Source organism: Eucalyptus grandis, chromosome 8, assembly GCF_016545825.1.
Source record: "Eucalyptus grandis isolate ANBG69807.140 chromosome 8, ASM1654582v1, whole genome shotgun sequence".
Taxonomy (NCBI): Eukaryota; Viridiplantae; Streptophyta; class Magnoliopsida; order Myrtales; family Myrtaceae; genus Eucalyptus; species Eucalyptus grandis.
In genome coordinates this window covers 45598131-45741330 of record NC_052619.1, presented here as the reverse complement: position 1 = coordinate 45741330, position 143200 = coordinate 45598131, and the positions used below count along the sequence as shown (strand labels likewise).

General features: G+C 39.1%; 12 protein-coding genes, 2 long non-coding RNA genes and 1 pseudogene across 18 annotated transcripts in view; 5 read left to right on the top strand and 10 right to left on the bottom strand.

The window, feature by feature from the left end:
- The window catches only part of LOC120287275, a 2531-nt gene extending 1358 nt beyond the window's left edge, over window positions 1-1173 (bottom strand). Inside the window, exon 1 of the mRNA XM_039300022.1 lies at window positions 712-1173. Coding sequence (XP_039155956.1) covers window positions 712-1173 — 462 coding nt within the window. The remainder of the gene's footprint in view (window positions 1-711) is intronic.
- Window positions 1174-2238: 1065 nt separating this feature from the next.
- On the bottom strand, window positions 2239-4863 carry LOC104414591. Of its 3 annotated transcripts, none has more exons than XR_005545337.1 (2): window positions 4756-4863; window positions 2239-4105 (listed from the first exon to the last, which is right to left on the bottom strand). It is a non-coding gene; the product is annotated as an uncharacterized LOC104414591 (long non-coding RNA). The 3 variants fall into 3 exon arrangements; XR_005545338.1 differs by having other exon boundaries at window positions 2239-4263; window positions 4756-4849; XR_005545339.1 differs by having other exon boundaries at window positions 2239-4257; window positions 4756-4849.
- Window positions 4864-5269: 406 nt separating this feature from the next.
- On the bottom strand, window positions 5270-6811 carry LOC120287831 (adenosylhomocysteinase 1-like). Its single transcript, XM_039301240.1, has 2 exons — window positions 6098-6811; window positions 5270-5999 (listed from the first exon to the last, which is right to left on the bottom strand). Exons 1-2 carry the CDS (start codon window positions 6809-6811, stop codon window positions 5298-5300), a joined length of 1416 nt encoding a protein of 471 aa, XP_039157174.1. The 3' UTR covers window positions 5270-5297.
- Window positions 6812-18855: 12044 nt separating this feature from the next.
- On the bottom strand, window positions 18856-19963 carry LOC108954778. Its single transcript, XR_005545201.1, has 2 exons — window positions 19541-19963; window positions 18856-19461 (listed from the first exon to the last, which is right to left on the bottom strand). It is a non-coding gene; the product is annotated as an uncharacterized LOC108954778 (long non-coding RNA).
- Window positions 19964-22650: 2687 nt separating this feature from the next.
- Window positions 22651-24155, bottom strand: LOC104414589 (adenosylhomocysteinase 1). Its single transcript, XM_018861280.2, has 2 exons — window positions 23445-24155; window positions 22651-23340 (listed from the first exon to the last, which is right to left on the bottom strand). The coding sequence occupies exons 1-2, from the start codon at window positions 24153-24155 to the stop codon at window positions 22651-22653; spliced, it is 1401 nt and encodes a 466-aa protein (XP_018716825.2).
- A 3727-nt stretch (window positions 24156-27882) lies between these two features.
- Window positions 27883-32766, top strand: LOC104414585 (rRNA-processing protein EFG1). 2 transcript variants are annotated; one of them, XM_010025737.3, is made up of 8 exons: window positions 27883-28050; window positions 29240-29369; window positions 29476-29603; window positions 29765-29903; window positions 30381-30495; window positions 30898-30961; window positions 31047-31331; window positions 32409-32766. In XM_010025737.3, the coding sequence occupies exons 1-8, from the start codon at window positions 27916-27918 to the stop codon at window positions 32412-32414; spliced, it is 1002 nt and encodes a 333-aa protein (XP_010024039.1). In that variant the 5' UTR covers window positions 27883-27915; the 3' UTR covers window positions 32415-32766. The 2 variants fall into 2 exon arrangements, with proteins under 2 accessions (XP_010024039.1, XP_010024038.1); XM_010025736.3 differs by lacking the exon at window positions 32409-32766 and adding an exon at window positions 31947-32376.
- A 7247-nt stretch (window positions 32767-40013) lies between these two features.
- LOC104414583 (auxin-induced protein 22D) lies at window positions 40014-41694 on the bottom strand. Its single transcript, XM_010025735.3, has 3 exons — window positions 41095-41694; window positions 40792-41000; window positions 40014-40669 (listed from the first exon to the last, which is right to left on the bottom strand). The coding sequence occupies exons 1-3, from the start codon at window positions 41319-41321 to the stop codon at window positions 40494-40496; spliced, it is 612 nt and encodes a 203-aa protein (XP_010024037.1). The 5' UTR covers window positions 41322-41694; the 3' UTR covers window positions 40014-40493.
- Window positions 41695-62303: 20609 nt separating this feature from the next.
- LOC104414582 (auxin-responsive protein IAA14) lies at window positions 62304-64507 on the top strand. The gene is made up of 5 exons (XM_010025734.3): window positions 62304-62728; window positions 63015-63241; window positions 63352-63487; window positions 63912-63973; window positions 64073-64507. Exons 1-5 carry the CDS (start codon window positions 62460-62462, stop codon window positions 64108-64110), a joined length of 732 nt encoding a protein of 243 aa, XP_010024036.1. The 5' UTR covers window positions 62304-62459; the 3' UTR covers window positions 64111-64507.
- A 9846-nt stretch (window positions 64508-74353) lies between these two features.
- On the top strand, window positions 74354-78155 carry LOC104414581 (protein transport protein Sec23A). Its single transcript, XM_010025733.3, is given in 3 exon segments — window positions 74354-75534; window positions 76236-77042; window positions 77044-78155. Coding segments are annotated over 3 exon segments (2529 nt in total). The 5' UTR covers window positions 74354-74664; the 3' UTR covers window positions 77896-78155.
- A 227-nt stretch (window positions 78156-78382) lies between these two features.
- On the bottom strand, window positions 78383-81437 carry LOC104414580 (pentatricopeptide repeat-containing protein At3g12770). Its single transcript, XM_010025732.3, has one exon. The coding sequence runs from the start codon at window positions 81401-81403 to the stop codon at window positions 79700-79702; it is 1704 nt and encodes a 567-aa protein (XP_010024034.2). The 5' UTR covers window positions 81404-81437; the 3' UTR covers window positions 78383-79699.
- Window positions 79257-79691, bottom strand: LOC120287274 (pentatricopeptide repeat-containing protein At2g33760-like). The gene has a single exon (XM_039300021.1). The coding sequence runs from the start codon at window positions 79689-79691 to the stop codon at window positions 79257-79259; it is 435 nt and encodes a 144-aa protein (XP_039155955.1).
- Window positions 81438-83379: 1942 nt separating the features above from the next.
- LOC104414579 lies at window positions 83380-84174 on the bottom strand (annotated as a pseudogene).
- Window positions 84175-88900: 4726 nt separating this feature from the next.
- LOC104414578 (DNA-directed RNA polymerase subunit 7-like protein) lies at window positions 88901-92635 on the bottom strand. Its single transcript, XM_010025730.2, has 2 exons — window positions 92437-92635; window positions 88901-89800 (listed from the first exon to the last, which is right to left on the bottom strand). The coding sequence occupies exon 2, from the start codon at window positions 89710-89712 to the stop codon at window positions 89146-89148; it is 567 nt and encodes a 188-aa protein (XP_010024032.1). The 5' UTR covers window positions 89713-89800; window positions 92437-92635; the 3' UTR covers window positions 88901-89145.
- A 20545-nt stretch (window positions 92636-113180) lies between these two features.
- Window positions 113181-117429, top strand: LOC104414577 (protein SIEVE ELEMENT OCCLUSION B). Of its 2 annotated transcripts, none has more exons than XM_010025727.3 (7): window positions 113181-113468; window positions 113946-114035; window positions 114328-114758; window positions 114886-114980; window positions 115140-115270; window positions 115455-115925; window positions 116410-117429. In XM_010025727.3, the coding sequence occupies exons 1-7, from the start codon at window positions 113274-113276 to the stop codon at window positions 116488-116490; spliced, it is 1494 nt and encodes a 497-aa protein (XP_010024029.2). In that variant the 5' UTR covers window positions 113181-113273; the 3' UTR covers window positions 116491-117429. The 2 variants fall into 2 exon arrangements, with proteins under 2 accessions (XP_010024029.2, XP_010024030.2); XM_010025728.3 differs by having other exon boundaries at window positions 113182-113468; window positions 116413-117429.
- Window positions 117430-141511: 24082 nt separating this feature from the next.
- The window catches only part of LOC104414576 (protein SIEVE ELEMENT OCCLUSION B), a 4174-nt gene continuing 2485 nt past the window's right edge, over window positions 141512-143200 (top strand). Inside the window, exons 1-4 of the mRNA XM_010025726.3 lie at window positions 141512-141762; window positions 142181-142270; window positions 142555-142985; window positions 143125-143200. The exon at window positions 143125-143200 is cut by the window's right edge and continues 19 nt beyond it. Coding sequence (XP_010024028.2) covers window positions 141568-141762; window positions 142181-142270; window positions 142555-142985; window positions 143125-143200 — 792 coding nt within the window. The 5' untranslated portion in view covers window positions 141512-141567. The remainder of the gene's footprint in view (window positions 141763-142180; window positions 142271-142554; window positions 142986-143124) is intronic.

The window sequence follows — 143200 nt, the reverse complement described above, 5'->3', positions numbered from 1 at the left end:
GATACGGGCTATGCTACTTGTCCAATGACAAGAAAGTCCATTATTGGTTTTTGTATCAAATTAGGAAAATCACTTATCTCATGGAAAACAAAGAAGCAATCAACTGTATCACTGTCATCAGCAAAATCAGAGTATCGAGCTATGGCAAAGACTATTTGCGAAATAATTTGGATACGAGAACTACTTTCAGATTTCAGAGTACAAGTCAATGGATCTAGCGAATTATTCTGTGATAATGATGCTGCACTCAAGTTAGCAGCTAATCCTATTTTTCATGAGAGGACCAAGCATGTAGAGGTCGATTGTCATTTCACTCGGGACAAGATTCGGGAAGGGATCATAGCAACGAGAGGAATTGGAACTGTTGAGCAACCTACAGACATTTTTACCAAGCCATTGTGCCAAAGACAACATGCATACTTATTGAGCAAGCTAGGTGTTCTCGACATATACAGGCCACCAGCTTGAGGGGAAGTGTTGGAAATATGGAAGTACTGATTCTTAATATCAATAATTGATTTGATTAATCGGTAATTAGCTTGGTAAAATAGGACAAAGAATCATTATGTAAATTAGTGTATATTTCCTTATTTTTTCTTTTCTATCTTATTTCCTTCCTCCAGTGTTATTAGTGGAGAATCATACATGTACAACAGATATACAGAATACACACAATTACAGTTTTCCTCTCCATCTATTTCACTTTCTTACATGCCTCTTCAAGTCATAAACTTGGGAGGCATCACTTCCATCAAAGAAGGTTGTTGCAATAGAGTCCCATACCATCTTCACATTTGGGAAGTGAATAAAATTTCCTATTAATGCAAGATCCATCGAGTTGATTAGCCACCCCTTCACAATCGCATCCTCAGTCTTCCACTTTCGAAATTGAGGATCGGTAGGTGAGGGTTGAGGGAGATCACCATTAATATAACCCAACTTGTCTTTACCGGAGATGAACATCTCCACCACTTGAGACCACAATCCATTATTTGATCCATCCAATTTGACTGAGATTTGTGCAATGGATGGCTCCTGGGATTGTGTTGATACCTGAGTTGAACTCTGAGTCAAAATCCGTGTCAGCTTCATCGTAAGATTCTCTAGAAGAGAAGCAATTGTTGAGTTCTCTCCTTGGTCTTGATGAGGTACCTCATCTGTTAGCTTTGTCATGGTTGCCAATCACAATTCCTTCCCAAAGGAATTTCTGGTCAAGTCAGATTAGTGCAACAACAGCACAAGTCAATGCTACGGCAACGATTTGATTTGGTCGGTGCGATGGCAGCACAAGGAAAAACCTAAAGTTGCAGCGGCTATCTAATCCGGTGGAAAGAGTGTGTAGCGATCAGATCCGGTGGAAAGAGTGTGGAGAAAACTAGGGTTCCTACTCTGATACCATGTTGAAAAAATAGATCACTATCATTTTTTTCGGTATATTTTTTTTTCTTTACAAGGCTATATATATATATACATACATACAAGTACTGCTAGGGTAACAATCGCCTATTTGGTAAAATACTCACTTTCTATATGCATTACCTCCACAAATCAACTCGTGCAAATATAAATATTTTCTTTCTATACATATCACTCCTACAAATCAGCTCACGCCAACAGTACCTCCCTCATAATTGTTGCAACAGTAGATGAGCAAGTCTCCATCGTATTGCCATGTTCAGTGATCACTATCTGATATAAAAATCAACCAAAAATAACCTTTTCGAGTCAACAAAACCCAACCAGTCGAGGAAAGCTACAGTGTTTGGACTACCGCCTTTATGAGTGCAATCGAAACTAAATACTAAAAATAGCCATAGCTCGAGTCGAATCAATAAGCTCCATGAGCTCTAAGGGTGTCAGCGGTTTATACTGGATTTTCACTAAAAACCAAAACATGAAGGGAACGTGTCTACTCTGACCTGATCCTGCGTACAACCCGACTCAACGACACGGTTCTGGTCGGTTCTTTTGTTTTTCATGCTATTACGAGCTTACACATGATGCTAATTACTAATCAACATAAGATTCACTTGTAACAAGATGACCACCTGACAATCACGCTCAGCAAGGACTTGCAAGGACTTCCTTTCCAAAAGGAGACAAATTTGTAAACGATAAAAAAGCAAAAACTGGAATTCCGGAACTTCATCACATGGTGGAATTTGGGATGTGAAGAGTTGCGGTAGTGAATGAGGAATGCTCAAATTGGCATTATCCATGTCAGGAGCTTCCATGCACTTCAGTTCCAATATATATTCATCCCATATAGAAAGAATTCACTACAACGGCTCTCATGTTCATTCTTCCTTGAAATATAAATTCTTCTGAGCACGCCACTTCCAACTTTCAGCACGGAGAGCAAAGATTCGGTTTTGCTTGCTTTTTAAATTGCCGAGATAGGAATTGCAAAAGTCTCATACTTCTTCCAAGACCTCTTGCAGGATCATTTGGTCCAATAACCCAAGAACACAATCAGGCAATGCCATCTTAGCATACTTGTGCAGCTTCAGTTCATCTCGGAATAATTCACTGGTAGGTCTTCCCGAGCATGAGTATTCCTTAGTTGTACAAGTCTCTGAGACTAGGTAGCTCGGCTCCCATGCCTGCCCTTCCGATTAAACACGAGTACTGTCGCCCCCTGGATCACAATATCACTAGAAGCAAATTCTCAAGGAATCGTACCTGGAGCAGCATATCCTGTGGTACCCTTGATACCAAGCAAGCTAAATTGATTCACATGATCTACCCAACCTTGACACAGCCTTGCCAAACCAGGATCACTTACATAGGCTGTCATTTCATTATCAAGAAGAACATTGTTTGGCTCCAGGTCACAGCAGATTATCAGTCGCACAGTGGAAAAAGCATTTTACCCCCATGTTGAAAAGTAATGCAGATTAATGTAGAGACATTTTCCCTCTAAGGATAATGGAAAATTGCATGCATTGGACCCCCATGTTGAAAAGTAATGCAGATTAATGTAGAGACATTTTCCCTCTAAGATAATGGAAAATTGCATGCATTGGCTGCGAACATGAACACTGGATACCTCTCAACAGGATTTTGGCTATTGGGTGGCTAAATTTACAGGAAGGAAAAAGAAGATAGTAATCAACCGCGCACAGAAATAAGTAGTATAATCTAGACATTTCTGGTGAAGGCTATTGACATGTACAAGTAAGCAGAGTTACTAGACCTACAAGTAGGAAATGAACAAGAAAATAATCAGTAAATGCCTGATACATAAAGGGTGAAGTTCTCTGTGCATGTGAGATTACACTACAAAGATTTCCGTGCATGAGAGAACTCACTATTAGGTTCCATCTGTCCACGCAACTACCAACTATCTGTAACAGAAGCAAGGAATGAGTCTCTAAGAAGATATGTTTCTAACATTCTGGTCCGGTCCCTAGTCAACTTAGAAAGGTTAAAAAAGAAAACTCTGAACATACATGAAGGACTACTAACAGAAACAGAGCACACCCAGAAACACCATTGGTTTTCCTGCTCAACTAAGGTCAACCTGCAAGCAGGAAATGAAGAAGACAGCACTCACTAAACACCTAATACAGAATATGAAGAAGTGAATTTGCAATAAAAATAAGTAATTGGTTTAAAAAGTACCAATCTCCAACTTTGTCAATCGTCAAGAGGAACCAATATCGAGTTCGGTTCCATGATCATAGTTAACAACTCTACATTAATTTCAAAATGAAAATGAGAATTAAAGTAACCTTTGTAATATGAAAGGGTTTAAATATTCTATAAAAATATTATTTTTTTTACTGAACTCAAAAACTTTGTGTTCTTCCAAGTCCTCAATTGAAAGTGAAAGTGGTGCAGATCGTAGCCAATCTTGAGCACATATACGAGCCTCCACCATACTTGGGGTCATAAAACTACGAAACGCATCAAGCACACAACCTCCTATGCTAAATGCGGCCTTTGATACTAAACTCAAGATGGGCACGGCCTCTAATGCTCTTGTTTGCACAAGGAACCCTTTCAAAGTGATCCCAGACAACGGATCTCCGCCTTCTATTTGTGGCACTAAGATCCCTCATTGTAGACATTTTGCAATCCTTCTATCTAAGAAACTTGGAACCTGCAAGTTATTTTTATAATCAGATATAATGTGCCCAACCAATTTTCCCCTAAAATCAAATAAAAAGACACGATGTAGTATGTTAGCTGTAGTCCTCTGCACCCTCTTGACAAATAACTAGAAAAGCACTATGTAGCATGTAAGCTGTAGTCCTGCAACTTTCAGGATTAAAAAACCACATTAACGAGTGAGATTACAAACTTATGACAAGCACATATATACATGCTGAACTATTAACTCTGCACAACTTCTTGAAAACAAGGCCTCTCTTCTATGACTCTGCAGAACATCTTGAAAACACCGCATACAATTGACAGGTTCTGTTCTACAAATTGCTGCTCTACGATGTATAGTAGTATTCAGCTAATTAGAGAAGGCCACCCAGAGAAGGGTTCTCTGTCACCACGCCTCTGTTCATGATTTTATGCACCTTTTCCCTCCGCCAACTGAATAATTGCACAGGACACGACTGACGAACACAACGAGCATTTCGACGTTTACACAAATCCTCCAACAGAGCAAATTTAACGCTCGACAAGCAGAATCCAATTCGACAGAGCCTTGAAGACGCTCTTCTGAACTATCTCCCGAGCGACGAAATCGTGGAAAAGAAAATAAAAAAGAGAGGAAGAGTGAATCCGAGATCGAACCTTGAAAACAGGGAGACCGAGATGCGATGTGGGAGACGGATGGATTTGGTAAGGGAGAGAGCGTTGGTTTTTCGGTGAGTTTCGGAACCCAAGCGTCCGCAATGTCCCATTTTTCTCTTATCATCCGAACCGGAAGGAGACCTGGTCTAAATATCGGGTCGGGTTTTTTTTTTTTTTTTCGGGCCGGTTTGGTTCTTTTAATAATACTATATACAATCGTCCACTTATGACAGTGATCGTCTTTCAACTTTGAGAATCATTGAGATCAGGAGGAGTTTATTTTACTTTACTTTCAATTTTTATTTATAGCTGGAAAACTTCAGTAATAAGATTTGGACCAGGTCTTACACACAAATCACAATCTCTTCTAGATACACATTTATACATATACATATGTACATATATGTATCAATTCTACTGGACTTCCAAACTTCATCATGGCCCACCTTATTATCGACGATTAATCAGCCAACTTCCTGCTTTCGGAATATATCCAACCATACTTAGCTAAATATCAAGAATCTTAAAACGGCGACGCTGATCTAGTCGGCATGCTCCTTGCTAAGCTTGGTAAGCTTAGCGCCGAGCTTGGCGAGGTGAAGACTGGCCACCTTCTCGTCCAGATGCTTGGGCAAGGCGTAGACCTTCTTCTCATACTTGCCGGTGTCCCTTTCCATCCACAGCTCGAGCTGGGCCATCGCCTGGTTCGTGAAGGAGCAGGTAGACATCACCGAGCTAGGGTGGCTGATGGTGCAACCCAAGTTAACGAGGCGTCCCTCCGCCAAGACAATGACGCCCGACTCGGTATCGGGGAAGACCCACCTGTCCGTCTGGGGATTGAAGGTGATGCGCTTCACGCCCGGGAAGCTCTCAAGGCCAGGCATGTCGATCGCCTTATCGAAGGGACCGGTGTTGCAGACGATGGCGTTGTTCTTCATCTTCCTCATGTGGTCGACCGTGATGATGCCCTTGCTGCCGCCGGCAGTGACGACAAAGATGTCAGCCTGGGAGACAACATCCTCCAGGGTTAGGACCTGGATACTTTTCATGAGAGCTTGGAGAGCACGAATAGGATCGATTTCGGTCACGATGACGCGAGCACCGGCCTCCTTGAGGGCAGCAGCGTGGTCCTTGCCCACGTTTCCATATCCACAGACCACGAGAACTTTACCAGCGATCTTGACGTCGATGGCCGTCATTAGACCGTCCGGCCTGGAGGGGCGGCAACCGCACAAGTTTTGAAACTGTTTCATGCAAGAGCACTGTGTTCCCAGAAAAGATTATATGGAGCTACTCGTGACTCTACTCAAATCATATAAAATTGGAGTGACTAGATTAGTACCTTGGTCTTGATGATGACAGAGTCGTTGACATTAATGACGGGGAATAAGAGAGTCCCGTTGGCCTGCATCCGGTGCAGCCTCTCGACAGCAGCGGCGGCCCCCTCCGAGACTCCGACAAGTCTCCCCTTCATCTTGTGATACCTCTTCGGATTGGTCTCCAACCCATCCCTGATTATGTTCAGCACGATCTGCAACTCCGGGTTGTCAGTGGACGCCGGGTCGGGGAGATTCCCAGTGCTCTCGTAGGCCTCCTCCGCCTTGATGCCCTCATGGATGAGGAGGATGGCGTCACCCCCGTCGCTGATGATTAGGTCGGGGCCGCCACTAGGGCCCCAGTCGAGAGCATGCTCCATGCACCGCCAGTAGCCCTGGAGGGTCTCGCCCTTCCAGGCGAACACGGCAGCGGAGTCGCAGGCGATGGCGGCTGCCGCGTGGTCCGGGGTGGAGAAGGTGTTGCTCGAGCACCAGCGGACCATGGCGCCCATGGTGGTGAGGGTCTCGATGAGGACGGCGGTCTGGGGGGTGACGTGGAGGGAGCCGGTGATCCTCGCGCCCTTGAGGGGCTGCGAGGGGCCGAACACCGGGCGGCAGGACATGAGGGCGGGCATTTGGTCCTCCGCGAGCTCGATCTGGAGGCGGCCGAAGTCGGCCTGCGACATGTCCTTGACCTTGTACTCGCGGCGGCCGGCGGCTCTCTCCACAGACAAGGCCATTCTTTTTTGTCTTCTTCGGGTTTTTCGACGGAGGTCTGAAACAAAAATCTGCAGTGAGAGAGAGAGCGAGCGAAGGAGACGATGGAAATGCAGGAGCATGGATGGCGGTATAAATAGACGAGGAAACATCAAGCCCCTTCTGAAAATCACGCCCTGTCTCCGCGATTTCGTCCCAGGAAAGGAAAGTACCCCTTCTCCGGCCCCACCCGATCTCGTCCCAGAAAAGTACGGGAATGCCACACTCGAGTTGGAGTTGACCAGAAATTTCTGGGCCAGAAAATTCCGGGAATGAATTTACGGGAATGCCACGCGGTGTTCGGCTGCTTTTTTGTCGACGGGCAAGGGCCTGTTTGTTAAAAAAAAAAAAAATTTCTATTCATTGAAACAATAATTTATATTTTCTTTATTCCAAAGAGTGTCACTGGCCCTGGACACGCCGAGCCACGGCGAGCCTCAGCCTCGCCTAGATCGCGCTGCCTAGGCGAGGTCAAGCCTTTCTAGTGGCCTGGTGAGGCTCAATAAAACCATTCCTGAAGATGTCTAGAACTATAATGTACCTACCACATGACATCATTATAATCTAGCACTCGAGGACTTCAGATAAGCTGTATTATCACAGGAGGATGAAATGACAGGCACAGATGACATTGCACAGTCCTCCCAAGACACCTATGTGAAATGAGGAGGACCTCTTTCCCAAGACCCTAAAGATAAGGACTGGCAAGTTTGCCCCTCGCCCAGCTAGTCACCTTCGACCGAAGAAGGAAAAAAAAAAAGACACAATTATAATAAAAATATTAAAAATTAAAGGAAATAATGAAATTATATAATTTTACAAAACGCATTTTCGTCCAAAGATTATAAATTGTTTGCGATTACACAAGTGTGTTCTTATACTAAGAAATTGTTCCAGGGAATAAAAAAAAGAAGCCATTTCTCATAAAAAAACTGTTCCTCAGAACAAAATTGTTACTAAACGTGCCATAAGCGAATGCCATTGCATGATGTGTGCGCTCGCCTGTGGTAGAGATCCGTGTGACGACGGTTGTCCGAGAAAAGATCCCAAAAAAAAAAAAAAATGGACGGAGTAGATTGCGATGTAAAAAAAGAAAAAAGGAAAAAGAAAAATAAATTGTTGTGACTAGACCATGCAAAATCCAATTTGTACTTGAAAACTCAAGTGATTTTGGTATGCTTGGGTGAGCTAATGCAATTTTTTTACCAAAAAGTACTAAATTTATTATAATTGTGTTAATTCAGTCTTAAATTTTTATTTTATTAATTGAGTCGTGAACGTTTTGCATTTGTGCAAATTCAATCAATCTATTCATTTTTGGACCATAAATCACTAATATGAACGCTGGACATCCTACATGCCTTGATCGACGCTTGGTAATGGTGAAATGATTTGTGTAAATCTTACATGGCACTCATTGAGCACCTAATAATTTTTAAAAATTAATTATGTGATTGTTTTGCATAAAATTTCAAGATAAAGGATTTCGGTGAAAGCATTTTCAAAGAACATAGTTACTTTTCATTCGCTGGTGATTTGTAATTTAGCAGAGACCACAATTTTTGAGATGCTGATTGAGACTGCAGTCCCGAGTCCCAACTCCTTTCCCAGGGCTCTCTTTCTATTGGTTTTCTTTAAAAGATGAGCAGAGAGAACGACCACCTCAAATAAAGTCCACACGCTGCTTTACAAGATCACTAGCAGTTCCATATGCACTTTCTATTGGTTTTCTTTAAAAGATGAGCAGAGAGAACAACCACCTCAAATAAAGTCCACACGGTGCTTTACAAGACCACCAGCAGTTCCATATGCACTTTCTATTGGTTTTCTTTAAAAAAATGAGCTGAGAGAACAACCACCTCAAATAAAGTCCACACGGTGCTTTACAAGACCACTAGCAGTTCCATATGCTGAAAAAAGCAATTTATCATATTAAAAGAAAAGAGATTGTTCTCTGGCTGAGTTATGCCTATTTGAGCTAACAAGTATGAAAGCATGTTGTTATTTAAGTGCGCGATTGCTATTGGCTCTGCGCTGACCCATCTAATCAAAGTGTATACCAGGATGTGCTCAGATTGATACCTTTCCCTCGGGCATCAGTCTTCCTTGGCTTGGCTTGCTTGGCACACACATTTGGGAGTGAAAGCGTAGGCTTTCTTTGATGTGTTTCAGAACTGAATCATCCACAATGTCCAATTTTTCTCTTATTATTCGAACTGGAAGGAAACCTAATCCAAATATTGGATCGGGTTTTGTTCAAGTGGGGTCGGGTTTTTCCTTTTTTCTTTTTAATAATTGTCTGCTAATAATAACTGATGCCTTTCATTTTTTAGAATTGTTGAGGCCAAGGAGAGTTTATTTTATCAAGTCTATTAATATAAGTATAGAATATGTGAGAAGGGGGTGAAGTTATTATTTTATTTGATAGCAAAAACAAAGCAATATAGATAAGTTCCGGATACCGGGTTAGGTCAGGTAAAGCACAGCCCCATTTTTATTCACGTAGGTTCAAGTATCCTAAGTACCCAACCTGACCCATTCACACCCCCTTACTTTTCTAATAAGATTTCAAAGGTGGTGATCCTCACACCCTTGAGGGGCTGTGAGGGACCAAACTCAGACTGGCAAGACATGAGGGCTACCATTTGGACCTTCGCGAACTTGATCTCAAGGTGGCCGAAGTTGGCTCGCAACATGTCCTCGACCTTGTACTCACGGCCGCTAGCATGAGAGAGAGAGAGAGATGGTGTTGAGGAATTTAAATACTTGAGTCATTCCTGTACATCCTCAAACGGAAATTAATTTGACCAGCGTATTAAATGACATGTGACAATCGATGGTTAGCAGCTTGTGGTTTTTTGTTATATTAATCTAATTTAACGAAAATCAATTGAGGGTATAATTATCACAAATATACTAGATTGAGGTTTTTAATAGTAAAAAAATTGTTGTGGGGTAAATTCATCATGTGTGGATCCATTTGCAATTTTTCATGGTATTAATATGAAAAAAAAATTAAAAGAAATTGGCTATGGAGTTGTCATTAAAGCTAGGGGTGAGTATGATTCGGGTAGGTAGTTCCTAACTTAGAACTGGGGACCACCCATTAGGAACCGATTCCTTGGTGGATCCATAAAACGGATACCCAATCCCTACAAAATTGCATTAATCAAGTAATATCATGATAAACCTAGTTCCTATTTAGAGCACCAAAGCTTATTCGGCCCTTATATACAGGTTTAACTGCGAGCCACTAATTTTGATAAAGGATTAAAAACTATAGGGAAAAATGATTAGACTATACTCATTAGCTAAAAACTTAATTTTTTTCAAATATTATGGTGTGGTAGTCTTAGAGTTTCCTAAAACTGGAAACATGTGGAGGATTAAACTTCACCTTTAAAGTCCTAACTTCTACGGAAATTAAAATATTAATCACTTGATCCATATTTTGTTAACGTCCACCTAATTTAATCAAAGGAGAAACCTAATTAGGTTCTCAATTTCATATCGTGTTGACAAAGCCTTGCAATACTTATAGACATCTCCAATCAATTCTCTCCTTCCTCTTCGCTTGTTTATTTTGTATTGATTGAGAAGACAAGTAAATGGATTATTAGAATGAAAAAGAAAAGTAAGGAGTTAATCCTATTACATACTCAAGAGACAGAATTAGTCAAATATACGTATATATTTGGTCAAAAAACTACGAGATAATTAAGTAATTGAGATGAAATATTATATATATACAGCGTCCCGCCCATTCGGTTCGGATGGGTGGATGGGCAATTCCACGCTTAGAATCAGTAACTGGACAGATATTGGTTCCACTAAATTGGGACCGAGAACTAGACCGACTCTCATGGAAACCGCTGATCCTAGTCTAGTCCAGTCCAGACAGTTTCTCAATTCTTTCACACGCCTCTGAATATATCTAGGCAAAGACTAGTAGCCACTTGTCTAAATATAATTGGGCTTCACTGGACCATTGTCCATGTAATGCCACCAATAAAGAGAAGCAACCCATTATAATTATAAATAATATAATATAATACCAGCAAGGAGAAAGAAGAAAGAAGAAAGGGAAAAAAAAAGTGAGTAACATCTTATTGTTTGTATCATCACAAAACTCCACATCTTCATGTCGATAAACACCGGCCTTTTCCTCATCATCCACCTGCTCTCCCTAAAAATGTTGATATGGGTGAAATTAAGCAATTAAGCACTTCACTTAGCATAATAATGTCCCACAAAGTTACTAATGGTTACTTGCAAAAATTAAGTCTCAAAATGATAACATCCTAATATTTTTCCAACAAATTCATTACAAGTATGAAAATTAAATATTCGCATGCCCACACATAGATAACGTAGGTTCCAACTCACTTAGCCCATAATTTTCAATTATAAGATTAGAAGAGTTCCCCCCCACACACACACACACACACACACACACACATATATATATATATATATAATAGGACATTTTATTTATATTATAAAGTAGAAACATTAGACCCAACATTTGGGGCATCAAAACATAAAAGGGCCCATAAGCCAGGAGGTGGAGCAGCCCACCAGTTGGAAGGCAAGGTCTTTCGTCTTTGTTGGCATGTGGCCCAGTCCGCTACTGCGTTGGCAGCCCGTGGGCGGAAAGAGAGGCCCACTTGTGGCATTTGCTGAAGAATCGATCTGCACTCCATCACATTTGCACGTGCTTCCCAGCTCCCATCGTCCAAGTACTTTAAACACTTCACAAGACTTCGGTTGTCGACTCCACGACAACTTTCCCCAATTTCTTTTGCTTTACATACTTCAAAGCTTCAGCGACGCCTAAGGTTTCCAGCTGAAATATTGATTCCGCCCAAACCCGTTTCATGAATCCATCAACCATGCTGCCGAAAGAATCCCGGACAACGCACGCCATTGCTCCTTCCGTTGATCCTTCGCCCAATGACCCATCAACATTTATCTTGAAAGAACCAGCTGCCAGGGCTTGCTGCTGTATGAACAATGGCCAGATCTTTGTTTTTTTTTCTACTTGTATAGGTGAAAATCCCCATTTAAGGTAGCTTTCTTGCTGAAATCAGGCTAGATCTACCACTTTGCAGGCATCCGGTTTAGTCCCTCGAAAAATAAAATTGTTGCACTCCTTCCATACTTGCCATAGGAGGTTCCCGACCGTTTCCAGAGACGGTAAGTTCACATTTCTTCTGATAAATCGCGCTACCCACTCATCCATTCGTGCAATCCCTTGTGCGTCGATTGGTAGATTAATTTCCAGGTGGTTCCAAACCCCTGCAGTCCAAGGGCAAAGTAGATGCGTGTGTTCAACTGTTTCTACCTTATCTCGGCACAAATCACAAACCAGATCAGGTACGATCTTTCTTTTCCATAGGTTCTCCTTAGATGGGATGGCGTTTTGACAAACATTCCAAACAAAAATCCTCACTTTAGGGCTGGTCCGCATTTTCCATATTGCATTCCATAATTTTGACGATGCTTGATATGAGGAATAGGGATGCTCCAGTGCTCTGTTTTTTGTCATTCTATCTCTTAAGATGTTATATCCATTTTTGACTGTATAGGATCCATTCTTCGTGCCTATCCAGATCAGTTCATCAATTGTAATATGACGATTAATTTGGATTGCAAAAATTTCCTGAGTAGTCTGCCCATCAAAAAGATTATATAACAGCGATTGATTCCCTTGTTCTGCTTCAAAATTCATCAACTCAGACACTTTTTGTGGGTCATTTTTATTTGCTGGCCCTCCAATTAATCCTCTCTTCAGCCATTTGTCTATTCTGATATTGACATTTTGACCATTTCCAATCAACATCTCACTGAATCCGCAATAGTTTCCCTTCCTAAAAGTAAACTTTTCCAACCCCAAGAAGGTTTGGGCCCTTTTTCAGCATGCCAAAAGTCTTTTTGACAAAAGTATAGCCCTTTAAATAATTTACACAGAGCATCCAGATTTTTTACCATCCTCCAAGCTTGTTTACCCAAAAGAGCATTATTCACAGTAGGTCTCTAAAACTTATTCCTCCCCGTCTTTCCTTGTTTTCATAATTTCTCATCACTTCCAATGCAAACCGGCTTTTGATTCACTACTTTTCCACCATAAATTTGCTATTTTCTTCTCTATCGCCTTGCAATTGAAACTAGAATTTTAAATACCGACATGGCATATTGAGGTAACGCCTGCACCATTGATTTCAAGAGAATTTCCTTGCCTGCTTTAGATATAATTTGTTCCTTCCATCCCTCCAATTTCATATTTACTCTATTTAAAATCCATGTAAACATTTGTCTTTCTCATGCTCCCCAATCAGATGGGAGTCCCAAGTACTTACCTAACCGCTGTAGCTCTGGAACCCTATATTCTCTTTTCATATTTTCCTTTAATAGAAGAGGACAATCTTTACTAAAGAAGATGCCGGACTTGTTTAGGTTTACAGCTTGTCCCAAAGCATAACAATATTGATTAAGAACCGCTGCAACATTTTGACATTCCTGTAAAGATCCATCCAAGAAGAAAATTGAGTCATCTGCAAATAATAAATGAGTCAGAGCGGGGCAAAATCTATTGAATTTGATCCCTTTTATAAACCCATCTTGCTGAGCTTTACCCATCAATAAAGACAAGCTGTTTGCCACCAAAATGAAAAGATAGGGTGATAATGGGTCCCCCTGTCTGATACCTCTAGTAGGAATGAAAAAAGGAAGAGGTTCTCCATTGAATTGAATGCTAAAAGTTACTGTAGTTACACATTGCATGATCCAACTTACCCATTTAGCACAGAACCCCATTTTCAACAAGCTGTCTTGTAAGAGATCACATTCAATTCTATCATATGCTTTCTGCATGTCAAGCTTCAGCACTACTTGCAAATGTTTTTTCCTTTTCCTCATTCTCAATTGGTGCAACACATCTTGCATGATATAAATATTATCTTGAATCTGTCTTCCATTGACAAAAGCACTTTGCTCCCCTAAAATCGGCATAGGCAGCCATCTTTTCAATCTATTTGCCAAAATTTTCGATATAATTTTATATGCAAAATTGCAAAGGCTAATAGGGCGATACTGGTCAAGTCTTTCTAGATGTGGAATCTTTGGAATCATAGTAATATAAGTTTTGTTGAGGGCTGGTTCCATTATTCCCGTCCGAAAAAAACCTCGAACTTCCTCTATCACATCAGGTTTGATTATATACCAATGATGCTAATAAAAAATTCCATTTAAGTCATCTGGACCAGGTGCTTTATGAGTCCCAAGTTGAAATACAGCAGCATGAATTTCTTCGATGTTACTTCCGCCACCAAACTTTCATTAATATCATTTCCAATTAGTGTAGGACATTGATCCAGAACTGGTTAGCAGTTTCTAGGCCCAACTGAAGTATATAACTCCTTGAAAAAGGAGATGGTGATGTGCTGAAATTGTTGTGTATCTCGTGTCCACTGCTCTGATGCATTTTTCAGCATTGTAATCCACACTTCTATATTGACTCACACACTTACATCTTTTCATTAACATACAAATTATCAATAATTGCACCGTCATTTTCAATCAATAACAGCACCGTTGGACGAGCATTGCTCAATGCATTATTAAGAGAGAAATGGACGGTCATGATTTGGTGTTGGAAGTTGGTCATATGGTGAAAAAGGAAGAAGACAGCTGGTGTGGAAGCCGAACACTGGCACCGGAGCATGCATGATAGACGGCCGGATTTGGATTTTGGTGGAATTGATAAAAATGGACGGCCGGGATTTTGATTTGGCTCAAAAACACGGATGGTGGGCCGTGTAGAGCAAATCAACCCTTAGCTTTGATAAATGAGCTGGATTTGTGGGCCCAGGATGAAAGGAATTCGAAAGCCTTTCTTCCTCCTGCGTGCATTTTGAATTTTATTTTCTGTAAAATTGCAAGTCAAATGTGAATTAATAACTTAGCACTAGACTTATCAAAATGGGTCGTAGACCCATTTCTTTACTTGCATTCGATGGGCTGAGTTGTTAAATAAGTTAATTATATTCTATAAATGGGTTATAGATGACTTTAGAATAATAAAATCCAAAATAATATAGATGTTAAATAAGTTCACAATTTACTTAGACCTAATCCACATCTATGACTCTCCCTCCACTCTCTCTCGTCCTCACTCGATATCACACTCACTCCGTGCTCTCATCTTGATTTGGGCATGATTTTTTCTAAATTTGATTAAATATAGAAATATACTGTTAATTTGATTGGGTCAGGTATAAGTTCAGTTGGGTATAGGTCACTATATTTGTATTATATGAAAATTGGTCAATTTGGATTAGACCATTTTTCGACTTAACCCACCCATTTGACAGGTTTAGTTAACACTAACACTAACAACTTTTTATGTTAGTTGTTTTCAAAACTAAGTAAGTAATGGTCATGGGCTTGTCCTGTGACATCTCCAGACTAAAAGACTACAAGTTTCACCAGAGGAAGGCTTGGCTTCAAGAGAGATCTGGGCCCATGAATGAATGTGTGATATGACAAACTTCTTATCTTGCTAAGGTTGAATGCCCTCTCAGCGAATGGGAACTTGGTAAAATTAAACTAACTATATATCCTCCAAAAGCATAATTAAATTGATGATCGGAATATACATTCTATGTGAAGAAGTATCATTCCGAGCTTGTCATATATTTCGGCCTTGAGCCCAAAAATCGAGCTCGACCCATTGAAAAGATTTGAGGAGTAGGCCTGAAGGAGGAATGGGTCTAGGATCCCGCCTGTAAATCCGAACCAACTTGACCGGGTGGTCGAAATTTTCGAGCTACAAGTCTGGCGGTGAAGAAAAGAAAGTGAGAGAGGAGAGAGCGGGAAGAAACACAAAGGAACTTGTAGTTTCTAATGAAGCGAGTGGGGGCCAGTCGGATACACATGATAATGATGAATGGGTTAGTGTAAATCCTCGCGTGAATCGAGCACTCAATATTTGCCCTTAATAAGAAATAATAAATAAAAAGAAAAAGGAAGGGCATTTAATTACAATAAGAAACTCACACCTAAGTTCCATAGCCTTGAGTCCACTATTCCAATTATGATTTTCATATTCCCATAGGAAAGGGTCGTTCCCTTTTTCAAATTAATGATGTTTCATATAAAACTTCATGAAAAAAGAAAATACTTTTTAAAATCATTTTCAAGAGAAATAGTCATTTCCCATTGTATTTGGTGGCATGCTAAAAAATGTGATTGAAAATATTATTGGGCGTTTAGATCTCATTTGGAATAATGGGTATTGAAGAAGGTGAAGAAGTGAACGTGTGTGGAAGGTGGAAATGATTTCTTGCTTAGGAAAATGATTTTCCCTATTCAAAGATGGGAATTCTTTTTTTTTTTTAATTTGGGATATGTGCACTAAAAGTCTTAAAACTTATTTCGAAAATACAATTGAGCCCTACAACTTGAAAAAAAAAAAATCAAATCTTAAATTTTATCAAATTTGTACAATCAAGTCCTTCTATTAACACACTTATTTTATCTAACAAAAATATTGAGGTGGCATTTTTAAATTAATTTTTCTTTCCTATGTGGTATTTTTTTATTATTTTATTTTCCAAATATATTTAAAGTAAATATAAAAACTAAAAAAAAAAATGCTCAAATTTTAATTGACAAAACAAAACTGGAAAAAGATAAAATGGTAGGGCCTCCCGAAAAGGAGTGGCTACTACCCATCGCCCGAGGGGACAAATGGGGGAGGGTGGTTGGCCCTCGCCATTCTCAAGCAAGGCCTTGTCAGCCCTAGGAAATGGCCAATGAGGTTCACTTAGGCAAATATCACTGAGATTTGCCCATCATAGGTTGAGGAACCCAAATTTGGGCACCAACCCTAGCTAGCTGGGGCGAGGCCTCGTCGACCATAGGTGAGGCCAACACCCTTGCTAGAATCGTAAGGGCTGGTGTTGCCCAAGTTGGGGCCAATGTTGCCTAGGCCTAGCAATACCGGCCCTTGCTTGGGGTTGGGGAGGCCTTAGTTGGGGTCAACCACCTCGTCCAAGGCCACGACCTCCTCCGGCCACTCCAACAACATGCAATGGCAATGGGAGCCCCTCTCTAAGGAGGCCTTGCCACCTTTTTTTTTTTTTCAATTTTATTTTTCCTATACAAAATTTTAGCCTTTTCTTAGTTTTTTGAATGGACCTAGACTTAGAACCAGGGAAGGAGAGTAAATTTCCTGCAAATATGCATCCCACAATGGGTGAACAACTCCTGTTCAAACCCTTCAAGAACAGTCTTTTAGCGGAAAACCACTCACCCTTTAGTTTAGAGCCTAGAGACATTCAAAGATTCCAGGATAGAAACGTTTCTAACCTACCCAAGCTGCATTTCTTGGAGGATCCTACCAGGCTGGAGAAGAAGAGAAATCTAGAAAGTCATAGAGAGGTTTTTCACAAAGTACACACTTTACTTCAAGGGATTCTGCCCAACACAATATATCATCCTCGCCTTTTATAGACGATTAGAGGTTACAAACCAACAAAACAAGGACCAAGCTCACAGGTCCATATACAAACAAAGGCACATATTTTGAAAATAAAATAATAAAAAGTCACATACAAAAGAAAAATTAATTAGAAAATGCCATGTCAACATTTTCCATTAAGTAAATTGACGATGTTAACGAAAGGATTCAATTGCATTAATTTGACAAGATATTAGATCGATTGCACATTTTGCAAGTTTAAGAACTCAATTGCATCTTCAGAATAAGTTTTAAGAATTCTAGTAAACATAATTCTTCTAATTTTAAGTGCGGGAGTTTTGTTTTATTGTAAATATTTTTCTATTAATTAACTATTTTCAATGAATTAAACACATGAAAGTTCATAAAATTAATTCCTGAGAGAGAGAAAGCGGGAGGGGCCGTGCGACAGATACCAATCCAGTTGGGCTATAAACTAAACAGGCCCCCTCTAGCCCCTTCAAGACCATCACCAGGAATATTTAATATGTATTATAAAGAAATTATATGTTAATTTATGACTTATTCTCTATTATGTCATAATTAATTTATGGTTACAATTCAAATTTGATTATATATTATGTGATCATTTTAAAAACTTACCGATTACATAGATAATAATATAATTGAAGTACAAATTTTATAACACCTAGAGCATCATTCGATGTAACTAGTAATTTTTTTGGTCGGAAGTAATTAGTAATTAAGATAATCATTACATCACGAATTACATAATGTCTGACTATGATATGGAAATTTAGATAATTTTACCCAATAGTAAGCAACTGATATTATGCTGATTGTTATTTATGAAATATTTTTTAGTGTACTATATTGATATGCAAGATCAAGAGAACATAACCATCATTATATCCCTTATATACTTTTTATTTCACATTTTATTATTAAATATATAATGTATTTTTTTACATGATTGAAGTTTGTGTAATCATTATGTAAACAATATAAATAAATTCGCTTATAATTAATATAAACTCTAGTTACAACTGCAAACTAATAACAAATAAAAAACGAAAAACTCCACAATCGTATGGTTCCCCATACCTCCCTCGAAATTACTACAACAATAGATGAGTAAAATCTTCATGATATTATCATTTAATGATCACTATCTGATATAAAATTAACAAAAATTTACCTCTTCGAGTCAACAAAATCCACTTAGTTGAGTCAAATGACTGTTTTCGATTTCCTTTACCAGTCAAGCTCAAAATTAAATATTAGAAATAGCACTATCTCGAGTCAAATAAATTAGCTTTGTGAGCTCTCGAGGGTCAAAGGTTCGGACCGAAATTTCACTAAAACCAACTCAAAATGTGAAGGGAACACGTTCGCGGTGACCGGACCCTGCATGCAATTCGAACTGACAACACTGTTCCGGTCAGGTTCTTTTTTGCTTTTTTCGAAAATTCATGCTGCTACAAGCTTATACCCTAATTTGAGCTTCCATTATATACAGTAATAGCTCTTTCCAAGCAAGAGAGCTGCGGTCAAACGGTTCTTTTTATTCCAGAATCACAGATAATACTGCACATGATGCTAATACTACTCAACATAAGGTTCACTTGTAATAAGATGACCACCTGACAAGCACACTCAGCAAAGACTTTCTTCCCAAAAGGAGACAAATTTAAAGAAAAAAAAAACTGGAATTCCAGGACTTCATCACAAGGTGGAATTTGGAATGTGAAGAGTTGCAGTTGCGAATGAGGAACGCTCAAATTTGCATTATCCATGTCAGGAGCTTCCATGCACTTCAGTTCCAAGATATATTTATCTCAGATTGAAAGCAAATTCACTACAACGACTCTCTTGTTCGTTATTTCTTGATGATTCTTCCAAGCACGCCACTCCAAGCAAAGATACGATTTTTGCTTTCTGAGTTGCCAACATAGGAATTGCAAACGTATTCCCCTTCTTCCAAGACCTCTTACAGGATCATTTGGTCCACAACTCTAGGACACAATCAGACAATGCCATCTTAACATACTGGTACAGCTTCAATTCATCTTGGAATGACCGGCCTTCTCCAGAGCAAGAGTATTCTTTAGCTGGGCGCATCTCTGAGACTAGATAGCTTGGCTTCCATGCCTGCCCTTCCGATTAAACACCAGTACTATAGCCCTCTATATCACAATATCACTAGAAGCAAATTCACGATAAATCGTACCTGGAGCTGCATATCCTGTGGTGCCCTTGATACTGAGCAAGCTAAATTGATGTGCATGATCTTTACAGAACCTTGACATGAGCCTTGCCAAACCAGAATCACTTACATAAGCAGACACTTCATTATCGAGAAGAACATTGCTTGGCTCCTGGTCAGAGCGGATCATCAGTCACACAGTGGAAAGACCATTTACCCCCACGTTGGAAAGTAATGTCGATTAATGTGGAGACATTCTCACTCTAAGCAGATGAACATGGGATGTACTGGCTGCTGACATGAACACTGGATACCTCTTGAGAGGATTTTCACTATTCGATGGGTAAATTTACAGAGAGGAACAAGAAGAGAGTTATTGACTGTGCACAGAAGTAAGTAGTATAATCTAGAAATTTCTGGTTAAAGCTACTGAGATATACAAGCAGTGTTGCTTTACCAAAAAAAAAAAGATATACAAGCAGTGTTACTAGACCTGCAAGTAGGAAATGAAGAAGACAACAATCACTAAATGCCTGATACATAAAATGTGAAGTTCTCTGTGCATGTGAGATTACGCTACAAAGATTTCCGTACACGAGAGAACTTGCTATTTGGTTCCACCTCGCCATGCAACTACCTTCTATAACAGAAGCAAGGTTCGACAAAAGAAAAACAGAAGCAAGGGATGAGTCTCTAAGAAGATATTTTTCTAACATTCCAGTCCCCAGTCAATTTAGAAAGGTAAAAATAAAAAATAAAAAACTCTAAACGTGCACCAAGGACTACTAATAGAAACAGAGCACACCCAGAAACACCATTGGTTTTCTTGTTCAACAAAGGTCAACCTGCAAGCAGGACATGAAGAAGACAGCAATCACTAAACGAATAATACAGAATATGAAGAAGTGAATTTGCAATAAAAATAAGTAATTGGTTTAAAAAGTACCAATCTCCAACTTCATCAATCGTCTACCAATATCAAGTTCGGTTCCATGGTCATAGTTAACACTCAGCATTGATTTCACAATGAAAATGAGAACTAAAGTATCCTTTGTAATATGAAAGGGTTTAAATATTCTATAAAAATATTTTTTTTATTGAACTCAAAAACTTTGAGTTCTTCTAAGTCCTCAACTAAAAGTGAAAGTGGTGCAGATTGTAGCCATTCTTGAGCACATATTAGAGCCTCCACCATACTTGAGGTCAAAAAGCTACAAAACGCGTCAAGCACACAGCCTCCTGTGCTAAATGCGGCCTTTGATATCATACTCAAGATGGGTACAGCCTCTAATGTTCTTGTTTGCACAAGGAATCCTTTCAAAGTGATCCCAGACAATGGATCTCCGCCTTCTATTTGTGGCACTAAGATCCCTCATTGTAGACATTTTGCCATCCTTCTATCTAAGAAGCTTGGAACCCGCAACTTATTATTATAATCAGATATAATGTGCCCAACCAAATTTCCCCCAAAATCAAATAAAAAGACACAATGTAATATGTAAGCTGTAGTCCTGTACACCCTCTTAACAAATAACTAGAAAAGCTAGCCTAAGCGACAGGATTTTTTGGCATGGAGTGCTGCAAAAGACTGTCGTAAATAACTAGAAAAGCACTATGTAGCATGTAAGCTGTAGTCCTGCAACTTTCAGGAAAACAAAACCACAATAACAAGTGAGATTATAAACTTATGACAAGCACATCTATACATGCTGAACTATTAACTCTGCACAACTTCTTGAAAACAAGGCCTCTCTTCTATGACTCTGCAAAACATCTTGAAAACACTGGATACAATTGACATCACAAAGGGTTCTGTTCTCCAAATTGCTGCTCTACAATATATAGAAGTGTTCAGCTAATGAGAGGGCACAGAGGCTCCAACCACTCTACATGCGCAAGCAAATAAACACATAAACGTGCACCCAAGAAGAGTCCAACCTTGAAATAAAATAACACCAGTCAGCTCACGTCGAAACAATTAAAGAACTAGTAAACGCCAAGTACAGACACATTTCCCTGGAAAAGAACTCAAGCATGCAGATTCCACCCTATGCAGGTACCCCTGTACTTGTCGTGCAAAAATCCAAACCACGCAAATCATCAACACCATAGAAATGACTCGAACGAGCTCTGGCGGAGAACAACGAGTGCATACACTGATGGAATACTTTTCTCGACTCTAACTTCCCCGTAAGATGCAGATAACCTAACACAGCTAACGGAGTCATTAAGCCCCCTGAAAAGTTGTTAAAACTCTCAGTCCTTCCGTGCTCAACATTCGATTTGAAAGCAAGATAGCAATTAGAAGCGGCTGCCGAAAGCCACCCGAAATTTGTCAGTCAACAAACAAATAAGAAAGTTCCTAAATCAAAGAAGGTAAGGAGATCATATTCATCTCCCTCCTCACATAACGCAGGAACTCATCTCTGAGTATCGCCATGCCACCAACAGATCATGATTTCATGCACCTTTTCCCTCTGCCAATTGAACATTGCACAGGACACAACTGACGAACGCTACGAGCATTTGGACGTTTACACAAATCCTCCGACATGGCAAATAATGCGCTCGACAGGCAGAATCCAATTCGACGGAGCCTTGAAGACGCTCTTCTGAACTTTATCTCCCGAGCGACGAAAGAGGAAGAGTGAATTCGAGATCGAACCTTGAAAACAGGGAGACCTAGATGGCGACGTGGGAGACGGATGGATTTGGGAAGGGAGAGATCGTTGGGCTTTTCGGTGCGTTTCGGAACGGAAGCGTCCGCAATGTCCGATTTTTCTCTTATTATCCGAACCGGAAGGAGACCTGGTCCGAATATCGGGTCGGGTTTTGTTTCGGGCGGGTTTGGTTATTTTAATATTATATATATAATCGTCCGCTAATAACAGTGGTCGCCTTTCAACTTTGAGAACCATTGAGACCAGGAGGAGTTTATTTTACTTTCAATTTTTATTTATAGCTGGAAAACTTCAGTAATAAGATTTGGACCAGGTCTTACACACATTCTCTTATAGATATATATTTATACATATACATACGTACATATATGTATTAATTCTACTGGACTTCTAAACTTCATCATGGCCCACCTTATTTTCGGGATATATCCAACCATACTTGGCGACGGTGATCTAGTCGGCATGCTCCTTGCTAAGCTTGGTGAGCTTACCGCCGAGCTTGGCGAGGTGAAGACTGGCCACCTTCTCGTCCAGGTGCTTGGGCATGGCGTAGACCTTCTTCTCATACTTGCCGGTGTCCCTTTCCACCCACAGCTCCAGCTGCGCCATTACCTGGTTCGTGAAGGTGCAGGAGGAAATCACCGAGCTAGGGTGGCCCAAGTTCACGAGGCGTCCCTCCGCCAAGACAATGACGCCCGACTCGGTGTCGGGGAAGACCCACCTGTCCGTCTGAGGATTGAAGGTGACGCGCTTCACGCCTGGGAAGGTCTCGAGGCCGGACATGTCAATAGCGTTATTGAAGGGACCGATGTTGCAGATGATGGCGTTGTTCTTCATCTTCCTCATGTGGTCGACCGTGATGATGCCCTTGCTGCCGCCGGCAGTGACAGCAAAGATGTCGGCCTCGGAGACAACATCCTCGAGGGTTAGGACCGGGATGCCTTCCATGAGAGCTTGGAGAGCCCGGATGGGATCGATCTCGGTCACGATGACACAAGCACCGGACTTCCTGAGGGCAGTGGCGCAGTCCTTGCCCACGTCTCCGTATCCACAGACCACAGCAACTTTCCCAGCGATCTCGACGTCGGTGGCCATCAGTAGACCGTCAGGCCCAGAGGGGCGGCAACCGCACAAGTTTTGAAACTGTTTCATGCAAGAGCACTGCATTCCAAGAAGGGATTAAATGGAGCTACTCGTGAATCTACTCTCGATCATAAGAGTGGAATGACTAGATTCTTTACTAGTACCTTGGCCTTGGCGACAGTGTCTCTGACATTAATAACGGGGAATAAGAGAGTCCCATTGGCCTGCATCCGGTACAACCTCTCGACAGCAGTGGCGGTGGCCTCGGAGACTCCGACGAGTCTCTCCTTCATCTTGTGGTACCTCTTCGGATCGGTCTCCAACCCGTCCCTGATTATGGTCAGCACGATCTGCAACTCCGGGCTTTCGGTGGACGCTGGGTCGGGGAGACTCCCGGTGTTCTCGTAGGCCTCCTCCGCCTTGACGCCCACGTGGATAAGGAGGATAGCGTCGCCCCCATCGCTGATGATCAGGTCGGGGCCGCCGCCGGAGCCCCAGTCAAGGGCCCGCTCGATGCACCACCAGTACCCCTGCAGGGTCTCACCCTTCCAGGCAAAGACGGCAGCGGAGTCACGAGCGATGGCTGCCGCCGCGTGGTCCTGGGTGGAGAAGATGTTGCACGAGCACCAGCGGACCTCGGCACCGAGGGCGGTGAGGGTCTCAATGAGGACGGCGGTCTGGGAGGTCATGTGGAGGGAGCCGGTGATCCTCGCACCCTGGAGGGGCTGCAAGGGGCCGAACACGGAGCGGCAGGACATGAGCGCCAGCATTTGGACCTCCACGAGCTCGATCTCGTGGCGGCCGAAGTCGGCCTGCGACATGTCCTTGACCTTGTTCTGGCAGCTGCATGTGGTTCTCTCCACTGGCAACGCCATTTTTATCTCTTCGGGTTTTTCGGCGGGGGTCTGAAACAACAATCTGCGGAGAGAGAGAGAGAGAGAGAGAGAGAGCTAAGGAAGGAGACAGCGTTGAGGGATTTAAATAATCGATTCCTCACACGATAACAGGATTTTTTTTTTTGTTTTGTTTTTTTCGTACAGGACAACAGGATGTTGCTTGAAGCTTACGAGAGACAAATTGACATCACCTGAAGCTTCGAGTGATGTCAGCAATAGCGCACAGCGCACAAGCTTCAAGTGATGTGAGCAATAGCGCACAAGGAGCACCTCCACATCAGTAGGGGCTAGGGGTGATCGGGTAGGGTCTAGACCTGGAAGTGTAACAAACCCCGTTATAATCGGTTCCCTTTTTTCGAATCCCGTACTGATCCTATTCAGATTGGGCCCCGTATCCAAACCACCTTGTTTTTCCAGTCCGGTTTCAAAGTCAACCTGTTTCTACTGAAATTTATTTTGTAATCTCCCAATATTCTATACGATTTCGAATTTTATATTAATATGTAAGAAAATAACGTAATCCTTATAATTTGTATTGAAACATTAGGCACTTATAATAAATAAATGTATGAACCTTTTGACTAAATGAAAAATTAAGGATTCACAAAGCTAATTATAATAAATAAAATCAAAAGGCAAAGAATTAGCAATAAATATCGGTCTAATACTAATCTTATTAGGGATGTCGGGAACTAAACCAAACTGAAAATTCGGTTTTTTCGGGTTCGGTTCGCTTCTCATTAAAACCAATATGTTTTTATTGGTTTGATTTTTATCGGTTAATTGAACCGAACCAAACCACAAATCGATAAAATTTGTCCTCTCCTGCTTTGACTACATTACACCTAGAAAAAGAGATGAACTTGGTGACGCCATGGAAGCTTTCGAAGACAAAAGTGTCGAAACACGCAGATCGCACCGGCGAAATCTCAAATGAACCACCATGAATCATCTCTGACATATACGAACCTGGCATGAAGCTCTAGGTGCTTGACGAGGCCGCGACCTTAGATCGGAGTGCGGCAACCAAATTGGCGAGGTTCTCCTCCCTGCACAAGAAACAGACGATGTCCACCGTGCACACCTTCCCCACGCACACGCAGCGGCCGGCCTCACCCGGCGAGGAGGGGGTGCCATCGTCGACGCCGTCGTCATCGTCGTAGCAGCTCCACAGGCCGATGGTGGTGCCGCCGAACCTCTGTAGGGCGGAGAGGGCATCACCGATGGCTGCAGAGGCGGCGGAGAGGCACCTCAGCACGGGCTTCCCGAGGCAGAATTTGGATATCTCATTCACCAGGAATCCCACTACCATGCAAAGACGGGTCAAGATTGAGATCGAGATGGAAAGGAGAGAGAGGAAGGTTCAGGGAGTTGCAATGGAGATGGAAAAAAAAAACGAAAAAAAAAAAAACCGAAAACCAAAAGCTAAAAACCAAAAAACCGAATCGAATCGAACTAAAATTTCGGTTCGGTTTGTATTCGGTTCAGGTCTCATTCGGTTTAGTTCGGAAGATTTTTTTAACGGTTTGGTTCGGTTCAATTTTTCAAAAAAACCAAATCGAACCGAATCGTTGACACCCCTAAATTTTATTCCTACAACTGTTACATGAAGCTACTCATTTATGGAATCATAACTCCTCCTACAAAAGAGAAATTAGACGAACCAATCCACATGATACATAAGAATTTGGTGGTGACGAACACCATCCGTTCGTCGGACGATGCGAGAGGGAGTCGATGAGGGAGGGAAGCAAGTGAGGAAGAGGAACGACGAAGGAGGAGTGCCGTGCATAGGGGAAAAATAGGGTTTTGGACCTATACTTACAAAACTAGTTCCAAAACCGGTTCCAAAATTGGTTCCAAAATTGGTCCAAGAACCAGTTTCTGAGTGGGTAATCAATCGAACTTGGTTCCTAGACCGGTTTAGATCGATTCTGAGTTTTGGGAACCGGTTCCCGACCCTGTTTTTCGGGTGGACCAATCCAATTCCCGGGTATACCCGGTCCGATTGCACACCCCTAATAGGGGCTTGATTTGAGCTCGGGTAGCTTTGATTTATGTAAGATTTTGTAAAAGCATTGCTAATTATTCTAAATAGGGCTTTACTAGTATAATATTTTTTGGAGTATTATGAGAATAATAATTTTTATAAGCAACAAATTTTGAAGGAATAGTTCTTATAAAAATTTATAATTATTTTTTATTTAATTTTTTGTGGTTTAGAATAAACTATTGTTCTCGTAGCAGATTAAAAATTATAAAGTAATCATTTCTCTTTTATATACTCAAGCTGTTATATGAAGACATTATTAATATTTTAATATTCTAATAGCCTACAAGGACATCAAGAGAAGCGATAGCTTGCTGGACTCAAACATGCGGACCAATATCCCCAATGTCGGCCTGGCGAAGTTGGGCTGCAGCGCTGTCACCATGCGCTCATGGGCGCCCAACCCAAAGGCTGCTACCTCGCCCTGGACAACTTGTCCTACTTGTTTCGTGTCCAGGAGGATTGATGTGTTCTAGTTCGAGGTCTTGCTGGAGCTGGTCTTGGGAGGGAGGACAGGGAAGGCAGAGTGGTGTGGGGCAGCGTGATCGAGGCCTTTGGCGGAAGCAGTGGTAGCGAGGAGATCGGGACGGCCGAGAGGCTGAGGGGATGGATGGACAAGGGCCTGGTGGCGGGCTTGTCGTGCTCGGTGGAGAGCATTGCAATCTCGTGCTTGAATTGGGACCCGTCAAAGAGGCTGAGAATGGTGGACATAGTGTACGCCTTGCCCAAGAGCGATGACATCTTTGATATCTCAGAGGATGGATTATCAACTGATGCTCAAGTTTTGGCAAGATCTACTTGCTTATATTACAATGTGGATAATCAATTTAAGTAAATGAGCTATAAAGAATGCTATTAGATAGTATCTACTTGCTCATAAATTAAGGAAATATATGAGCACGGCTTGATTTAATTTGGTTTGTGGTGTAGTTTAAATACAAACCAGTACTTTTGGTCCAATTTTTTTGTTTTTTTTTTTAGAAATCAAACTTAAAGCAAATCGATATTCGCAACTCTAATTGAACGAATACCCTTTATTTATTATCAATTTGGTTCGATTAAGAAGATGTTATTTTCATGGAAATTGTACCTCTCATCTCTATCTTCCAAAATAATAATAATAATAATAATAATAATCATGTATTTCGATAAATAACCATTAATTGGAGAATGACGCCTGACCAAGCAATTTAAGGAAAATATGTCGAATAGAAAGTTGGTAAAATTAACTAACCATGGTTCCACAAAAAAAAAGAATTAAATTAAATATCTCTCCATTTCTCTTTAAGAAACACCCTTTTCTTGCACGGTTTATTTATTAATAATATTTTTAAATTAAAATCTCTCTCTTCTAAATCGAGAAATGCCCTTTTTTTGCATGGTTTATTTATGAATAAATTTATTTTCCGATCCTAAAGACTTTTCATTTACCCTCACTTCCGTCCCGGCCTTTCATTGTTTTTGGGCCTCGAGCCCGAAACCGAGCCCGGCCCGCCGAAAAGATTTGAAGAGCAGGCCCGAAGGAGGGGAACATGGGTCTAGGATCGCACCCGAAAACCCGAACGACCTGACTGGGTCGGACCCGGATCCGGATCTTTCGGGCTACAGGCCCAGAGGTAACGCCGTGCGTACATAAGCATCGCTCTCTCCCTCCTTCTCTCTTTTTCTCTCAGCGCAATCGGATAATCGATGGCGCACGGCGGATACGGCAAGCGGCGGGTCAAGCCCGCCGGCCGCCGGTCGAAGGCGCCGGGGGTGGAGAAGAAGCCGAAGGCCGTCTCGCTCAAGAACCAGATTCGCAGCGTCGAGCGGATGCTTCGCAAGGTACTCTCGCGTGCTCGTTCACCGATTGGACGCTCGCTTTTCCCCTTCGAGCCCTCTCGCGCGCTCGTCCGATGGTAGCTGGACTTTCGAGCTAGGGTTCTTGCTCGTGCGGATTGGATTGGAGTCGGATTTTCTGGGGGGGTTTGTTTCGTATCATGAAATTTATACTTTAGATGGAATAGCCTGCTTTTTTTTTTTTTTTTTTTTTTTTTTTTTTTTCTGATTGTGTAGGTTGTCTGGCTATTCGGTGATTGATCAAAGTCGATGTTTTTAGCTGATTGTACGGAGCGAATTTCCGGGTTCGGATGGATGCGTGTTGCTGTTGCTTGTTTCGAGTGAAAATGGATAGAACTTTCGGAGTCTGGGTTCGCTCGAGTGTTCGGCTAGAACCCATTTCCTTCGGGCATGAAGCCCCGCAAGAAGCAGCGCTTCGGAGAATTAGGAAATATTAGGTCGATTTGACCGGCTAAAGTATTTTGTCTGGCACTTCCGTGAGAATGATAGTTCATCTGATTAAAACTTAGGTAGCATAACGCGGGGAAGATTATCAATGAGCTCCATGGCAATTGGCAAAGTCTCCTACTTGTGAATTGGAGGAATGTTGTCCCTGACGGTCGTTAGGAACTTATGATTTAACAAGGGTGTGCCTTTGAAATGTTTGAAGAGACGTCCTTCATGCACATCTATTTGGTTTACTCATCCAGCTTCTGTTGTGATGACTGTCATTTGAGTGCCTCATCTTGTGATGTTACTTTCAGTGTTAAGTGTCATTTTAATGTTAGGAGAAATTGTAGGACTAGGATTCCAATATGTCTTGCACTAGGCCATTTGTAAGGGCGCTCTTGTGATTAAGATAAAAACCGACATCTCAGCAACTTAGCCCATTCAAGAGTCTTTAGAATTTCCTTCCCTGTATTCTTTTCACTCCATTACTACTTTGCTAGAAATTGACAGTTGTTAAAGAAGATTGTCCTATTTCTGTCCCAAAAAAAAAATCAAGCTGCCAGTTCTGCCAAAAAGGGGTCATTGCCTGTTCTACCTACTTGTTTAGACCTTGTCATTTCTGTATTCTTGCATCAGAACTGTTCAGTGACCTATTTTCTGTTTATTCCTTTTTATGTTTTGATGCTTTATCAAAATGTATTGGAATTGCATGATGATATTGACGTTATGGTTCTTATTTACAAAGGATCTTCCTCCTGAAGTGAGAGAGGCACAGGAAAAGAAGTTAGAAGGACTCAAGAAACAGCAGGAAATTCATTCTCGTCTAGCTGTTGAGAAAAAGATATTCCTACGAGATAGAAAGATTAAATTTTTTGGTTAGTCTGCACTTCATATGTACTAGTTCACATGCTCACACAATGTTTCTTCTGAATATTCTCATCTTTTTTATTGGCTAATCAAGTTTAATCTTTCATTGAACAGAGAGAAGAAAGATAGAAAGAAGAGTAAGACGGTTAGAGAAAATGCAACGCACTTCATCTGGTCCAGAACAAGATGCTGCAATTGCTGAACAGCTATCTAAATTGAAAGAAGATCTGGAATATGTCAGGGTGAGTTGTGATGATGCAGTGGAAGTGTATGTTTCTTTTCTTAAGTTTGATGCTGGGTGGCATTTGTTTTTTTTTTTTTTTTTTTTGTTTTTTTTTTTTGTTTTTTTTGTAGCTCTAAAGACAAAACTCCTTGATTTTTACCCTTCTTATTTTATATGCAGTTCTTTCCCAAGACAGAGAAGTATGTATCTTTATTCTCTGGAGGTGATGAGTCAGACATGGTTGATAGGAGAAATGGATTGCGTAAGCAGATAAAAGCTAACTTAATTGCTGCTGCAGCCAGTGGGAAAGATTTGGAAGGTAAAGCTGTTTTGGTCATTTCTTTCGCTTAATAAACTTTTAGGTTGGTCATCATCTACTAGACGTTGAAAATTATATGTGATCATAAAGTCCATAATAGGTATGTCTCCATTCATTGAGCTGAAGACTTTTCCCTGTATCTGGAAGCCGTTCAATCTCTAATTCTTGTATACAGTAATTACTTTAAATATCTTTGTTTTCCAGTTTCACTCAGTTGTTCCATATATATTAGGCATGGGTTTGTTTACTAACTCAATGAACCAATGTTTGTTCTGCGAAGAACTCGAGCAACAAGATGTCCAAAGTAATGATTTTCTGTAGAAGAAGTATAAATCTTAACTTTCTAACATCTAAAAACTTGTCCAGTTGTCCTTTCTGTCAGTAGGCCAGTAGAATATCCTTTTATGTCCTGGGTGATGATCTAATGTTCGGTCACTTGTGCTGGTCTTTGGCACATATGTGGAACAATTTTTGCAGAGACTGGAAGTGAGGACGATGGACTTTTGGATCTAAGTGAGGATGACTTCTTCCTTGCTGGAAGTTCAAGTGATGAAGCTAATGCAGATGATGAATGGACAGATAAAAGTTTGAGGTACTAACTGTAGTTATGAACTCGCATGCTATTTTTGGGGATTTTAGAGCTTTAAGTTTGTCGTCAGTCTGATGTGCTTTATTTTCTTCTGATGAGACCTGATTGCCATTTCTTGGGTAATATTAAGATGTAGGAAAACCTGTAGTAAAATGGACAAGTTATTTCCAAACAATAGATTGATGAATAGCAAAATTTGTAGTTAAGAAGCAATATCTATTTCCCATGGTTTGGGCCTTTCCTTTGAAGCTGTGATCTCTTTGTTGTGCAAAATGTGAGTTTTACTTTTTCTTATGTATTTTTCTTTTTCGAATTTGAGTTTTTAATTAGCTTTTTAGTTGCTCAATGACTCTTCTCAAGTCGCCTATTGAAAATGTCCAATGAAAATAAGTTGTCTATATATAGGGAGCAGGCTTCTAGTGCTTCAGGAAAAGCAGCATCTGGTGTGTCAAGCGATGAAAAAAATCAGGTATTATGTTTGAGCAATTAAGCTAAAAATGCATCTAATGCCGGTAAGCTCTTATTTTTCTTCACTTTTAATGTTACTTTTGTAGAGTCAGGTTTCTGCTCAAGCTTTAATGCCTCCTCCTAGGCCATCAAACAAGTCATTTTCAGCATCTGTTCATGGTAAATCAAGGTTTGGCTCTACATCAAGGACAAATCAGTCTGTTCGAAGAGCTGAAGTGTCTACATCAAGCAACACATCAAACAGCACAAGCAGATCTTTTCATGCAAGGGGATCCTCAAACTCAAGGACTGGTCTTAGTAGTAACTTGAGTTCAAATTCTGATGCCCATAAACCTCGAAGAAAAAGAAGGCCAAAGAAGAAAAAACAACAGGTATGTTACAGTTGACTATATAACTACAGTGTAGATTGCCATCACCACGCGTGCCTTATCAAACTTTTGTTTCTAGAATCTTTGATGTTTAAATGTCTTGTTGTGTTTGTAGCAGTCTATGGCATTCCATTGATGGAAATTTTGCTCTTATTAGTTCTGTAATCTCACTGGTCACTGTTACAAATCTAATATGAGAATAGATATTAATGACGTCCAGATGAATTTTAATTCTTTGGCTGTCCTATAGTCATTATGATATCAGATCTTTTTGCCATTAGTGGTGAGATGTAGCTAGAGATCGTAAGTCTAATTCAAAATGCAAAGGTATTATCTGATGGGAAAGTGAGATACTTTTTCATCCCTGCATTGTAGGATCATAACTGCATCGAATTTTTTTGTTGGCATTGCTAGTTTGCTATACTTGGCCACCTCAATCCTATTATAATTGGCAGTTTAAATGATTATAAGGAAGTGATTTTTAAGTGGCTGCAGCATCTTGAATTGGACCACCATGTTCGGACTCATAAAATGATATTACTATAACGTAATGTAATTCTGAAATGATGATTACTCACAGTCAATTGACTTTAAGCAAATGTCATATTTGGGTTGCAGTATGGATGTTGACCAAAATTCATAGCTCGACAGACATTTTTGCATTGCACTATGGAAGTTGACCAAGGTTCACAGCTGTCTGATTAGTTTTGATTATAATTGTCAAGAGAATGAAAGGTTTGCGTTCTCTTTGGGTCTTAGCTAAAAGATTAACTGCAAGGCTGGGGATATGTCCAAGGAGGGGTGTTTAAGGTTTGTAATTCTCAGAGAGGCTGCTGCTATTGAACCAAGTACTGGCATACCATATTTGGATTTAAGTTATCAATGTAATTTTCTTGTTAGTGGCAGTCCTGGACTCTCCGTTCATAATGATTTACGTAATCTCTGAAAACTAGGATGTCTGTTTATGTATGCCTATGGGAGATGATCAAAATATGTCTCCTGAAAAAGAAATGTAAAGACCCACTTTTCTTGTTGGCGTCTGCAAAAAGGTGACTTTCTTAACTTTGTTATTTCTTGCAGGCATGATTTTGGTGGACTAACTGAAATATAGGCTCGGCAACCACAGGTGATTTAGGGTGTTGTATGATAGATTTGTTATTCATTCTCCTTGATTGTCAGTATTTCAATCTCTTTTTAGCATAGATAATCATGGAGCCTGTACTCACCATTGTCTATTCTGGCTATCTTCAACTCCTTGAATCTTGGAGCTGTTTTTTTATCCCCCTTTTGTAATTTTTGTTCCCACTTCGATATCATGGTGGGATTTACTCTGTTCGATGCGTGAATTGTTATTTAGGCAGAGATGTTTCCTTACTGTAATTGGTGAAAAGCAGTTTCAGAGCTAATTGATTTTCTGGAAGCTCTCAGTTTGTGTGTGCGTGAGCGCCTTTTTTGTGGTGACATTCTGCTTCTGCAGTTCAACTGTGGCATGTTATCTATGGTCACCTCTTGACTTTTCAGAAGCTGAAACTTTGCTGGAGTGAGATGAAAAATTTCTTTTCACTTCGAAGCTCCAATTAATCCACCAATCTTTGCACATTGGGCAATCACGTGGCTGATGTAGTAGAAACCAAGGTGCATCTATTTTTTTTTTTTTGGTCGATACCAAGGTGCATCTATTACTACTTAGGAACTTTTCGCTTGTAAGTGGGGATTTGCAGAAAGGAGAATGCTATGCAAGCGCAATACATGCTTGTTCTTATTTCTCTTCTCAGGCTTCAACCCAAGTTCCTCCCACTAATTTGGGCTGGCCCGCCCATCGAATTTGCTCTTCTTTTTCTGTGTCATACATGAGAGAAACATTTAGGTTTCGTTTGGGAGCAGGGATAAAATTTAGGATATGATAAATATATTTTATCTGCATTAGGTGCCTACTCAAGACATGATGAATCAAATATAAGAGGGATGTATATAGAATAAAATTATCTTGATGGGAGGTGGGATAAAGATGGATATAGGATTTACAAACTTCTTAAATTCACAAAATTAAAAAAAAAAAAATTAAAATTATTAGACCAAAAAAAATTTAAAATTTAAAATTATATTTTAATATATAAATAATATTTGCATTCTAATATATGAAATTCAAATAAAAAATAATAATTTTGTTAATTTAATTTAATTTAATTTTTATTTATATATTTGAATTTTATTTTATTTTAGAATGTAAATTCAATATATAAATATAAATATATATTTTGTAAAAGTTTTGGTTCATTTATACTAATATATCAAATAATGTACATTATATGATATAAATTTATCCGATTGCAATCGCCAAACAGTAGATAGGATATAGTAAATCTGTATTTCATTTTCTATTCTATCTAATCCAATTTCGATTAAAAATCCGGATAACCAAATGCAGCCTTAGAAGTTCTCTTTTCTGCCTATAATATTTGCATTCTCAAATCCAGCCGTCTCAGTCCTTTTGGGGCTGATGATGTTTTAGATTTGTGCATATGTTGCAATTAGCACTTATGGAAGAAAGAAAAAATGGGTTGAATGGGAATTTTTTTGTAAGATCTCTGATCCAGTAGATCTAGTCGCTCTTACGTCGTTCATCGACCCTGCTTTGGTACAGTTAAAGATGAGTGAGTACCTTCAAATGAGGGGCATTATTTATGGCTTGTGAATTTCGGAAGGATTTTCTTAAAAGCAGCCCAGTGCCCAAATTGCGAGGGTTCTGTATGGTTTCATGAGTAACGTACATCAATCCCTTTCTATATTTAATTTAGTTTGACATTTAGGTGCTCCTTATTTATCACATTGTTGTTATGTGTTATTTTTACCCGGTCAATTCAAGCGCCGGATTCAAAATTTCAAAGTCTTTACTAATTGCGAATTGCTTTATATGTCTATTGAAGTGGGAACAAAACGGGCCTACGAGGAGTCCTTGACTGGTAGTCTGATTGATTCGCTGTAGTCCTGATTGACGTCTCGAGCTCTTTTTGCCCAGGTTTTTTGACCAATTCCTCATATAATCAAGCCGATGATGGACCGAGGAGAACCAATATACTATGCTTGTCCCTTTGTCTTGGGTTTAAAAAGTTCTGCATTTTAAAAGCGAAAAATGAAAGTAAAGGGTGAAAAGAGCACGCGTTTGACTCACCTAAAAGTGAAAAATAACGGGTGCAAAAGCGGCGGTAGCATTTCGCAGTACTGTGTTAAAAGCTAGGGTATAAAGTTAGTATAAAACTAAATTAATTTAAACTAAAGCTGTATGCTGATAGTGCAATATGCTCAGCCTTCCTCCAGTCCCTTGCGACTCAGCATAATAAGCCAAAAAAATAAAAATAAAATTGAATTATCTAAGCTTCTTCAGAGCTTCTCTGTATATTTTGCCTCCCCACTTCCCAAGTTCAATGAGCTGGCTAAGTCCCACTTTCTGATTTTTTTTTTCTTTTTTGTGTTGATTTATATCCTCTTTTGCTTGTTTATCTTAATGGTAGTATTTACTTTCCCCTTACATCTGTAGAAAATTCTCATTTCTTAATTTAATTATTAGTTATTTACACATTCGAAAAAAATTAATTTGTTTTTTGAGGTGAAATCTCATTATAATAATTGACTTTTGTCTTTAAAAGTATGAACCTTCATAACACAAACTTAAAAGACGTAACAGATGTTTAAAATTATTCCCATAATACTTTTTTATGTGACTTCTCCCCTACGAGTAACAATAACAAATATAGTATGTTGAACAATTCGCCCCCCTCTATTAGGGTTCTGGCTTTTGTGCTTAGTATTAGGGTAAGTGTAAGGTGATGAGATGATGAATCTCAAAGCTTCTTAAGTTGCTACCGCACAGATGGCTCGAGCTTCTTCAGCTGGTTTTTGTAACACCGATTAGAAAGTTCAATTCAAAAAACCTTGCTCAATTAGGTGAGTAGAGATGACACATATGCAAATAATATTATAAACTATAAACTCATATTTAAGTGATGTGTCACGTATTAGTACGTGTTTTCACATGTAAGCACAAGTAAAAACCATTCGAAGAAAAGTGCGTGGAGTCCAAAGTGAGCGGGAGTAAGAAGAACAAGAATTTACATGCGAACTGACAACAAAGCATAGAAACTTAGGGTGTGCTTGCTTCCATGAAAATGATTCTATGAAAGGATTTTCCAAACTTTCATGTGTTCAATCCAAAAGCGGATAATCAATGGAGATTACTTTCCAGTGAAGAAAAACAACCACACTTAAAATTGAGGAAAATGATTTCTCCATCCTAAAAAGAAGGAATCGTTTTCTAATCGCAGTTTTCACATGCATGCTCTCACGGAGTTTTCACATGATTTCTCTCTCTCTCTCCATCCGTCTCTATGGGGTACCCTTTATAGTTTTTCTTCTCTTCATAGCAAACTTTCAACTGGTTTCAGCTTCTCTTCGAAATGATTACTAATTTTGCTTGAATCATATGTAAGTGCATAATTTATCGTTGAACTGTTGGACTAAATCATCATTTGATTATATTATTTTTCACTAGGCCATGTGAGTCAAATATTTGAAGAATAGTCTGGAGAGTTTCGTGAAAATACGAATTTATGATATTCTTGTCTTTAATTCTATAATGACATTTCTTTTTCATTGCTTTTTTTCTTCTCTTTCTTTTCTAGTTTTGATGTTTACTATAATATTACTCTTCGGCTGTATCTTTGGAATGAAAAACCATTCTCACATGAAGTTTTATGAGCAACGAGAGATTGAGTTCATTGATTAGTTGCATAATCCATTTTTTGCTTTTTTTTTGGTTGCTTTATTTTGATTAAAAAAATTCATACTTCATGCGTAGTAATATCTTAGACAAGAATTTTGATACGATTTTAGTCTCTTTATATTAAGGATAAAATATGATTATAATGGAGAGAATAATTTTTGAAAGTAAGATGTAGACATCAAAAAGCTTTTTCCTTGTCACTTTCAAGTTCCACCGCCGAACAACTTAAAAGTACTATTTTTTTTTTCCTGGAAAATGAATTTTGTGGAAAACATTTTCCTCCATCCATCTTTTCGGAACTGATCACGGTTTATATATTTGCATACGTTGCTTTTAGTATTTGTGGTTGGTAAATTTCAAAAAGGATAGGGCTAAAGGCACCACAAGGGCTATGCAGCTTTTACTAGCAATACATCAATCCTTTTCTGTCTTCACTTGTAATTTATCGCATTGATGTCATGTGTCATGTGTTAGTAATAGGTCAATGTGAGCATTTGGTTTCAAACTTTCAAAGTTATTACTGATTGCAAATTGCTCTATTATGTCCATTTAAGTGGGAACAAAACGGGCCTACAATGAGTCCTTGACAGCTGGTCTGATTGGATTCGCTGTACTTCAAATTGATGTTTCGAGCTTTTTCTTGCATTGCCTCAAACATCAGTTTGACGAATGCCTTCGTGATCGGTACAAACTGAGAATCAATATACTATGCTTGTCGCTTATCTAGGGTTTGTAAAATTTTAAAGGCCTCTTCTTTTTTCCTTGTTATACTAGTTCTAATATCTACTTTTCCTTCTTAATTACATAGAGTATTCTCTTAAGTGCTATATTTGATTAATAATTAGTAGAAAATTTTGTTTCTTAATATAATTGTTTGTAATATACACCATTGATAGGATTACTCTTTATTTGAGGTGATATATAAGTATGAAAGCTACATTATGGTGCATTAAAAATCATGAATCTTCGTAAAATAAGCCTTAAAGACAGTTGCTAGTATTTTAAATTATTCCAACAGTACTATTTAGTATTTCTATCTCAAAAAAAAAACGTCCCGTTGTTTTAATTTTTAATAGTAATTTGATTATGCGGTGTTCTTTTCAACCTAAAAGACTTAGTCAATTAGGTGAATAAAAATAACAGGTATGGAACTATAATATAAATAGTAGGTCTCATATTTAAGTGATGTGATGTACATTAGTACATTGTTTCACATGTAAGCCCAAGTAAAAACTGTCCGAAGAACGCGTGATGGTGTTCAAAACGAATGGAATAAGAAGAACAAGAATCCACATGCAAACTGAATTATTTAACGGGTAACCAAGCATCGAAACTTAGTTCCCATACAATGTTACCGACCACAACGGGTGAACATCTCAACGATAGTAGCTCAAAAGATAACATTTGCGGTATTTTTTTTATTGAACTCTTCCTTTTTTGATTCCATGTCCCGGACGTGCCTCAAGTCAAGACAATGTTCCAGGAAAGTTGTCCAAATATTAGAGCTATTCTCTCTGGTTTTTTTTTATCAGATCCACCAGTTCTGCTAGAGAGTGGTTCAATCTAGGACATGAAAGAGTTCTGTTGTCGTCGCCGATCGCATTATTAGGAATGTGTTTAATCTGTCGAGCGAAGCTTACGGCAATAATCATGCTCACCGACTCTAGACTTAACATAATCCGACTTATTCTTCTGCCCAGCTGATTCTTGTTTCCCCTTTAAAGAATCCTAAAAGACCAAGAGTAAACTCGAACAAGATTAATGATTAATTGAAGCTGATTGATTCTTAAACATGGCATGTTCATATGCTTTCTTGAACACGGTTTGAGCCTGTGACATGTTCAGGTCAAGTCACATGATCTGCTCCTAGACCCTCGACTGTCCATCGATAAAAGGCCAACATTAATCTGACTTTTCTAGGGAAAATACTCGGAACCTGTCGGATCTTGCTTTGATATGATGCACCATTAACGTGATGAAGAAGACACCTCCCCTTAAATTGAAAGAGGGAACCAGAGCATGCATCGTATATGACCCGCGTAGAGATTCGATTCATGTACGATTTTGATATAGGTAAGGTGTAGTGTTTTCCAAAAAGTGAAATCGAATATTTCGAAACAAAACGAGTACAGGTCGTGAGTACCTAACATAAAGTCTGTAAATCAAGCTTTACATTCAGTCCGTGTTTGTTTTTAATAAGTAACCTTCGGCAAATGGCACTGTTGAGAGAGTTCATGTGTCATTGTGTCACCTAATAGGGACATAGATCCAGTCCTTAGACGGAACTCCAATTCAATGAATCTTGTCTCAAAAGTAACGTTCACGTGGAATGGCCATACATCACAGTGTGAAGGTACATATAAAAAAACATGATGCTTTAGCGAACTCGAAAATTTTTAATCTACTTTATACTGCGCGAGGTCTCTTTTCAGTACATGTACATGAACTTCCACCTTATTATATAGCTGTTTTCTACTCCCTTTTCGTGTTTTGGGACACACCCAGCTGATCAAATTCGATTAAAACTGATTATCGGTCAAGAAACAGTGTGCGCGAAGCCCTAAAAATCTTCGGTCTGCTCGATAAATATCTTGGCTTAACCATGGGTTTATTTGATTAACTTGATGATGATTTTCAGGCGGCATGTCTGGGGTTGATGCTTGGTGGAGAAAGATACTGAGGACAACGAAATCTTCAACAAATGATTTCTTATGAGGAGGCAGCCAAATCAAGATAAACATGCCGAAAGGTATTGTGAAAAAGTTGGAGACATTGCCTCCCTATGATGCGCATTCGCAGACAAGCAGCATCGAGTGCATGTGCTTTCAATTTGAGTGGAATCAAATATATATATTTAAAAAAAAAAAGATTATGCAATTTTACTTAATAATTTAATTTCTAAAACCCTCATTCCACGTTTTATGAAAAAAGAAGATTAAGCGAGTCGGTGCATCAAAAACTTTAATCTGATTGCTTAACGAGTGCTTTAGATGAGCTCTTTCGTCGAAATGCTTTCCTTTTCATCCTACAATAACATCATATCAGAAGTTTGTCTTGTTTGAAGATCTTACCTAAATTTTTTGGTGCAATGACTTTGAAGTTGTGGTCTTGCCCTTAACAAAATTTGCATTTTCTTTCTCGAAAGAGTATGAAAAGAAGAAAAGTAGTGGTCAATTGGTCAATGTTCATATGAGGTTGTCTCAGGTGTTGCTTCATGAGGCAAAAGAACACTGCTGTCCTCCCTTGTAATTGACTTAAGGTATGGCCCAAGTAAATCATAGTTCAGATGAAATTCCCTGTATACATGGCGTGTCAATCCATCCATCCATCCATTCAGCGCCCCCCCACCCAAAAAAAAAAAAATCCATCCATCCATTGCGTCAATTAGGGTTATCATGTCTTCAGCCCATTTGATCCCTTCAAAAAGTGTCAATTCATGGCTGAAGAAACATGCAAACATAAGACATTCAGATCACATAATTGCGTTATGGACTTTTTGACCGAACGATAATCTTTGTCCCATTTTTGCTGATATCAAGATCTTCATCATATTTCAAGCTTCTATAATGGGGAAGGGTTTTGGAATGGAATTGACAATAAAAATACCGGAAGAATCTGCAAATTTGTTCAGATGAAGGCAGCTAATAACATAGTGAGCTTCTTATAAATTTGTTTCATGGCAGATCTGCTTAATCCTCTCTTAAAACTCAGATCCAGGTAAATCAGAACCTTCAGCCAAATGGTCAATTTTTCATAATTTTGCTACAGATCTAGGTCCATCAATGTCAGATCTGGAGCTGATGAAGTTTTGAGTTCAATGTCCAAGAACAAGAACAATGGAAATTGATACGGATTCAATTAGATCACCTATATCTCATGTTGAAATTCGAAAATAAGAAAAGCCAAAACAAAATTGATGTTCTACTCTTTATGCTTAAAGTGTGAACTTGTATGATGAAAAGTACATTAACTCATAAACTCTGATAACTTCCCCTCTATACAGACAAATCAAGCAAAAAATACCTCTGTATGAACTTTTTTATCCCTGACAAGGATAGCTAGAAAATGGTATATTGGCATAACATATGCTCAAGCCACCATACAATACTGCTTCAAATTTTACAGAAATGCACAGCTAACTCACTATGCTTCTCTCCCTCCCTCCCACCCTCTCTCTCTCTCTCTCTCTCTCTTTTGGGTTTAAATCATCTCTCTTGAAGACCCATCACTCCAACCTTGGTGAAGACCAGCCACAGGAGATCACCAATGTCTAAAGATCACAAAATCCTTCATGAACAACCAAAGCTGAAAATCTCTCCCTCTGGCTATAATCTTCCTTCATGTTGTTTTCCTTTTCTCTTTAGGGGGCTTTTGTGGGCCTGACCTCATACAGCACATCCCAGTCCTCTAGCTTCAGATCCTCTCATGATTCTCAGCCTTTTGCAAGATGTCATGAACATCTCCCATGGAACGTCTCCCACAAGCATCCAGTCACCATCCTTGTCCTCATAAGTGGGTGCAAATTCTGACCCCTTGTAGCCTTCTCTCTCTGAATATTCCCCTGGAACACAAGATCACAAAAACCCAACATTAACATCTCATGATTCTACAGCATCAAAACTTTCAACACAACAAACGATTCAGATCCGAGAAAAATACGGGAAGGGCTTTACAAAAATTTACCAATGGTGAACTTGAACATGTTCTGTAAGGCCTTGAGGAGATCCGAGTAACCCTTGTAGACATTGAGGTCAATCTTCCTGAGGTATGGTGCTCCATCCATGCTCACCTTCACATAAATCCCAGATGAAGATGTTTCAGCCTCTGTCTTCTTCGTCTGAAGGGTGTTCTTCCTGTAAGATCTGATGGGCGGCCACCCAACGATTTGTGCTCTGCAAACATTCACGTCAAGAAAATTAGCTCACGTCCAAAACGAAAGAAGTGGTAAAAGGAATCGTAGACAAAAGGGTTAATAAAGACTCATACTTTGAAGAAGGAGCAGAGTCATGGTCCTTTGGAAGAGCCCGAGAAGCATCCTCTGAGGCCTCCTCCTCGCGCCTGTCGACCAACGACCTCTTGTTGTTCCTCGCCTGCCTAGCCTCGGGCTCTTGATCTGTTACTGCTGTTGATGAAGCTGTGCCCGGCAAGCCCAACCTGAGCTCAGTGGCCTCCATGTTCAGATCCTTCTCAAAACCACCACCACCGCTTCCCATCTTATGCTTTGCCTTACGGCTCAACCCCTTCAAGATCAAAGCTTTCTGGAAACGCCTTCCGAGCTCACACAACCAAAAATCCCAGAATCCCTTCTCTTCTTTCTGGTTTTCTTGGGAATTCCTCGGTCTGGTGATGAAAGCTAATCAAGATCTGGGTTTCAACCAAGTCTCTTGCGACGACAATACCAAGGAAGGAAAAAAAGGAGTCTTTGGAAGGCAGAAAGATGTCGAGTTGTGAGGGGAGGTGGAAGCTGGCGAGCTGTGTTTTTATAGGAGAGAAGATGACAAACAAGGGGTCAGAGAGGGAGTGCAGAGAGGGATAGAGAGATAAAATTTTACCCTTCTTTATCGTTAGCAATTCTTGGGTTTAGTGCCGTGTTACTCTCTCTCTCTCTCTCTCTCTCTCTCTAGCGATGGAATGCATGAATTAGGGACAAAGGAAAGGGAAGGGTGTCGGCAGCAGCGGGAGCAACATCGGGGCAAGTGCTGTCAGCCAGGGGACAAGGGTGGGACAGTCCACAGCCGCCCATATGGATTAATTTTTGCTGACCCCATCCGACGGCCCAGATCCTCCGTCGGCGCGTGCGGGACATGAGATCAGGGCCGTCCATTCGTTTCCCCTATTTTCCCCCCTCTCTTTTCCAATAAAAGAAAAAGAAGGAAAAAAAGGTAATGATAAAGGAAGGCAAGAGAAGGAATCAAGAAATGATGACCCATGTGAATCGGGTCCACATTGGTGTTTGGTACCCGGGAAGTGCATGAGCGTGTGGGACTTTTTGATTCATTTGATATTCGGTAAAGGGGGAAAAAAAGGACTTTCCTTTAAGTTTAATTTAAGAGGGGGGGTTTAATTGAAAATCGATTATTGTTAATATAATTATTATTTGGGGGAGGTGGGGTTAAATTGGCTTTTTGGTTAGGTTTGGTGCAATTTTGAAACTTACCCCCTCTTATCCTAACATTACAAGCACGTTTCTCACCGTGCTAATGATTAATTCTAATAAGGTGGAATTGAAGAAGTTGATGAGAATTATGAATTATCTCGATAATGAGGAATCTAATTATTGCATTTGTCGAGAATGTGAATAATTGGAAACTTATAGCTCACTGCTTCTCGAGAATTGTGTGGTTATTAAGGACTAATAATAGAATGTCCACATAAGCTATATTTTCATCTTCTATCAAAAGGTTTAAGAATTTAAAGACTGCGTTTGTTAGTTAGGATCCTATGTTTAGCGTCTATTTAAGACAGGATAAAATTTGATATAAAATAAATATAGGACAGATACAATTATTAAATGAGGGAAGTGATATAAAGACGGATAAAAATTCTAATATCAATAATAAAAAAGCTATTTTTTTCGAATAACGAATTTCTTAAATTAACAAAATTAAAATTATATTCCAATATAAATAATATTGAAGTCTAATATAAGAAATTCAAAATAACAAAAAAATTTATTTTTTATTTTAATATTATATTATTTGTATACTCAAATATAATTCTATCTTATAATATAAATTCAAACTACAAATATAAATATATTATTTATATTAATTGCATATTTTAGGTATTTTAGTATTTTAGGTATATTAATACAATTTACCATTTAATAAAATTTTATTACATATATACATTCTACTATTTGATAAAATTTATTAGAGAATGATGGAAGGGGAGAAAATAAATTTATTTAAAAAAGAGAGGAAAAATAAAAGAAAAAGCAAACAAAAATAAAGTAGGCAAAAATGTCGTGAGAAATTTTACTATCTCCATTTGTGAATTTTAGATTCATTTACATCGATACGTTGTTTATACCAAATAATGTATATGATGTAATGTAAATATATTTGTCTTTATTATTGCGATTCACCAACCAGTAGATAAAATATAGCAAAATTTATGAATTTCATATCTTATTTTATCCAAATCTATTCTTATTAGAAATCCAAACGACTAAACATAACCTAAGTACTTTATTCTCAATCGCATATGAAAATCATGATAGATATCAGATTAGTGTGTGTTTGGAGCTAATCCTACCAAATAATAAAAAAAGGCAGAAGCTGACAATGTAATGACAAAGAGATCTAAAGACCTATTTATACTAGGGTTAAAGGCAAGACAATCTCAATTTAATCTAATATAACCAACCTCTATAATTGGGACTTCGCTTATTAAAAGTCACACGGCTGAGACATGAATATCTATTGACCCGACAACTTAATACAAAACTTTTAAGGAATATGCTTTTTGATTGATAAGCGTAATTTGCGGACGTCAACTACATACAAACTTAACTAAGCATAGATATGGGAGACGTCCGTATAGAAAAGTTGTTGCCAGAAACTTCTAGCCTACAGAGAGAGACGGAAAGATAACATGGTCCTAAATTAGAAAAATTAGGTTTTATATAGGATTTGGAACTGAAAACTAATTTAGTTGACAAACCTCGGCTTGCATACCTTTCTAATCTTATCGACCAGGTGAAAAACGCGAGTAGAAACTTGAGTGGATATATATGGCATGGCCTAAGCATAGTCATGTTTGTACTTATACCCAAATCAAGTCTCCTAACTAAATATACTGAGAAGATTCTGAGCCTAAGCCTGTCGTGTCACAGTCTTCTATCGATGATGCAATATTCTATACAAGAGAAGAACAACAAGAAAAGAAGGGTCTTCGTAAGAACTGTTCACTAGATGCTCGGTGTGATTGACTTTTGCTGGTCATATACCTTGACCTAAAGTGAGATCCCTAAGCTAAGTTTTAAAATTCAAAAAAAAAAAATATTCATCATTTCTCCCTTATAATGAGATTATGCATCTGCTAGATCTGCTAATATAACAACATTAGGTTACAAAAAAAATGAAATTTTTTCTCTGGAAAGCATATTAGTGCGATAGCCGAAACGAATTTGATGAGAACAAGAAATGGGTTTTGGCTAATCAGCAAACATGTGTTAGGTGTAAATCTCTGCATGCAAAAACCGAATGTTAGGCCATTCCTCAACCAACAGTAGTGGGGGAGAAACCAAGTCAAAAGGAGAAGAGAGAAAGCCATAAAGAAAAAGATGTATTTTCCGATAAAAAGGGTGGAAAACCCATGGTGCAGAATCGAGACAAAAGCAAACGTTGTCCATACGTGCCCGAGGGAGAGAGAGTGGCTCACTCCTTGTCCGCTGGTCTGAACCGTCTCCATCCTATCGCCATTCCCCAGCAAACACTCCTTCCCCCCCACATTCCATTGATAGCTCCCGGGCTCCATCTCTGCAGGCGCTCGTGTGCATCGAAAAGTTGGGCCATTAATGACCTGTCCTTGAATTTGTTCTTTAGGGTTTTCCTAAAGAAATATTACTAAGTGGATCATCCGATGTAAATAATAATATGTAAATTATTAGAACGAATATCCGATTATATTCTTTTCAGGATTTTACTATACTTATAACAGCGTAAATGTGCATTTTTTGGTTAACCTACCGGCATAAAGGATTGATACATTGAAAATTAAATAGAGGGTCCACATCAGTTCATGCCACCTAAAATAGCTTGATTGTACCGGAATGCCCTCCCTTGCTTACCTCTGCTGCTCGAAGACAATCTCCGGCCAGATGACCACATGATCTATCCATCTCTCCTGTCGGCATAACTACCATCGTCTGCACTTTGTGGAGACTGTTGTGGCAAGTGTGCAAGCGACGACGGTTGGTGGACGACAGTTGGCCGGGACTTCTGCCATCGTCATGGGAAGAAGTTAAGCGAGAAGAGGGAAAAGGGAATAAAAGATAAAGAAAGGAAAAGAGAGAAAAAGGAGAACACATCTAAGCCATTGAATATTCTAAATGTTAACGTGTCATCTTTGAAGGGAGTAATTCACATCTTATAGTTTACTGCATAAAATTCAAAGGATCCTTGTCCATCGACAAACGATCAACTTCTAACGCAAAGGAATTGCAGAAACAAACGAATTACATCTCACTTTCTGCGAATGTCGTCTCTCTGTAGATTTCGAGTTAGTTGAAGCTGGTTGTATCCGAAATCTTACTCAATTTTGTTAAACAGATATAAGCTTCACTGATAAGTGCATGAACCGAGGAACAACCTCGCTTTTAGCCCAGGTTAGTGTGATCCGATGTAATCTTCTGCAGAACCACATTGCATTGAGTTGGACATTTATCTACCTTGAGACCTTCAATTTGCTCCCGCCAAATATTTTTCTAGGCTTTTTTTTCTCAGGCGGACCAACACGTAACCTATCATAGATATATTTAAATGGGAATGCATCGTCCCAGAACGCATTAATTCCAGAAATTGGTTGGAAAATGACTAATTGCGATGGAAATCCTCCTGTGTGTTCCGAAGAAGCTCGAGTAAATGGCTAGTTCAAACATCAAGATGCACAACCACTCCTTGTACGAATGCTCTCGCTAGCTGTATGCGCGGATGAGCAAGCACTGAATGAATGTCGTGAAAGCAACGTCGAAGAAATGAGATCGAAACGAGCAGCAATGCGCGTGATCTCGCACACGAGCCTGTGTGGTGGAGGCGATCTCTCTCGTCGTTTTTCCCTCTCTGGAGCCATGCGCTTTCTTCTGTGGTGCACGATCGGCGAATTTAATTTCATCGGGCTCGGCATTGACTTGGGCCACAGGAAACAGCTCAAGAAGATAGTGATGCCGAGGCGGAGTATCTGAACTGGATTTTTTTTCCTTTTTTCCGATTAGGTCTGTGAATGTACAATCTGATTCGGAGCTTTTTTGATGCACTGGAGTTCTGCATGATTGAATACGACGTGACTTTAGGGTTTGGTGATGCACATGCACATGTTGCTGGGAACATTCAAATCGGCCAAACTTGCGTTCGACTACTGAGCCTTGCAAGGATGGAGAGTGGGGGAGTTAAAAGACCAGTAAAAAGTATCTGAAATATAATTCTTTTAATGGACATAGAAGCAGCTTAAGAAAAACATAATAACATTAGACAATGCCCATCTTTTATATCAATTCCAAAGTAAATTTATATTATATTATATTATAGTATATTATATTTTGTCTGTTGCTATCTGCGACTCAAAATTAAAAGGGTTAAACCGTTCATAGACTATAGTCCACATGATATTTTATGCACAAAAGATTTCCATGTAGGCACCAAATCACATATGACGTGAGTAAATCCTTTAGTTTTACTTAGAAGTCTGTAATTCCTCACTCAAAATGCCTTTACCACATCACTAAACTGCTCTCATTCACCATGAAATCCACAAATTCAGAAAGCCGTAACAGTAACCACTCTAACCTCGCCGGCCCGCCCCTATGTCGTCGATATCTCTCTTTCTCTCTATGTCAACGAACTCGTCGTGGCCGTACCTGGCATCCACGACGCCACTCACGGTGGCCAAACTGACGTTGTCCGTTGTCTACAATAGAGTGCAAGAGAGAGGGCGAGGGTCATCGTCCACGACCAGCGATGGAAACAGCGGCGGCCGCAAAAGTGGTTTCTAGCTTCAACGTTGACCAGATAGAGCTAGGGTTTATTTGCCGACGTAGCTTTGTCATAAAATGCAAAGTGGTAGTTTCAAGACTAGACGAAGCAAAACCAGAGCAGGTGTAAGATTTGATGAGCGATTCTTTGGCATCTCATCTAACTTAATCAAGGGATCGGATCTCTCCCAATTAAAACCAACTCAAACCGATCTTTCCAAATTGCTCGGAAAAATACAAACAGTGGCCCAACATGCAGACATCATTCTCAGCCGGTAGCTAGGGTTTACCCCACGTACCATGCACAAGATTGAAAAATTAAAAGAAAACACAAAGTTTTTTTAATAAGGGGATTGATTATAAGTGGTCCCCTGTAAACCCTAGACATGTCCACGAAAAGAGAAATCGAACAGATCCATGAGAAAAAACGAAGCAGGAACTTGTGGACAAAACCGGTCACCTCTTGGCTTCCCCCGCATTAAATCCGTGGGCATCTCTCTATTATTATAATCCTCCGATCCCGCAAAGAATTGTTATCATTCTCCGGACCACTACGACAGTCGAGGGTCCACACCTATAAAAGATATTGGACCGACTCATGTGTTTCTAATCGATGCCTGACCCACATGAGCCCCACAGCACACGCTCCCTGCTATTTTAGCTAAGAGTAATGTCAGGGATACTAAAGTTGATTGCCAAAAGAGTCTGAAAAGTCTTATTGTACGATGGTTAATTCGGTTTCGATATTGTCAATTTAGTCCTAGAACCTTTCGACAACATGCCAATGTAATCGTTCCGGACAATTTTACCACAAAAGTCAATAATCTTATTGCACAGTGGCCACATCAGTCATTAACCTTTTAATATTGTCAATTTATTCTTAAAATTTTTTGGCGATATGCCAATGTAATCATTTTGGCTGAATTTGGATGAGAAATCGCCGACATAGCGGTTCAATTAACGCTAATCATTTTACATGATACGACCAATATTGACATGAATGTTTTATAGCCATCATCCACATTAGTGCTTTCTAGAACTACATTTACAAATTGTTGAGAGGTTTAAGATTAAATTAATCAGATTAAAAAGTTTAGAACTGAATTATTTATTATATAAAGAGTATATGACTTTTTTAAGTAATTATTCTCGTATTTAAGCAGTCAAAAATCTATATGATGCATCACTATTTGAACTATGAAAATTTATCGACCAAAAAAAAAAAAGAATTATGTAAATCAATTTTTTACATGGGTGTTTGAAATGTGTAACATCATTCAATTCAATGATGCAATTCGATCCTTGAAAGTTGTCGAAAACACGCAACGAATGAGTACCATATGAACGAAAGGACAATCGAGAGACGTGTGGAGCATTATTACTAGGACACGCATCCGGTCTTTACATTATAAATGGTTCCAACACACACCTCCATGAAAAAGCGTGTTACATATGTGAAAAAAAGAAAAGAAGGATAGAGATTTTTTTTTATATATTGTTTGCATGAGCGGCATGTTATAATGGGTTAATCATAGTAATATCAAGGTAATTTGTACTCTAATCGACTTTGCATTTCATTATTATTATTTTTATTATTATTTTATTGGTTACTTTTCAAATTTTAAAAAGTTCACCTCTTATTGTTGGTTTGTCCATATGATCGGATGAAGTTTTTAACACGATATTGGAGTTGGGTGTCGTCTCTCTCATCATGCATATCCACCATGTTAATCAAATTCCATGTGTTACTCTTGATCCATAATCACATAATCTCTCTACTTAATACCTCAAATTTTCAAATTGAACTTCTCAATAAAAACACATAATCTCTACATACAAGTCATAATATGTAATGCCTAAGTCGTGAATTTCACTGCGATTCAAAGCACGGTAAGTACAGGTGCGCACATCAGTAGTACCCATATTACACGTTCTTTTTTATTTTCTCGGAAAAAAGAAGTATACTTTGTTTTGGCATTTATGGAAAAAAGGGTTGGGGGGGGGTGCTAAAGGGAATGTAAGAGCATGCATTGTTTTGGTCCCATAGTTATGAATTCCCATCCATGTCGTATAATTTTAGTCATTATTCTGGTCGAACATGTCTTTTAATTTAGTACCGACTTTTGATTTCGTATGGCTTCCAATTTCAGAGAGGAAAAAGGAGAGAGAAAAAGAGGGGGAAGAAAAACGGAAGATGGGGTGTGGTTTCCGCTGGGGGGGGGGCCCCACGACCGAACCATCATAAAATTCCGTGTGATGACAACAGAGCGAGACCAATCAATACCCGTGGGCCCGGCACGGCAATGAACACGTGTGATCCGCGGTGATGATGTGGACGGGACAGGTGTGTGGGGCCCGCCCCGGACCGGGCGGGGCGGGCACGGAAACTCATCAAGCACTTTGCCTGGTTGTCAGACGGAAACTCATTATTACGGCCGAAAATCTCCGACCGGAATCTCGACCGGTTCGGTCGGGTCACGTCTCCACGTCTGTCGCCTCAATCGGCTCGCTCACGGACTTGCCTTCTAAAGCTATTATATTTATGAGAAAATAATGCAAATGATTCTCGAACGTTCACCTAATATATAATATGGTCCATAAACTTTTAATATGTTCAATATGATTTGTAAATTTTAGCAAAATGTGCAATATAATTTATAAATTTTTAATTTGTACATTGTGATATTTGGATATTTGACATGTGTCAATTTACCTCCTGAATTTTGTGAAATTTTCAATGAGTTATTGATCTTGAATTAATAGAAGGACTATATTAATTTTTTTTATATAGTTTAGTCTAGGGACCATATTATGCAAATTAAAAGTTCAAGGGTTACAATGAACATGAAGCTAAAGTTTATAGACAATATTAAATAAATTAAAATTTTAATAAGTACATTACATATTACGTCAAATTTTATGAATCATTTGTATCATTATTCCTATATTTAGTTATAGTATCACGAGAAACCCCAAGCTTGTACATTTATAAAAAAACTAATTTTTGAATCAGAAAAAACACTAAACTAGTGTAACACTAACAAATTTTCAAACTAATTTTAAGTCATTAAAAACCTCAAATGGATACATTTATGATATATTTACTCCAAACTAATATAAATTTTCACGTGCATTTGTCATATTAATTGACTTAATACTATGTGCTATTTAGATAAGCAATTTCACGGTAAAATTTAACGGAAGCTAATAGAGAATAACTATATCGTGATTGCACAATTTTGAGGGGTTTTTTGGTACCCTAAAAATTAATTTTAGTAAATTTATCATAAATATACTAATTTATTGTGTTTTGTGATCTAAAAATTAGTTTGTGGTAAATTTATCATAGATATATTAACTTAGGGTTTTCTATGGTTAATTTTATATTTATTTTGGTCATTATAGATAAAACTGAATTTATAACTCGGCATTTCCATCAAATTGCAAAGTAACTACCCTGTCCAACTTAAAAAGATGTCGGCATTACGCGGCAATTGTTCATGTTGGTGTTTTCGAGAACATAGTATTTATTAATAAGAAGAGTAAAAAATTTGTAATCCAAGATTTCGAAATGACTTTCCGTATCGATATCCATACACAAATAAATCAAACAATGAATATACGCATGTCATACTTGTTTTATTTTTTTATTAATAAATTATAAATCAAAATTAGATTGTCTATTTTTCTAATAGGAGAATGAATGTATGGATCTGGTGATATCCACACACAAATAAATCGAATAATGAAATACGCATGTCATATCTTTTATTTTTTTTTAATGTTATCTAAAAAAGATTGACATTTTCTATTTTGCCGATAGGAGAATGAATGTATGGATTTGGTGGTGATGGGTTCCAAAAAATGGACTTAAATTGGGCTGGACCGAAGCTAACGTTACGTGGGCTTTTCTATGATAACTTCACAAATATTAATGTCTCTCCCTATTGCTCGACGGTCGTCGAATGAAGATCAGAGTAAATGTCACCATCCATCAACCACAGCAACCCCCCCGCTCAAGCTCGATAGCCTCGATCTCCATCACGGTGTCGAGCTCCAGCCCTAGATCGGGAGGGCTCGAGCTCCGCCGCCATGAACTGGGGCCGGAGGTTGATAGAAAAATGGACTCAGACCGCTGAACCGAGCCAAGGCAAGGTTGAACCGTTGATCTAGGCCGAGGATTATCAATTGGACTTGTTGTGTAGGGTGAAGAGCTTGCGGGCCAATGCTCGAGCCTGCCTGCTCAGGCTTGCGGGCTCGCAGCATGGCTGAGTTGGGACACGTCGTGATCATGCGACATGCGACGCCAATTTCGACCACTTGCTTCTTTCTCGTATTTTTAAACATCAATGACATGTATTGAAATTAGGGAGGGACACCTTCTGAGACTATTGCAAGCTGCTAAAATTGTACAATTGTTGCAACTGCGTAGTATTAACGGCACACGTTTGTAAGGTTAAATCAATTATGGAAAACTGTAGTAAAAATAGCTTTTCATCGCAGCGAGCAATGACAGTGTCACTGTAAGCATAGAAATTTAGCTTTGACTTTGCTTACAACTTGAAGGAGGGGTGACATAAAATGTCAAATATACGATGCCCTTGAAATAATTTTTGAATAAGTACAAAGTGAGCAAAAAATATTTAGTGGATGTCTAGTGGCCGTCTTCTTTTGACTATGTTATTTTGATTGGTACCGTCGATTATTTCTCCTCTAGTTATCTACGCTCTTCAAAAGGAAAATATCCCATCTAGGTAGCAGATGCAAAGATTCGATGAAGATATAGTATTCACATTCATCATGCATCTTTTGACATGGTATCAAAGCTTAGTCCATGCCCTATTTCATTTATTTTGTAATGTTTCTTGAATTAATTCATGTTTAAGATAAGACATCCTTGTCCTAGCATTGTTTCTCTAGCATATGAGAGTGTATTTCGTAAGATGGCCACATCAATGTCAGCAATTTCCAGTCCAAATAAGCTGAAATAACTCAATTGGCAAATAATAAAAACATTTAGGACAAAATTGACATAATCAAAAGGTTTATAATTAAATAGACATAATTACAATAAATTTAGGATTTTTCTTTATTACTTTTCTCTTGTATCAAAGCTTGGTTCGTGCGCTATTTCATTTATTTTGTAATGTTTCTAGAATCTAGCATTGTTTCTCTAGCACGAGAATGTCTAATAAGGATGATCAGTCCTAGGTGGTCTGGTTCCCATCCAGGAACCAGGTCATCTGATCTTGAAACCGGGCTAATTAGTTTGGCCTTACCCCTGGGGTGAGTAAATGAAACCTGCGGCTCCCCTTTGCATTGCCATCGGCAGAGCACCTCTCATGCTTCCAGGCCAAGCCACTTGTTCCAGCATCGCTCGTGGTTGCGCATTTAGATTTGGCCTCATCCGTGGCTTGTGAGGCGGCTCGGCCATAGATCTGGCGAGCCTGGACGATGGGGGAGTGGCTCAGCTTGGACGGTCCAGCTCTGGTTTGTGCTTCCAGATCTAGCCCGAGAACTTCCGGATGGCAAGTTTGTCCATGGCAGTGAGCGACGACGGAGAGGGGTCAGCTTGGACAAGCGAGCCTGCACAACTGCGCCGGCGACTCCACTAGTCCAGATGTGGAGCTTGCGAACTTTCCAATCTGGAGCTGGCAATGACGACACCTCCATGACGGCACCTCCATGGCCGCAAACGACGATGTAGAGGATGGAAGGGTTGGCTTGGCTTGGATGAATGACTTCAGCAATGACAATGGACGAATGGATTTCTCTGGGCAAGGAGGCCAAATGGGAGTGCGAGTAGGGTTATTTTTCCCCAGATTTATAAGAAATAAAAAAATAAAAAAATAATCAATCTGGTTTGGATGGTTTGAATATGGGCAGTTCCACTCTTAAAACCATGGATTTGTTGGCGCCTAAATTAGCTTATTGGTCTTTGAAAGCCGAAGAGAGTAAAGCGGGCCCAAAAACATAGAAATCCACAAAAAAATGGGCCAGGATGCCACGTTCGATAAATGGGGGTCTTAAATAATGTGACAAGGGGCTTGCCAAAGCCGATGAGATAAAGATGGAAGCGGTTACTGGAGTCGAGCGATAACATTGGCAAGGAGGGTGGTTATCAATAAAGAGTCAAGACTTCTAGAACATTATAGATATCGAAACGGTAATCGCAAACGGTAATATGTGGATTACCACTATAAATAGCCAAGGAGGCTTCATTGTAAATGACCTTTTTGTCAAATCGACAAACGATCATTCAATTCCAAGTTGTTATCTTTCCTTTTATTGCATGTTTACATTCAATCATACATTTACTTTTCTCCTGTTTTCCGGCACTTTACTTTGCGGTTAGTTTAGATTGGTTGCTTCCTTTTCGGAGTGACATAGGATCCGTCGCAAACAATAAAGCCGAAGATTTACCTTTTCGGTGAAAGATTTTGTCGAGGAACCTTTCCCTGGCAAACAGGATGGAACTAGTTATTTTTAGGAACTGCTCAAAATTAGCCGATTCGATCTGGTTCAAGTGGTTCTTTTTGCTCACCCCTAATGTGTGATGGAGTTCCAATATTTGCTCTAAACATGCATATGACTTCCCACCACAAAAAACAAGAAAGTTTGAATAAGGAGGGTTTAAAAGGGAGGTGGAGAAAATAATTTCTCTACAAAAGAAGGGCCATTTTGAAACGATTAAAAATTACCAACGTAATGTCTAAGCCTAATGATAAAAGTAAAGATAAAATATCTTGGAACAAGGATTTTTTTTTTAAATGTCCTGAGAACTATATAAAAAATAGGGAGTCGAAATACATTCTAAATGGGACAAAGAAATTGGGGTTAGAGATTGCTCAAAAAATCAAACGCCTAAGAATGGATAATCTTATAGGATCATGATTAAGTTATCCTAAAAAGCAAGAAAGGAGTCCATCTTAAATCTCAAAATTCTAGGATCGTAAATATTATAATCATATTGATCGATAACGAAACAAAATAAAAAGAAGAAGAAGAGAGATTTCATGCATTTGAGCGATTGAAATCAAAGTCCAACGGAGAAATCCATGATTGAATATATAAGTTTTGGCTTTTGCTCTAAAGTTATATCTAGGGGAAGAGGGCAATGCAATGTTGAGCAACATGACAACTACGGGAAACAGAACACATAAATGCATAGATCAAATCTGGTAGGGGGACGCTATTAGACATTTAAGACAAGAATGTCAATGAACCTAAAACATGTAAAAGAATACAAGCCACATAACATTGTTTCATTCTCTCTCCATATGCAAACAACACGGAAACAACTAGATATGGGACATGGGCCCGTCAAACAAATGGATGCAATCGAACGGACCAGATTAGGGCTCCGTACGGTGATTCCGGCGACGCGGTCCCGTCAATCATTCATTTCTCTCGAGGGCCCATCTTCGTGAAAGGTCGATCCAGTAAGATTGCAGCTCCACCGTGATAGGAATATCTTGATGATTGATTGGAATTGAATCCGATTAGTTGGAGATCTTAAATATGGGCAAAAAAAGGGCGTTGTCGCGGACCACGGTCGCATAAGATACCTTCTCTCGCGGCAGCGCAAATGCTTAACGAACCTGACCGTGACGGTCGAGTTTAGGAATACTAGTTTCTTAGCTCTAGTACTTATTATAACTATGGTGGTTAAGAGATGGACTTGTATTGATTGATAAAGCACGCAACACGGATTCTCTTTCATACATAATAGAGTGATCGCTACATCTTGCAATTTCTTGGCTATGGACGGAAAAAGAAAGCAATCTAATGTCACATTACCGTGGGTTAAACATGAATTTACAGAAATTCATTGACGATTACCCAATTTTCAAGTTAGATCGGTTTTTTTTTTTTGGGTTCCTTTGTCAGCAAAATTGCAGCTAGTTAATGCAAATCATTTTTAGACTCGTGGGAATGTGACAAAGGAGGCTTTTACCCTTATCTTCTCAGGTCCAACACCAGCCTGGACATAGAATCGTAGCACATGGTTCGTCTTCCATCATTTGCATAATGCATGCAAATATTCATACTTTCAAACCCTCAAGTCTCCAAATTAAAATAAAATAAGAAAAAAAAAAGCTTCTTTGTCCATTAATTTTGAAAAGATTGCATTTCACCCCCCTCAATTACAGGAAATTACAATATACTCTCTTGAACTTTTAATTTGTCACGATCAACAACCTTTCACTAATATCAGTCAAATAACAAAAGTATAATTGTTGCCAACCTCGGGGTTGGCCCACTAGTAAAGGATTGCCAATTTATTGCCTAACAATAAGAATTAGTCCATTGCTCTCGCCCTTGATTGATGCTATCCATATATTCGAAAATCAGTCCATCTGTGAAGAGTATCCGATGTAAAGTTTTAGGCATAGGAGTCGTGGAGAGCCATCACACGTCTTTTGTACATAGCCAATTGGGCTACCATTTCCCATCTCTAAATTAGGAATCTTTTATGTCATGCTGCCACTCAATTCATCTTCTCACAACAAAGCAACACAGAAAAAGAAAAAAGAAAAAAGAATAGTCGAGAGGACTAAAGTGCGAACTTTCCAAAAGTGGGGGGCCTTACCAAAAAATCAAGGGGTTTAGCTGCAATTTTGCCCCCCAAATTCTTAATTCGATAAATTATCTCCCTTAATTATCTTTGACAAGATGCTTTGTTGTGGTTGGCTTGCAAAATGTTCTTTCTTTAAAAAAAAAAAAAAAAAAATCCACCCACGGCTCGAGCATTTGCAACATAGTTTATACTGCCCATTGTCCCACCCTTTTCTCACGCCTAAAAATCTCGCTCTCCATCTCCCCCCATTCCCAAAGTCATGATGATACCCTCCTCCATCTTTAAGCTTCAACCCCGCAATGATGAGATTTGCATCGTCCTTTTTCTTCGAAATTTCACGACCCCAATGCGCACCCTTTTGCGAAAGAATGGTGTGATCCTCTTGTCACCCACTCAAAATACGTTTTGGTTCCACCTTTTTTAATTTCCCCCAATTTCACTAAATTAAACCCATTTAAATATGTAATCACATGAAAATCAAGAGACCATAAGGCTCGCTGTAGACACTAAGTTAGCTAACTCAATGAATATTTATATCTATTAAACGCTTTTAAATTATTAAAAAGCAAGGTGTTTTGGAACTGCGTTTGATAATCGAATTTTAAATTTTTAGTAGACATTCCAAGCAATGAGTGCACTGAGCAACCCCCACTATGGCATCTCGTGTCCCGGCTTCAACCAGCACATGGAATATTTTATATCGATGCGAAGATTCTCATATATTGTGTTCGATGGACCGGAATGTACCATGCTAATGATATAATTATACTAATTAAATGGGACAGTATTAATTAATGGAGCATGTCTCCTTTGGAAAAAAGAATCGATTCTCGATCTGCTAGGGTATTGATTGGTCAAAAATGGCTAAAATAATATACGGGAAGTTACTCAGAAGAGAGCTTAATGTTTGTACCTAATGTATTATCTGGGGGAGTCCTTATCTTGCAAATTCTCTAATACCTACCGTGACCTTCCATGCATGGGAAGTCACTAGTGGTTTAATCCGCACGGGAATTTATTTAGTGTAATTTTCTGTCATATGAAACTTTGTGTTATGGACCAAGGATGTGTGCTGGTTTTGGAGAACAAGTTTTAGCTTAGGATCCGTTTATTTCACAAGAAATGTTTTCCTAATGAATAGCAAAACTATACTTAAATTTAGGAAATTGAATTCCTCTTTAAAAAATTGGAAATCATTTTTCAAAATAAGATTAGATTTGCTTAGATCTGATATTGTAAGTGTTTGAGCACAGAAACCTCAACGCTAGTTCCTAATCCCTAGCATCTAGGATCAGGTCTTCGGCGTCCAAGCTTAGTCCATCAAGGCCGAGCTCGTAACCTCGATGCCCGTGCCTAGATCCCCGGCGCCCTCACTCATGGGTATCGAGGTAGAGTCCGAGACCTCGGCACCCATGCCTAGGTGATCAAGCGGAGCCTGAAGCCACGAAGCTTGTGCCCAATGCCCCAACACCTGGCCCCAAGGTCCACAAAAGCCAACGCGAGATTTGGGTACTCAAACTCAAATCCCCAACACCTAGGCCCGGGTCCACAAAGGCCACGCCTAGATCTATTGAGACTGGGTTCGAGACCCTTGTACTCGTGCTTGGGTCCATCAACAAGGCTTAAGACCAGGGTGCTCATGCCCCCATCCCTAGCACTTGGTTTGAGGTCTATTCTGGTCAAACTAGAGACTCTAGTGCTTGTACCTAGTTTTTTGGCTACCCATGCGCAAGTTACTAGCACACAAATAATGTATGCCTATTTAGGAAAATCAAATAAAAAATTTCAAATCAAATGATGGAAAATATTTTCCGGTTCATTTTTAGGTTTTTCTAAATACTAGAAAATATTGTCATTTTCCTTTAAAAAAAAATTCTTAAAAAACATCTTCCAAATATGTCTCATTATTTGCCAAATAACGGAGCCCACATAACTTCTACCGATTCTTTTTAAGAAGGGATAATCTCAGTAAAAAGCCTAAATTTTGCCTCGTGGGACAACAATATCTCGAACTTTTTTTTTTGTGCCTCACCAATACATGGGACTTTGTATCAATGACTTACAGTAACCTTCCCCTAGCTTTGTCCACACATGCTGTGACATCAGATTCTTAACAACCATTATGGATGGAATTGTGATGAAGATATTTTTGGGTCAATGGTTCAACTTTGGGGTACATATGGGACGAAAAAAGTTTGGGCGTATTAATGTCATTCAGAAAAACTTCCCCAAAAAAAAAAAATCTAAAACCTATTGTATTTATGTCAATTTAGTCCAAAAAATTTCAATGGTATCAATTGAGTCATAAATCTTTTTCGTGTTTTGTCAATTGAGTCAATCCAATTAATTTTAATCAGAAAATGTTGACATAACGGTCCAATTAGCACCAGTTGTCCTAATGGCATACCGACACTAACTTGGATAACTTATTGAAGTTTTACTGATTTTTTTCTTTTTATTGTTTTTTTTTCTTTTCTTTTTGCCGATGGTTGGTCTTGGGCAATGACTAATGAGAGCTAGGCAAGTTCACCCTTGCTCAATCTAACAAGGAGGCCTTGCTTGGGCGAGGCCACCCTTAACAACCACAACTAGGTGAAGCTAGCCCTCATCAGATTTGGGCAAGAGTCGCCCTGCCTATAGCCAAAAATGGCAGCCCTCCAGGCTTTTTAAGTGCTGGTCTAAGTTTTAGGGCTATCTAGGCTTTTTTTTTTGGCACCCCTAGTTTAAATATATAGATTATTATTAGGTTCATCGTGAGCATAAATATATTTGTGCACATTCATTATTAGATAAGTGATATGTGTGTCTGAAGTTAGCTTTGTAACTGTAATATTTTAAACGTTAATCATCTTATGGTGAATGTGTAAATTATTTTTAATGTCAAATAATGTGAAGCTAATAAAAATCCTTTAAAATATTGCTTCTATATGATAATTTTGTTTTCCCTCATTATCTCATTACAGTCTATATTAAATAGAAACAACAAATCTTTCGTAAATTTCAGTTTCCTTGCTATTGCTATGTCAGTCTGAAATCCGAAGTAAAATAAGGTATTCTGTTCTGTCCTTTTCAATTTTCCAAATTTTTTTTCAGTTTCCGGAAAATATGCAAACAAGGGTAACCTAACCAGGGCATTTCTCGGTCAATGTTTCCCAAATAGGAGGAATTTCAATAATCAAATGTATCCTAATTTTTTTGAGAACTCTCAGCCCCCAAGGTGCGCATCCATTAATAGTATCATGTGCAACCTAATTTTAAGGTGAATTATATATATACATATATATGTGTGTGTGTTGTGTGTGTGTGTGTATATATATATGTGTGTGCAGTACATTGTATTAGCACATTAAGTACTTTAACTTTCTTCTTTTATTATTATTATTATTTATTTTCTCAACTTTTGATTACTAACAATCATATCTGAATTTTCAACTTCTTTAAATCCCACGATTGCACGCGAACCATTTCATCCATATGTATTGGCTAGCTCCTAAAGTTGCTCGTGAAGGGAGATGCGGTGATTTTATCCAAAATCTTCCATAGAAACTCACACATGTTATTTTGCATTTTTAATATGCTCGATAATTTATTTATTACCCATTGTAGTATGCTCTCAACTTTCTCTCTGGTATGCATGTGAATATGGGTTCCATATACTGTTAGGTCAGATATCTTAAAAAGATATAAACCTAATCGAGCCCCTTTATCTAGGACCACTTACAAGTTTCATAAGTCACTCCATCTCAAAGTAGATATAGCCCAAAAGCTAACTAGGAAAGGAAGGGAGTCATTTCCCTTTCTGTGGAAAACAATGGCGCTAGGAACAAAAGTAAAATAAAAGGGTATCTTGTATCCTCATATGACATTGACACAACCAAGCCTAAAATACCCAAAAGAGTTTGATACATATACATATTTAAACATTTTCTTTTTCAAATTTAGAAAGTCCTTTTGGACCGTTGCTATATGAGAATTTAGGATATGTGGCTAGGAGAGGGAAGGTGAGACAAGGGGATTATTATGGTAAAAGTTCGGTTAGAAAGAACCAATATAGCGTATTCGATTTAGATGGAGTTGATTGTGTTACGAGCCCCAATGTCTCCTATTCAAAAGGACTTTGTGGGTCACGCTTGTTATTTTATGAATGGAGCTGAAATTTTGAATACCTAGTAATATTATCAAAAAATATATATTGGGGAAAAAAAACGAAAACCTAGAAAGAAACAAGGCAAAGAATTTTTTTTTTTTTTTTTTTTTTTGGAGGGGAGGGGCGGTCTTTAAGGGGGCGATGTTGATGGACCAAAGGGCACATCTAGGGTTAGGGATGTTTCCTTCTCCAAGGGGACGTGACCTGTCTTTAAACCACCACCGTACGGTCTTGAACTAGGGCTCACAGAAATTGGTGATGCTGATAATTCCTACACATCACATTGGCTCATATGCTCAGGAGAGAATCCCAAGATCTGTTACATTGCAATCTACTTTAAGTGGGACTTATCCCTGGGGCTGCATCCACTTTAGTATTAATGCCGCAAACATATACGTCGGAGATAATCCAATTTTATCCTCTGAACTCAATAAAGACAAAAAGCTTTGTCGTCATATCACTTTTTTTACTTGACTGATTCGCGAATTATGTCTTTATCTCAGATCATTTAAGATATACTTATCGTTTTTTGAGGATTATTTTTATATCTTCTCGTATATATAACCTTTCTTACTTTATGTAAACGGGAAAGGTGAATATAGCGATAAGCTTCCATGCTAGTACTTTTGTCTCTTCAATTAAGAGAGATAAAATCATTTTTTCTTGAAGCACCGTAGAAAGTGAAAAGGACCGTGTTAAGTTGGAAGAAATTTTACGGCTTTAGGAGTTTTATATGATACATAATCGATTTTGAGACAGAATTATTTTTTGTGGGATAAGTGAAACTTCGCTTCACATATTATCTCTAATGTATGTTCTCATCTCGTGAAAGGAACCTATATCCAAAAGTGGACTTTTCTTCACATAATTTCATCATATGAGGACAAACAATACAGTTAAGAGAAAAGGATGGTCATATATGTAGCTCTCTGGGCGATATATATGACCAGTTTGATATACATCATGCTAACAAAACAGAACTAATTGATGCCAAACCACAACGGAGGAAATCATAGCCCTTCAACAAACATGTATAAGATTGAACACATCAAATTGCACATGCATATGCATAACCGCTGGGTTTAGTACATGGATCGAGCTTATCCGCGAATGCCCAGAAAACAACACTTTTTTATCGACCTAGCTTGGACTTCAAATGGCAATCACTCCTCATCTAGAACAGATGCTCTTGGGTTTGGACCGGAAGAAGTTAGAGATGGCGATGTGCACGTAGTTGCAGCCAATTCTAGTTGTGGTTCATGTTCACGGACATGAATGTTTAATCTCAACAAGCAAGATGTTAGGGCAGGGTCACTTTTATACCCTTGATTGAAAAGAACCATCAAATGAGGGAATGCTGGTCAGAACAGTTTTAAATAGAAAGCGACATTTCAGAATTTATTGGGGGGAGAAAGTTGGTTGTCAAGTTGTGCTCTCAAGTTTGGTCTTGGTCATGTATATCCCTTTTCATGTATGTGAAGAAATTGCATTTCCAATTAATGATTACCTAAAATATTCGAGACAAGAAAAATTGATAATGCGCCATTATTACTGAGATGATATTTATTCATTTTTCTTATTTATTATCATTTATTGTAGATATAGGATTTCCCTATCGATTTCAAAATCAATTTCTAGGCTCATAAGAAAGATGTAACCATGCAACTCTCGCTCAAAAATCAATAGCAAATGCGTTCTCTCGACACCATGGCATCATATTATCCAATGGACCATTCTCAACAAGGTTCCAACATGAAATTTTTTGGATTACGATTGTATAGATAATGATATACTTATAATACTGACTTGAGAACTAGCATACGTGTTGAGTTAATCCACCTAGGTTTTTACATGTGAAGCTCGGTTAACCCTAGTGGAGTGGAGATGGTTTTCTGTTTGCATTACCAAGATATGCATGCCTTGATGCACGGGTTCTTCTCATGTGGGCATAATCGACTGATCTTGTGTTGGGATGCGGTGAACTTTCCATGATATGTGTCTCGGATCTTGCAAACAATCTTGTTGATATCAAGCCATTATCCTCCTCTTTTTAATCTATCTAAACACAAACAACCTTTTGCAATAATTTCGTGCGGTAACCTTTTTACTTGGACTACGCTTTCCTAGGCATCGACGAACCACTCCTCCGGAGTTGGCAGCCGTTGGATCATAAAAGATTTAATCTCAATTAGGAGAATTTGTTTGGGATAATAATAGAATCTAATCATTTCCAAAAAAATCAAGAAAGAGGGGGTCTTAGTTAAAAAGAGTCTTGAATTAGATCGGAAGGAAAACATGTGATTAACATCGATGATCCCTCTTAGTATTACCACAGGAATTGGTTTTGTACTCGTAGTCAGGATATTCAATTTGAGACATAAATACACACATATATACATATATATGTATATATTTGTTTTTGGAACGAGATTATATATATTTGTTTTTGGAACGAGATCGATGCGGCTGATGGGAGTTGGAGGAAAAGATGGATCGGGATTATAAAAGACTTGTTGACTCGGGCAAAAGAAACTGTGAGGAAGGATGGAGGGGACAAGGGAGGGCAGCTCACAGCTCCCCCTCTTCCTACCACCTTTATTGCCACTTGCTTAATTCTCATTTCTTTAAGATGTTCCAAACGTTAATCAAGTCGGTACGATTCCCCAAGATCAACAGATCCCGAGCCGTCCACGTGTAGCCACCTGATACGCCGAGACCTGATGCCACATACACATGCAGCTCCCTATAAACGACCCTCCTCATTTATATTATTGGTCTCCCTCTCTCTTTCTCTCTCCACCTCTTATAACCCCAAAAGAATAGAAGAAGAGAAGAAGCAAACAAGGAAGGAGAAGAGGAGAAAAGAAGCAGATCGTAAGGCCTAGGGTTTCCAGCGCCATCTTGATTTGTCATTGCTTCTGGAGAGAAAAATGGCCGGCTTGCTCGGCGGCGTTGACCTGAACTTCAAGGAGACCGAGCTGTGCCTCGGCCTGCCTGGTGGCGGCGGCGGGGCAGAGGTGGAGGCTCCAAGGGCCACCGGGAAGAGAGGGTTCTCCGAGACCGAGGTGGACCTCAAGCTCAACCTTCAAGCCAAGGACGCTTCGTCAGTGGTGGATCTCAAGGAGGCCATGAAGAGTAACGAGAAGACTCTTCTTGCTGGTGCTAGTCCCGCTAAAGATCCTGCAAAGCCACCTGCCAAGTGAGTACTTTGCTCTTTTCTTTTGAGTAATCTTTTAGGTAGATTTGGTCCATGTAAATCCAACTCCCTTTCACCATGTATTACTCGTTCTTGCCATTTGGAGTGTACTCATCCGACAGGTCACGTATACTTGTGTCTCCTATTGAAGAAATGGTGATTTTTTCCATTTATTTTGGTGGATTAAAGAAAAAGTCAAACAGCATACAAAACCTTTCGGAAATTCCTGAACTTGTTTATTTTTCTCATACTAATTCTTCGGGTTCTTTATGAACTGGATTTCATGTAGGGCTCAGGTGGTGGGTTGGCCGCCAGTGAGATCGTACAGGAAGAACATGATGGTAGCTCAGAAGAGCACCGACCCTGAGGAGGAGAAAGAGAAGGCTGCGGCTGCAGCATTTGTGAAGGTGTCCATGGATGGAGCACCTTATCTGCGCAAGGTCGACCTCAAGAACTACAGCAGCTACAAGCAACTCTCTGATGCTCTGGGCAAGATGTTCAGCTCCTTCACCATGGGTAAGAAATTATTGCGAAACCCCCACAACAATTTTTCTGTCGTTCGCGATGTGCTATCAACGTCTGATTTTTCTTTTTCAAAAAATGATCTTTGGCTTCTGTTGGTGAAGGGAGCTATGGTGCGCAAGGAATGATAGACTTCATGAACGAGAGCAAGCTGATGGACCTGCTGAACAGCTCTGACTATGTGCCGACTTATGAAGACAAGGACGGTGACTGGATGTTAGTGGGCGATGTTCCATGGGAGTAAGTATTTCTCCTTCATATCCCAATTCCTTATAAGTAAATCCAAAAAAAAAAAAAAAAAAAAAATCAACGCATGCAAAAGATGATGTGTACCATTTATATACCCTTTTCTTTTTCCTGATCTAAGGTTCTTGTCACCTGCTAAGTTAGTTCCCAAGGAATTTAGGAATACTATTGACCTATATCTTTTGTTGAATTATACTAGTGTAACCCAGGCAGATAATGTATCTTGCAGTAGTGGTAGACTTTATCATTCGAAAGAACTTTATAATATGTCAATCATCAGATCTTCAATCATCCACATAGGATTTTGGTGTAAAAGAGAGTATAAAACCGTAAAACGTCGGCTTTGAACCATCTCTTAGGAGGGATCGATAATTCAAAAGGTTCTTCTCGATGAGCTCAACTTTATTCCATTTCGCAGGATGTTTGTCGACTCGTGCAAGCGTCTGCGCATAATGAAAGGGTCTGAGGCAATAGGGCTCGGTAAGCAGCTTTCACATCAATTATTCGGCTATATTTCATTTTTTTCGAGTTTTTATCACCTGATCATTGAGCTAATCATGGGATCTCAAAAATTTTCAGCACCAAGAGCAATGGAGAAGTGCAAAAGCAGAAGCTGAGCAGCCTACCCCTGTGCTGATCAGTTCTAATCCTCTGGAGGAGGCAGGCTCTGGCCAGAGATTCCATGGATCGAAGACCAATGGTGCTCCTTTTTACCCGTCCTTCTCTGTACTCTCATTGTTTTAGCTCGCTCGTACATACATATCAAAAGATGTGGTGATTTGTAATGCAACAAGAGGCAATAAACTTTAGCTTGTCTGATGTTTTTCTTCCTTTTTCATTTTTTATTTTCATTTTCCCTCTTTTTTAATGTTGTTTTTTGTTCTCGTGGGCTTCACCAGAATGGCTTGCTTAAAGACACGCTATTTTCCTATTCTTCTATTTCCCTACTGTCATCACTGTCACGGTTGTTGGGTGTTTTATTCCTCCAGATATATAAATATTTATTTTCCATCCCCATGAGATTCTTGCTGCTGCTGCCGATTTCCTAAATTAAAGGGAAAATTCCAAAATAGGACCGAGCCATCTTTTTCAAATAAGGGTTCGAAGTGAACATTGTTTCAAATAGAGACCGAAGTGCCATCACTTTCTCAAATAAGAACTGAAGTGGATGTTATTTCAAATGAGAACCAAAGTGGTTATGTTTGTTTCAAATAAGGACCTGACTTTTCGGCGATCAAGGATATTTTTGTCTTTCCATTTTCCGCTTTTTTTTTTTTTTTTCTTTCCTCTTTTTTTTTTTTTTTGGTTATTCTTCTTCCTCTTCGCTAGTGGCCAGCTGACCACCGGCGATGCCCACAGAGGGCTAGGCGAGACCGCCCACGCCAGTCCTTACTAGTAGCTAGCGAGGGCCAACCTCGTCGATGGCCCCTAGGTGAGGGTCGCCACGCCCAAGCGACGCCATCCCTCACTTGTGGCTAACGTGGATGGCCCTCACTGGCGAAGGCGACCCTCACCCAGCCCTTTGTGGGCATCGTCGATGGCTGGCAGCCATCGACAATGAGGAAGAAGAAGAACCATAAAAAAAAAAAAAAGGAAATAAGGGGAAAATGCCAAATGATGAAAATACCATTGATCAATCGAAAAATTAGCTAGTCGGCAATTGGCGAGGTGGTGTCCATATTTTGAAACAACCAAAGCTACTTTAGGTTATTATTTGAAACAAAGTCCACTTTAGGCTCTTATTTAAGAAAATAATGGCACTTTGGGTCATTTTTTGAAATTTTCCCCAAAAAAAAAAAAAAAAAAAAAAAAAAAGAGGAAAGAAAAAGGCGAAAAATCACAAAAAACAAAAATACCTTGATCACCTGAAAAGTCAGGTCCTTATTTGAAACAAATATAACCACTTTAGGTTCTCATTTGAAACAACATCCACTGGCCCTTATTTGAGAAAATGATGGCATTTCGAGTCCTATTTGATACAATGTTCACTTCGGACCCTTATTTGAGAAAAAGAGGGTACTTCAGGTCCCATTTTGGAATTTTCCTAAATTAAATGAATTGTTATTCCTTCGTTTTGTTCTTTTTTATTGCTTCATCTAGTCAGTATTATATGGCCGAGAGGAGATGTGCTGAATCCATGACCCCCGAGTGGGGGAGGGAGCAGGGCCATGTGCATGCTGATGGGCATCCATTATTCATGGCCATTATTTTTTTTCTTATTGCTAGCTCGTTTCATATAATAAAAATATTTCATTTCATTTTTTCTATTAGCATTATTATGGGGAATCGATGCTTACATACCTGTACTAGTGAATGATGCAAATGGAGGTTGATGATTAGGGGCACTTGCGTATGCCTATGCTTGGTTTAAAAATGGCAGTAGGGACTAGGGACAACTTTCCTGAGATCACTTGGATCCGGGTTAGGTCAGTGTTGTTTCGCAACTTTCCACATAAAGAATGAACAAATCCCTGGAAATCTGTGGGCTTATATGCACATCTTGGATCAGGCGACCCTCGTGGCAGCTAGTGCCATGTTCCTCTCTTGAATGGAAATACTAGTTTTTAGACGTGTGGGGTTTGTCCATGCTTTGCCTTGGGATCGATCCCAAGAGAGGGGGCAAAAATACTTTACCGAACGAGTAAGGTATATAGAGATTCATGAGATTAATATTCTCAAAATTTTATATAATGTTTACGTCGCGAATTTATCTCCCTTAGATGAAATTAATTAACAAATTATTAAAAGGTTTTAGATAATTTCCTCCAAAAATTGCCACATTGAACATGGGGTTTTTGAAGATGACAAATTTGTTTTGGCCCTTTTTCTTTTCTTCCCTCTTTCACTTTCTTCTCCTCAGGTGTTGCCCTTCACCTCCCATGGCCACGACCACAAAGCACGCATAGCATAGAGCTGACCCCGCTGCTGCACCATGCCACTATGGGCGGCTACCGCCAACCCAATATTCTCTCTCTCTCTCTCTAGGCCTTGGCCTTGCAGTATCCCTCTCTACTTGTAACAATCCAGCATAGTCACGTGGGTTAAGCCAAACATGAAGTACTTTGAGTAATAATACAAATTGATCGTGATCATTTGGGAGCAGACTTACTTATGAATAACATCACGCGGCCTCAATCATTCTAAGTGGGAGTTGGGAAGTCACAAACTTCCCCACTTAAACCACTAACATTGTGGTCCATTCGAATTAGCAATACTCCCCTAATTCGATTATGGTCCGATCCATTCATTCCCCCTCTACCATCCTAGAAGAATAATAAATCCTACCCCATTTAGGTCCTCTAGCCTTAAGGATCACTTTTGCCCTCATTAGATTAGATATGGTCTAGTTCATCCATGAACCACGCATTTATTGGACAGAATCTTGCTCTGATACAATAGTAGTGACTATAAGTATATGTACAAAAGTAGTGACTATTTCGGATGGATGTTTCTTATGAATGACATTACAAGGTGCTTCATTGAAAATGAGATTTTACCTAAGAAGTGAAATTTTTTTCACCAAAAGTTGAACCTTGATTTTTTGTGGAAATGCCATGATGATTTTGAATAGGAAAGGGTTTTGGCTTTTAAAGTGAAAATGAAGAGACGAACGCGGAAATTTAAAGTACAAAGAAATAAATTTTGCAAGGCAGATAAATGGAAATACAAACTCCATTGACTCAATGTGTCCTGGGAGCCCCCTCCTGGGAACCCCCATTTACAACAAATGCAGAGAGCAGTTACAGCTCACCAACCACGATTACAAACCAGTAGTTACTTCTCCAAGTACAATTATTACTATGCATTCTCCGAGATCCTTGGTTATGCTTCTCGTACGTTGATGATTATTATCCACAAAAATCATAACTTCTGAGGCCACCTGGATAACCGACCGTCACTGGGTAATGCAACCTTCATTCGACATCCACGATTCAAGCATCCCTTCTATTTCCACCTCCAATGATTGGTCACTCATAGGCTTTGTTGATGAGTAATGGTACTTGTCGCTTGTCCTTCCATCCAATTGTCAATTACCCTGATACGTAGTTTTTGATTCAGCTGAGTCTCTTTCAATCAAACTCTCAATTAACTGATCAAACCTCACCATTTGTCGATTACAAGGAGTTGGTTATTTTTTGGTGCAAACACAAGACTTCACCAATCTGACTGGGGATTTGGGGAATCATACTAATTTCATGCCCAAGTCAGGGTGAAGGTCGGCCCTACTTGTCGTGGATGCTGAGAGGGGGAGGTGGGCAACTGCAGCGACGAGGTGGACTGAGGAGGCGTGGGTGAGGGGCCAGCACGACCGCCGGGCAATGGATGCGATGTGCGATGGTGGCGAGGAGCAAGCACCGCTAGAGGTGGCAGGGGGCCAGGGGCAAGGAGTTGCGGGAGAGAGCGGTTCTAATGTAACTACACGTTCGATTGCCCCTTACCTGTTGATATTCAATTTTGTTGTAAGGAGTTTTTCTTGATTGGAGTCTCTAAAAACAAGAAGATATACCATCAAATTCTTGTGCAATGGTTCCTTACAAATGCCTGATTTTAACCTCCTACTGATGTGATAATTAAGTTGGGTCCATAAGATATAACAGATTATTTATTTGAGTGGTACCCAAGGTCTTATTTATGTAGAATTATTGAAACCTAATAATAAGTTCATGCTATGATTGGATCGATCATATGCTACGGTATTGGCATGTGCAAATCGCACATTGCTGCATTTTTAAAATATTTGCTCCACAAAGTTCATCGTTGGAACGTCCCAACACGAACGATTATAAAAGGCACTTGTATCAATTTTCTTTTCAATTTTGCTAATTTCACATACGGAATTATGAACTGATCTTCAATTACAACATGGTTAAGGATAATGGGAAACCTTGATAGAGAACTTATTTTTTGCCGCTGAAAAAGGTCAAATGAGCGATGATTTATTTACCTTCTAAATGGTCATGTTATTTTTCCGGCCTCCAAACATGCTACAAATCCCTCACTTCTTCACATATTTCAACAAGGTCTGCCTTTTCCGGGAAAAAAAAAGGCATTTGGAAAATGACAATATGTAACTCACCAAATCTCAAGTGGTGACTCATGATAACTTGGGTATCCAAAGGTGAGTTTCCCCACAGAATGTCACAAAAGGCATCTTGTGCTATAATTCTTGAGTAGCAACTTGAAAAAGGGTCTACTTCCAAAGTCCGCATTGAAAGATGACTCGTAACAATGCACCTTCAAAGGCAATTTATTATATGCCACGGAAGATGGCATATGTAATATCATGCGTCAGAAAGCAAATTTAGAGGTGCATCTCAAGAGCTAACTCACCCAGTACATCTCAAAAGGTGGCTCTACCCCCAAGGCCCAGCTTGTTTTCGCACATGTCACTACCTTGGTTGGTGAATGTTCTTCGATTTGATTAGGGATTTCTTGGCTATTTTAAACCTGATTAGCCTTTGTTTTAGTGCTACCTTTTTCCAGGTTCAAGAAGCACATTATGTGAAGCTTGATGGGCCCTTTGAGGCTTTCCCTGGCTCGTATAGACCTTCGTGGGACTTGATGGCACGGGCTTATTTGGTCCGTATCGGGCTAAATGGAGCTTTAATGAAGAGCCTTTGGACCTTTTTTATGGCTCTTACGAAATTGGTGTTGGTCCAACGTTGGATTACATGACTGTGATGGGTGGGTGGCCAAGAATAGGAAAGACCCGCTTTCAGTCAGGCCCAGGGAGAGATTCGCTGTCGGCTTCGGTGTTTAGGATCAACAAGAGATGGTTAATTACTTTGTAGCTGGGAGGGTGACTAGAAAGCTTTCCGTAACTATAGAGATAAAGCCAACTCACAAACTTAGAGGGAAAATGACATTATAAACGTCATAATTTTCTTATGTTCACTTTAATATTAATCTTTTTTTGATAAATCACTTCAGTGCCACTTTAGTGAAAAAACGATCATTTAAGTGTTAACTTCGATTAAAGATGCCGGAAATCCAATGTGGCATCATTTATTGTATATTGGCTGATGTGGCTTCATCGGAGAATTTCAATTAGTAACAAACAACGTCGTTTGTACTTATTTTTAATGGAAAGTTATCAAAAAAATCTTAAATTTATTATACTTTAACCAATTCAATCATAAACATTTCAAATTTGTTAATTAAGTCTTAAATATTTTTGCATTTTATAATTTTTAGTTGGAAATAACTGATATAGATGATGGTTGTCTTATGTGGCATAGCTACGTGGCATAGTTGGAGCTAATGTTGACAATTTTGTAATTTTTTTGTGAAATTTCTGAATTTTTAAGAGAAAAAGGTATAAAAAATTATAAACTATGCCTATTGTGACACATTTATCCTATATATTGTGATATGAAGAACCTCAAATTTATATGTGCGCGACACATTTATCCAAAGCTTTTCTTTTGTGACGCAAAAAACCTATAAATTTATATAGTGTGACACATTTACCCTCTATTATTTTTGTAACATCAAAAACCCTAAATTTATATCCATGTGACATATTTATTCTAAATTTTGTGATAAATGTGCTACATTGATATAAGTTTAGAGTTTTATATCACAAAAAAGTTTTGGGGAGATATCACACCAGCTAAGGGTGAGCATGTTCCATGATAGAACTAGGAACTTGAGAATCAGATTGGTAAGAATCGGTTTGGTTCTAGGTTTTAGGATATGTAGGATAGGTTTGAGATTCTAAAATTGGAGAACATGTTCCGACGGATAAGTTCTAAGTTCGAAAACTGGAATCTTGGAACTTGGAATAAGTTTGTATTTTCTTTTTCTTTTGTTCTATGTCTTCCTGCAATCCTATGGTATTCCATAGTGTTCAATGATGAGTGCGTCATCTGAAATCACTAGTTTGAACTTTCATTTTTGGCGATATTCATGATTGAAACTTTTAGTTTTTTAATATTCATAATTTTCATGTGTCTAAATATAAGTTATGATTAATGGATTGTTACAAATGGTAGTCATTAGAGGTAATCATTCATTGCAATAATTAAATTAAGAGTATAGGATGAACCTGAAACCTATGATACGGGTAGGTTCCATGTTTCAAAAATTAGAAAACTTATTCCAATGGTTATGTTCCGTGTTTTAGGTGTTTACTTGGATGAAACTTGGCACTGCTCCCTCATGCTTAACTCTTGTGAAATTTTGGAACAAATATGTCACAAAGGTACAATTTTGGAGATTTTTTGTGTCACAAAAAGAAGAAGAATAAATGCGACACAGTAGACATAATTTAGAATTTTTGTTTTTTTTTTCCTTTTTTAAATTATTATTTAATTTTTTTTCTTTTCTTTCTTTTTCTTTAATTTTCTTCCAAGCCCTGTGAAGGTTGCTAGCCAATCCTCATTAGTCATAAGCAAGGGTAGATCGACTCTCGCCAACCACTAGACAAGTGTCATGATATAACACTCCCAACATGTCATGGCTAACACGATTACTAAAATCTTTCCACTTGTAAGTATGCAGAAGTGTATATGAACAGAAAACAACCTAGGACAAATGAAAACACAAAGAAACACACGTAGAATTACAAACCAGGTGAATTTGTTTCACTTCTTAATTATATACATTGGGTGACAAGGTCAGGTTCACCGGGAGAATTAGTCAAAATACTACTACTCCAAATCCTGCCAAAAATTTCCATCAACGTACAAAGTCACCTGTCTCCTATCCATAGTATGTCCATGGTCATGGCTTGGCCCTCTAAAAATGCTACCTCTATTTTCCTGCACTTGCCCTACTCGACCTCGCTACTTCCATTGTCATCGCCATCAAGGAGCGCAAGAGGTCCCACTAGACGCCCGCTCACACAGGTGTAAACGGCGACAAAACCAAGTAGTATCGGGCCCGATGGTAAATCGACATCTACTGTCAAAATCGAAATGACCCTGATGAAGATAACATCAGGGAAGTCGAGGTCACTAAGTGTAGTCCGGTGCCACGTGAGGTCCATTGGAGCATCGTACAAAGTCATGGGGGACGCAAGTAGGAGCGGCATGGCTACTGATTTGAGAAATAATGGTTAACCATGAGCGAGCATAAAACAAGTAAACTGTCAACCAATCTACACTACATACGTCAATAACGGCACATGCGAGGAAGTTTAAATATAAACTATAAAAGATTGTTTTAAAGTCAACTTATCCAAGAACCTTTTTCAAAACCAGAATAACAAGTTGGAAAAGATTTCCTTTGAAATCGGTAATCTAGTAAAGATTAAATTTGAAAAGACCAATAATCATCCTTGTTATGAATTAGCCAACACCATATTTTGGGGAACTCCATTATTCCTTAGGCATCTCGCATCCATCCGGCATCGCGAGGATATTTGGAGGAATCATGTTACACCCCTTAGGCATTCGGAAGAACTTAGTTACCCCTCTAGGCATTTCTACTAACAACTGGGGCATCGTCGTCCCAAGGATTGATGGCATTCCAAGACACTCATGATGCAACAATTTAATAATGCTATCCACTATGCTAAGGCACAAAAATCAAATCAATTTCAAAATCAACAATCCTTTGTCCATTTGTATTCCATTTGTAAACTAGAGAAATGGTATAAAACAGTTGATTGGAAATACCATATCTTTTTTACAAAAATAAATCATATCTTTTTTACAAAAATATATATAAAAAAAATTATCCACGTCGGCTGTAGGCCATCTTATATGGTATTATCGGCATTCATGTTAGTGATATCCGGTTAAAATTGATTGATGGATTCAATCAGTAAAATATAAAAAAGTTTTATGACTCAATTGGTATAATTAAAATGTTTAAGAGTGAATTGGTCATAATACAATAATTTTAGGACTTTAGGGATGATTTTCCCCTTGTTTTTTCCCCAAATCGACAAATTAGGGCTAAATCCGGGCAAAGAAGCAAACCCTAACCCTACCCATTGAAACTACTTGTAAAATTGTAGTTGATTATTTGCAAGAGTCCCAAAAAATGCACATTCAAGGTCATTATGCAAAGCTTCCCAAGGCGGTTGAAGATGGGATTGTTGGGCGCATATACCGACCATCACCCATGTCGCGGTCTTCAAGATCTCCTCGAGTTTCCGTAAGATGTGGATTCAACCGATGTGTCTCGCCGGGTTGTCTACATCTTAACCGCAAAGTCTTGTCTTCAATCCTCCACTCGTGGTCTCATCTTTCATTGCAAGGCCACCTCTTTCTCCTCCAAGGTCTAAAAACGGGTCCCTCCTTGGTCCATGCTTTGGATTTCGTCAGCTAGAATTGGGGCGAACGAGATTTGGAGCATATGAAGGCAAATTTAAAGGCTGAGATAGTACTCTGTTTCTCCGTTTTGAATTTTTTGTTTTGCACTTTTAGCTTTATAAAGACAGTATTTCCTCAAAGAAAACTTCTTTGTTTTGTTCACTTTGCCGGGCTGGACAAAAAACTTTTCATCTTGGACTTCCATTTCTTTTATAAAGCTATGTTAGAACCCAAAAAATAACCTAAAAAACCACATAATACCTTTGACTGGAGTTTGTTGCTAGAGGCACTTAAAATGATTGTTTTTTCTTCAATTTTGCACTTAAATAATCCAGAGAAAAATTTTGACATCAAATTAAGCACCATATGGAAATTATGACATTTCTATCGTCGGTGTCCTCAAGCTTAGGCTATTGGATGAGTTTCTGAGTAAAAATTTGTATTTGATGATGACGTAAAATTTTTATTCTTAAAATATTATTTCACAAAATTTCTCCTTTTCAAGGGGTAATGGCTAGTGAATTAGGGGTGTGCAAAATACCCGGGATCCGCCCGGACCGCCCGGAACCGGACCGGAACCGCCCGGAACCGGCGGGTCTTGAGGGAACCGGTCCGGTTCCCGGTTCAATAAATTGGAACCGGTGGGTACCGGTCCGGTTCCCGGTTCCGTGGGCGGATCCGCCCACCCGGACCGGACCGAACCTTTTTAATATTAAAAAAAAATTACTAAGAGAAACCCTACATCTCATCTCACTCTCTAGGAACCTTTACCTTTGGTCAAAGAAAATTGAACCATCTATGGTTATTTGCAAGTAGGAAATGGGAGAATGTTGCATTCCATTTGTTCACGTTTTTTTTATTTACGAGATACATTTATAATTACAACAAATAAATATTTGTTCCACGTACTTAAATTAATTTTTCTTTCTTTGGCTTGCTTTGATGTCACGTAATTATTTTTTTGTTGAAAACCAAAAAAATTTCGCGTCAAAATCGGTTCCATGGATCCACCCGAACCGGACGGACGGCGGTCCGGTTAGGGTGATCCACGCAACAAACGGGTGGATCCCGGTTCCAATTTTTCGGAATCGGTCATTAGCGGGCGGTTCCGGTTCTAGGTCGGGAACCGCCCGCTCGGACCATGCACACCCCTATAGTGAATGGCAATAGTGGGTGGCAGATGATGGTGGGCAGTGATTGGCGATGGATTGCGATGGTTGGCGGCATTGGCGGGTGGGTGACAAATTAAAAGAGAAGATGAGTGATGAGGATTTTTTTACTTTTCTTTTTATTTCGAAAAAAAAAAGAATTTTTATTTTTTATTTTTCAGGTTTATTCTAAATTTATTTATGAACCTAAAAATTTATAGAAGAAATTGTGTAACCAAATAGATTTTTATACTAGAAATAAATTTAAAATAAAAAAAATTATTTTTAAAAAATAAAATAGAATGATTATCATACATGCTCGTTCGAAGTAATAGATTAAACTAACCACGGAGTAAAGACTACCGAGAGGCAACACACGACTTTCCAATCTCAAATCCCGACATTATCGATGCGCATCTCTTCGACCGGCACGCGAATGCACACGCACAGTCGCGACCGGGTTCGTCATAAAAAGCTCCTCAATCAAGAACCCCACCAGGAGTTTTTCCTTTCCTCAGCCCCTGTTGCTCCTCTTCTTCACTCGCTAACCCAGATGCTGGAACCGCATCTTCTCCCTCTCTCAGAACCTTCCCTCTCCTTCACGCTTTCTTAGCTACCAACACGACCTCCTCCTCCTCCTCCTCCTCCTCCTCTGGATTCCTCCGTCTCCTTTCATTCCGATCGTTCGAAACGCCAAAAACCCATGTGAGATCGCCCCTCAAAACCATCCCTTTGTGGCCTCCCGGACTCGGCCCCGGCGATGGACTTCGTCGAGCTGGAAGCGATCGAAGGGCTCCGGTGGTCGTGGAACGCGTGGCCCACCTCCAAGTCCGAGTCCTCCTCCCTCGTCATCCCGCTCAGCATCATGTGCACCCCTCTCGCCCGGTTCCCCGAGCTCCCCGTCCTCACCTACGACCCCTTGATCTGCACCCGCTGCGGCGGCGTCCTCAACCCTTACGCCCGCGTCGACTACCCGTCCCGGATCTGGGTGTGCCCCTTTTGTTACCAGAGGAACCCCTTCCCTCGTTCCTACGCCGGCATTGGAGAGAACAACCTGCCGGCGGAGCTCTTCCCCACGTACAGCTCCGTGGAGTATGCCAGCCCGAGCGCGAGCTCGGCTTTGGGTATCGGTTTTAGCAGTAGTGCGGTTTCCGGGTTGTCGTTGAATTCGGGTTTTAATGCGAGGGCGGGGTCGAGTGCTAGTTTGAATAGGAATTGGGGTGATGGGTCGTCGCCGAGTGCGGTTCGGGGAAGTGTGGAGCATAGGTTTAGTAAAATGGAAGGGAAAAGTTGGAGTTCGAATCCTAATATGAACCAAGGTTGGGCGAATGGATCGCCCAGGTCGATGCCTTCCGTGGCTTCGGCATCGTCTTTTTCGTCTTTGTCACTGTCGAGTTTGGATGTGCGGGGATTGGGGCCGGCGTTTGTGTTCGTAGTGGATGTCTGTTCGAGTGAGGAGGACCTGAGGGCGCTTAAGAATGAGCTGTTGCTTGTGGTGGAGCAGTTGCCGGAGAGCGCGCTGGTGGGGTTGGTTACTTTTGATTCGATGGTTAGGGTTCATGATCTCGGTTTTGCGGAGTGCTCGAGGGTTGTGGTTTTTCATGGAGAACGTGAGCTCTCAGCTGATCAGGTTAGTTGGTAACTCCGTATCACCCTTAACTTGCTATTGATTTACCAAAGTCCTTTTGTTAGTTTGTTTTCGATTAATGAGTAACAAAATAGAAAATTAGAAGTATCGCAAGAGAATCTTCGGTACTATAGAATGTAACAAAAGTGGATTGAAATTGGTCATGAGACGAGAACTGTGAAAATGAAAGTGTTATACCACATTGTTACTGGCGTTTTTTTAAGATGCTCAGTCGTTTATTGGTGTTCTGTTTGATTTATTATTTTAGTCAGATTGTGATTTTAGTGACTTCTAGTTTCAGCTAACTGATACCCAATTCAGATTCTCCTGTCGAAGATAGTAGGATATTGGTAATATATACTGTTGAGGGTTGTTATTCGTGTTTGCAAAAGTTCTCCAGAAGATGTAGTTATAATAATCAAGTACTAAACTGTTCTCTTAGTTTTAATGATCAACATCACACTAGTAGCTAGCGGCATTTGTAGACCTTTATGAGCCTGAACACTTTGTGCTTTTATATATGGTGTGCATGATTCCTCTGTCAGAATTTAAACAAAAAAGAAGAGGTATGAAATGGTTGATAAACGGTTGCTTGGGACTGACTGCATGAGTTGATTTTATTAATAAATTTATTTATTCTAGTTGCTAGGCATAACCTGGTAAATTCTTGCATAATGACAAGATTTCTTTTCGCTTCATCACAGGTTCAAAAATTCCTGGGTATCTATCGCAAAAGGTATCAACAACCTGGAAAGTCGCCAGTTATTCAGAATCAGGGGTATTTGCTTCCTGTGTCTGAATGTGAATTCAGCATCACAACTGCTATTGAAGAGATCCATTGTTCAACAGCAGCTCAGCCTGCGTCTCGTCCTCTGAGATGTACAGGGACTGCAATATCAGTTGCAGTGGGACTTGTGCAAGGGTGCTTGAGCAATGTGGGGTCCCGGGTCATGGTATTCACATCAGGACCCGCCACTCTTGGCCCTGGGATAGTTGTTGATCCTGATAGGAGTAATTCCATCCGAACACACAGAGATCTCATTAATGGTTATGCACCATACTATTTGAAATCTTGCAGCTTTTACAAGAGATTATCACAGAGGTTATCTGATGCATCCATTGTTCTTGATTTATTTGCGTGTTCCCTTGATCAAGTCGGAGCTGCAGAACTAAAAGTTTCTGTAGAGAATTCGGGTGGATTCATGATGCTGGGAGAATCTTTCGAGTCGTGTGAATTCAGAAAGTGCTTGAAGAACTTCTTCAGTCGCGATGAACAAGGGAATCTGAAAATGTACTTTGATGTAACAATTGAGGTAGTGACAACACAAGATCTGAAGATTTGCGGTGCTTTAGGACCCTGTGTTTCTCTTCAGAAAAGCAATGGTTTAGTGAGCAATAACGTGGTCGGTGAAGGTGGTACTAATGCGTGGAAGGTGGGCACGCTCACAAATAAAACATGCATAGCTTTCTTCTTCCAAGTAGGTGACGAGCAAAAGATCCAGCCAGGAACCTGCATTCTTCATACAGTTCATAACAAGTTATCGCTATGGAAACTCGGGTATTAGGAAGAGAGTGACAACTGCTGCGAGGAGATGGGTTAGCAAGAACTCCCCTGAAACTGCCTCAGGGTTTGATCAAGAAGCAGCAGCTTCAGTTATGGCTAGACTTGCCATCCACCGCATGGAGAGCTGCTATGCTCGAGATGTGATTAGATGGTTGGACGATGCACTTATCCGTTTCGCTTCTAAGTTTGGAGACTACATACAGGAAGATCCGTCTACATTTCGCTTGTCTTCAAACTTCTCACTATATCCCCAGTTCATGTACTATTTGAGGAGGTCGCAGTTTATAGATGTTTTCAATAGTTCCCCAGATGAGACAGCTTTCTTTCGACTGATGCTTAACCGTGAGGGTGTAGTGGGATCTCTTATCATGATCCAGCCCACACTATTCCAGTATTCGTTTGACGGGCCCCCGGTTCCGGTTCTACTAGATGTTCGGTCCATCTCTCCCGATGTTATATTACTTTTTGATTCTTATTTTTATGTGGTTATTCATTATGGGTCTAAGATTGCCCAGTGGAGGAAGCTTGGCTATGATAAAGACGCAAACCATGAGAATCTAAGGAAGCTGTTGGAGGCCCCAGAAATCGATGCGGAACAGTTGGTGGCTGAAAGAGTTCCGCCACCAAAGCTGATAAAATGCAACCAGCACAGTAGTCAGGCAAGGTTTCTTCTTGCTAAGTTGAACCCATCAGTTACTCAGAACTCCACCTACACCGACGGGTCGGATGTTATTTTAACTGATGATTTGAGCTTGCAAGTTTTTATAGAGCACCTGCAAACTTTGGCAGTTCAGGGGTAATTTTCCCTTCCCTTTTTTCCCTCCCCCTTCCCTCTCTGGGCTATTTTTTTGTTTGCTTGGAGAAGTTTCATTGCGTACTAGCTTTTTAGGCAAATGTTGAGATCATGTATTGGTAGGTACAGGTTTGCATTTGCTACAGGTATAAGTTTGTTGTACATTTTGTAAAGGTCTGTAATTGTTGCCCATCTATGGTGTAACAGTTTGTTTTGTTGATGAATGAGATGAGACCTGCAGAGGTAAGACAATTCGGAGGAAACGTCTACACGAGAATGTCGTTTTGATTTCTATAAATTTGCTGAGAATGATGTGGATGAAACTTAACTCTGTGTTGGTTGGTGGTTATAGCGGAAATACGTCTGTTCGGCCATTGGACCGAGATGGATCAACTGAAAAACAATGATGTGTGCACAACCTTTGAGCTTGATGTGAGACACTACAGTTTAAAGGTTGCCTTGGCAGAATTACAAATCCGCAAAATGATAGTTGCAGCATACTAATCGATCCCATAGAGCAAACGATAAACATTACAAAGGGTCAATCTTTTCGAAGTAATAATACATATTTATCAAGATCAAGGTGAATCGCGATGGGCAAGTAGAGAATGGCATAGGAAAAAGGGAAGGAATAAATCTAGGGCCAACGTTCTTGACAGGTCTTGCCGACTAAGCACGTTTTGCATTGTTAATTTCATGATGGAAGCAAAGGAAAACATTATCTATGCCTAAGAAATTCGAACGAAGCATTTTCCCGAAGAGGTTAGGAAGAGAATCTTCATTCTGTAATGTTAGACATCAGGTTACAATGACTTTAAGGATGATCGTTCTGTGAGCCCCCAATTCTGACCACTTTCTTCACTCTGTCCAGATCTTCTTATAACAGTTCTGCAACGAGCAAGAATGACCACGGGTGCTCGTCTTCGTACCTTAGCTAATTAATCATCCTTCGACCTGTTGAGAAAGACGAGTTTGTTCTTAAAGAATCCATTTAATCCAAACCCATATTTCACCACAAAACTGGCTTTGCATGATACGCTGAGAGAACCAGCTTGCGCGACCCTCGGTGGCCAGAAAAAGGTGGTCAAACAAGGGAGGTCACTAGCCTCCGAGATGCACGCGAACCTTCAAATCTCTCTGGCCCTTCGAATATTAACATGCTATCAAGCTCTTTCTCGAGGTCTATTTGAAGTTAATGGCGAGAAAGGGTCCTCAATATACCTCTCCATTATAAGAAAATTCAATCCCTCTGCATCATCAAGAATTGGGAATCTGTCCGCCTGAGAGTAATGCACCAATGGGATGTTTCGGAAGGGTTGAAGGTCCATTTTTAAACAGATAAGGCGTACTCAAGATAAAAGTGGCAGATCACCAGTAATCCTTGCATGAACAAGAGCCAGCTTGGAAGTGATGGAACCGGTTGGCATCTCTCACCACAATCTGCCTCTGGTATATGTCCGAAAGAAACTTGAAGGTTGAGTGACAGTCATTGCAAATGCGAAGGTTCTTGCTCACAGTAATAGTTGATTCCGAATCTGTCTTCAGTATTCCGAATGCAACAGCAAGCTTCTCACTGTGATAATTTAGAATGTGATCCTTGTCTTCATCTTCAACGTCATGAAGAACACATGATCGGTCTGGAAAGTACCCTCGCATCTTCATCTCAACAACCAACTGCTCCATATGCCTGTGAACTTCGCCACGGTATGGATTCAACTGGTCAGCAGTATAAAATCCTATTGCTTCTTGACCATATTCTATCACGCTAAAAGCTGCGGGTTTGCTTAGTCCTCTAGTTTTCATGTTTTCTCTCAGCTTCCCAACTTCTTGCCATCTCCTCGATGCAGCATATATATTTGACAAGAGCACATAATATCCTGGATGTTCTGGCTCAATCTGAAAGAGATTTTTGCAGCAATCTCCCCCAATTCACTGTTCCCATGAACTCGGCAGGCCAAAAGGAGTGCTCCCCAAACTCCATCATTTGGTGATGCTGGCATACTTTTGATAAGATCGAAAGCTTCACCCAAGAGTCCGGCTCGCCCTAGCATGTCAACCATGCAAGTGTAATGTTTCGCCTCTGGCATAACAGAATGCTTTGACATATCTGCAAAACACTTTCTGCCTTCATTGATCAAGCCGGCATGACTACATGCAGAAAGAATGGATGTGAAAGTGATATGATTCGGTGCAACACCCTTCTCTTGCATCTGCAAGTAGAGGTTCAATGCTTCTTCTCCACGCCCATGCATGCCATATGCCGAGATCAGCACATTCCATGAACTAACATCCCGTTCTTTCAGATGAATTTCATGGAACATCTGACTAGCAGTTTCCAAATTCCCACACTTAGCATACATGTCCATTAAAGCATTTTGCAGTGTTATGTCGACTTTCATTTTATTCTCGAGTATGTAGTCATGGATCTTCTTCCCAAGATGGCAGGATCCCAGGAAAGCACATGCAGATACCATAATCAATGCCGTCACAGGATTAGGTTTACACCCAGAATCCTGCATCTGCTCAAACAATAACAGAGCTTCATTGGCCTGTCCATTTTGTACATATCCTGAAAGCATGGAGTTCCAAGAAATTTTGTCTCTTTCCTCCATCCTATCGAAAGCCATGCGCGCATATTCTACATTCCCACATTTGGTGTACATTGCGACAACTGAATTCGCGACACAGACGTCCCCCAAAATCCCATTCTGGATGGCATACGCATGCACTGATTTAGCACTCTTAACGTCCCCCACCTGCCCAACAGCGGAGGCAACACTAACCACAGCAACCGGATCAGGCAAAAGACTCTCTTCTCGCTGCATCCTGCAAAGCAGCACCAGTGATTCCTGAGGCTGCTCAGCCTGCTCATAGGCAGTAATCATGGCGGTCCAACAGACGAGGTCCCTCTGCGTCATTCCATCGAACACCTTGCGCGCACAACCGATTCGCCCGCGCTTCGCGTACGCGTCAACCAGAGCCGCCTCAACATACATATCGGGATCGAACCCAGTTTTTATAGTCTCCCCGTGAACAACTTCCCAACCGCGCGCGAGCGGGTCCGAGTCGGAAGCGCACGCTTTGAGAACAAAAGGGAAAGTGTAGTTATCGGGCAAGACGCCACCCCTGCGCATAAGGGCGTAAAGCTCCAGAGCATCCGCGCAATGCCCATTGTTGGCATACGCTCGCACCATTGTGTTCCACAGGAACGAATTGGGTCTCTCGCATCTGGCAGTAATTCCGTCGAACAGGGAGCGGGCATGATGCGGGTGCCCGAATTTGGAGTATTTGACGATGATCTGAGCGCTCAAGTGGGGGTCTCGAGTGAGGAGACCGCGGGTGGTGAGAGAAGAGTGGATTTGCTTCAGCGCGGAGGCATCGTCGCAGGAGTTCTTGAGGAGGCGATCGTAGCGGGCCGCCAAGGGAGGGGACGAGGACGATGGCGGGGAGGGCGTGCACGAAAAGGCCCTTGCTCCAAGCTTGCGGCGGAGCTCCAAGCGACGTTGCGCTTGCATTCCCTTCCTTGTCCAGCTCAAGACTCTCTCTCTCTCTCTCGTTATACGACGGTTGATGGGACTTTTCACAGCAAATAATTTTGATTATGTGTTGTCATATAATATTTTTTTAGAAGTGTGCAAAATGAACCGCTTGAATTGGGAAATATTGGGATGAATCGGCCAGTTGAGCCATATTCTTGAGAGTGTCAGCTCAATTCTTAATTCTTAAAAATAAAATTGGTGTTTGGGTGATCCAATTTTCAATTCCAATGAGGAATTGGACCAAACTGGACTATACCGATTAAATGTATTTTTTCATTTTATTATTTTTTTAAAAAATTTGGTAAATACTATCTTGGACTAGTTCTAAGTAGTTAAAAAAAAAAAAAAGTAATGAGAAAAAAGAAACGATTGATTTCATTGGACCGGATCGAATCGATGGTGCAGTTCGATTTTCGATCCTAAGACCAGCTGATATGGTTCCCAATTTCGATTTTTGAGAATTGGGAATGAATCATTCATAATATCTTTTTGAATTTAGAGAAAATGGAAATGGATTGCTCTTCTTTTATTTCTATTAAAGTTGGCAAATGGATGGATTAGACACTGCTTTGAAATCGCGTACCTGTTCAGTCTACGTGTTTCAGCGAGCCATGCACGACCCGACCCTAATCTAATCCCAGTATATTCAATTAACTCACAATTCCCATGCGCTATGTACGAGTCACTATGGTCGCCGGCCCATCGCCTCCATGTCTCCACTCCACAACCTCGGACCCGACAGAAGTACGTATAGTAAATTTAAACTTCAAAAGAAATTGGATCAAGAGGATTGCGGCAATGAGGGAAAAAAAAAGGTACGGAAATGAACCTGGGGAAGCAAACAAATAGCCTTACGTTTAAATCCTTAATAATTGTTAGACTTTTTTTTTGGGGGAGGGGGGTCGAAGATAGTAGTTGCATCCATTCATAAAAATAACGAGAATTACAAGAAAATGATGAATAAGTTTTCGAACATAAAATTTTTGAAAGGGAATAGGGAGGGGATGTCACCCAATTTAGAGGGAGTGTTTTGGTTCAATGGGTTTTGGTTAGCCAATCTGCCGTTCAGTTTGCATCTCTTAGACAGTGTACTAACCTCACTGGTTCCAATTGGGCTAAGGTTTCTTTACATAGATCTACTATTTCCATTACATCCCACGGTTCTTCAATCTAAACCCACGACACCTTTTATCAAAATCAATGTGTCGCTTTCACAAACCCACTTCTCTCTTTGACCATACTCTGTTCCCACGTGCAGCTCCTTTTTCCTTCTCATTTATATTCGATGAGTTGAATTATTATATGAATTAGTTATATTCAATAAATGAGTCATGAATGCATTTAAAATGATAAGACCTGAAAAAATATGAATTTTAAATAGGTTCATAATTTGCTTAAATCCAACTCTCATCTATAATTTTGTCTTCTCTCTCTCGACTTCACTTGACCGCTCATTTCTCACTCTCACCTCAATTTAAGCATGAATTTTCCTAAATTGAGTTAAAAATGAAAACATTTAAGCAATACGGATTGAGCCGAATATAATTTGGATATGAATTGGATCATATATAGGTCGTTAAATTTGAATTACATAAAAATGGACCAAAACAGGTTAAATGAATCATTTTGGGTCGGATCATTTTTTATCCGATCCAAACCCGATCCCGACACACCCCTTTGACCGTTGTAATATTCTTACAGGTTCCCCACCAGAGGTGTAAAACTGTTTCACAAGGGGAGAGGCGGTCGATGTGCCAATCTTTAGGAAGCGGAGGTTTACCAAAAACAGGTAAAAAATGGCGAAGAAACAGGTCAGCTCTCTACCACAAACTACTGTTAAAGGAGCCACCCCTTAGTCCGCAGCAGATACATCATCAAAGTGCCTCAGAAAGAAAACTCATGGAAGCCACAGGTGGATCGCTAGTGAGAGAACATACAGAACATCGAGGAGGGAAATCTTAACCCACCACATATCATATTAACATCACTGTTTAACTTGCTAAAGCCAGTTAATAAACCGAGTTAATTAACAGGTCGGGTGACATCCAACCGTAATGCTTAAGAGATTAACTAGCTAAAACTAGTTTGAACAGGTTGCGGTATACCACTCCCTCCTTAACCAGCAGAACTACTGGAAAATAGAAGAACCCATTTGAAATGATTCATTTACAGATGCAACAGCGTCATCTAGACATGCCAGTCATGTGACAAACTCACTATGAAACAGGTCCTAAGAAATCACCCACCAAGCTGATCAACACCAGAAGTTCCCTTTCCACCTCGATCCACTCTGTTCCAATCACTGCGAATCGGACAGTCACATCTTTTACCAATCTTGGAAAGCTTGTCGTTCAGGAAGACAGGATGCTCCCCAGGCACATACTTGTGGTCAGCCATCTTCAGGTTAGAGAGGTAGGCATTCTTGACAGGTCCACATCTCAAGAAGACCCCGCGCTTGAAGACCTGGTGCACAACTCCATCCAGGATTTCTCCCCAGAAAAGCTTGAAGGTGATGCCGCTGAAGACCACAGGGAAAACGATGTCCCCCGAATGTTGTCACACTTTCCCTTCGCCAATGCTTTCCAGTGTCGTCACAGCGAAGATATAACCCAGGTCTTTGATGCCTTTTTACACGCAAAGTCGTCCAAAAGGCATCTTATAATGGACCTTTGCAGCATTAGCCCTGTCACATCCAGGTTCTCTGCCGATATGATCACGTTCCATGGCAGCTGCACCTTCAAAAACATTTCCGAATGCTATCTGTTTAACATTAACAGACATCAGCAACAAAGAGGCATTCGATTGCACTAAGTTCAAATCATGACATGACAGTGCAAAGCCCAACAACCTAATCATTAAATGAACTGGTAATGCGACGCTACCGCATTCAATAAGATACCCTCGGATGCTCCTCAACTTCTGCTATGATTAATTCTAGACATTTGAACAAAATGTAATCATTATAATCCATGCATGTTATTTGAGGTATTGGAGCTGTTGTTGATGAAATCCAACCATGAGATTATCTCAAAAAGTTTTGCAAGTTTACACCACTGGAGCGCCAAGTCATCATGCATTATACCTTGGGCGAGCTAGGATGTAGAATTGAAAATTGAGACAGGGAAAAATATCAAGCAATGTTGAGTGAAAAGGAAGAGTGATGCAAGCCTAGGGTAGGCTTTCTCAAACAGCAGGATCGGGAGAGTGACTTGCGCACAAGAAACGGGACAAACAGAAATTTCAGCACTACGCAAGCTCAGGAGAACAATCGTATTTTTGTTGATACAGATCGGATCGACCTGATTCCAAAGCCAAATGAACAAAGACTTCTGAATCTACAATTTCTCTGTTTTGGGTTTTCTGAAATAAGCACTGTAGGATGGTCGAAATTGGGTTGGAAATAACGAACATAATAGGAAAAGATAGAAACTCCGTTGGTTGCTCTTCTAGGCCTCCAAGGAAGTTGAGGGGCACCGATTCTTCTAGATCAATGACTTCTTCTAGATCAATGACTGCAACTCTTCAAGGATGCAGATTTCAAAAGCTCCGCCTCTTCAAGGACGGAGTGAAAACTCTTCTAGGTTTTCAAAGGGATGAACTCTACAAGGTTCACGATACTTGCTTCAAAGCAAAGTTTTTTTCATTAATCAAAAGTCGTTTGTCTTCTACAAGAAATTTGGCTTATATCATCAAAGAAATAAAGATAGAGCATTGAAACTAGGAGATATAGTAAAGGGCATGGAAACTATAAACTAGTAAAAGCATCACGCGAGCTTCCAAGGTGTCTTTCAAGCTTTCGAGATGGACTCAAGATGTCGATACAGCTTCTTGGTTTCGTCAAGCTTGAATGCGGGCCGATCTTTTTGGTCGAGAGAGCTGGTCTTTAATGCGGGCTGCATCAAAGAGGGGGAGACGTGTGTGTTCCTTGGTCCACATCTACAATAAATAAAGACCTATACAAAATTTGAGCAGGAATGGACTTGGTAAAATCTAAAGAGAGGACAATCAAAATGAAAAAGGATAAATAGGCAGGAATAACATGTGACATAATAGTATATATAAGTCCATTACAACAACAGCAGCAAGGCCTATACAGTAAAGTGGTGATGCCCCTGGTAAGGTCCACATTGGCAATGCTTGTACATAATTTGTCGATGGTAAGACAGCTCTGGTAATACAATAGATCAGGAAGATAAAAATTAGAAAGCAACCATGAACACTAGAGGATCACAATTAACCATAGCATTAAGTAATCATTATAGGTATAATTATCCAAAGGAATTATCTACTTTATTTTGGTGCTTTTCTTCTTACCAATTCTCCCTTCAACCTCTTTTTATGTTTCCTTTTTATTCATCTAGAGATATACTTACCAATTTACTCTTGGTTTTGAAGCATCATCAATAAATTAGAACACGGTATAGTGAAAATTATGATGACACCGGAATCATTATCAAGGTAAAAGTCCACACTTCAAACATAACAGATAACAATACAAGCATACCTTCCAGAATACCACTTCTACTTAAAAACACGTTGCACATTAGGGGTGTAAACGGGTCGGGTCGGGTCTTGATGTTACCCGACCTGACCCGACCGACCCGACCCGACCCGAAACATACGGGTCACATACTGTGACCCGACCTGAAACACATTAAACTCGCATAGGAAATTCGGGTCGGGTCGGGTTTCCGTTTTTTTTTTTTTTTTCTTTCTTTCTTTCGGGTGAGAGTCGAACGGGGGCATTCATCTTCATTGTTGTTCATGACTTCTCGCAACTGTTATAGGTTATAACGAAACATTCCAAGCCTCGGCTTGGCTCTTTATTTTTTAGCATTGGATTGATTTTTGTCTCTTTTTTCTTTTGGCTGGCCTCAAATGAATGTATCTTCTACAAATGAGCACAAGCATATGCATGTGGGGAAAAGAAAGAAGTTAAAATGGGGTCGAAGAGAAGTAAATGTTTAAGAAATACATTCATACAATTGGAAAAGAAGATGCAATCTTCTCCTTTCTTGCCAATGCACATGGTTCTGAGTATGCAGGTTGAAGCATATATACATATAAGTGTCCAGAAAGTAAGAAAGCACACCTGATAATGTGAATGACTGAAAAGCATAAATTTCAAAAGGAAAAAAAAAAACATTGCTGGCTTAGAAAGGGAATAAGTAGAAAGGAAAAAGAAATATTGAACTCAGAATAGGCAAGACTTAGAACAAGCAAAGCCACACTACTGAGAGAAATCACTTAAGCTATAGAAAAAAACTGATCAATGTGAAACTCGCCACCAAGATGGAGGATTGGCCCAATTGGTGACACTTTCTTGTTGCTAGGGCGGGTTAAGTCACATTATTTGTACTTCCCCATAATTGTAATCCCAGAGAAATAGCAAGCTTTTAGTACAGACTTACTTTTATATTCGCCCGATGAATGAAAACTTAAAAGGAATATATCTATGATTTACTACATCCATACAACTCCCAAAAGAAAAGTGCCAACTCCCAAGTCCAAATTTGCACGGACCAAACCCCAAAAGGAGTACACTAAGAGCCTCTCTCGCCAAACTCATTTTGCCGCAGGCAGGACAAGGGTTTCCCTGCCTAGCTTACCTTGGTACCTGAGTTCATATCATTACAAGCAATTGCTCTCAAAATGGACATATCCCAAGCGAAGCAGCCTATAAGAATGAAGTATCATCCACTCATTTCTCAACGAGCCAGCAACTCAAATAGAACCGAAATCCCACCAAAACCCATCATCATATTAGAAGCATTTCAATCCCTATTAAAGAACGAACTCTTCCTAATGGAGCTCATCAACAAATGCGCCAAGTGAACAGGAGGGGTGTTAGAGGAACCGGAAACCAACCCTGTCTGTTAGGTTACCAGGTTGGACCGGGCCCGTGCTCGCCCCCTACTGAACCGTCGCAAAACTAAGCCATTACCGGTTTAAAGAAAAAAAAAAAAAAAAAGGCCATTGACGACGAAAGGTGGCAGAACAGAAGAATAGAAAAAGGGCATGCAGAAGCGGAAGCAGTCGCCCCGGGAAGAAAGTAATCTTGCCCAAGAACAACCACAAGACGGTAAAGCGGAACAAGGAGAAAAGGAATGATCTTGTAATGCGAAACTACCTTAAAACGCCCGAAATTCCCTTTTACCTTAATTTTTAAATCTTTTTATTAAAATATCTTACTTAGTTATGAATATTTATACACACACACACACACACACATATATATATATATATGTATATAATTTGTACTTAGTTATATTTAAGTGGCCATATCTATCAAATTTTTATAATTACTTAATCCTATTACTTATAATTATGCTTTTATAAATTATTGATATTTTACTTTGTTGTTTATCTCTTTTTCTATAAACATATTTTGTTTTCTTATTTTTATAGCAACTAAGAGTAAAAGAGAGATTTCATTAGAAAATAAGATGAAAAAACAATTTTACCCCTTAAAAGTTATGCACATTGCACATGCTAATGGAATAAATATCAAATGGTCAACAGATGTAACAAAAAAAAATTCATAGAAGTTTTGCATAAAGGTTGAAAGTCTGACGACAAACATTTACCACTTTAATTTGTTTGTTTTGCGAAAATAACTTGAAATAATTAATTAATAAAAATATTATCATAAGGTTAATATCCCGAAAAACCCCAAACCGATACACCCGAGATAAATTTACCCTAACTATTTTTTTGACTATCAAAAATCCCAAACTTGTATACCTTTGGTAAATTTACCCCAAACCGGTACACTTGTGATAAATTTACCCTCGTTAATTTTTGTTAAATATTATAGTTAAATTATTAAGTTAAATGACATGTGACAGTTGACTGATATATCACTTGTGACAAATTTACACTCCGTTTGTCACAATTTACAATTTTTTTTTGATTTTTTTGTGGTATTAATTCAATTTAGCGGAGGGTATATTTGTCATAAATTTATCGTTTGAGATTTTTACGATCGAATAAATTAGTTTAGGGTAAATTTGTCATAAATGTACAAGTTTAGGATTTTTTATGGTCAATTGAGGTAAATTTGTCATAGGTATGCTAGTTTAGGATTTTTCATAGTAAAAAAAATAGTTTGGGATAAATTTGTCACAAGTGTATTAGTTTGAGGTTTTTCAAGGTATTAACCTTTATTAATAATAATTTATGTCTTATTGTTTTTGTGAACGATGAATATATTTTTCGCTCACATGACTATTTTTGGAAGAATGTTTTCTAAATTATTCAGTGTAAGCAAAACAAACGGAGTTTTAATGTTAAGGGAATTGTTTCAATTTCATTGAAAGTTTAAACCTTAGAAATCTACAAGGGCCTAGAGGATTTCCTGGCCCTACAACTATTTCAACAATTTCAAATAGCACTTCCAATTTGCAAACTAAAAGAAATATGAGTGCTGAAATTTGTCCTGTAAGAAAATTCCGACATCCATCCATTCCTCTGTTCTTAAACGCCAGCACAATTAAACACCAAGGCCTGCCTTTAGCAAATCTGGTAGAGATTGTTAAAGCGGGTACCTGCTAATCATTCTTGACCTGATGATATGCCATGACAAGCCTCAAACAGTACAATCCTACTAAAAGGTCTGATCTCTGAAGCGTAAAGAAAGGATATAAATCACCATTCTACTTTTTCCATACCAAGATTTCGACAGAGGTCACAAATACCAATCCTATTTCTAAAACTATTTACAATTCGATGTCGTCGGGTTGAACCAGTGGAAGAGGCCCCAAAGACTCTCCATCTATGCTAGCAAGGACGGCAAACTCATTTCTTGCGCCCCACCTTCTCCCCATCCATCTAACACTGAGCACTGTAAAACGAACCACGACACCTGCTTCTATTTTCCCGAGCTTGTCATGAAGAAACGAAGGATTTTCTCCAGGAACGAAGCTGTACCCCGGCATTTTAATCACTGATAGAAACGCCAATTTTAAAGGTCCACTCCTGAGGAGCAAACCCCTTCCTGACCTGAATACCTGCTCCACAACCCCCTGCAAGATTTCTCCCTGGAAAGGCATGAAACTGCGGCATTTGAATATCACGCGGAACCACGGATACGGAAACCCCCTGACTGCGTGTAAACTGATGCTTTTAATGGATGTTATGGCCAGAAAGTAGCCATGATCCTTGCTCGCCTTTTCAAGTAATAAGTACTTCAAGAGGCACGTTACTATTGACCTTCGAGAAATCAATCCATTTCTGTCTGGCTTACCAGGATAGACATACCTGTCCAATTCCACTTCACAAAGCATGTCCGATATCTACTCAAAGATGGTTGATAGCATACCAATAGGCAAAGTCTTGAGGATGCTCAGCCAACTGAATATATGTCAAAATGCACTGTAATTCAAGGGAATGTGCAGTGTCAATTAACCAAGAAAACAATGAAGACAAATTTAAAGCTAACCAAGGATTGAAGATAAATGCACTTAAAAGAAGTAGTAAATTATATAAAAAAAAAACACCTGATTAAGATGAATGACAAATAGATGTCTATCCATGTCCAGAGATGGGAAGCCCATTGATGGAGGCCATGTCAGTTTTAACAGGTCTGGTTTAGGAGCCTATTAGGGCTTGACAAATGGACTAAGTGGTTACTGAACAGCCATCATTACTGAATATTCTCTCTAAGTTACTGTCTTCATCACCAGAAGGTCATGATGAATAAACAGAGAAAACTCCAACATAAGAAACAGATTTGGAATAAACAATTCAACATATTTGTCTTCAACCTGCTAGAAAGGAGCTTATTCTCAACCTGCTAGAAATTAGTTCATTTAACTTTTAAGCCAAAGTTAACGAGCAAGTAATTTAGGTCAAGCTTTCTATGACTACAGCAGCTTGACAGAGTAATTTGGAGAATGGAAACAAGCAAGAGGCTGCAAAACAGAATCTTCCCTGATGGTCCTCAGGAGGCTTGGCATTAAAACACCTTCTTTGGAGAAGGCAAGTAAATGTTGCATTGCATAACTATAGTTTACCGATCGAGGCCCAAGCATAGAAGTTCAAGTATAAAGAGTCCACTAAACATTCTGGATCCAAATAGTGAAAGCTCTTAATACAGATAACTATAGTTGGGCAGGATCCAAGCTATTATAATTGTCCAGGCAAGTGAGCATCTTGGGCGCCCTTTGTAAAAAAGAAGAAGGTACCAACCTAAGCAGCTCACATGGTTCACCGGTTCCCCCGACTAGACCATTTAATAGAAATTCATTATCAACAGGAATAAAAAACTCTTTATTTCCATTTCTAGAGACCGAACAAGGAAGAATTAATTCAGAAGATCAAAGCCCGGCCAGAAAAACATGTGCAAGTCTCCACCCTAGACGTAATTATAAATGTAACTGTCACTGGAATTAGGTGCCATTTTCACTAGGTTATTCTTATAGGGACAACGTTTGGAGAATTGATGATGAGAACAGATTAGTAAAGGCTTGACTCTATTCCTTTTTAAGGTCAGGGATAGCGGCTTTAAAGCTTTTCCTACTGTCAGCTATGTAACCATCAAGAAATTACCTCTATCACTTCGAAAGAGATTAGCATAGGCAATAATAGCAGAAATCGTATGATTGGTTTGAGAATAGCTAGTTTGGACGAGAGGGTTTGTACCAGTCTAGTGGCGACAACAAGAAAGTGCCCCAACATAAATCACCAAAGCTATAGAAAAAGCAGGACAATCTTTTTACTGGTTTTGTGGAGTGACACAAGAAAATACGTGTACAAAAATTGAATTCTAGAACAAATTAAGCTCTCAATTGATGGTAGAACTTTTAAATGCAGATAATTATAGCGAGACCTGCTCCAACTTATCTACAAGTAAACTCAACTGACATGTCCAAACATGTGTATATCTTACAGAGTAAAGACATTGAAAAATTAGATGGTTGAATTTTTATTTAATATCTAGTTTAGAACTCACGTTTCTCAAAAAGATATGAGTCAGAGCATAGCTATGCATACTAATCAGGTGAGAGCACTTAGCAAACGATTCATTTTAACAAGGTACTTCAGTAGCACATTTTCCCTCCCTAAATTGTACTCTGTAAATAGAAACAGGCCGAAGGCAAATAAGATAAAAATAAAAACAAATTCTTAGCACAATCTTGAGCCAGTTAAATCCATGCAAACCCAAGCAAGCAACAATAGGCCACTTCTTAGAGAGGCCAGGGATTCAACTGTAGATTTAAAAAGTCACCTGCTGCTGCTTTAAGCATATTTACACCTCGAATCCAATAACCTTTGCATTCTCTCTATTACCATGGCCACCATGACTAAAGCAATTCAAGTCAACCATATGGGTCATTTAGAAAACAGAATTAGCAGAGCGTAGAGCAGACTTGCAGTTTTTCCTTTCAAGCAAGACGCTAACTTTTGATTCAGCAAGTGACTTCTGACCAAAGACCCAAAAAAAAAAAAAAAAAAAAAAAAGAATCAACAAGTGACTTTCTAGTTTCCTTCCTTTCCATCCTCAGTAGTCAGGTGAAACTAAATTAGCGGAACTTAATCCTTCAGTTTGTGTTTCTTCGTGCACTGAGCCAAACATGCATCGATCCGAGCTCAACCAAACCATCTACTAGCCCTACTCCGCTGCATACTTTCCATCAAACAGCTACCAACTAAACCCACATCCTGCAAATTCTACCCACATCACTAGACCAACCCAATTCATCATCTGATCTTCCTATATCTTCTTCTTTTCCCCCCATTTTCTAGGTCATCGTAGCTCATCTCCCGCTTTGGACGAAAGGGAGAGCTTTCAAATTCCAGCCAATACCCTCCATTTCTCGTCAGTAACCGAGTAAAGAATCACACCCCGCAAGCAGTTTTCTCCAGAAACCGAACCAGAATCTACAGGTACGCGAATCAGCAGGCCGAACCAAATGGCTCGCCTCCGTTGAAAACCCTCGACAATTCGGAGCGACCTTGACGAAATTGAATTGAAGCAAATAGAACAGATCTAGTCTCCATGGACAAACCTGGTCGGTGGTGGGACGAGGATGGTTGCTCGGATGAAGAACGGAGAAGATGGCGGGCGAGGGTTGATGCAAGACGTTGTCATTCTTTTTCCCATTAATGGCGTGCTTCCAAAAAATTGTCCCCCTTTGCTTTTTCAGGGAAAGCAGTTCCGGATTCATACAGATTTTACTTGAATCTATCCGTTTTTGGAACCGAGAATCTACCGTGATACAAATTCTAGAGTTGGACCTAGGTTTTATGAGAGTTCACTTTTATTATTAATTAAATAATTATAAAAATCATTATTTTTAATAATCGCCACTTGCTGTAATAATTCATTGACCATAATTAATATTTATATACACAAAAAATATAAAAAATTAATAAAATAAAAATTTTAATCATAAAATAAATTAATTATCGAATATTATAGAATACCATAGGATCTCATGAATATATAGATAAAGAAAAATACAAAATTGATCATAAATTCTAGGTTACAGGCTAAGTAGCACCGAGACGCGATACGGACATCCGACATGACACGACACGACACGTCATTTCTAAAAAATAAAGAATTCCGACACGTTACGGACACGTTATGTATTAAATGAATATTTTTATTTTTAATTAATTTAATTTAAATTAATAAATAATTAATTAATTAAAAAAGAGAGCCTATAATAAATTTACACTAATAATATTAATAAATCAATTTATTAGAAATTCGAAAGATATATTCATAGTTAATGCAAAATATGTTTTTAACTTTAACAAAAGTTATTGATGAAATTAATAACTAATAAGAAATTAGAATCAATTTATTTAAATAAATTCATGATTTTCTACAATGACCAAAATTTATCATTATTCAAAATTCAATACTTTTATTTTTGAAATTATTTTTTAATCTTATTTATTTAGTTTTTTGATTAAAAACATAAATTCCCATGGGTCCACCCCCTTATTTCCCTCGTCCATTTCCCTCCACCCCAAATTTATTTTACCTTTTTTTCCCTCCCCACCACCTGATAGACAGGCTGCCACTTCCCCACCCCCCAAACTCAAAAATCATGCCATCAGTTCCCTTTTTTTTAAAATTTTTTTTATATTACTTTTTAGTTTCCTTATCAAAACCCTAGCCATCCTCCTTTTCCTCCTCCTTCTCACCGCTGGCTGCACGACCCCCTCCCCTTCCTCTCCTCTTCCTCTCGATCCTTCTCCTCCTCCTCCTTGTCGCATGACCACCTGCCTCTCCACACGACCCCCTTCCCTCCCTCCTCCTCCTCCTCCTCATCCGATCCTCCTCATCAGTGGCGGCCCTCGCTTCAGTTTTTCCATCGCAATAGTGTCTCTTGTTGTTGCGGTGGTACGGCTTCATCTTGCCAGCGAGAGTTTGCTTTCTCTCTCTTCGGCTCTTTCTCTAGCCGTCTCTCGCTATTGCTTGTGGCCTTGTCTCTACTCCCTCACCCTCCCTTGCCTCCACCCTCCATCGTCTTTTGGACACGCGTGTTGAAATGTGTCAAGAAACATTGGCCAAGTGTCGGAAAATCAGACACGCGTTGACTACGTGTCCGACCATGTTCGAGCATATTAACATGCCCGACATGCTCCGACACGTGTCGGACATGACACGGAAGCACATGCAACGTGTCCGTACTTCATAGGTTACATGTTAGTTTTTTTAGAACTTAGAATTTAGTGTGCATAACTTGAAATTTGAAACCAAACAAGTTTCCTTATTGGATTCCAATTTCTACATTGAAACTACATTCAACCCTAACTTTTTCTATTTAATCAACATACCCTCTTTTTTATTTCGAAAGAGTACCTAAAATTTCTCTAATTCAATTGCATACCTTGACTTTTCAAATTATGTTCGATGCAGTACTTCCCTTAAATCAAGGTGTCACATGTCTTTCACTGATATAGCTTAGATACTCAATGAAAATTGTTCAAAAACTAGTGTGATTTGATAGCTTACGTTGAATGTGCAATTTTCGTGTCCGATCAATTTTGATATTTGACAAAACAAAAGGATCGGAACCTAAAGCACGATTTTCTTGACCATCGCCTAAAATGCACATGTCGATCTGTCCTAAAATGTGAGGTTGCTGGTTTTTGCAATAACTTATGGAACATCGTGTCGAGATGACTTATCTTGCAATTTCTAACGATTCTATGTTGTTTTTGAGGTAAGGAAATCTCGTCCCGATGGAAGGCATCTTGTCACCGCTAATTGAGACGTTTCATTTTCTCTCGTTTATGTTAGAGTTTCTTCTCGCGTGATGCTCGAGTCTTTAGCAATGTCTTCGTTCTACCCAGCTGCTCTTCTGAACTTTGAGTTTCATTTGAACCACCGTTGTTCCTCGCCCATTCTACCCTAACCGCTTCTCCTACTCGTTGATTCTTCCGCATGCGCAATTTCTTTCATCCCCTCCAACCATCACCTTCTTCTTTCTCCTCCTAACCCTTTCACCGGTTCCGCTGTTCTTCCATCTTCCTCAATAACCAGCAATTCCTGGTCTACATGTTGGCGATCTGTAACATGCAACCCCTGCAAATCTCATTTTCAGTCATCTGCTCTTTCTAATTATCCATACTAGTGAACTATTGTCACTTATTAATGGATGAAAGTGACAATACCTCGAGAATTGCTTCCCTATGTCATCGCCCGGGGCCGTTTATGCTCGTAACGGGAGTTGGAGGTTTAGGATGATATCCCTGCGTCGGACAAACTGAAGGATTGTCGCCTTATACTGGTGGGTAATATTTTTACAAATCCTACTGTAAATTTATTTGCCTTTCATGTTGCGATGAAGAAAGCTTGGCGAGTGGATCATGTAGAGATTTCTCCGGTAGATACTGGGCTGTATATAATTAAATTTAGAACTGAAGTGGAAAAACGACGCATTTTGGATGGTAGCCCTTGGTTATTTTCAGGTCAATTGGTTAACCTACGACCATGGCAACCTACTACTCCCTTACAATGCTATGATTTTGGTAAATGTCTGTTTTGGGTGCATGTTATCGGCTTACCTTTGGAGTGGACTTCTCCTCCCATCCTGCGCAAAGTTGTGCACCAGATAGGTAAAGTTCTGGAAGTGAAAAATGACACCTCTGCAAGAATTCGGATAGAATTAGATCTGAAAGACCCTTTAAAGACAGGAAAACTTATCAGTATTGAAGGCAAAACCCTATGGCTTGATTTTAGGTATGAGAGACTGTCCCATTACTGTTATTCCTGTGGAAGGCTTGGTCATTATGCAGCTTCATGTCCAGAGTACCCTTATGATGAAGCACAATTTGATGGCCGTGATATGATGGTCTATGGACCCGGCTTAGAGCAGAGATTAAACAATTTAGCCCTTATTGGGATGCTTTTTATCACCCTATAGTACCTATCGAGCAAATGGAAGAGACAGTACCTGAAACTCCACCTCCAATGCAGCCAGCCCTCCCAGCTCTCCCTCCTATTCTTGCAACAGAGGTTGCTGCTTCGATCCCTGTTATACCCAAAGGGACTTCCAAGCATTTGAATCCTGTCACTCCAACTGCTATCACTACTGATTTAGTACTTGCAGCAGCAAAGATGAAAAGCACTTAGGCCCTTCCGGTGGATAAACTTCAACAGAAGAAATCTAAGCTTCCTCGCCCAATGCCACTTGGGGGTTCCAGTAAGAAAACGAAAATATATTCACCCTATGACATTAAGCTTCCTTCCTCTACAGCTTTTGATGAGTCCCTCCTTCTGGATACACCGGTGTTGGAGGCAGATATTCCTGCTCCTTGGGCTTTGGCGGCTAGCCCTCAACAGCCACCGTGTTCCCAATGAAACTCCTAAGTTGGAATTGTCAGGGGTTGGGCAATCCCTTGACAATTCAAGCTTTAAAGGCAATGTTAGCCTGTGACAAGCCTGATATCGTGTTTTTAATGGAAACAAAGAATGCTCAACCTCTTGTGAATATGTTACAGCGTAAATTTAAATTTACTCACTCTTTTGTGAAGGACCCAGTTGGCTTTAAGGGTGGTCTTGCTTTGTTTTGGAATGATAATTTTGAAGTTACTCTTGTACATTCGGATGCTCAGTTTGTTGATTTCATAGCCCTTGATCCTAGGACAGCAGCCTCGATGCATATCACTTGCCTGCACGCACCTCCAACTTATCAGCTCCGTCAGGAATTTTGGGATACAATAAGAGTCATCCATGCTGCAAATCATTTACCTTGGTTGTGTATAGGTGATTTCAATGACTTCCTTTCTCCCTGGGAGAAAATGGGCAAGAGACCTGCAATCACTTCGCGCATGACATCCTTTCGGAGTGTAATCAATGATTGTGCCTTACTAGAACTTCAAAGTAAAGGATGCGAATTTACCTGGTCAAATAATCGAGAAGGGGATGCTCTGGTAAAGGAGAAGCTCGATCATGTGTTTTGTTCACCGGAATGGCTGATGTCTTACCCTTCTGCAGAAGTATTTGCCCTACCACCTGTTGGTTCGGAATATTGTCCAATATTGCTGCAAGCTCGTCCACCATCTGTCAAGCGTGCAAAGACTTTTCAATATGAAGCTTTTTGGAATCAAGATAAGGAGTGTCATGAAATGGTCAAACAGGCATGGGAAAAAAGTAGTACCTCATTGATTTCCAAATTACAGGCAGTTGCTACTCGATTAACAAGCTGGAGCAGAGCACGTTTTAGCAATTGTCATCAACGAATCTCTCAATTGCAATCTCAACTGCAGAAAATTATAAATAGAACATATTTTCAGGCGGGGGATAAGGAGTAAGCCACTGCTATTAGATGTGAAATTCACAAACTATGGACTCAAGACGAACAATTATGGGCTATGCGTTCTCGCATTCAATGGTTGTAATGGGGTGATCATAATTCAAAATTTTTTCATGCCTACACTATGCAAAGAAGACAACGTAATAGAATTACTATGCTCGTGGATACTCACCAGCAATGGATCAGAGAACCAGAACACCTCAAAGATCTAACACAGGGATTCTTCTCTCAGCTATACCAATTTGTGGGCTACTGGGATTTTCGTCCTTTCTTAGAGCAATGTCTAGTAATGGTAACACCTGAAATGAATAACCACTTGATGAGTAGGGTAACAGAGGAGGAGATTTACCAGGCTACCTTCCAGTTGGGAGCTTCGAAGGCTCGTGGACCTGATGGTCTTCATGGCCTCTTCTATCAGCATCACTGGAATGTTATCAAAACAACCATTATTCAAACAGTTCAAGAGTTCTTTACAATAGGTTGTATGCCTCCTAGACTAAACAGAACAATCATTGCCCTAGTCCCTAAAGTTCAGCATCCAGAAAGTATTGATCAGTATCGACCCATAAGTCTTTGCAACTTCGCTTATAAGATTATTTCAAAATTATGGCCAATGAGACTTAAACCTTGGCTCTCTACTTTGATTTCAAAAGAACAAGCTGCTTTTATTAGTGACAGACAGATACAGGACAATATCATGGTGGTTCAAGAAGTCATGCATCAATTTAAAGTGCGAGCATGCAAGAAATGCTTCAACCTTATTCTCAAAACAGACATACAGAAGGCCTACGATAGGGTTGAATGGGACTTCTTGGAAGCATATTTGAAGCATTTGGGCTTTAATGACAGTTGGGTTACTCGGGTAATGGCTTGCGTTACTACAGTCTCTTTCAGTATTCGTTTTAATGGTGAACAACTCCCTTACTTTAAGCCTACTAGAGGGCTGCGCCAAGGTGATCCCCTATTTCCATATCTCTTCATTTTACTTGCCAATGCCCTGTCCACTACTCTTACTCAAGTTGTGGCCATGGGTCATATATAGGGGATCAATTTAATAGAGATTGTCCTAAGTTATCTCACCTATTTTTTTGCTGATGATTCAGTATTTTTCCTCAGAGCCACACTTTCTGAATGCCACAACCTTGCCAATCTCCTAAACCAATACTGTTTCGCTACAGGCCAGCTCATTAATCGAAACAAATCAGGTGTGTTCTTTAGCAAACATTGTCCTCTTCCTTTACAACATAATCTAGCACAAGAACTCAGAGTCCCTATTATCAGTAAGTATGGTAAGTACCTGGGCATTCCCTCGGATTGGGGCCGTTCAAAAAGGGAGATGTTCTCCCGAATCCTGGCAAGAGTAAATGCTAAGTTAGCAGGTTGGCAGGAACAATTTTTATCGAAAAGTGGCAAGGAAATCTTACTGAAATCAGTAATTCAGGCTTTACCTCAGTACGCCATGTCTATCTTCAAGCTTCCACTGTCTCTCTGCAGATTGATAGAAAGGAAGATATCAGCATTCTGGTGGAGTAAACATAACAGTCAAACTTGAATTCACTGGAAAAATTGGTCAGAATTAAAGTAATCAAAAGTTTCAGGGGGGATGGGATTCAGAGATTTAATTAATTTCAACAAAGCTATGCTTGGAAAGCAAGCTTGGCGTCTTTTTCAGCAACCTCATGCTATCTGGAGTCAGCTCTTTAAGGGATTATATTTTAGATCTTCCTCCTTTCAAACTGCTCCCCCAGGATATCGTCCTTCTTGGGGGTGGCCGAGTTTATTGAAAAGTCGTGAAGCAATTACTCCTAAACTACGTTGGTTAGTCGGGGATGGATCACAGATACGCATCAGAGAAGATAATTGGTTACCAATAGGTCCGATAGGAGGCTTACCGCAGGAGGGAGAACCCTGTACTAGTCGCCGATCTCATTGATTTACAGCACTCGAATGGAAGTCGTCTCTTGTTACCGCCTTCTTTGATGTCCGTGTCGGCAGCAATTCTAAATACTCCTCTCAATCCTTCACTCCTACATGATCAACTCGTTTGGACAGCAACACCTTTCGGCACCTACACGGTGAAAAGTTGTTATCATTATCTCTCTTTACCACATCAAACCCCAATACATCAAGCATCATCTTCTTATACTAACCCAACCCTGTTATGGAGGAAAATCTGGCATATGCGTACTGCTCCAAAGCTTCGGGTATTTCTCTGGTTAGCTTGCAAAAATGCAATTGCTACAAAAGAAAATCTCTATCAACGCCATATCATCCCACATCCCTACTGTTCTCTATGCAATAATAATGTTCCAGAATCGATTGAGCATCTGTTCTTCTTCTGCCCTTGGACTAAAGACATTTGGAGTCATGAAGAAATTAGAGTACACATATCACCTACCTCAGTTAGCCGTTTCAATGCCTGGATTGTCAATAGAGCTTCCATCCCACAAGTGTCTCTAGAGTTTGAAGTGATCGCTCATGTTTTGTGGGAGATCTGGCGGCAACGAAATAATTCCGTTTTTCGTCAGATCCCACTAGATCCTCTCCAAGTCGTCAATGATGCCCTTACCCAAAGCAACATCTTCAAGGTTTTACAACCCTCGCCACAGAAGATCAACAACAAATTGGTCAGTGTAGATTAGGGATGGAAACCGCCTGCGGAGGGATATATAAAGTGTAATATTGATGGGGCTTTTCGCATGGAATCGGAGAAAGGATCAATCGCTTGTATTTACAAAGATAGTAAAGGTATTCTAACCGATGTGCTTACCAGATCCGTGCCTGCCCATTCGGCTTTCCAAGCCGAGATCTATGCCCTCATATCCGCTCTTCAACGGCTGATCCAGCAGGGACTTCATCTTTAGCACTGTGTGATCGAATCTGATTGTTTAACGTTGGTGGAGATAGTTCGGCAGAAACAGCGACCGCCATGGACGGAACACCATCTCTTCGCGATTCTCAGCGATCTTCTTCAGCAATGCCCTAATCTCTCGCTTCAACATGTTCGGCGTCAAGCAAACCTAGCAGCTGACTGGGCCGCTAAAGCCCACAGGGATCAAGGCCCACCTACAAGCTGGCTTCTCTTCCCTCCATCTATTTTCCTAAATATTATCTCTTCGGACGCTAGGGCACCTGCTTGTATTGCTTTCTAATCTAATATAAGTTATCTTTCGACCCAAAAAAAAAAATGTTGTTTTTGAGGTGGAATCAGAAGAAAAGAGAGATCCCGTGGCTGTCAAACTAGATGAAGAGGACGACAGTATTGAGAAGAAGTTGGTGGCGACGACGGCAGAAATAGAGGAACTTACCAAACAATTAAGGTAGCTAAAGAGAATGGCTTAAATTTGATTTTCCAAGATTGAAAGAAACTCATTGGCCATAGGGACATAATAAAGTTGTACCAGACCGAAAATTGAACATTTGAACTTTGCGGGGTGGATCATGACTAGGATTAACCAAAGCCCGATCGCGAGAAGGGTGATGAGCATCTTGGGCAACTAGCCGAATTCCGCGAGATGTTGACAGGATCATTACTGATTTATCGATTTGCTCGTTAGAATTTTCTGTTGTGTGCTTCAAAATCGTATGGCTTATCTAGTGAACTTTGCGCGTCTTTCTACTGGGTTTGTTTCCTTGCCTTTTTCAAGCTCTTTGTAGCAGTTATTGATCCTAGGATTTAATGGATTTTCCAACGCCATGTTATCATTTTCCGTTGGGTTGTCCACCGTGCATTCACCAAGGACTATAGGACCCCATATGCCCCTGCCTATGTCTGGCAGGGAAGCTTGTGCATCGATTTGCATGCATTTGCATGAAGTGCCTCCCCAGGTAGCAAAATTTTAGGATAACCCTGTCACCTCTTTTCCGTTGCTTTCCAAATCAACCGTTCGAATTTCATAATGCCACTTGTATTTGCTAATCAATGGTCCTCAATTGCATTTATGCAGGTAAAAAAGCTGAATTTACTTGATCGAAATTTCGAAAGGGAGAAAAGGAGTAACAATTCTTTAACAAAAACAAAGCGATGCCGCGAGGTCAGTGTTATCTACCAGAACCGTGGAAAAATGTTCTGGAGGAAAGTATCTTTCAGAGAGTGATTGTTACAAAACATCAGCAAATAAAAATTCAACAGTTCTAGAATGAATGGAATGAAAGAAAGCAAATTAAGTACGTAGCTTCCAAAGGTATGCCCATATATTATGGACTCGTGCAAAACTGACCTCATGTTGAATTTTGTGCCAAACTATAGGAATCATGAAAGGATCAATAAACCCGAGATCAAATTTCACAAAAAAGGCCCGCCTTACTTTCTTCCATGTTTCATCAACATGTGAATCTACAAGAAACCAATTCAAAAGAACTAATTGAATGATGTTTAGCTAAAAGTAAACTAGTTCTTAAACACAAAAAAGTTGGCAAGTGGAAATGTATTGGGATATGTCATTGGAAATTGTTTAGAAATTAGAAGGAACATGGCTGAGGCATGAGATGTTTTGGCATCTAGACATGTCAAATGGGTGGATTGTGTTGGGTATGAGTTGGGTCGAAAATGGTGTGACCAATATTAACCCATTTAATCCATTTTTGATCTATTTTCATTCAACATAATTCTAACTACTAATACCTAACTCAACCTATACTTAAGTTGACCCATATTATTAAAAAACTTAAATATTAAATCCAATTTAGAAAAACTTGTCTCGTATAAACTTTTAAGAAAAAAATATATTGCTAAAATATTGTGGACAATTTTTTTATAATATTTGAAACAAAATTCTGATTTAATTTTTTTTTTTTTACATTTTTTTCTTCTTTACTTCTATGTCGGCAACTAGCGATCGGTGATGATCGACGACCGATGGCAACTAGTGATGATCGGCAACCGGTGATGAAGGCGATTGATGACCACCTAGTGACCCTTGCTAGATTTCCTAAAAAGAGGAAAATTTTTAAAATAAAAAAAATAAAAAATGAAGAATAGAAAATTAAAAGAATTAAAAAAAGTGATTTTTCTATCTAGGACTCACTTAAATTTATTAGATAATTAACCCATTTATGACCCAAGACCTATTAAGTTGTTAACTAACTTATTTTTGCTCACTTAAGCTTGCGATTAAAACTTAAGACAACCCATTTATGATCCACATCATTAAATATGGCTTAAATTATGGGTTGTAGAACCAATTTGCCGCCTCTATTGGCATCCAAGATCAAGAGTTGTTTGGCTTATATTTGGCGACGAAATCACTAAAGTTTTCCTATCACGCCACCTTGAGAGGAAGAGCTACAAAAAAAGGTCTTGATGGTTACGGTAAATGGGCAGTGATAAATTGAGAATGAAGAGATAAATTGAGAACGAACAAAGTGGGATATGTAAAAATAGACTCTAAATTTGAGTATGAGTTTCGCTTATCCTTGAACTCTAGGATAGCGTTTGTATCTATAGAGTTTATGCATTAGTTATGACAATAATTACATGGATAATTCAAAATATTTTGAATTATAGTAATAACTACAGTAATAATTAAATGATAAAAGCATTAACTAATTCAAATATTTTGAATTTGAACGAGTCATGCGTTGCTATCCTTAATAGGCTCCTACAAGTTAAAGGTGGTCTTCGAGATGATCTTTAACTTGGATTTGAGCATATCATGGCAACATCGTGTAAGTGGCTTAGTGAAGATATCTACGATTTGGTCACCTGTGGATATAAAGCGAACCTTGAGTTTGCGTTGTGACACTAAATGGTGGACAAAGTGAAAGTCTATCTCAATATGCTTTGTTGTTGCCCTTAGGTTGTCACACCAAAGGATATGGGGTTTTAAATAAGAGATGCCCACTTCCTGTAACAATGATTATAGCCATACAACTTCTATTCTAGCATTTGCCAATGTTCGATATTTAGATTTGATTGAGGAATGTGCAATGGTATGCTGCTTTTTGGCTGACCAAGGAATTAGATTTTGACCCATATAAATTGCATAACCTCTCATTGAGCGTTTATCAACGGAGCAACTGGCCTAGTCTGCATCACTGTATGCATGGAGTACTATGATGGATTGGGAATTGATGAGTAATCCAAACGAAACAATTTTCTTTAAGTAGCGTAGAATTCGTTTCACCGCACTCCAGCGGTTTTCTATTGGTTCTTTCAAGAACTGGCAAACTTTGTTTACTGCATAAGGGATATCTGGCTGAGTTAAGGTGGCACACTGAAGAGCTCCTACGGTGCTCCTGTACAAACTGGCATCTTCAAGTGGCTTAACCTAATTGATTAAATTGATATTTGTAGCCGGGCGTGTGAACCGGTTTAATACCATCCATTTTAGTTCGACGAAGGAGATCCATAACATATTTCTATTGTGATAGGAGAAGCCCTGATGGATGTTTAAGCACCTTGATTCCCATGAAGTAATTAAGTTCGCCCAAGTACCATATAGAGAACTCTTTATTTAAGTAGTTGATAGTGTTTTGAATAAGTGTCGAATTGGACCTTATAATAACAATGTCGTCAACATAGATGAGCATATAAATGGAGAAATTGGGCTGATTTAGTATAAAGAGGAAATTATCAGTTTTTGATTTGATAAATCCTGAGGATTCTAAAAAGATGCTCAATTGGTGGAACCAAGACTGCGGTGCTTTTTTCAATCCATATAAGGATTTTTATAGCCTGCCTTTATGGCTTGGCCTTTCTTTATTAATGAAAACTTGAGGTTGGACCATGTAGACTTCTTTAAAAAGTTACTGTTTAAATATGCGTTACTAACATCCAACTGCTAGAGTTCCCAGTTCTTTGTCACAACCAATGAAATAACTATATGGACAGTGGTTGCTTTACTGACAGGACTAAATGTTTCCGTATAGTCAATACCCTCCTGCTAATTGTAGCTCTTGGCCACTAAGCAGGTTTTGTACCGGTCTATCAAACCATCTGGACATGTCTTGACTCGGTAAACCCATATGGAGCCCACGACATTTGCTTTGGGATTTGGTGGAACCAAAACCCATGTTCCATTATGCAACAAAACATTAAATTCTTTAAGCATTGCGTCCCTCAATTTTTCATGTTTATTAGCTTTGGTGAAGTACCATGGCTTTTCTATAGAACTTATTTCAATCAAGTTCACAGTTGGCAATAAAAATTTAGTGTTGGGCTTTGGGCTTTGATGTAGTCATATTAAATGGGTTCTTGGTTTTTGATAAATCAGTTATAGATGTATCACAATAGCCTGCTGTGTGGAGGCGTCTGAAAAAGCCTCATTAGAACCCGTACTAACATTAGATGGACGAGAAACCAACGTGTTAGATGTTGAAGTAGTATCAATATTTGATAATGTTGGTGATGGTTTTTCAAGGGTGGGTGGGAAGGTGTTAGAGGGTGGGGTAGAAGGCAAGACATTACCATTAATATCATGATTTGCATGAGAGGACATATCAGCTGTGGAGATCATCAACCAAGGATGTGATGGTGAGGCTATTTTAGATGAGTGTGAATCAAGTGTGGCGAATGGAAACATATTTCAATAAAATGAATATGTCTTGCAATATACATGCATCCAATTTTGTAATCTAAATAATGGTAACCAACATGCGATAGATTATATCCTAAGAATACACATTGAGTAGAATGGAGTGAAAACTTATGCCAATTGTATGGCCTCAATAAAGGAAAAAACAACACAACTAAATATTTTTAAAAACTTGTAATCTGGTTGTTGATGGAAAAGTGTTTGAAAATGTGAGATATTTTTGAAAAGTGGTGTGAATAATCTGTTAATAAGGTATCTTGTGTTTTCAAAAGCATAGGTTAATACTCGAGGGGAAGAGATGAATGGGCCAATAATGTAAGGCCGGTATCAACAATATGGCGAATTTTTTGCTTAGCTGCTCCATTCTACTTGTGAGTGTGTGGATATGTTGCTCGATGCAGAATTCCATCTTTTGAAAATTTTTATTCGAGATTCTATATTCCCCACCCCAATTAGGCTGCATGACTTTGATGGATTTTTCAAATTGTTTCTCAACTTTGCTTTTGAATTTTAAATGAAATGGACCATAGACCAACTTTGAATAGGATAGTGCCAAGTATATTTGCAAAAATCATCAACAAGTTTAACAAAATACTCATAACCAGAAATATAATAAATTGGAGCAGGTCCCCATACATCAGTAAAAATTAAATCGATAGGTGCTTTACTAATGCTATGAGTGGGAGGTAGGGGTGTTTTATGAGATTTGCTTAACAATCAAGAAACACATTTATTAAAATGAAATTTAGAACGTGGCAAATTGTTTGAATAAATCAAAGAGCGAACTTTGCTTTGTTAGGCATGACCCATTCGAGCGTGTTAGGTGGTGGTAGTGGCGGAAGTATCAAGTGAGATGGTGTTAACAGATGGAGATGTGGTATAAAGACTTGGTAGCCAGTATAATCCATCCTTAAGCGAACCTTAGAGTAGTGGTGTTTTGGTTTGCAAATCCTCCACAACAAAGTGAAATGGATGAAACTCAAAGAAGCACTTGTTATTACGTGTAAAATTGTGTACAAAAAACAAATTTCGTGTAATGGTATGGACATGAAAGATATTTGACAAAGTAAAATATTTGTTAACAGGGTTTTTAAGAGTGGAAGAACTGACATTAACAATGTCTAAACCTACTCCATTACTTACATGAAGAGATTCATTATTGTTATGTGGTCTAGAATGTGTAGATTTTGCAATGTCAAGATCACATAGTGAGTGGTTGCAATATTTGGAAGCCAGTCTTACTGTGATGGGGTAGGAAGAATCCAGCCATATTGCTAGCAGGTTGAGATTCACTATTGTTAGACTGCAAATACCTAAAATAACATCTTGCAACCGTACGGTTAAATTTATGATAAATTTGGCATCGGTCCTTCCTGTTTTTGGATCAATTGCCTAGGTTTTCATCATTGTGATGGTTGCCTTGCCAACGGTATTGAGGGCTTTGGTTGGTAGATAGTTGGAAATTGGAAATCTATTGTGACTAAGTGGTAGGAATGGATGATCAAAGGGTGTAAGTGGTAACATTTGCCTTTATGGGCACCGTGGTAGACTTCATTTGAAGCTCATGATTGAGGAGCAATTGGTGGAGTTCAGGAAAGGTTATCGGATTGGGTTTTATAGCCAAAGCAACAATAATATCAAAAAAACTAGAACCAAGATTATAGAAGATGATGGCATTTAATTCTTCATTCCCTAGAGGGTGATTGGCAACAGCTAATTGATATGAAATGTTCTTTACCTCGTGAAGATGAGTTGAGACAGATTTGTCACCTTTGGATGTATTCTGGAGTTGCATATGAAGCTGAAGAATGCTTGTATGAGATACAGTTCCAATGGCAGTTTCTAGAGCCTTCCAGACATCGGCAGTAGTAGTTAGTCCAATCACATATGGTAGGACATCAGGTGAAAGAGAAGATATCATCCAATGAAGAATGAGTTGGTCTTTTCGAATCCATTCATAATATGGAGGGTTCGGTGTAGTAGTAGTGAAGTCCATAAGGGTGATGGTTCAAGTGGGATAGACAACGGTACCATCAAGGTATCCCATTAAGGTCTAGCTGCGGGGCAATGAAAATAATTGGGTTTTTTAGAATAGAAAGTTATCACCATAAAGTTTGAGGCTAAGGTGGTGTTGCACAGTTAGAGTGGAGGTGGGAGATGACATTGTAAATGGGAGAAGTCGAAAAGTGGAAGAGTAAGAAGGAATAGCGGAGGTGTTTCCATGGATTTTACTAATGTTTTGATACTATGTAAAAATAGACTCTGAATTTGAGTATCAATTTCGCTTATCCTTTAACTCTAGGATAGCGTTTGTATTTTTAGAGTTTATATACTAGTTATTAAAATAATGGATTAATTTGAAATATTTTGAATTTTGAATTAGTTCGTTATAGTAATAACTAAATGATAAAAGCATGAACTAATTTAAAATATTCTGAATTTGAATGAGTCATGTGTTGCTATCCTTAACAAGATAAAATCATTTCGGGATTATTATCAGTCTTTATACATATCAATGGTGTCGGGAACTGGTGGGGATTGAGGATTGGATTGAAAAGTGACCTCACCTGAGATGAACAATGAAATAGTAGTTAACATTACAATTGAAGAGGTGAGGAATGCAGCTTTTCAATCAGTTGCACTCGATGCTCCAGAACCTAATAGTTATCCTAGTTTCTTCAATGAATATTATTGTGACGTGATGGGCACCTTAGTTTTCAAGGCAGTCACATCTTTCTTCATAATAGGTATCTTCCCCGCTTCCCTAAATCAGGTTCTTATAGTCCCATCAACCTTTGCAACTTCCTATACAAAATCAATTCTAAAATCCTTATTAACCGACTGAAAAAGTTCCTCCCACTTATTATATCTCCTTTGCACTCATTGAGGGTTGACCAATTCAAGACAATATCATCATAGCTCTATGAAGCTTTTCATTAGATGAAACTCAAAAAGGAAAAAATAAAAATAAAGGATGGTGTGCCCTTAAGATAGAATAGAATAGGACTTTCTTAATACTGTATTGCAGAAGTCGAGTTTTGATGAGAAATGGGTTAGATCCATCATGTTTTGTGTCACATCCATAAAAGAGCTAGTTTGTTTATACCTTCGAGGAGATTTAGATAGGGAGACTTTTTGTCCCCTTGTTATTTGGCCATAGGAAAAATAAAAACCCATGCTTACACACTCGCACTTTCTTAGATATCAGACTCTCTCCGAACCACTTTCCTAATGGGTTATAGGCTCTAAAGCCCCTTGGGCAAATACAAGTTTTGTTTGATACAATTTTTTGAGAGTTTTGAAGAAATGCAACTACATATTAAATGCCACTAAATACCTTTAAATCAAGATTGGTCCATAGATACTTTGAATTTTGAGGATTTAGGGAAAGTTAGTACATCTTTTCTTCCAACTTTATTGTTGCTAAACTTTCAAAGTTTCAGAAATGTCCTCACCTCACATGACATTATTGGTGAAGGGCTTAGCCAGTAGAAACTAGATCTGGCCTCTCCAGTTGGTCGCTAAGCCCTTCACCAGTTTAGATGTTTTTCTTTTTTGAAGAAAATAGCAAATGTCATTTACAAAGTGTAAATTTTCCAAGTACAATTTAAACCAAAGTTGCTTAACAATGTACTTTTAATTATAATTTTCTAAACACTATTTTCATTTCAAAAAACTCATTTAACTCAAAAGTTTTTGCATTTTCCCAAAAAATTTCCCCAAAAATCAAACTTCTCTCTCTCCCCCTCCCTTGGGCCACTTGTCATCTTTGGCCCCTTGGTGAGTTTTGATAGCCCATTTTTTGGGCCTTTGAGTCGCAATCATGGGAGCGACCGTGCCTAGGGTCATGTCTACCAATCTAGAGTCATAGTTGCTAGAATCACGATGGCCAGATCTAGGGTAGAAGTGGCTGTCGCTGCACCCGATAACAGGAGTTGCCAATGTTGCCTCACGCTACATTTGATTTCATAATTTTTGTCTAGTTATTTGCTTATTTGGCTTAATATTCAAGCATGTACAATTAACAAAAAAAGGTTAATATATTCAAAAATCCCAAATTGATACACCCATGAAGATTCACCCAAAACTAATGTTTGACCATAAAAAACTCTAAGCTAGTACACCTGTAACAAATTTACCTTAAACTAATTTTTTAACCACAAAAAACCTCAAATTGGTATACCCTGAAAAATTTACCAAAAATTAATCTTTTAATCACAAAAAATCCAAAACTGGTACATTCATGACAAGTTTACTCCAAACTAATTTTTTGATCATAAAAAATCCCAAGCTAATATACTTGTGACAAATTTACCATCCGTTATCTTCCATCAACTTTAAATGTTAAATTTACTAACCTAAATGACACATGGTGATGTAGTATGGTGACGTGGCAAGTGCACGTGGAAATCCATAGGGTAAATATCACGAAAAATCCCAACTGGTATACTTGTGACAGATTTAATGGTACTCCTATGATAAATTTCATGGTATGCCTATGATAGATTAGGGATTTTTGGTGACATTAACCCTATAGATTTTCATGTGGACTTGCCATATCACCATTAAATGTCACCATGTGTCATCTAGGGGTGAGCATATTGGACCAACCGAACCGAGAACCGCCAAGATTGGATTGGATTAGCCGGTTTGGTTTGGCTCTTGGGGGCGTCGGTACGGGTCCTAATTCCATAATAATGGAAACGGTGATTTTTGGTTGGGTTCTCGATTTTACGAGGGAATTGAATCAGACCGGACCAACTCTTTTTTTTTTTTTTTTTTTTTATAAATGATTTTATGTTCTTAAAAATTGTAATAAATCCTAAAATAGTAACAACTCTAACTTTTTTTTAAATTTTTTAATTCTTTTTGTAAAGTGATTGATTCCATTGGACCAAGCTGGACTAGTTGGTTTGGTCCGGTCCCAGGTCTCAAAAACTAGAAAGTGGTTCTCTTGGTCTAATTCTTAGTTCCTAGAGGGGATTAGACACAACCAGGAACTGACAACCCCTAATGTCATCCTCGTCAACAAATATAGCGATAAAATTTGATGGAAGTTAATAGAGGGTAAATTTATCACATGTATATTAGCTTGGAGTTTTTGTAGTAAAATATTTAGTTTAGGGTAAATTTATCATAAGTGTACCAGTTTGGAATTTTTTACGGTAAAAAAAAGTTTTAGATAAATTTATTATAAGTATACTGATTTGGGGTTTTTCAATATATTAACTCATAAAAAATTCATATAATTTTATTTAGCGTTTTTTTTTTTGTTGTTGTTGCAATCAAGTGTTTACACTGAAGTAGGATCAATGCATGGAGAGTAAACACACCGAGGACTTTGCTAGAATTAATTAGATCGATCTTTTTTTCTTTTATATTTTTTTTGTTGAATACATGTTTGATTTATTGTAGTGAAACTTCTTATTGACCTTATTTATTATGAATATTCAAACTTATAATCTAACTTTCAAATATCAAAATTATATAAAAAAAAAATTTCTCATCGAATTCTAGTGAAAAAATGAACAATGTCTAAAAAGTAATGAAAATAAAATATTCATCTCCATACCTAGCCTGAAAAAAGAAGCCTAATGTGACAAACAATTTATCAAAGGCAACAAATGTTTTGTTAACTTTGAAGCTTAGGGTAACTTTGTCTTGCGAAAAGCTCAATGATAAAAGAAAACGCTTTCTTGAAAAATATTTTTAAAAAGTAAGGTTATTTATTTTATTTTTTGGGTTTGGTGATATATAATTGAAAACATCTTCATATAGTTGGATCTCATAGGTAAAATGATTTCAATCTCATGACATTATTTCAGTAAAAAAAAAAAAAAATCCAATTTTTTAACAAAATTTTATTTTAAAAAATTTCAAGAATTTATAATTATCTTTATTTTTTTCTCTTTTTTATATTTTCTTTTCTCTTTTTAAATTGAATTTTTTTTTTAATTTGATTTCTTTTGACTTCATTTCTTGCTATCGGCTGACAATGGCCATGGGCAAGCTAGAGCTCTTCAGATTCTACAAGCCCCAACCTCACTTAGATTGGCCAAGCCTTAAGCTCATCGGCTCATGTCATGGCCTATCGTTAGGTTGCCAACTGTCATTGAGGCACGCCGCTAGCGGAGGAAGAAGAAGAAAGGAAAAATAGGAAAGAAGAAAAAAAAAAAAAGAAAAAAAAAAGAAAAAGAAAAAAACAAAGAAAAAGAGAAATTGAAGAAAAGAAAAGAAAATATAATAAATATTCAAATTTTTTTGATAGATAAAACATTTAAAAATTCGAATTAAAATATATTTTTGTAAGAATAAATGTATCACTAACCAAGAGCCTTAAGACTAGAAAAACATTTTTTTGGCTCATTTGAAGGGAAAATCATTTTTTAGAATTTAAGTTTTGATAGGAAAACAATTTCTTTTAATTAAGAAAACATTTTCCATTGATTCATTTTTGAATTCGAACCAAACGCCAGAAACTATTTTCCCAAAAATGTTTTTCACAAAACAAATAGATAGACTCTTAGTTGGCCTATAAATGTGACAAAAAATTATAGACACAGACTCAACAAACGCCATGAGTTTATTTCTCCTTTGGCTAATTTATAGCAACGAGGATTTAGTTTTAGACAATCTTATTTTAACGTTTGATTTTCAATTGTGACAAAATTTTATGTCACATTTGTTTCATTTTCTAAAAATAAAATAAAATTGCCAACACTACTTGCAAAATATTTTTGAAATAAAGTGGAAATGTAACGAATGGACGTTAGATTTATTTAGCATAACGAAGTTTGCATATCCATTGAGACTCTGGTTCGTAGACTCCTACATTTTACTTTGATTTCTAGTCAACACATAGGGTCTGTTAGTTTCGCGAAAAACATTTTCCAAAAAAGCATTTTTCTTATTTTTCGGCATTTGATTTGCTTAGGAAATAAGTTATCAGAAATTTTTTTCCTATTAAAACTTAAATTTAGGAAAATGATTTGTCCTTTGAAAGAACTAGAAAATGTTTTCAAAATGTTTTCCTAATCTTAGGGTCCTTAGTCAATGAGATGTTTATTTTTATAATTTTTTTAAAAGTCGAACTTTTTATTTTTTTAAAAGAATTTGAATTTTTAAATTTTTTTCATTTCATTTCTTTTTTTTTTCTTTCTTTTCATTTCTTCTTCTTCATGGCCGAGCCATGACGTAGATCCCGAGCTCAAGGCTCGACCAATCTAGTTGAGCTCAACTTGGGCCGAGCCTCGATTTGGTTGAGGTTGTCGAGCTCGAGGTTGCCAGATCCAAGCAAGCTCACGGCTCGATTAAGGCTAGCAACCTAGGGCTTGCCAAATCTAGGTGAGCTCAAGAGTTGTTGAGGCCGATGAGATCGAGCTTGCTCGTGGTCATTGTTAGATGAAACTTGAGCTTGCCTATGGTTGTCGCCAGGCGGGCCTAGAGGAGGAAGGGAGAAAAAGAAAAGGAAAGAAAAGAAAAAGGTAAAAAAGGAAAAAAAGAAAAAAAGAAAAAGAAAAAGAAAAGAGAAAAAGAAAATTTAAACAATTAAAATTCAATTTTTAGAATAAGGAAAATAAAATAAAAAGAGAAAAGTAAAAATAAAAATCAAATAATTAAAAATCAGAATTTTTATAAAAATAAAAAAATTAAAAAAAAAAAGTCATGAGATTGAAATCATTTTTCAATAAGATCCAAACATCGAAAAACGTTTTCAATTATGATAGATTGGTGATGACTTCTAAATGAATTAACTTGCATGTTTAATTGATTAAATCAAAACCTTAAATTTGTGATTGGTGCGAGCTCCAGAGAGTTCGTGTTAGATGTTTGCTTAGTAAATCGTTAACTTGCCCCCCTGGTGGTTCACCTTTGGAAAGTTTGCGATGATGAAGCTCTGAAAGTTATTAAAATCAGATGGGAATGTACGTTCTGCGTTGACGCAGCCGAGTGTTGAGCAATGCGAAGCTATGAAGGAGCCAGAAGCGACAGGACTCGAGCTGAGGTCAGGCATGGAGCAGAACTGGAATCGGCGAGAAACTCGTGGAGTGTATATTAATGGAAAAGATTGGAATGTGCTTTGGGTGTTGTCGGCGATGTATGTTTTATTCGTTACAGCAATTGTGCCTTTTTTTCCCTTCTATTTTTTGATCTCTCTGTCCATTCAAACATCGTCTCGTAGCTGTCACTGCCCCACATCCCTCAGGAGGCCATCCCCCATTGTCGTGTTGGATCTTGTGCTTCTTGCTTTTCCATCTTTAACATGCTGTTCGTTTCGACTTTTGGCTTTAGCCTCGTTCACGTTTCTCTTTCACGAGAAATGAGCGAGCCCTCCACGTAAACACGCGGCAGAGATCGATCTTACCGGCTCTTAGGCTGTCGTCTTGTGGGATTAGAGTGTTATAAATAGGTCACAAGGGACCTGCACCTTCCTCCACACAAGCCTTCCTCCTCCACTTCACTCCCTCCCTCAAGACCCTAAATTTTCTCTGCTTTCTCTCGTTCTTTCTTCCTTTTCCCTGCGCCTGAAAAATGGCCGGAAAAAATAGGTTCATGGCCAGCTTACTTGCCCTCCTCGACGATGACAAGTTCATGAGAGATGTCGTGAGCAAGCCATGCTCTGCGACAGAACAAGTTAATGTCAGGTGTTACTTGAATCTTGTCGAGAAAATCCTCAGCCAAGCCATAGCCATTGTGGATGACGTTGCTAAGAACACTCCGCCAAAGGTAGAGTAGTGGGCAATCAAATTCAAAAACATGCCCTAGTCCCTTTCTCATTTACTTGTTAACAGTGAATTTTCTTCTCAATAAATGCCAAAAGCTTGAACCTAACTGGTTCATGGGATTTGCAAGGTATTCCCTCCACTTTGAATAGCTAGCCTTTGTGTTCGAGCCCTTAAATTACCTCAAAAAAAGAAGAAATTATATACAACTCTTGGATGATTAGTCGCGTCACTACTACATATTGCCCACATAAACATGAAATTCTTGGCAAATAATCCAATCTTTCCCATTAACTTGTTTCCACGGTGGATTGGCTCATTCTTAACGTGCGATTGTTTTTTGTGGCAATGTTTCTTTGCTTCTCCAATTGATTGCAGGTTTCACTCTTTTCCAGCCAAAGTTTACAAAGATACACATTTACATTTTCGTATGTTCATAATATTTCATGATTAGGACTCACAGGGGAATTCGTTTTTCCAGGGTGACCAATGCCAAAGCAAAAGCTCAACCTCACTTTCGTTAGAACCTTCTCTTCCTTTGTCATCCACCATCAATGAACTATGCTATCAGGTAATCTCATATTGAGAGAGTCATTCCTCTCTCAAAGTGCAAGTATACAAATGTGAGAGTTCCAGGCTTTTTACTTTTCTGTTTAAATGACTTAAGAGATTAGAAAATTTGCATTTTATGTGGCAACTGATTATAAAGAAAAAGCAACCTTTTCCTGCAGCGCTAAAATTGCTCATTTTATCAGGAAAAAAAGAAAATCAAATTTAATACTTTGTCGCGTCCTTTACTATGTTATCCCTCTCGGTCTTGCTACTTCCCACATTCAATGCCGAAACCTATGTACCCACGACAGATTACTTGCAAGGCCCGCAACAACGATGTATACCAAACAATGGCTTCTCTTTTCAACATGTTGTCATCCTTTTCATGGGATGCCAAGGCTGTGCTGACACTCTTAGCTTTATCGGTGTACTATGCCGAGCATTGGCGTCTCGCTCAAATTGAAGAGTCAGATGACCTTCTAAGCTTAACGGCGATGTTGAGAGGGTCACATGCGATTGGTAAGTCCTCCGACACACAGCGGATCAAGGCTTTTGTGGCGCTGAATAATCTGATCAAGTTGGCTTTGGAGTTCACCAAGTGCGCAGTTGAGTTTGTGAGCTACTCCAAAGATTTTGGAGAAATTTCAGCATCAGTCGACATATCAGGCCATTTTTATTACATCATTGTCATCATACTTGGCTGTTCAGTTCAGTTCAGTGGCTTGATCAGCATGAGCAATGAGTATGTTATATAACCTTACCTTTGCTTTTGACTACCTTTGTGAACAGACTTTGATTTAATTCCAAGCTCTCCTCTCTCTCCCCAACTGTTTCAAATCAGTGGTCAACCTATTTCTTGATGACTTCAGGTTCCTAGGGCAAGATCTGTGGACCTTCTTGGAGCGTGTCACAACGAAATATGAATCCTTCAAGAAAGAAGTGGAAAATCTGAGAGAAAAGCACGGTGAGATCATTGTTTGTGTTCCAGACAAGAAGTAGTTCTCATCATGGGAGGAAGCCTTCATGCATCTCCTCCAGATTCCTTTTTTGAGTGTCCAGATTTTCTTCATCAGATCTATACATGGAATAAAAGTACTTAAATTTTGTGATTCACGTTATGCAGTGGAGCAAATTTCATATCAGAAGATTAAGAAACTTTTCAAACATTGTACTGATATTGTGGAGCTTATGGCCGCACTTTTTTGCACCAAGAACGATTTTTCGACAGTTTATCAATGTTGCAAGAGGACAACGGTTAGCTTCTCAGTCCCAATTATCTTCAGTGGCCTTCGATTACTGGTCATTACTGTATATCAATATCCCGAGGATGAATGCATATCAACTTACTTGTAATTAACCACATTTAGAATTCTTAAATAGTTTGTTTGTTGGCATTCAAATTGGAAAAATAACAGCATGGTCTTATCACTTGTTGTAGGTAACGGTAGAGAAGTTCAAGGATAAGAACGTGATGCTGCTTATTTCGGACTTGAACTTGTCGGTCGAAGATCTAGGAACCCTTACCAGCATCTACAGTGAGTGCAACTTCCAATGTAGTAAGTACAAAATTATGTGGGTTCCTATTGTGGAGGAACATAACGAGGTGATGCAGAAGAAGTTCCTGGACAGGAGATCTGAGATGCGATGGTACACAAGCAACTCCATGGTCAGCAAGCCAGCAGCAAAGTTCATCCGCAAGAAGTGGCAATTTAGGCAGCAGACTAAGGTTGTAGTACTGAACAAACAGGGGAAGGTGGTAAACATGGACGCGATGGCGATGATACGCCTTTGGGGAAAAGAAGCCTTCCCATTCACGATGTCCAAGGGGAAGGAACTCTGGAACAGGCAAGGAATCAACTGGTTAAAACTTGTGGTGAACAACATGGTCTTCCCCGATGTTGAACAAAGTGTAAGTTACACATGCACCATGGTTTTGATCATCTGGGCCATATTTTCATCATCCATCTCTAGTCGGTAGGATCTTCGACTTATCATGCTTTTGATTGGTGCGTTATAAAATAGGATATATCACTCGCATTTATTTTTATTTTGGTTCACATTTAGGTGACGTCCATATGTGCAACTGGACGATCAAAGTCTAGTTGGATATCTTCTTCAAAGTAGGGAAGAAGGAAGACAGAGCCTCAATGATAATCTCATCTGATAATTTTGTTTAATGGTTTAGTCTTTAACACGCTCGACCAAGCACAAACTTGCACACTATTGGCATAGCAAGTAGAATAAGCATTTATTATTGCAGACTTCGAGTGAAATTCACCCAATCTAAAAATTTAGATACAGTTTACATCACTCGTATCAAATTCACGCAGGAATCATTCACAAGATAGATTAAAACTTTTCTGACTTTATATTCTTGTTCTTTCAACTGTTAGCAGTTTGAAAGGGAGGAGCTCATATTCTTGTACGGCTCGGCTGATGACCTCCAGACTGTCCAAAAATTGAAAAATACCTGAGCGAGATCAACGGCTATATTGGCTCTTACAAGGTCATCAACATCAGCACCAAGAGGGAGCAATTCCTTACCCGGCTCGAGAGCTGCCTGTCCTTGAAGATGCAGGCCAGTTCGGATGTCTATGATTCCCTTGCGCAGGAGCTGCTCGAGCTCTACACCAGCTACAAGCAGTTCGGTGGGTTCGCTGTCATCGCGAGAGGGTCAAGGGTTGTCGTCAACACTCGTCTCAGGGATTTCGAGACAGTGCTGTCGCAGCACCAGATGTGGGTGATTCCTGCACAGCCTTTTGAGGCCATCTTCAAAAAGTACTACGATGAGGTCGTCAGAAAGCCGCGCTGCCACCATTTCTATATCCCCGGTGTACTCGGCAGCATACCAGAGTGCATCAAGTGTGCCAAGTGCTCTCGGTACATGAAGACCGCCGTCAGCTTCGAGTGCTGCCATAGTGACGAGCCGATGATGCCATTTTGCCCAACCTCTTCGCTTGGCACTCATGGATTTCGAGACAGCGGAGTCGTAGCAACAGAGTCGTCAACATGCCGGAATGCTGTCGCAGCAACACCAGAGCTGGCAACATACTGGAGTGCCATCACCGCATCAGAGTCGGCAACATACCGGAGTTCTGTCGCAGCACCACCAGAGCCGGCAGCATACTGGGGTGCATCAGGTGTATGAAGACTGCTGTCGCGTTCGACGGCTGCCACGGTGACCGGCCGATGAGGCCATCGTGCCCGACGCCTTTGTTTGGCGCTCCAGAATAAACACACATGTTTTGGTTGGTCGCGTTTTCACGGCAGATGTTGCTTTTGATTAGGATTAGACTCTGCGCTATGAATAAAGGTTTCTTTGATCCTTAACACGGTTGTGCTGGTTCTGGGTAGTACTTGATGATGTACTCTGCATGCAGACACTGTGTGCTCCGAATAATTTTTTTTTATGATCTTCGTCCAGAAAAAAAAGAGGTTTTTTATGATCTTAATAAGGTCCATTAATCACATTTTTGAGGCGCACAAAATAGGACTTTCTAGCGATAACATAAATAGTTTTAAAGTTATTTCGATCTCCTATAATCATTTCCATTTATTTCATTACCCACATCTATTTGTTAAAACATTTAAATCTCAAATTGTGTTTCATCTAACAATTTAATCTTTCAAAATGGGTAGCCCTATTTCCACTCTTTTTATAACTAAATTTCATCCAATTTTTGTTAAAAAGACAAAGTTTCCTTAATTATTCAATTACAATTTAAAGCGGCAGCCTGCAAATTATTTAATTTTCTTTATAGGTTTTGCTAACATAACAGTCTTTGGAATATTGTAAGAATAATAGTTTGTTGTGAGTAATAAATTTTTGAAGGAGTGGGTCTCATAACAATTCATAACTATTTGTTGTTTAGTTTTTTGTTGTCCATAATAGACTTTATTCTCACAATAGATGAAGGATTGTTATCCAATTATTTCTCGTTCTTCTTTTTGTTAGTTTTTCTACTCCCATCTATGTAGGATTTAGTTGCCATAACTAAAATTATCACAAGTCTCTTATTAACATAAACATATTATAGGATGATAAGATGAAACCACAAAAAAAACATCTTTGAAGCTTTTCCGAGACAAAATCATAGTGACGTTCTTGTTCATGAAACTTCAAAAGATGGAATCTATTTATATCAAAGCTTTGCATAAAATAAGATTTTTTTTTTTTTTGGGTAGAATGCCATTAAGTTTTCATTAATTTGGATTGACAAAACTTAATGTCATTTGAGGAGTGTTTACGGAAAATAATAAGATGCTTCATTATGCATAACTTTTTCATGTCTATGCTTTTAGTGTTTTTCTAGATACTCCTATAATGTCTTACATTCTCATGTCAAAGCATCTTGCCAATAGTAATAAAAAAGAAAAATTCTTTGAGATGGTAAATACAGAGACTTGGTGTATATTTTAGACTAACGAAATTAAAAAAATATAAAAGTTCACCAAGAGAGTAATCTTTTGAGTTAGGAGAGATGAAAAATAGATAAGTTGCTATAACAACAATGATGAAGATGATATTAGTTTTTATTTTCTAAATAGCAATACGTTCAAATTTTATAAAAAATCATAAGCAAAAATAAGTATGTGACATTCTTAATTATGAGAATTAGATCCTCCACAGAAATAGAAAAACTTTAAAAAGAAGGAAAAAGAAGGAAAGTAAATAAGTTTGGCGCCACCTCTTTGGATTGCAATTGAAATTGGGATATTGTCTTTTTAGTGAAAATGGGGGTAAATTTATTTATATAGAGAGTTGAAGTAATGTCGCCCTTTAAAATTGTTTCATGAAATTTTACACTATCCCTATTCATACGATAGATTGATGGATTTGATTTGGCCGCACCTAGATTCTCAACGTCGACATATCTCAACCATCATCGATAATACAACATAGATCAAACATCTCATGCATGGAGATCCTGACTACCATTTTCCTCAAGGACACACACAGCCAAGCCAAATCCATTCCAGCTTGAAGGCTTTATCAGCTTCTTCTCTTTGGCAATATATGCAAGATCTAGTCAATCGATGCGGAAGCATTTGGCTTTGTCAATCGATTCAACTGGAAGTTGTCAATTATGCAAGAGTTGTCAAATTGGTGGGCAAGTTGTCAATTTGTTGTGAATTGACTATTCAGACATCCGTACACAAGCTTGTTGTCGATTTCGAGACTACAAATAGACTGTCTAACAATTGAAGGTTGTTCTGGATAATTTCCTATATTATTTGGTGATCTTCGAAGATGTCTGTTGGGCTGCCCAAGGTGACGAACAAATTTGGAGTCTAGTTTAACTACTTGCATTTGGTCAAATGTCTTTAGTCCTAGTTTAATGATTCTTAATTGTGTTGTAGGTTTCAAAAGTCAAAATTCAAGTCTCTTAGTATTATAATGCATTTCTTAGCTCCTACGTCTTTATTGTGTTTTCTAGTTCTCATGACATTAATATTGTAGTTCCCATATTTTCAATGTTTAGTCTATTTCCTATGTAATAATCCCTTATTAAGACATTAATATTGTAGTTCCCATATTTTCAATGTTTAGTCTATTTCCTATGTAATAATCCCTCTATATAATAAGGCAAATTCTCAAATATAAGTTAGTCGATTATGAATATTAAGAATATGAGAGTTGTCTCTGTGTGAGCAAATATCCATATCCAGTTTCCATACCTTTTGGAAAGTGGATTCTTCCATGGAGGTGGGCCAAGGAGCACTGCATCCTCAGCTGGTGATTTTTTGTAGATATCGGTGGTGAGCTTCTCCTATCCGAAATCTTGTATCCCTAGCAGGTGGTTAATCTAGTAAGCCTTGATGGTGAATTTTGTCAATCCCAATCTTAATTTTCAGTTGGTGGTGCATCTTGTATGCATTGATTTTGATCGTATTCTATCATTTATTTGCATTTGCCAATTGATATCCATTCCACACATTCTGAATCTTTCCGTTATCACTCAAAACAACACTAGCCGCAACCTCTTCACCAATACTTGGTTGACTACGATGTCTTTCCACGCATGCACAGCTTAGTTCTTTTATATGGTTGTCCACGATGAACCTTGGTGACACCACATTCTATCATGATCCCCAAAGGCAACCATAGCACACGAGTAGGAAACTCTAGGGACTCCGATCCAAAATCGGTGACTGCACCCAGTGCATTAGGCCCGGTGGAGCCGATCGGATGGATCATATGGAGGCCAACCTAAACTCACACGATCCAATGGATCACCTGGACTCCGCTTATATGCTACGTCAGTGCAGCCAATTATTCAACATGTAAGAGAGGACATTAGGGTTTGACGGCTCCGTGCTCTTAGTGTCTTCATGAAGAGTGTCGAATGTAGTAAATCAAAATTCTTTCTTAAGTTCACATGTATGGACAATAAACAATTTGAAAAATATTTACCTAAAAATGATCACTTGTGTCTCTTCTCATTATCAACAAATTATGCTTAACCATTTTCATGGATGATTAAAATATTTTTATTTATTCATTTTTGTAGGGATAGAAGTAATTATTTTACAAAAATGTTTTATAAATCATTAATTTTTTACAAAAGAAATAGAACCCGAGATAATTAATTTTTCAATTAATTAAGCCAAGCGAGTCTTACAGAATTTGTGATAATATGCCATCTGGGATCTATACATCATTGAGACTCAAGTCCAAATTCGGTCCGCCGAGAACTTTCTATTTGTGAGCCACCAAAGAAATCGCCCTCTAATTTTGGAATCTATCTATTCAATTTTGGAAAACCTACACCATGGATGAAAATCTATGAAGCATGGACACGTTGCCCATGCTTCCATGTCATGTCCAACACGTGTCGGAGCGTGTTGGACATGTCGACATGCTCGGACACGGTTAGACACGCGGTCAACTTTTCTTGACTAGTTTTGACACTCGTGTCCGGAAGACGATGGAGGGTGGAGGCGAGGGAGGGCGAGGGAGTAGAGACGAGATCACGAGCGACATCGAGAGATGGCCAGAGAAGGAGCTGAATAGAGAGAAAGAAGAGAGAGAAAGCAAATTGCCGCTGGTGAGACGAAGCCACGCAATGAACCATCATGATGGCGAGAGATGGCCAGAGAGAGCAGAAACTGAGGCAAGGGTCGCCATTGTTATGATGGATCGGCGAGGAGGAGGAGGAGGAGAAGGATCAAGAGGAAGAGGAGAGTAAGGGGGTTGTGCGAAGAGGAAGGGGAGAGGAAGGGGTCGTGCAGCAAGTGGCGAGAAGGAGGAAGGAAAAGGAGGGTGGCTAGGGTTTTTGATAAGGGAACTAAAAAGTAATAAAAAAAAAGGGGCTGATGGCATGACTTTTGAGTTTGGGGGAGGGGAAGTGACAGCCTATCTGTCAGTAGTGGGGGGTGTGGAGGGAAATGGACGAGGGAAAGAAGGGGGTCGACCTTTGGGGATTTTTTTTTTTAGTTGGAAAATTAAATAAATGAGATTAAAAAATAATTTCGAAAAATAAAAGTACTAAATTTTGAATAATGATAAATTTTGGTCATTGTAGAAAATTATGGATTTATTTAAATAAATTGATTCTAATTTCTTATTAGTCATTAGTTTCATCGATAACTTTTGTTAAAGTTAAAAACATGTTTCGCATTAACTATGAATATATCTTTTGAATTTCTAATGAATTGATTTATTAATATTATTAGTGTAAATTCATTATAGGCTCTTTTTTTTTTAATTAATTAATTAATTAATTATGAATTTGAATCAAATTAATTAAAAATAAAAATATTCATTTAATATCTAACATGTTACAACGTGTCGGAATTCTCTATTTTTTAGAAATAACGTGTTGACGTTTCGTGTCGTGTGTCCGTGTTGCATGTCGGTGCTACTTAGATGAAAATATGTCTATGATTGGTCAAGATCTTTACCTGGCTTATTGAATGTTGAATGTCACTAATGACTATCCCCAAATTTCAATTATATAACGAGTGAATTTCATGGTTGCAATTGGTCATTAGGATTATATTATTGGAAATTTATATATGGTTGGATTCTGGGCACTTATACCTCGGTTTACTGTGACTACATGGATACAGTACTTGGTAAATTTACATATAGTTGATTGAGTAGTTGGTGCATATTGAACGGACAACATAGAGATAAAATATGAATGATAAGTTTCTCGAATGTCACTTTTCATGAGTCATGATTATAGGGACCAAGGATGCGACTGCCCCAAGAAGGTCAACTTGTCTCGGCGTGGTGACCCAGTCAGTCAAATGAGGGAGGTGACTACCACAATTAAAGACAGCAACCACTGCCGTTATTTGCATTTACTAGTGCAGATAACTAAACTAATGTCATGTGCCTAATTTACGTATATACGTTTACTACTTATCTAGGCTTAGGAATGATTAGTTACCTTATATCTAGCAAAGCACTTGCAAAATGTTGTTCTTACGTCTGGTCTAATATGACTTTTAATAAGAGATTGTCTTTGAGTACAATTAGTAACAATTTTTTTTTTTGCGTAAATTACTCAAAAACAAGTTTGGAATCCCAGCACTAGATAAAGGGGTTTTAATTTGTACAGAGATGGTGGAAAGAAGACTTTTTTACTAGTAGGAAGCTAAGCCACAACTACGTTCATAAGAAAGGCCATTCTTTTTTTCTCAATCCCCAGTTGGAGAAACAATTGAAGTTTTTAATTTTATGAGTTGTGTTAGAAAAATCATACATTGAAGAATTATCATAGTATGTTGCTGTTAATATATCATAGTAGATTCGAAACTCATTGACTTAAATTTTTAAGGGGAGGTGAGTTCAACTAAATATGTTGACTGCCTCGGACTTGGGCTCCCTTTTGGCGATCTCCTTAGATGAAGATACCAAAGCAGATAAGATAGATTGGTGGTGCACCCCACCCCCCCAAAAAAAAAATTTGTTCCGATGTGTGGTGAATATCGCAAAGAAATGTCATGATGAACCCGATTTTTGGGCAGCCTTGTCAAAGAGATTATGCTTTGGTCTGAAGATTCAAGTTGAGAAGGTATTGGATTTCTATTGTGTGAAACACCAATTACAAAGATGGATATTAATCAACCACATGCAAATGTAACTAACTACAGAAAAATGACATGACATCCCAAGTGTGATTTTCCATAAGTGCTTACAATTCAGCTTCCATGGCACTTTGCTAGCGTGGATCATGCGTTGCCTCTATGTAAGATGATGGTTCTTGTTCTTCAAAGATATGACTAATACAACATGTATGTTGTCGACTAAAAGAAACATACGAGGATATTGGGTAATGTGTACTTGGAGAATTTAACGTCGGACATATATAGTCTTTGTCCACATGGGAGGGTGAACATAACATCTAGAGTGTCGAGGTTGTCAAGTGATCATCTCTTCAGGAATTGCGGGAGGAGATTCAATAGCAAGAAGTGATGGAGATGCCATTGATGAATTGGACGAATGACGCTCCTCAAAAGATGTTGGTGATTCAGATATTGTGTCGGATGAATTAGGGCTAGTTAGTGCAACTAGTCCTGCTATAACCAGAAAGTATTTAGCATCCCTTGATAAATTATTTTCTGATGAAAAGGGCTTGTGACTGAATGAGTAGGCAATTGGTTGGGAGGAAGACACCATTCCTTTTAATGGAAATACATCTTCATGGAAAACAACATCCTTACTGATAAAAAAGGGGATAAGTACACTATCAGTACCATAAGTTGTGTACGGCACTCATTTTGGTGTTAAAAGTTTCTGTCGGATCACTTAAGTGCCAAAAAGTTTGAAAAATGCTCACTTTGGTGCCAACTCCGATCTGATTGGCTGGAAATCTGACATGGCACTTTTTTTATTATTAATTTTTGAAGTTGATGTGGCTCGCCGAAGAGTATAGTCAGCATCCAACACCAAAATGACGCCGTTTGATGTCTCCCCTAATTCAAAACCCTAAATCTTCGGCCAGTCGCCGTCCTTGACGGCCCCCACGCTCGGCAGTAAAATGTGGCTCCGACCTCGACCCAAACCTCGATGATGGCCACTCAGTAGCCGCAGCTTCGACCTTGACCCGACCCGACCCTGATCGCGACGATGGCCACTCAACGGACGCAGCTTCGACCCTGACCCCGACCTCGACCCCGACCCTAACGATGGCCACTCGACGGCCAAGTCGAAGGCCGTGATCTAGCCGATGCTCAGGGAGGCTACCAACAAGTGCACCACCATTGATGTCTCCTTCTCCATCTCCGATCTCCCCGATGAGTGTCTGGCCTGCGTCTTCTAGTACCTAGGCTCTGGCGACCGGGGTTGGTGCTTCCTCGTGTGCCATTGAGGGCGTTCGAACAGCGTCGAGCAATGGAGGCGAGCGAGCGATGGCGGCCTAGCGACGGCGGAGGCCGAGCAACAACGGAAAAACCCTACTTTCAATCCTCAAATAAAAAAAAAAAAATCCCCAAATGAGTTAAATGGCGTCGTTTTTGTGAGGCCATCCATGTAGGATGGCAAAACGACGTCGTTTTCTTAAGGAGGGCCGAAAACGACATCATTTAAAGGCATTGTCAATTTTTAAAAAAAAGCCACGTAATCATTTTGGCTGGAATCTTTCCCGGTAGCGCCAAAGTGATCGTTTTTCCTCCGATTTGGCACTTAAGTGTTCCGACGGAAATTTTTGGCACCAAAGTGAGCGTCGTACACAACTTATGACACTAATAGTGTACTTCTCCCGATAAAAAAACATCTCGAAGATAATTCCATAACTTGATAGCCCTTTTGTAAAGAGAAATATCCCATGAAAATACATGGAAGGGCGTGGGGATCCATTTTATCTCGAGAGCCCATAGTTGCAGCATAACATAATCATCCAAAAACTCTTAGATGATCAATCACAGGTTTCTTCCCATAAAGCATCTCAAGAGGTGTTCAACCTTCAAGAATTCAAGTTGGCATACGATTAGTTAAATAGGTTGCCGTGACCATACAATCTCACCAAATTTTTTTAGGAATTAAGGTTTGGTATTTTAGAACTTGAGCTACTTCCAAAAGATGTCGATGTTTGCATTCTACAATCCCATTTTGTTGAGAAATGTAGGTACATGAGTTTTCATGGAGCATCGCTTAAGAGGACAGAAATGAATTACATTCACTAGTGAAAAACTTGTACGAATCTTTTGGATTGTTTTGTGAAATTGATTTTAACTAAGGAGAATTTTGATAGATAAGAAAAAGACCCTTTGATTGCAGAAGAAAAACTGAAGTGGCACGGGAATAGTCATCAACAATAGTTAGGAAATATCAGGATCCATCACAATGTGGAGTATGATAATGACCCAAAATATCCATGTGAATCAAAGAGAAGGGACTAATAGCTTGAGATATACTAATCGGAAATGATGCTCGGGACTATTTGGCTAAAGGACATATTGGACATTTAAGGTGTGGGAAGAGAGTATTATGGCCCATACATTGATGAGAAATAAGAGTTTTATTGGTAATGGTGGAATTACAAGAAACACTCTTATTTAACAAATCTAAACCCTTTAAGAAATTTGTCCAAAAATAAAGTCCTTCTGTAATACTACCTAAGCCCATCAATTTACTTGTCGAATGGTCCTAAAAAGAGCAATTGCTAGATTGAATATTGCATGACAATAATTATCCTCACATATTTTCGAGATGGAAATGAGATTGAACTCGAAAGCAGGTAAATAAAGGACATTTTTTTAGGAATATGTGTGGACTAAGATATACAGAACCTATTTTACTGACAAAGGTAGTGTTTCCATTTGGGAGATGAGCAAATCTGGAAAAATGAGGTTTTTTTTTTTTTTTTAATATGGAAATTTTTTTATTGCAAATTATGTAGTCACTATCACCTGAGTCAATTATTTGTGCATCAACTGAAATTGAATTCTTTTATGGGAAAGTTGTACCTGAGAAGCTTTCAGTCTTGTTGGTGACTCGTAATTGATTCAGAGCCTTCATAATATTCTGGTACTAATCCTTAGTAATTATCTGATGCATTCCTTGTGCTAAAACATGATAAGCAAAATAATCTTTCTCCTTTTTTTCTTTATCATTTGGCTTTCCATGTAATTTCCAACATGTTTCAACCGTATAGTGTGGATGTGTACAGCGGTCATAGAATTTACCTTTTGTTTTTGAATTTTGTCCACCATTTCTGTGTGCTAACTTGGTGCTTCGTGAGCCATTGGATGGCTTAAGACCTGATGCTAACGTGGCACCATATGAGCCACTTGATTCGGCTAATGAGTGGGTGAATTTATGGATGTTGGATCTTGACTTTTGATCTTGGCCATCCATTGATGGAAACCCTTAAGGTTTCCTTCTTCGTCCACAGAATGGAGGCCGCTCATTGCCGGTGTGCCCCACTCCTCTATGGCTTTAGTACGGTGGCTCCATTAAGATTTCGGTAGCAAATCCTTCAACCCGTCCAAGCTTGGCTATGGCTAATTGCTGACTTTCCCTTTGGACGGCCAGTTGATAGATTCGGCTGAGCGATAGCATTGAGTCCATTGCCAAAACCTGTGATCAGAAAGTCAAGTACGTATCATTGAGAATGAGTGAGAATCTCATGATCTTTTCTCTTTCCTTTATTGCGCGATATTGTTGAAGAGTGGCCTTCGGTCTCTCCAGTTGTTCCTCGGCTACCTCAAGTTCGTTCCACAAAGCAGATAGCCGATTGAAGGATGTGGTGACCGAAAGATTGCCCTACTTCTATTTGGATAAGGATTGAGTGAGTGTGAACAATTTCACTTGATCTAATTTCTTGTACATCTCCCGTATATTTTCCCAATTGTTTTCAAATCTTTTGTTGGTGGGAGTCCAACTGCCATGTCAGGTGTCAAGCAGTTCTTGATCCAAGAATGAACTAGTTGGTTACAAAGTCGCCGATGTTGTTGTAGTCACTTATTAGTTGGGAGGGGATATCTCCGTCAAGGAAGTTGTCATTGTCTTTTATGAAGAGTGCTCGTCGCGGATTTGGAGCCTAGGCGAAATAAAGGTTGTTTGGCTCGGCAAGTTGCATGCTGATCAATTGGAGTTCAGGCCCATTGATTGGCAAGGTGTATAGGGGATCACCAAGTTCTAGGTGGCCGCCATAGGTTGGGATTGTGTACGGGAGGAATGCTACGAGTTTGAACCCAGGTTGAAATCTAGGTCCCAATGTTAGGTAAGGATCTGTCCTTAGACTCGACTGAGTGGGGTAGGATCTTTGACCACGACTCGTCGAGCTCGACCCATTATTTTGGTTGGCTCCGAAGTGAAGTGAAGCTCGGCCCACCTCGATGGGTGTGTCCCATAACCTGGAAATCCCCCTTCTCCGAATGGGCTGTGTTGTACCCATGTTTGATTTGGTCTAGTGGCCCATTGGTGTTGAACTAGAAACCAGTGAACTGGTGGCCATTAGGCTGGATTGGAAGCTTGTATTGGAGGAGGAGTAGATCTAGCAAAACATTGAATAGAATTGTCTTCTTCTTCAATTGGATCAATCTGATCTAAGGCTCTAATACCATGCCAGAAAGTGCATGGGAGTTGAAGGAATTTCTTGTATTGGTTTGTATAATTGTATACATGTACATTGTCCTTTTTATAATACAAAGAATAAGGACAAAAAATAGGAAAAAAAAAAAAACAAAGGATTGCATTTCCTAATTTACTAAACCAATTTCGGATTGACTGAAGCATTAACTCGCAACTAGGATCAATATCAAATTCGATATCTTCAATATCTCTAGTCATATATGTTTGGGAAATCCCTTATGATGTTTTGAAGATGACAAAATAAATCAAAGGTTGCTAATGTGTTTAATGATTAAGTAATAAACCATGCAGATAATAGAACATATAAATGATATTGTCAAAGTTTGAAGATGGCCAGAAGACTGAACGTAACACTTATCCAAAGTATATTCTGAAGATTTCCAGACTTCTATGTCAAAGTTTGAAGACTGCTAGACTTTAGTGTCAAAGTCTGTTCTACATCAGAAGTCTGCTCACTCTAACAAATTCCAGATTGAATTTGAATAAAGAACCAGAAGACAGACTTTATGCTGAAGCTGAACCAGAAGACAGATTCTATGTTGAAGCTCAACTTATTTAGACTATGTCTAGACCTTAAAGCTAAATTTGTTCAGAAGCAGAATATGCTCAGACTCAAATTGTAAAGTCTATCTCTCTCAGACTTTACATCCAGAATGAGACAGAACTTTCTAAACGAAGAAGCTCTAGTAATCTGGTTTGGATTCTACATTAAGATTGATTTGATTGATTTGATTGATTCAATCTAATTGATTGACGATTGGATTTTGAATACAAGAACTTTCTAAACGAATAAGCTCTACTTATGGAAACCAAGATTCTGTTTGTATGGGTGATCGGAATCAATTTGGGATTCTACTTTTATTACTCAACGGCTACCAAATATTCTAGATACAAATCTCTCCAATGGGTAGATTGGAAGACGATCCTCGAGATATTGTCCAACGGTTAGTTTGGAAGTTGAGGAGTATTTAAGGAGATGAAGGACCGATGAGTAAGTAAGAGATAGAGCATAGAATTTATAATTCCAAAGCTTGAGCGAACTTCGATCATACACTTGTCTTTGGTGAGCTTAAACGTTTGTGATCATGAGAGAAATACCAAAAGAGTGACTTAGTGAGATAGTGTGATCTACCACTAAGTGTTTGCACACAAAGTTATAATCTCTTGTTGATTGCATAGTGGAATCCTGCCAAGAAGGCTGTTAACATGGGAGAGTGGACATAGGCTTGAATTAAGCCGAACCACTATAAATCTTGTGTTCTTATTCTCTTCCCCAAACTCTTTTATTTTTTTTCGTACTTCTATTTAATTGTTAGAGTCTGAACAGCTCAAATCTGCTGCTCTTCAGACTCAGTTTCAAAAGTTTGTTGTTATTCAGACTCAGGTTAAAAAGTAAATGTTTTCACTGCATTTTGCAGAATCTGTTTTTACACCTATTCACCCCTCCCTCTAGGTGTTCACACTAGCAATTTCAATATCTTCAACAGTTAAGTGCTAGTGAGAAATTCTAGCCAAAATGCTGAGATATCATTTTTCAAGTGAAATGAGTGCAAAACGACGTTGTTTTACATGTTGACGTGACTAGATAAGCTGAAAACGACGTCATTGTGCATGCTAATGTGGATAGATAAGCAAAAAACGACGTCAATTTGCCTCATATGTGAATTTTAATATAAATACTAATTAAATTAAACTTAAAACAATTATTTAAATAATAATATTCATAAAATAGAAAAGGAAGAAGAAGAAGAAGTTGTAGAAGGCTTTGGGCAAGGGCTGTGCAAGCCTTCATTGTAGCCTCCCATTGTCATCAAGAAAGGCCAACGATGGTGGGGAGTCGGCGGCAAGGGCTTGCACAGCCCTTGCTGTTCTGCGATCTCTTTTTTTTTTTTTTTTTTTTTGAAAAAAATATATTTTGAATTTAGTTTAATTAATATTTATATTAAAATTCAAATAAGAAGCAAAATGATGTCGTTTTGGCTCTTCTTTACTGTCTCAACTCTCCGGCAAGCCAAGTAGGCTAGTTATATTAATAAATAACTTACTTGTAGGATTTCCAAGAGGTTTCGTTGGTTTTGGTACTTAGACGTCTCAATTTTCAAAAAAAGTGGCACTTATATGTACTCTTCGTGACTTTTAGAACTTAATTGTCCTATTATGCCAGGTTTTAGCACTTGTGCTGTACTTCTACCCAATTAAGATATAACGTTGTGATTTTTTTTTTGTTAGAGAGATATTTCCTTTGATTTCGTATCATCTTCCTTAATTGATCTTGATTGATTGTAATTGATATTGTAATATTATATTACTTTAGATAGTCACCATGTAAAATTTATACTAAGCTCGTATGCTTTTTATTATAGACATTATGGGTGATCGGTTTTCAGTTTAGTCTAGTCCTACCTTGAAATCGGGAACATAACTGTAGGGACTAATTCCTAATTTCTGGAACCAGGGACAAGATTGGACTTACTGCTCTGGTCTAATTCTTGGATGGGTGCAGTCAAATTGGTCAAGTTTAAAGAAGAGAATGCCTTGAACTCCCCGAGAGATGAAGGAAACCCGGTGAAAGGGAAAGACCAAAAGAGGAGAGTAGTCGTGAGTGTCGTGGGGCAAAAGGAAAAAATCAAAAGAGAAGAGGAGGCTGAGCAAGACATTTAATTAATTAATAAATAAATAACAATCGGTTTGGGCATTTGGTTTGGTTTGATTCCCTACTTGGATCAGGGAACCAAACTGCCTAGATACCAGTTTCACTTTTAAGAACCAAGAATCAGCCCGGCACTTTCGAGAACTGGACTTAACTAGCCGATTTAGTTTTGTTCGGCTCGGGCAGTTTTAGATTCAATTTGTCTTGTTTACTCCTATTAGGTACGGAGACCTTTTGTTCTCTTATCTTTTGGCCACGAGAATAAAGAAAAAAGAGAAAAATAAAAGCATGGGCTTACACACTTGCTCTTTCCTACATATCAAACTCTCCCCCTACAATTAGGAATTGTCACGCTCTGATTCTCAAGCATGCGCACATCCCTTACATTGGTCAATTTTTAAATGCGATATCCTAGGACTATGTATCGCTGATCCTTTTATTTTCATAAGCACATGCGGAAGCAATTATAAATCTCCATACAGTAAAGCAATGAGATAGAAAAACAGGGCCATGATTTTTCATAATGAAATTCACAACCTTACTTTTATACATAGCACAACCCATAGTGTTTTACTATACTATTCACAAAGGTCTAATCTCACACCTATCTACAAGAACACAAGGTTCACACAAAATAGGATGGAATCTCAGTTCTCATCCGGGTCGTACTCAAGATCCTTCTTTGGATCATCTTCTTCTTCAAAATCTTTCTCCTCCTCAGGTTTTACATCAGGGTTCTCCTCCTTAGATTCCTCCTCCTTAGGCTCCTCATTAGGGTCTTGAAATGGTTATACAATAACCATTGAGACCATATCTCAGCGAGTTCTATCCTCTAAGAATCGATTAGTAAACCAATACATTATCCGAGCTGCCTATGCACACATGGGTCAGAGAACTTACCTTGGCCTCAGATTTCACCTGCAAATAAGCACAGTTCAAATAGGCACCCATCATAATATCACGGATCAAAACATCGATCAAATTGACTTAGTCGATTACATGTCAGTCGGACCATTCACCGATCATTTCCATTCAATCAATCAATTCACGATATCATATCAAAGCAATGATCAATCGACCTAGTCACTGAGCCACATATAATTACATGTAAGTCGGATTATATCTTAGTCACTCCCAACCATACTATATAATTTCCAATATAATACCTAGTCACCGAACTGCATATTTTTCCTCAGGCGTCGATTTCGCCAAGACAATATACCAATCACCCATCCCACATATTTTTTAAGGCATCGTTTTCGCCAAGGTGATGTACAATAAACACTTTATGTGCATGCTCTCGAGCGTCGTTTTTACTGGGATGATATATTTAATCACATAGCCAATATAAACAATTTATGTACATTCTCTTTCAAGCATTCCAATTACTTTCAGCCACACTAGCACGATATTCGACACACAAAATACAACCATATAAGCACAATCTATGCCACATAGGCATGTTCTACACCACACATGCATGATTAATTATCGCTACACATGCATGATTAATTATCGCCACACATGCATGATATCTTCAACAATTTGCGTGCATTCTCTAATGCCAAAGTGATGTAATAATCGTTGAGCCATGCCACACAACATTTCTTCTCATATTTTATCATACCCAATAAAATATTGTGCATGGCACACGGTTAGCCTTAACAAAATATAATATTTTCCTTTCCATAACTCCCACATTTTCTGTAGTCCACTAAAAATATTTTTGGCATTATCAATCGATGCCCGGTTATTTTTCAATTAATAATCAACATTAATTAATTAAAGAATAATTCCCAAATTCACTAATAATTCAATTCCGCACAAAATAATGCTTAATTAAATAAACGGACTGCGCCACAACAATCAGCATAAAATTCTGGTTGTCGGCTATTCCTACATAATTTCCAGAAAATAAATAAATAATTGAATAATTTCGAAAATTAATAAATAAATACTAAAAATCCAATTTAGGCTCGTTGCCTAATTGGACGTCGAACGGATCGGGAAAATTCTGAGATGCATTCAATAAATAGAAGTATGTCTCTACTTGCTAATTACACTAATCAATCACTTGACATGCATCATTAAGTCACTAATTAAATTACTCTAAACTAATCCAACCACATAATTACGCTTAATTTAATCTAATCAACCCTTAAGCGTCTTTAGCAAACTAAGTAAGGATTAGTGAGCAAAACTCACTTGTTAAAAGCGAAGACTGCTTCATTGTGACGACAGCGCAACGGTGGCTGAAATCCAAATTTTCGGCGACGTCGGCGGACACTGGCCAGGCTAAAAGCTTGACAAGCCCGCAGAAATTTCTGGGCTTAGACTTGGGCTTGGGCCTGCTGGAAACAGAAACTCGTTGGGCTTCGTTGGACCAAATTCGCTTGGCTGAAGGCTGCTGGGAACACTGAATTGGGCTAGGCTTCAAGTGGCTGAACTGTTGGACTTTTGGGCTGCTGGAAATTCATGTGGGCTTCGGTCTTCAATTGGGCTGAATGAAGAAGCAGCTGTGGCGATGGGCTCGGTCCAGCTGGCATGAGCGAAGGAAGACCGAAGCAGTTGGTCTTCATTGAGGTAGCAACCCACGCGAAGAAGCAAAGAGCAACTGGATGTGGTGGACGATGAAGATGGGAGAGCTTGGTGGGTGCTGCTTCGTTGGCTTACGGTCAACGAAGGGGAAAACTTGCTGGTTTTGTTGACTGAGGGGAGGTAGGCTGTGAACATGTGGCGTGGAAGACAAAAGCTGGTCGGTCGAAGATGGAGGGCGGCACCGAATGGAGAAGCGCAAATGAGGAAACGGCTGCTTCGTTGGTGTCTTCGACCGTGGGAGCCGAAGGTGCGAGGAGTTGACTCGGGGACGTGTGGCTTCGGCGAGGACGCAGCTGCACAATGGAGAGAGCGAATGTGGCAGTTGCAGGTGCGAAGAATTGAAGGAATTCTCGATGGAATGGAGCAGCTGGCACTTGAAGAAGCTGCCAGGGTCAACAACAAAGTGCTGTTAAGTGCTGAGGTTGACCAAAGGGGACAACGACTAGTGTAGGTGGGCGGTCTTCAAGAGGAAGAAGCTGCAGAAATTAAATAGAGGAGGAGACGTCTTCGAAGCACAAATGAAGGAGAAGCAGACGTGTGAAGGTGAAAGTGAAAAGAAGAAGCAGCAAAGGGGATGAGGGAATCGACTAATTGAGGCGTGCGAATGAGATGAAGGAGGGGCGTGTGTATGAAGCCAGCTAAGAGGGGAAAGATAGTCAACAAATCTTAGCCAAAGAATTAAATGCTTTGGCCCTCTTAAAGCCCACACAAATGTAACCACTTAGGGATTCGTCCAATGGTCACCCTTCCAACATGAAAGGGGGAGGTGGGGGTCAAATCCCCACATTTTTAGGGGGGGATGGGGTGGGGACACGTAAGTTTCGGGAGTGGGTTTCGACTCCCACGCCCTGCAAGAGGCAGGGAAAAAGTGAGAGTGAGTGTAGAGTAGGAATAGAGTAGAACCGACAAAAAAATATCTCTAATGTCCCCCAATTATTTCTTGCACAATAAATCCACCAATAATCAAAATTAAAGCCAAAAGTTTGCTGCCCAAACTCCAGCTCCGAATTTCACTTAAATTAACTTCAATTTCATCCTCAAATTCTCTAGATTTGAAGTCCAAAATTGATGAAGAAAAGCCCACAAAAATTCCACACTTTCCTGTCATCAAGTAGATCGGTCCGAAAGTTGGAATTCCCTTCAATTGAGCCCATTCGAATTTCCATTAATTTTTGTGACATTTGAAATGGTTTTCCATAAAAATCCCGGAATCTCTGAAAATTTCTCGGAGGATGAATTGACATTTCTAAAATAGATCATGACACCATAGAACTTTCAATTTCTGAAATTGGGTTCAAATTCACGGTTAATTTCACTCTGGCATATTTTTAGCGTAACTTAGGCTATCAGGTAGTTTTCGGAGATTTTTAGTGCAAATGACCTGTGGTCAATTTTCTTCGAGCCACTATAAAAATAAGAGGATTGAACCATTTCTTCTGACTCTTTTTCAATTGGCGACTCTTGGTGGTCGTGAAAATTTTAAGGTTTCAATCACGGGCACATGGTACCCAAAACGACAGAAAATCGGTCTATTGTCGATTGACGAGAATTTTGCAATCAAGTGAAATCACCCACACTTTGATCACATATCTCAATCGAATCAACCTATTCCTGATCTTTGATCGATTTTAACAATACTGTAACGACCCTTGCAGATTAGCACGGTCGAGCAGTCGACTTCTGGTCGAATTCTCAAGTCCATTGCATTAAAATCTCTTAATAACTTCCCAAGATATTTTAGTTATCTCATGAGTGATTGAATCTGAGAATAACATTATAGATGTATCAATGAAAGGCCCGATTTATTCAATTGAAAATAGGACTGAAAATTCAGGATGTCGCAGGAACCACTTTCCCAATGGGCTTTGGGCAAATCTAAGTAATATTTTAATAAAATATTTGGAGAGTTTTGAGGAGATGAAACTAAATTAGTCCAAGGTAGGTTCAAAGATCTTTTGAATTTTGATAATTTATGACAAGATACTTAGGGGTTAGCGTGGTTCCATGGTAAAATTTGGAACACGATAATCGAACCTATAGGAACCTATATGGTTATAAGTTTCAATGTATGTAGGGTAATGTGACATCCCATATTTTCAGTTATGTTTTCTATTGAATAAATTGGGCATTTCATTGACGGGTCTATAGGGCTGTTCTCAGAGCTGATCACTCTCGAGATAACTAGACTATTCGGGGAAACCATGAAGGATTTTAAGGCAAATAAACTTGAGAATTTGACCAGGAATCGGCTGCTCGACCGTGTTCATCTGCTGAGATCATTACGGCACAGACGTAAATTGATTAGAGATCAGAGATAGGTCGGTTCGATAGAAATGTGTAGCTAATCGTGGGTGATACCACTAAATTAGAAAATTCTCGTCGGCCGACACTAGATTGAATTCTCTATTATTTTGGTACCTTGTGTCCGTATTTTTATTATCGGGATTTTTTACGACAATCGAGAGTTGCCAATGCGTCGAATGGGTTCATTGTGGTTCGAAGAAAATTGACCATGGGTCATTTGCACTAAAAAGTTCTGAAAACTACAAAATAGTCTAGGTCACGTTAAAAACGCATCGAATGGAAAATAACTGTGAATTCGAACCCGATTTCAGAAATTGAAAGTTCTGTGGTGTCACAAGCTATTTTAGGAACGTCGACTTATCCTCCAAAGATTTTTCAGAGATTCCGGGATTTCTACGAAAATCCGTTTCGGACGTCGCGGAAATTAACGGAAATTCGGATTGGCCGGGTGAAGAGATTTTCAACTTGCAAACCGAGCTATATGGTGAAGGGAACTTGCAAAAATTATGTGGAATTTTTCTACACCAAAATTGGATTTTGAATTTGGAAATTTGTTGAAGAGATTGAAAACTAAAATGTAAAATTCGGAGATGTGGGAGGGCTGAATATTCTTGGCTCAAAATGGGATTATTTGGTGGATTTATTTGTCTAAAAAGAAGTAAAGGACCAAGGGATAAACATGGGTGCTTTTGGGGGACAATGCATTCAATGAAATGGGTTGGCTTTGTTGACTTTAGGCCTCATTGTTCCAAGCTTGCCGTGCACGCCTCCTTCGTCCCCATCTTCCTCGCACAAGCTCTCTCCACCGAATCCCCATCTCGCAGCCTCAAAACTCTCTCCCTCTCTCCGTGTATTTTTTCTCACGCCCTCAGCCCACAAATTCCTTTCCACGAAGCTGCTCCACCAGCGAGTTTGTCGGCCACGTCTTCAGTGCCAGAGTTTCTTCGAGTTAGTTGCTGCCTCCACCGAAGATTTTCCACGAAGCAGCTGCCACTCGTCCGCTCCTCCGCCAGCTTGCCCCTCCACGGTCCATCTTCAACAGAAGTCTTCAAGCGACGCCACTCAGTTGAATCCGCAAGCTGCTTCTCTCTCTCGCTGCCATCCTCGTCCATGCGTCTTCGGTAGTCAACCAGCGAAGACCTCCACTGAAACTGCATACCCTCGTGTCTTCATCTCCTGTCATCGATAGAAGCCTAGTGAAGCTCCATTTTCAGCCGTGTCTTCGGCCCATTAACCGAGCAAGCTCAGTCCATGCAACTCCCTATCGAAGACCTTCGGTTTTGTTGACTGAGCAGCGTCCATGAAGCAGCGGCCAGCACGTCTTCGCTTCAATTCGCAGCTCCTTCGTAGTTGCCTCGCCCAAGCCTCATGTCCACGTTTCTCCTCCGCGTGCATTCTCCTTCGCCCAGCTGGTTTGAGCGTCCTCAGTCCAACCCATTTGAAACCGTGGGCTTCAGCTTCAGCAGCCCATTTCTGTGAAAGCTCAGCCCAGTTCAGTTACAATTCTGCCCATAAGCCCAACAGCAGCTCAGCCCATAGATCAGTGAATTTCAGCCGCAGTTCAGCCCATCTTCGGCCCAATTGAAATCAAGCCCAGCCGGGGCTTTAGCTGCAGCAGTCCACGAAAGTTTCTGGTTCAGCCCGCACGAATTTGTTGAGCCCATCTTCAATTTCAGCAGCCCAAGTCTTTGGCCCAAAAATTCAGCAGCTCCATTGAGCCCAATTCAGCAAGTTTGGCCCAAGCCTAGCCCGTGAGGAAGGCCCAATCCCAAGAGTGAGCCTAGTCTAGTGCAAGAACAAACTGAGATTTGTTAGGCCCAAGTTCAAGGCCCGGTCCAAGCCCACTGGTGTTGTCGAAAGTCCGATTTCGGCCGCCGTTGCGGTGATTCGGTCCCGCTTGTACCAAGTGAGTTTTACTCACTAATACTTTCTTAGTTTGCTAATTATACTTAGGGGTTGGTTATATTTAATTAAGTGTAAGTAGGTGATTAGATTAGTCTAAAACAATTAAATTAGTGATTTAATGATGCATGTTAGGTGATTAAACTTAGTCATTAGCAAGTAGAGAGCTTCTAGTATTTATCGAATGTATCTCGGGATTTTTCCCGATCCGTTATGGCGTCTAATCGGCAATGGGCATAAATTGGATTTTTTAGTATTTATTTTATTTATTCGAAATTATTTATTTAATTGGAAATTAACCGGGCATTAATTAATGATACCAAGAATGTTTTAGTGGACTATAGAAAATGGTGGGATTTATAAGAAGAAAATTATTATATTTTGGCTAGGGCCAATCGTGTACCACACACGACATTTTATCGGAAATGATAAAATTAGTTATTTGATTGTTTGCTTGAACGGTATGATCTACTGGCTCGATGACTTTACGGAGCATCTGGAGACAGTATGGTAAGATAAATTATGTGTATACCGGCTCCGTGACTTTATATGTCATCTTGAGACAGGATTGTATGATCTATCGGCTCGGTGATTCTATAGATTATCTTGAGACAGTACGGTATGATATACCGGTTTGATAATCCTATAGATCATCTTGAGACAGTACGGTATGATTTGACAGCTTGATGACTCTATATGTCGTATGGAGATAAGATAACATACTATCTATATATCACTTGGGGTGAGTAGTCTTGGATGTTGATCAGACTTATAGAAAGTATGAAAGGGGTCGATCAAGAGATAATTTGGATAACATTTAATCGACTAGGTCGATTGATTGATGATTCGATCTGATTGGGTGATGTGATGTGATGATGTATATTTGATATGTATACTAACTTGCAGGAAGGAGCTGAGGCCAAAGTAAGTCCTTTGACTCGTGATGTGCTTAGGCAGCCTAAGGTGTATTGGTTTACTAATTGAGTCTTAGGGGCTAGAATTTGTTGAGACGTGGTCTCATTGGTTATTGAATAACCATTTCAGGACCCTGAGGAGAAGCTGAGGAAGAGGAACCTGAAGAGGAGAAAGACTTTTAAAGAAGAAGATGATCTAGAGAGGGATCTTGAATATAACCCGGATGTGGATTGAGATCCCATCCCTTTTGTGAACCCTGTCTTAGTATAGATAGGTGTGAGACTTGTTTGCTGTATATAGTATCGTAAATATACTATGAGTTGTGCTATTAATAAAAGTGTAGTTATGGATTTTAATACTTAAAAATATGGCCTGCTTTTTCTATCCCATTGTTTTATTGTCTAGGGATTCATAACTGTTTCCGCATGCGTAATAAGAAAGGGTCAGCGATATTTAGTTCTGGGATATCGCACTTTAAAATCGACCAAGTAGAAGGATGGGCGCGTCTCCGAAGATCGGGGCATGACAGGTAAGGTCTAGGTTCCAAAAATTGATAAACTTTTTTAACGGGTAGGTTTCAGGTTCTAGGTTGTAATCTAGAACGTGGAACTTGTAACTTCTAAACTAGAACTTGGAAGTTTTTGTGTGTGTGTGTGTGTGCGCGCGCGCGCTTTTTTTTATTTATTTAAATTTTTGTATATATTATTTATTTTTTAAATTTTTTTAATCTATATCTTCACGCGATCATATGAAATTTCCATGGCGCTCGATGATGAATGTATAATTTTTAACCACTAGTTGAGTTTTCATTTTATGATTGAAACTTTTACTTTGTTAATATTTCATATTTTTCATGTGTCTAAATATAAGTTATGATCAGTGAATTGTAATAGCAAATGGTGATCGTTAAATGTTATAATTCATTGTAATCATTCAATTAATAATATATATGGAATATGGGTAGAATCTGGAATCAACTTTGAAACTTGTGATAAGGTAGGTTCCAAATTCTAGAGTATGCATGGTAGGTTTTAGGTTCCAAAAATGAAAAAATTGTTCCAATGGATAGGTTCCAGTTTTTAGGTGAAATTTGGAACTACTCATCTCTAATGTTAATGCGTTTTTTTCCAACTTTACCCTCGCTAAATTTTCATAATTTCATATGTTCTCACCTCACATGACGTTGTAGGCGAAGGGCTCGTCTAGCAACAGCTAGATCGAGCCTCGCTAGTTAGCCCTTGAGCCCTTTGCTAGTTTAGAGGTTATTTCTTAAAAAGAAAATAGCAAAAGTCCTTTACATAGTGTAATATTTCCAAATATAGTTTAAACTACAGTTGCTTTCCAATGCATTTTTAATTATAATTTTCTAAGCACCATTCACATTTTGAAAAACTTATTTAACTCGAAGGTTTTTGCATTTTCCCAAAAAACTTTCCGGCCCTTGAGTCATTGTTATGCGTGCGACCATGCCTTGGTCATCTTTGCCAAGTCTGTAGCCGCTTGCCTCGCCCTATATTTGATTTTGTATTTTTTGTCTAGTTATATGCTTGTTTGGCTATATTTCTTGAATTTTTTTTAGTCTTTTTGGGCCCTTGAGTCATCGTCATGGGCGCGACCATGCATGGGTCGTGTTTGCCAAATCTAGAGTTGTAGCCGCTCGCCACGCCATGTATTTGATTTTATAATTTTTGTCTAGTTATATGCTTATTTAGCTTAGCTTGAATTGATATGATTTTATTTTATGTTTTTTTGTTGCAGCCGAGTGAAGCGGGACTGATGCATGAAAATCAAGCACGCTTAGAGGACTTTCGCTATAATTAATTAGATCGATCATTTTTCTTTTGTAATCTTTTCGTTGAATACATTATTTGATTTATTGTAGTGAAACTTTTTGTTGAGCTTATTTATTATGAATTTGTGAACTTATATTCTAAATTTTGAATATCAAAATTAAAAAATAAAAACGAATTCTAGTTAAAATCATATGAACGATGTCTAAAAAGTAGTAAAGAAAAATTATTCGTCTCCATACCTAGCCCAAGAAAAGAAACCTGACGTGACAGAAAATTTATCAAAGGGGACAAATGTTTTGTTACCTTTGAAGCTTAATTGGCCTAAAAACGCGACAAACTTTATGGACAAAGACTCAATAAACGCCACAAATTTATTTCTCCTTTGACCAGTTTATAGCAACAAAAATTGAGTTTCTCAGCTTCGAGCAAGACAATCTTTATTTTTCGTTTGATTTTCAATTGTGACAAATTTTTTTGTCACATTTGTTTCATTTTCTAAAGAGTTAATATCATATAAAAACCTCAAGTTAGTACACTTATAACAAATTTATTCCAAACTGATTTTTTGACGACTAGAAACCTCAAAATAGTATGTTTTTGACAAATTTACTTTTCTTTAGTTTCCGTTATATTGAATTAATAATACAAAAAACCAAAACTAATATATATATATATATATATATATATATATATATATATATATATATATATAGTGACAAAATAGAGAGTAAAATCCCAAATTGCTATATCTGTCAACTGTCTCAGTAATTTGATAATGAAATTGAATGAAAATTAACATAAGGTGAATTTATCATAGATATACCAATTTTGGGGTTTTTGTAATATTAACAATTTTCTTAAAAAAAAAATAAATTAGCCAAGACTACTTGCAAATATTTTTTGAAATAAAGAGGAAAGATAATGAAAATGGGTTAGATTTATCTAACGTAACCAAATCTCGTATCCGTTGAATCTCTAGTTCGTAAAAGGAAAAGGTATTCCCACGTTCTATTTTGATCTCTAAATTAATACACAATATATTAGTGACAACTTTTGAATGGATAATTTCATGTTTAATTGATTAAATCAAAACTCCAATGTTGCGATTGATATAGGCTAGGGAGAATCCACGCTAAGCATTTACTTAGTAATCTTTTAATTTTCTCTTAGTGTTTCACCTTTGGGAAGGTTGTGATAATAACACTTTGAAAGTTCTCCATGATAAGATAGGAATGGACGTTCCGCTTCATGCAGCCGAGTGTCGAGCAATGCGTAGCTATGAAGGAGCTAGAAGCAATAGGGCTCGAGCTGAGGTCAGGCATGGAGCAGAGCTGGAGTTGGCGAGAAACTCGTGGGGATGTAAATTAATTAAGAAGCATGGAATGTGCTTTGGGTGTGACTAGCGATATACGTTTTATTCGTTACCGCAATTAGGCCTTTTCTTCCCTTCTATTTTTTAACCTCTCTACCTATTCAGATATCGCCATCGCATCACTCACTGCCCCACATCTCTCAGGAGATCGCGTACCATCGTCATCCTGGGATTCTTGCTTTTCCAGCTTTAACGCTGTTCGTTTGGACTTTTAGCTTTAGCCTCGTTCACGTTTCTCTTTCGTGAGAAATGAGCGAGCCCTCCGCGTAAACAAGCAGCGGAGATCAATCTTACCGGCTCCTAGGTTGTCGTCTCGTGGGATTGGAGTGTGATATATATAGGTCACAGGGACCTGCAATTTCGCTTCACACAAACCTTCCTTCCTTCTTCACTCTGCTCGCTCCCTCGAAACCCTAAACTTTCTCTTCTTTTTGACACGTTCTTTCTTCCTTTTCCCTGCGTCTGAAAATGGCCGTAAACAATAGCTTCTTGACCAGCTTACTTGGCCTCCTTGACGACGACAAGTTCATGAAAGATGTCATGAGCAAGCCATGCTCTGGGATGGAACAAGTTAATGTCAGGTTTTACTTGAATCTCGTCGAGAAAATCCTCAACCAAGCCATGTCAATTGTGGATAATGTTGCTAAAAATTCTCCGCCAAAGGTAGATTAGCGGGCAAGCAAATTCAACAACATGGTCTAGTTTCATTTCCATTTACTTGCTAGCCTCAATAAAGCCAAAAGCCTGAAGCTAACTGGTCATGGGATTTGCAAGGCATTCCCTAGACTTTTAAGTAGCTAGCCTTTGTGTTCGAGCCCTTGAATTACCACAATATATATTCAGGCCCTTGGATGATTAGGCGCGTCACTAATACATGTTGCTTGCACAAACATGAAATTCATGGCAAATAATCCAATCTTTCCCATTTACTTGTTTTTTGTGGCAAAATTTCTTTGCTTCTGAAATTGATTCCAGGCTTCACTCTTCTCCAGCCGAAGTTCATAAAGATAAACAATTTTTACATGCTTTTATGTTCATAATATTTCACGATTAGGACTCACAAGGGAAATCGTTTTTCCAGGGTGACCAATGTCAAAGCAAAAGCTCAACCTCACTTTCTTTAGAGACTTCTATTCCTTTGTCATCTACCATCAACGAACTATGCTATCAGGTAATCTCATATTGGGAGAGTCATTCCTCTCTCAAAAGTGGAAGTGTACAAATGCGAAAGCTCCAGACCTTTTAGTTTTCTTTTTAAATGACTTGGAGATTAGAAAATTTGCATTATATATATATAACTGATACTAAAGTAAAAGCGACCTTTTCTGCAGCGCTAAAATTGTTCAATTCATCAGGAAAAAAAAATCAAATTAAATACTTTGTCACGTCCTTTATAATTCTTCTCGATCTTGTTACTTCCCACATTTAATGTCCAAACCAATTTACTCGAGACAGATTACTTGCAAGGCCCGAACCAGCAACGTGTACCAAACAGTGTCATCGCTTTCCAACATGTTGTCATCATTTTCATGGGATGCCAAGGCAGTGCTGACACTCCTAGCTTTATCAGTGTACTATGCTGAGCATTGGCGTCTCACTCAAATTGAAGAGTCTGACGACCTTTTAAGCTTAACAGCGAAGTTGAGAGGGTCACATGCAATTGGTAAGTCCTCCGACACACAGCGGATCAAGGCTTTTGTGGCGCTGAATAATCTAATCAAGTTGACTTTGGAGTTCACCAAGTGTGCTGTTGAGTTTGTGAGCTACTCCAAAGATTTTGGAGAAATTTCAGCATCAATCGACATATCAGCCCGTTTTTATTACATCATAGTCATCATACTTGGCTGCTCAGTTCAGTTCAGTGGCTTGATCAGCATGAGCAATGAGTATGTTATAACCTTAACTTTGCTTTGACTACCTTTGTGAACAGACTTGGATTTAATTTCAAGCTCTCTCTTTCTCTCTCTCTCTCTCTCTCTCTAACTGTTTCACATCAATGCTCAACCTATTTCTTGATTACTTCAGGTTCCCAGGGCAAAATCTGTGGACCTTCTCGGACCAGGTCACGAAGAAATATGAATCCTTCAAGAAAGAAGTGGAA

Coding starts and splice junctions, on each gene's coding strand:
- LOC120287831 (XM_039301240.1), bottom strand. CDS start 6,811: ATGGCCTTGTCTGTGGAGAGAGCCGCCGGCCGCCGCGAGTACAAGGTC. Junction 6,000..6,097: donor CTGTCATCATCAAGACCAAG/GTACTAATCTAG, acceptor TGCATGAAACAG/TTTCAAAACTTGTGCGGTTG.
- LOC104414589 (XM_018861280.2), bottom strand. CDS start 24,155: ATGGCGTTGCCAGTGGAGAGAACCACATGCAGCTGCCAGAACAAGGTC. Junction 23,341..23,444: donor ACACTGTCGCCAAGGCCAAG/GTACTAGTAAAG, acceptor TGCATGAAACAG/TTTCAAAACTTGTGCGGTTG.
- LOC104414585 (XM_010025736.3), top strand. CDS start 27,916: ATGGCGCACGGCGGATACGGCAAGCGGCGGGTCAAGCCCGCCGGCCGC. Junction 29,370..29,475: donor TAGAAAGATTAAATTTTTTG/GTTAGTCTGCAC, acceptor TTCATTGAACAG/AGAGAAGAAAGATAGAAAGA. Junction 29,604..29,764: donor AAGATCTGGAATATGTCAGG/GTGAGTTGTGAT, acceptor TTTTATATGCAG/TTCTTTCCCAAGACAGAGAA.
- LOC104414583 (XM_010025735.3), bottom strand. CDS start 41,321: ATGGGAAGCGGTGGTGGTGGTTTTGAGAAGGATCTGAACATGGAGGCC. Junction 41,001..41,094: donor GACTCTGCTCCTTCTTCAAA/GTATGAGTCTTT, acceptor GAATGTTTGCAG/AGCACAAATCGTTGGGTGGC. Junction 40,670..40,791: donor CATGTTCAAGTTCACCATTG/GTAAATTTTTGT, acceptor CTTGTGTTCCAG/GGGAATATTCAGAGAGAGAA.
- LOC104414582 (XM_010025734.3), top strand. CDS start 62,460: ATGGCCGGCTTGCTCGGCGGCGTTGACCTGAACTTCAAGGAGACCGAG. Junction 63,488..63,911: donor GTGGGCGATGTTCCATGGGA/GTAAGTATTTCT, acceptor TCCATTTCGCAG/GATGTTTGTCGACTCGTGCA. Junction 63,974..64,072: donor GTCTGAGGCAATAGGGCTCG/GTAAGCAGCTTT, acceptor AAAAATTTTCAG/CACCAAGAGCAATGGAGAAG.
- LOC120287274 (XM_039300021.1), bottom strand. CDS start 79,691: ATGAAAACTAGAGGACTAAGCAAACCCGCAGCTTTTAGCGTGATAGAA.
- LOC104414580 (XM_010025732.3), bottom strand. CDS start 81,403: ATGCAAGCGCAACGTCGCTTGGAGCTCCGCCGCAAGCTTGGAGCAAGG.
- LOC104414578 (XM_010025730.2), bottom strand. CDS start 89,712: ATGCTTTGTGAAGTGGAATTGGACAGGTATGTCTATCCTGGTAAGCCA.
- LOC104414577 (XM_010025727.3), top strand. CDS start 113,274: ATGGCCGGAAAAAATAGGTTCATGGCCAGCTTACTTGCCCTCCTCGAC. Junction 114,981..115,139: donor AAATCTGAGAGAAAAGCACG/GTGAGATCATTG, acceptor CACGTTATGCAG/TGGAGCAAATTTCATATCAG. Junction 115,271..115,454: donor AATGTTGCAAGAGGACAACG/GTTAGCTTCTCA, acceptor CACTTGTTGTAG/GTAACGGTAGAGAAGTTCAA.